The sequence below is a fragment of the Aquarana catesbeiana genome, linkage group LG03 (assembly GCF_042186555.1).
Source record: "Aquarana catesbeiana isolate 2022-GZ linkage group LG03, ASM4218655v1, whole genome shotgun sequence".
Taxonomy (NCBI): domain Eukaryota; kingdom Metazoa; phylum Chordata; class Amphibia; order Anura; family Ranidae; genus Aquarana; species Aquarana catesbeiana.
In genome coordinates, this window is record NC_133326.1 from 107,799,633 (window position 1) to 107,943,811 (window position 144,179).

Genomic DNA, 144,179 nt, shown 5'->3' on the forward strand with positions numbered 1-144,179 from the left:
ACTTCTGAATTGCAACTATTTTCAGATTCAGGCCCTCGGGTCAGGCACCTAAGGCCGCATGGCAGCTTCTACAGAGGAGGGGAAGCGGCCCCCTCCCCCAGGACCCCCCTCTCCAGCCGAGGATCCAGAGCACATGTGCTCCAGGCATATATACAGTCACCCAGTACGTACTGAGGCACTTTCCTCTGCCAATGGCCAGTGCTGCAACTATGCCTGTGCTTTCATCTGTCCCGTCTCCTCCCACTGTCCAATATGCCCCCCTATTGGACCAGTGTGAAACATTCAGACAACATGAGCAGCACCTGAACCCCATGAGCAGACCCCATCAATGGATCCCTGCTCACTGGTAGGCAGAGATCATCCAAACCCACCTGATAGCCTTCCTCATAAGCAGAAAGACCCAAAAACTATACTCTCTTCTAGCACCTACCTAGGAGAGTGCTCCAACCTGTTACACATTTATTCTTTAGCTGGATCCAAAATAGTGTGAGCGAAAGTGTGTAACATATACTGTTAGTGGAACACATCCTGATAGTAGCCAGCCAAAAGCAACTCTTTGGAATTCACATGCCTTGTTGCAAGATAAACTCAATCAATTGTCATCACTCTCTGATTTTTCACATATAACCAAAAGAATGTATTTCCAGGACCAATACGATTGTACACGCTTATGTAAGAGAACTATTGGTAACAACTTCATCTCACTTCTATGAACACCTAAACGTGGTTATAAAGCATCAAGGTTTTCACCTTAATGCATTCTATGCATTAAGGTGATAAACTTTCTGTGATGCAGCTCCCCCCAGACCCTCCCATTTTTCTACCTGAGACCGATCCGATCCAACAAGTGCACGAGCGCAGCAGCTCCAGACGCTGTCTCTCTCCTCATTGGACAGACTAACTGTCAATCAAATCCAGTAACACAAGCCCGCACGAGTGCCCCCAGGGTAAGTGGCTATCCGTGGGAGCATCTGCTGAAGAGGAGGGGCCTGGAGTGCCGGCGGGGGACCCCAGAAGAAGAGGATCGGGGCTGCTCTGCGCAAAACAATTGCACAGAGCAAGTAAGTATAGGCATGTTTGTTATTTTTATAAATTAAAAAATAAGGGTTAACAACACCTTTAAGCTTAACCTATCGGTAAATGGCTTATATCATACTATACATATTATAGTATATATATATATATATATATATATATATATATATATATATATATATATATATTTAATAATGTTTTCAAAATTTCCAATACCTTAAGAGGAATTCCCAATACATCCCTGTGTGATTTTGTTTAAAGCTTCACTTTCTAGAAAAACTGCTTCAATGGCTAACTTAATTTACTTGTTTTATGAACAATTTCTTTTACATCTCTTAATTAATTATAGATAAAAATACAAACTCTCTTGTGTTTTGACTGTTTTTCTTTATCCTTGTTTCTGATATGTGATGAAATATCACAAGACATTAGCTATCCTACTGTTGGCAGTTATCAGATCCTTCTGAGGACCGTTGTGGGATGATTCATCGATAATTGTGATGCCAGTGGAAAATGTATAACCCATATATAGATGGGGATGTACATGGCTTATATCAGAGCTCACTTACTAACACAAATCATTCAGGTAAGTACTGTCTCATAACAAATGAACTGTAATCTAAATGGCTAATAGATGTATAAATGTATTTTGTAAAGCCAGACCATCAAGAATTCCAATACCAGTATAAGGAAAATATTCTTAAAGTGTATGTCTAGCCAATGTTTTTTTTTTTTGTTTTAGATAGAGTGGTAAAGTCTGTATCCCTGCTGGGTAGAGTCACCTCCTCTATCTGCCTGACCATTGTCACTGGGAGAGAAAGTGATAGGAAATCCAACATTCTACAGCTATCATTAAATCAAGATGTGAGGGTAGATCTTCCAATGGGGACAACTATTCTGGTGAATATTGTCTAAGGCCGGGTTCACATATGTGTGGCTGGGGTTTGCAGTCTGGGGTTTGGTGTGTTTCTGTTCACCGGTTCAGGTGCACTTGAACCGTACCCAAAAATGCACAGGACCCTTTTTGAAACCGAACTGCTGCCGCCCCGGACGTGTGTGAACCAGTTCCATTGAGAGTCGGCCACATTTACATGTCATGCAAATTGGATGCGGTTAAAAATGCATCCACCTATATGTGAACTCAGCCTAAGAGGGGATTTGCTTTCACCTTGTTGAGATAACAGCTTGCATCCTGCTGTGTCTCCAGGACAGGAAGTGAAGGGAAATCTCTCCAACAGGACACAAAAAGCAAAAACAAAATTGACAGGGGTGCTAACCATTCCCTACTTTATCCAAAACGAAAAAAAACGTTTTGGCAATAGATAGATTTTAATCAATAATTATTATGAGGTACCTTAAATATTAAAACTGTATACAATGGCTTGAAGACAGATTACACAGTTAAACACAACAAATAATTAGATGCCAACTGTAATTTTTAGTTTTTTCTAGTTAAGATTATTCATTATCCACTACCAACATGTCAGTAGAAATTATCAGGAATTACAATTCTAGCAATCCATACACATTTATGCTGCCATGAATGCCCATTGTATTGGTTGCATAGATAATACATCATGCTGGACAAACCATCTAACCAATTTGGAATTGTTCCATTCTCCTAAAATGTCATGCAGCTCTCAGAATCACACAAGGAGAGCTACAGGACTGAGCTTTCAGTTTGACAGCTCGGGTACTGCTTTGCGGTAATTTAGGAATAAACTATTGTAGCTTTCATTCAAGAATTGCTTTTAAGTGTAAGTAAAAATAAAATGTAAACAAAATCATTTCTTAGCTACTTAATAGCCCTGAGTGAACCCTAATAACTTCTTTAACTTCGCTTCCTACTTAATATTTTTTTTTTTCTTTTTGCTGATTTTTTTCATTGTCTTATATGTGAATTTTTTACATTTGCATTCCTTCGTGTTTGTAGTGGCAAATTACAAAAATGCTTTATACTAGAAAAATTACTCACAGAAAAAAAATTGTAGTTAAAGCTGATTATTTTTACTCTAAAATGTATTGTTAAAAAGTTAACCCTTATTATTTTTATTAACTTTGTCATTCCCTTCCTTTTATTTATTCATTGTGCATTGCTCAGGCATCATTTGGCACCTTAATCTTGGGTGCAATAGGACACCTAACACAGCAAAAATAACCAAAGTCTACAACACTAAATTATTACATTTCAGTGCCTGCTGACTCTTAAAGCATACCTAAATGTAAAAACGTCATTCTTATATATTGCAGCTAATATTTTATGGCAGTTAGTTTTCATTTGTTAGGCTAAGAGCATTTTCAGCAAGTACTGGAAATACCTGTCAATGTTGCCAGAAATGCAAAGTATTTGTCACTTTCTTTGAGAAGTAAAGAAAGAACACTGGGGTTGATTGACTAAAACTGGGGAGTGCAAAATCTGGTGCAGCTGTGCATGGTAGCCAATCAGCTTCTAACTTCAGCTTTTGACAATAAATCCTGGAAGCTGATAGGCAGCATAATGCCTTCTGACTATCCATTATAATGCATGTGCTTCCACTGTGGAGTTAATATTAGTACTACAGAAAATACTGGGGTGCCTTGACGGGGCTCTGTAGCTGATGCATGTATTTGCAAATGTGTGCAAACAAAACCCCTGTTTTTAACGCATGCTGTCAGACAGGATCATTTGGTTGGTTGCAGGCTGGTTGGTAAAGTGAGCCGGGAATTTTTTTGGTTTTCTCCATTCACCACGCTTTTTTGGATGGAGGAATCTGTTTGTTCTTTTTGTCCATCCCGCTGTTTTTTTAGCATATAGTAGTGTTTTCGTTTCTGCAGTTAGGTGATTTAGGTCAGATTTTAAATGTTGCTTGTGTCCCCAAAAAGATTCTTCTTCTCTTCTGTCTGATACCTGTTACCTGGACAGGAAGTGAGGGAAGCTCTCGGTCATAGGGACACATATAGCAATAATTGAAGTTCCAAACCTCCCTCATTGTGCTAGACAAGGGGGTTGATTTACTACAACTGGAGAGTGCAAAATCTGGTGCACCTCTACATAGAGCTTCCAGGTTTGTTTGTCAAAGGTTAATTGAACAAACTGAAGTTAGAAGCTGATTAACTACCATGCACAGCTGCACCAGATTTTGCACTCTCCAGTCTTAGTAAATTAACCCCAAGTGTGTTTTATTTCCTGTTTTGCCTGACATCTGTCAAAAAAACAGGAAGTTTTAAATGGAGTCACAGATGGCGATACAAAGTACGTTTTAATCGTTCCATATTCTATCCACAATTGAAAAGGTATTGACTGGAGTTGGGCTGTAAATACTTCAGCTCTCAGCTTTCAATTTCTACATATCAGCTAGGTATTAATTGTTTAATAAAGTACGCTCTAATCTGGCTAATCTGACTAATGTGTTCAGAACTGATATTTGAGATTTAGTGCCAGAAAGATTCATCCACTTATTACTTGTACTTCTGGGAAACACCAAATGTGACCTCAGCCCATGAGATCTCACTCTAGTTGGATTTTTACTTTATAGAATCTACAAACCCATATCTCTACAAGGTCACCTCTCTTTTTGAGTCCTCAAAAGATACCCAAAGCAAAATGTTAGTTCACAAACATCCATTCATCACTTAAATATCAGTTTTCAATGTAAAAAATAATGCCATTTATTCAGTCAGATCAAATTTTACAATGTGTGGATGTACCTAATACAAGAGGTAACCCCTAATCAATTATAACATTAGGTCTCAGGCAAGTCTGGGGTTCATTTACTGAAGGCAAATAGGCTGTTCCCTTTGCAAAGGAAGTTGCATTGGCAAGGGAATATTCCCCACAACTTAGTGGATGTTGTGAAATTTAACTTTGCAAATAAAAACAATCATGTACAAAGAAAATAAAAAAACTACTTTTGTTATGATTCAATTTCAAACAAATTTGCTTATACGTGATTAGATGTTGGACACCGGTAAGCTTTGGGATGCAGAGGGAACACTCTAATTGCCTTTAGTAAATCAACCCCTATGTATTTCACTTCACTTCAGACTTGGTTGTAATGGTTTACTGAATCCAAATAGGTTGTTCAATTCACATTTGCAAGGAAATTTTCTCCTGAACTTAATGAATGAGCTGAGGCTCTGCTGACTTCAATCATTTTATCAAATGCAACAAAATGTATTTTTTTTTCTTTTTCCATGTTTGTAATTGGGTATTCTGTACAAAGTGAAACTGCACCACATTCACTAAGCTCAGGGACAACTTCCATTGCAAACTGTTGCCTTTGCCTAAGTTTACAATAATATTTTGTTCCATTAATGCAAAATTTAAGGTTCATATTTGGTGCAGTTGTAAATGTGCCTATATTATATTGTTTTGCTTTTGCGAAATATCATAAGACCCCTTTCACACTGGGGCGGTGCCGGCATTAGCAGTAAAGCGCCGCTACTTTTAGCGGCGCTTTAGCGCTGTTATAGCGGTGCTTTTTGGCCGCTAGCGGGGCACTTTTAACCCCCTCTCTAGCTGCTGAATAAAGGGTTAAAAGGGTTAAAATCGCTTTGCAGGCGCTTTGCAGGTGCTTTGCAGGCGGTTCAGCAGCAGGACTTTTTTTCTCGACCTGCAAGCGCACCGCCCCAGTGGGAAAGCACTCGGGCTTTCACACTGGGGAGGCATGAGAGGCTCTTTTCGGGCGCTTTACAGTCACTGTTTTTAGTAAAATGCCTAAAAAGCACCCCGGTGTGAAAGGGGTCTTACACAATTTGTTTTTTAGAAAAGTCTGTAATTGAAGGTGTAAGTCCAATATTTTTATATTTTTTACTGTCATCCAGGGCTCCGTTAGAGAGGTTTCCACTTCTAACAGAGGGGTTGATTTACTAACGGCAAATAGACTGTTCACTTTTCAAGAGAAGATGAACTTTGCAGTGGGATTTTCTCCATAGTTTACTGAATGTAATGAAGCTCTACTGACTTTTATTATTTAATCATTTGCAAGCAAAAATATTGTTTTTTCACCACATTCACTTAGCTCTTGGGAAAATTCCCTTGCAAAATGTAACTTCCCTTGCATGATGAACAGCCTATATGCCTTTAGAAAATCAACCCCAAAGCCTTAACCTGGCATCTAAAAGGGCTCATGTAGAATTGGCTTAAAAAAATGCCTCTTTTACTGTCTGTAAATCCACCTATTTGTTAGCCTAAAACTGGAGAGTGCAAAATTTGGTGTAGTTGTCCATGATAGCCAATCAGCTTTCAACGTCAGCTTGTTCAATTAAGCTTTGTCCAAAAAAAAATTGGAAGCTGATTGGTTTCTATGCACAGCTGCACCAGATTTTGCACTCTCCAATTTTAGTAAATGAACCCCAATGTGTCCATGCACAGATAGGCGTTTACAGGCGTATTAGAAGAGGAGCTCAGTGTGCATGAGGCCTTACAGTACATCAACCACATAAAACATAAAAACACTTACAAACTTGTGAAAGTGCTGCACACAGGACGTATACCAACTCCATTATTTTATATGCAGTATATTAGGTTTTGTTGCCATTTTACATACAAATAACACTTGATAGGGTCCCTCATTAACTTATGCAAATAATAGTATGATATTTACTCTGCCACAATACACAGGAACTGGAGCATGAATAGGGTTCATCAACCGTAAAGTATATTCAAATATTAGTTCAATCCAATAAGAAAATAATGACATATATGTGGAGTTTGAATATGTTAAAGTGCCCGCTCACATTGAAAACACAACTAGAATTTTGGTTGTAATTTGCCTGTAAATATTTTACATGTAGGATGCATTTGGATAAGTACCTCCTGGTTTTGTCCGCTGTCATCATTTGTGTGTCTTCTTCATGCTCCCTTGACCAAGAATGGAATGTCTGGAAAGTCAAATATGGTACAGTATACAAAATATATATAAACTTGTTTAATACAAACTCTTAAGTTGGAATGGTGCTAGTTCTAAATCTAGAATGAATGTACTGAACAGGCTTATTGTGAACAAGACTATTTACTATGTGCAGACAGCTTAACCATTTGACCTCTGGAAGATTTACCCCCTTCATGACCAGGCCATTTTTTTGAGATACGACACTGAGTGATGCGTGACAGTGTCGTGTGACGCTGTACCCAAATACAATTTATGTCCTTTTTTTCCCCACAAATAGAGCTTTGTTTTGGTGGTATTTGATCATCTCTGCGTTTTTTATTTTTTGTGCTACAAAACAATTTTGAAAAAAAAAACAATATTTCTTACTTTCCGCTATAAAACATATCCAATACAAAAATGTAAAAAGTTTAATTTCTTCATAAATTTAGGCCAGTATGTATTCTGCTACATATTTTTGGTAAAAAAAAAATCCCAATAAGCGTATATTATTGTTTGCGCAAATTTTCTTTTTTTTACTAGTAATGGCAGCGATCAACGAATTATAGCGAGACTGCGATATTGCGGCGTACAAAGCAGACACTAACTGACACTCTTGACACATTTCGGGGACCAGTGACATTATTAGTGATCAGTGCTTAAAAATATGCACTGTCACTGTACTAATGGCACTGGCTGGGAAGGGGTTAACATCAGGGGCAATCAAAGGGTTAAATGTGTGCCTAGCCAGTGTTTTGTGTACTGTGTTCGAGGTGCTTTTACTAGGAGAAGGCATGGATCCGTGTTCCTGCTTCTCAGAAACACAGGATCCATGCCTTCCCTACTGACAGAACGGCGATCTGCCTTGTTTACATAGGCAGACCGCCACTCTGCCTCTCTCATCGATCATCTGTGGGTGCCGGCGGACATTGAGTCCGCGATATCTGCTGCTGGGCTCCTGCCTCACTCACAGCGGGAGTGAGCCGTCGGCAGCGCATATGTGTGCCCCCTACCTGGAAAAGTTACATATATATACTTGATCCAGTGCATAGGTGTCACCCTGTAGTTGTAAAACTATATATATAGAGCAGACCTGAACTGGTTAAAGCTGAACACAGGCACAAAAATTATCATTGAAATATATTCAATTATATTATTAGTTCAGTTTGAATATGAGGAGGGATACTGTGAGGGAGGTGTTGGTTAATAATATTTTTTGGGGGTTTCCAATACAGCCATGTTCGGGAGAGCCCAAATATGGGGTCAGAGTAGGTTAAATATAGGACCAGAGGGAAAGAGTCAAGATGTCTAAGAAAAGGATATGTAGTAAAGAGATTGATTATAACCCTTGGATCAGGACATTATTACATTATTGTTTTGTGAATATTATTATTGATGACTGTGTTATTATGGAATATTGTTTTCTTAATAAAAGATTAAAAAAAAAAAAATATATATATATATATTAGGGCTGTTAACTGATTAAAATTTTCGTGTTCGTTTAATCGACTAATTTCGATTTATTATAACGCACATACAGATCCAACTACTTTTAGCTGATCTCCTTGCATTGCAACTCTGCATTAGTCAGTGGTAAATGTGGTATACACTATATACAATCACCCGACACTAGAAGTGTCACGGATGTCGACCTCACTGGACTCCTCCCCCCTTCCCTTCGTTAGCAGACGGAGGCACTTGGGGAAGGGGGGAGAAGTCCAGTGACATCACCGGATCTCCGACTGAACACCCTGAAGACCCGGAAGCCGGCGGGGAGGTGAGTACCGATCAAAAGAATTTTGATCGATCAAAAAAATTAACGATTAATCAAGGAATTAATCTTTAATTTCCAAAGCCCTAATATATATATATTCTTCAGTAGGCAGAAAGGATGCAAATGCCCTTGCAACAGGAACATGTCCTATTCAAAAGATATTCACTGCACAATATGGCTAAGTACAGGACAATGTAGATGGGGCTTGAACAACTTCTTTTACAAAAATCCTGAGCTGTCAGTGCCTGCGGTGCTATGGCTAATGGGACTCTGCCCTGGGTTGAACACTTGCAAAGTGTCAGGGGTCTGTTAAGACTAATGTAAAGTGTAGAATATCTATCTTTTATTTTGGATAGAATAGGGAAGGGTTAGAACCTCTGTTAGGTTTGCTTTCTTGTTTGTCCCTAATGGTGACATTCAGCCTCTCTTTTAGTCCTGGTGATCATTGCCGTTGGGACAGAAACTCATTGGAAACATAAAACGTTACAGCTGTCAACAAGACAGGCAGAATGGTCCAATGGGGACCCTTATTCTAATTTCTCTCCACTTCCTGTTATGTCATTGAGACAGAAAGCAAAGGAAAATTTTCCTATGGGAACACACACAACAATAAAAATGAACAGGGGTTTCAACTCTTTCCCTTTCTATTCATAACAAAAAACAAAAGTTTTGGATTTTGATATATGTTAAAGTTGGTTATTGTATAAATAGCCAAATAAAATAACTAATGAATCTCTTTAGACAGTCAAGCTACATAGGGATTAATTTTCTGTCATTACTGTCAAATCTTTGAAGTGGCTGTCACTTGTAAAGAAAAGGGTAAATACTATACTTAGGTGTCCTGTGCCACTGATCTTTGTTCTGTTGCAGAGCTATGAAAGCTGAAGAATCTTTAGGGTCCAACTGAGAGTATCAGACACCTACTCCCCCTCTGCACATTGTTGTTCCAATCACCCAGCCTCTATGTCACTACAGGAGAAAGGAAGGTCATAGGGGCTGGTGGAAGGAACCACAGCGTTCAGTGGGGGATCAGGCATTCAAAATAAAGAAAGTGTGTTGGATGCAGAATATTTTAGCATTTTTCAGCCAGTGTGAACAGCAGAAAACGTAAGTAGTTGCCTTTAAACAGTGAGTCATTCAACTAGCATACAATACAGTATATTCAGTGGCTTTGATTTCAAATGGTTGGACTCCTAAACTGATTAGTGCTGTTTAATTAACTTCTTTTAGGAAAGAACTATCCCACTTCATATGATGAGACATTTCGGAGGAATGCCTGGGAGGCAACATGGCATAAGGTGCAGAGCCACAATCAAAAGTATGAACAAGGCCTGGCAAAATACAGCATGGAGATGAATCATTTTGCAGATATGGTAAGTAAAAACTTCTACTATATCTTGGCAAACATATATGTAAGAAATTAGGTAACATGAACATCTTGTGTAAAAGAAAGAAGAACACAGGCCTAGACTGATAATCTGGCACCTATGGAAAATACAAGGGCCTGAAATGGCAGAAAATTTGTGGGTTGGTCATTCATCTTAAAGTGTATCTAAACCCACCATAGTTAAAGTGTATCTAAACCCAAAACTAAAAACATAATATTTTGTGGATTATTAGTGCTTGGTGTGGTGACTGCATTTTTCTTTTTTTTCTTTTACTTCTTTTGCTTTATTTTCATCTGGCAATCCTGCAATTAACATACTTTCTGTCCCTCCATGGCTACATCATATCTCCACTGTATCTATGGTGGGAGCCATGGTTGTCACATACCTCCCAACATTTTGAGATGGGAATAAGGGACACCTACTAGTAAACGTATGTAGGGCATAGGACATGCCCCCCGCCAAACCCCCTTAAAGGGGACATAACCAAAAAAAACAGGTTATTTAAATCCACAAGTGCTTTTTTTACCACCAAAATTTCTTTATATTGGCTTTTAAAATTGACAAATGCAGCAATTTAGAAATTGGATGAAAGATTTAGCACTGGGAAACACTTTTTGAAAGATAAAAAGTGCATTTTATATACAACTATATGGATCAGACCAAAATGAGGGCCAAATGAGGGGGAAAGAAGGACAGAGGGACATTGCTCCAAATCAGGGACAGTCCCTCGAAATCAGGGACAGTTGGGAGCTTTGTTGTCACCCTAGGCTGTGTCCCGATATGGACTCCAAACATGTCCATATCACTTCATCTTCATTGAATGGCAGCAGGGCAATTAGTATTCTACAGTAGATAGCTAGCAAGGAAGATATTCTTCGGCGAAGCTCACAGTAAGCGACAGAGACTTTGCATTTCTGGCAAGATCAAGAGTTATTTTCTTTATTAGCTAAAAATGTTGTTAGCTTAAGCAAAAAAAAAAAAAAAGAAAACAAATGCAGCCAGCACATATACGGACTGTAAGCTGCAATATGTTACTTTTTTATTAAGTTTTGGTAAACTTTAGCCCAGTTATTGAATCTTTACTGGAAAATCAATAAGTTACTCAGCAGTGCTTTTAGTACGTAAAAGTTACCTCTGTCACATGCAATGCCGTATTGGTTACATATAAGATAAAGGCTAGCATGCTTAATGTGCCAGATCTGCTTTACATTCTCTTTCCAATTGTGGTGGGTATAGAAAAACAAATTGTCTATTCTGTATTGCTTAAAATATACCCTGTTCTGACCTGTTACCATTTAAATAAGAAATAATGACTCTTTTAATGTCAGGTCACAGTTTACATCCTGACTGATACAATTGTTCCAGCAAATGTTGGGCAGAACTAAATCTAGCAGATATCAATCAATATAATGTTCCTTACCTGCTTTTGTTCCATTGATAAAGTATTGAGAAGGGACCATTTTTTTTTTAAGTTTTAATCGACGTGATTAACAGTTTGTTCCAACTCCTGTTGTCAGTTTTGCTGACAGCCTGGTCATCGGGTAAATGTATTAACCATATAAAGTTAGGTTACCAGATACAAATATAGTTTTCTGTAGAGTACTTTCTGACTTTAATAGTTCACAATCACAGACCTAGAACAATAGTACAGTAAGTAAAAGATAAAGAAATTTCACTTGTTCCAGGCAGTGACTTAACCACTTCGGCCCCGGAAGATTTGGCTGTTCAATGACCAGAGCATTTTTTGCGATTCGGCACTGCGTCGTTTTAACTGACAATTGTGTGGTCGTGCGACGCTGTACCCAAACAAAATTGACGTCCTTTTTCTCCCACAAATAGTGCTTTCTTTTGGTGGTATTTGATCACCTCTGCAGTTTTTATTTTTTGCGCTATAAACAAAATAAGAGCGACAATTTTGAAAAAAAGCAATATTTTTTCTTTTTACTTTTACTATTTTGTACTTTTTGCTATAATAAATATCCCCAATTTTTTTTTAAAAAAAAGCTATTTTTTTTCCAGTTTAGGCTGATTTGTATTCTTCTACATAGTTTTGGTAATAAAAATCACAATAAATGTATATTGATTGGTTTGCGCAAAAGTTATAGCATCTACAAAATAGGGGATAGATTTATGGCATTTTCTTTATTTTTTTATTATTTTTTACTAGTAATGACGGTGATCTGCAATTTTTATCGTAACTGCGACATTATGGCGGACACATCCGACATTTTTGGGACGACTTACAATTATACAGCGATCAGTGCTATAAAAATGCACTGATTACTGTATAAATGTCACTGGCAGGGAAGGGCTTAACACTAGGGGGTGATCAAGGAGTTAATTGTGTTCCCTGACTGTGTGTTCTAACTGTAGGGGGAGGGGACTGACTAGAGGGGATGACAGATTGTGGTTCCTAGCTATTAGAAACTCACGATCTGTCTCTCCTGAACAGAACAGGGATTTGTGTGTTTACACACATGTGTCCCTGTTCTGCCTCTCATGCCCACGATCACTCGTGGCCGGCGTTCATCGGGACCGTCGGCCACAAGCATTGGTCATCGGGACCGTCGGCCACAAGCATTGGCACGCCCCACAGTGCAGCAGGCGCGTGCGCGCATCCCCGTCGGTGCGCACGCGCCTGCTATCCCACTTACAGGAGCCGACTTATAGCTACGATGGCTCGTGGGAACGTGCCGACCTGCCGCAGTATAATGACAGCGGCTGGTCGGCAAGCTGTTAAAAAGCACTGAAGTCAAGCATCAGAATCATAGCCAGGTCCCAGCATTTCCAGTAAAGAGATATATCATGGCAACTCGCATATTTCTTGTGACAGATGTATTTTAGGTATCACCATATTTAAAGCATTATTAAGTGCAGTGGTTTAGTGATTAGCACTTCTGCCTGGCATCACCAGGGTTGTTGGTTTGAATCCCGTAAGCACTACCTGCCTGGAGTTTGCATGTTCTCCTTCTGCTTATATGTGTTGGGATTGTCTGATAAGACTCCAACATTCCTAGGTCGATGATAGTCAAAATTATTTCTTACAAATGTGAGACTTTTAGGGTGCCAAATAATGTACAAAGTAAACTACTATTGTTAAGATACAACCATTATTTATTATACAATTATTAAAACATGTCCAACTTGAACTTGGAAACAAATACATATTTGCATAACATAATACATAAAAATAATTTCCATAGGTTTTACATTAAACCATTACTCATTCCCTCCTACTAAACATAACTTGACTCCTCGATGGAAATTGGGCTCCAGTCGGGGGAAGCAATATGATGAATCACAACACATTCCATGGGTCTTAGTCCTTACTTCATCAGGTTCAGTAAAACTATAAATTACCATCAGAATACACTCAACCAATATTCTGAACATATACATAAAATATAATTTACATATTTGTATATACATTATGTAATAAAAGTAATTTGTCCAAGATTGGAATTAAGGCCCTGGGGATCACTATCTACATCAAACCAAACTACCATCCACACCAAACATCCATACCATCCACACCAAGGTTTGGTTTGGATACTGGTCTCCAGGCCCATAATTCAAGTCTTGGGAAAACTACTTTTAGAACATAAGGTACTGTGTATACAAAAAAATATTCGATGATTTGTTTAGAATATTGTTGAGTGTATTCTGATTGTTATTTATAGTTTCACAGATCCTTGATTCATTATAGTGCTTCCCCAGACTGGACCTCAATTTCCATCTAGGAGTCAAATTATCTTGAGTAGGAAATGAATAAGGATTTGTATGTATTATGCTATGCAAATACTGTATGTGTTTGTTCCCAAATTCAAATTGGACATGTTTTATTAACAAGAAAAGACAATTTTTTTTTCTAGTTATGGACAGTGTGGAAATGGATTAGAACCCCTGTCAGTTTTTATGGCTGTCTGTGACCCCATTAGGGAGATTCACCCTTTCTATTTGTCCTGTTTACCATTATCATTGAAAGTGAAAGTAAAAGAAAATCCCAAATTTTGGGTTGTCCCCAGAAAAGTAATGGAGGGAAAATCTTACAATGGGGAAACTAGTTCTGGTGACCTGGGGGTCCCCAAGGAATTCACTTAAAGCAACATTAAAGTTTCAGTTTTTTTTTTAAATATTTTAAATTATTAATACTTACCTTGCTCCTGAGTCACCCTGCCTGCGTCTATTGACACAGAGTTGGCTCCACCCCCACTGGCTCGACACAGTAGTTGATTGACAGCAGCAAGAGCCACCAATGGCTTCTGCTGCTATGAATCTGCCCAGGCAGGAGTGAGACAGTGGCAAGAGCCGCTGCTCTCGTGCACACCGCTGGATCAGATCGGGCTCAGGTAAGTATGGGGGGGGGGCTGGGGGGATTTAGCACCACAGAAGGTTTTTCACCTTAATGCATAGAATGCATTAAGTGATTGCAAAGGTAAGTTTTTTTTGTTTTTTTTTTTAAATAACAAACATGTCATAGTTTCCTGCTTTGTGCAAGGGTTTTAGACAGAACAGCCCTGATCCTCTTTTTCTGGGGTGTCCCGGGGGCGCTCCTGGCTCCTCCTCTTCGAGTGCCCCCCCAGAGAGCCACATTCTATAAGAGCACTCATGCGGGCACGCTCCTGAGTCCTACTGCTTCATCCATTGACAGACAGCAGGACTCGGTCATGCCCCCAGCTCCCGTGTCACTGGACTTTATTGACAGTAGTGGGAGCCAATGGCTCCCGCTGCTATCAATCTGTCCAATGAGTACTTGAGACAGCGGCTGGAGCTGCTGGGCTCGTTCTCATCGCTGGAGCGAAAAGGGGGGGCTCTGGGGGGGGCTGCTGCAGCACAAAAGGTTTTTCACCTTAATGCATAGAATGCATTAAGGCGAGTATCCCTGAGACTTTACAACTCCTTTAAGGCTTTAGAACCATTTGCAGGGATTTCCTCTCACTTCCTGTTTTGACTATGGGACACGAAGTGAAGGTAAATCTCCCCAATGGGAGATGGAAATGAATAAACTGACAGCGGATATGACCCTGCCTTGCTCAATCCAAAATGAAAAAAAAGTTTTGCCTTTAGATATACTTTAACAGTACAGCTTACTTTGTATATTACTGGGAACACTGAATGAATGAATGAATGACTTGTATAGCGCTGCAAATGCGAACTGAATCGCCTCAAGGCACTTGGTCCGCCCTGTGTAGTCCAACACTAAAAGCTCCGCAGTGATAAGCAATTAGTTCCTGTCTAAATTAGCCCTAGTGTATGAATGCGAGTCTGGGACCTTAGACTGATGTGAATGTACAATATATACCTAAAGAGCTGAGTAAATTGTTGGTGCTATATAAATACCTGTAATAAATAAATAAATAAAACCTAAAAGCAAACACATGCAGATTACCAATTCTTAGATGTGATGGCTGCATTTGTTTTCTTTTTTAGGCTTTCTGTCCTTTATTTTCATTTGGCGATCTGGCCAATACGTTTGCTGTTTTTCAGCAAAGCTCTCCTGCAAATGTAGCAATTAAAGTTTTGAGACGAACCATTTATTACTGACAGGAATTCTTACAATGATCAGCTTTTATTTATTCATGTAAAACCTTGATGGTAAAAGAAAAAAAAAAAATCTGTCGCTGTAACTGCTTGTCTAACTGCAGTGTTAGCTGGAGTTTGGCTTCAATTTGTTAGTGTGTCTAAATCTGCTAGTCCATCTAACACTTAGATTAGACTGACAATGCTGCTTTCCAAAGGTGCCCCCTGTGCTACTTCATCCAGAGTGGGGGCATTCTAATACAGGATGTGTTTTACTGGCCTGATTACTAGGTGAAAATAGAGGAGGGAAAGCCTAAAAAAAGAAAATTAATGTAGCCACCATATCTAATGATTGTAAGCTGCAATATATGACATTTTTGCTTTTGGGTTTAATACTGCGTTAAACACCAGTTGTAGGATCTAAAATTCTTCAATTGTTTCTCTTTAGACAACAGAGGAGCGCAGCACCCGAAGCTGTATTTCTAATAAAAAAAAAAGCACCTTGAGGTCAGGCATCCCTTTGAAGACTTATTCAGGAAACATCGAACTTCCACCATCAGTTGACTGGCGGGACTCGGGATGTGTTGCCCGTGTTAAAGATCAAGGTTTCTGTGGATCCTGCTGGGCATTTGCAACGGTAATTAAATACTTTCCTATTCTGCTTTACAGCAACCCATTGAACAGATACACATGTACTGTCTGTGCTCACAATCAGTCCTCATAGTATATGTTGGGCTCGTGTTATTTTATCATGGTTATTTTTTGGGGGGTTTCTTCGAGATGTGCAAAGAGAGATCACACAAACACTTATATGTATAACATTTAATTAAACTTATATTTAAGAAATGACAGATACAGATAAAAAATATAATAAAATTAGAAAATGTAAAAAGAATACTTAATTATTAATGCCTTTTCGCAAAGGAGTCCTGTCCACTTGTATTTCGTGTTGGCACTGATGATCAAAATCAGGCACGTGCATTTAAATAATGGCATTCCTATAGCATTAGGTCATCTAAGGCAACCAGGCTTATGCCCTGTACACACATTCAGAATTTCCGACAACAAATGTTCGATGGGAGCTTGTTGTTGGAAAATCCGACCGTGTGTAGGCTCCATCGGACATTTGCTGTCGGAATTTCCGACAACAAAAATTTGAGAACTGGATCTCAAATTTTCCGACAACAAAATAATATTAAAATAATGCAAAACCGTGAAAAGTGTTGAGCTCATCTGTTAAAGAAAGCTTTATGATAAGGATTATTTGTGGTGATCACATAATATTTTGTTTTTTGGTATTTTATTTTTAAGTATGAAAAAATCAAATGAGTGAAAAAAGGCCTACAAATGTATCAACCTAAAAATGACAAATAAAAAAATGTGACCAATCAAGCTGCATAAACATAAAAAATAAAAAAGTGTCCATATAGTGTTCCAACATAAAAAAATACAAGGTAATCTTATTCCAATGTCAAGTGCTTCAATACTCCTCACGTGTTTTAGTGAAATAATAACCTCTTACCAGATATTTATGATCTCTAAATTATAGGAGATCTTGTCCTAACAGCTGCACGTCTTAGACTGGATCCTGTGCTGTATGGTTAGCGTCCCAGCCTCTACACACGCTTATCCCAGTATATACACCTTGAGTCAGCTGTTTCTTTCACTCGGGCAGCAAATGGAAGCTCATGCATGAGAAAGAAAGGGGCTCATCATGCAATATTGTCACACTATTTAATGAATGTTTAAAAAATATTGCACTTACAAGATAAAGGATAAAATCAAGAGGTAAAGATAGGAATTGACCACAGAATGAACCAGCAGGTCAAAAATGTATTGACGTCACAACTCCTGTATTCACCCGACACGTTTCCCTGTAAAAGGCATCATCTGGGGTTGGAGGATGGAGCTGTGACGTCAGGCTCTAGTTTTTAAAGTGGTCGAGACACTGGAACTGCATTGTTAAGCATGTTAACCAGTCACAGCACAACAACTGTGGAATGAACCAACAGGTCAGAAAGATAGGGGCGTCACAACTCCTGTATCCTCCTGACGGGTTTCCCCATAAATGGCATCATCTGGGTTGGAGGATGGAGCTGTGACGTCAGTCTCCAGTGTCTCTTCCAGTGGTCGAGACACTGGAAGAGCAATGTTAAGCATGTTAACCAGGAGTCACAGCACAATGACTGCTAACATATAGATAACACTACAAAAATAAATAATTAGAATCAAATCAATCAGAACCAACTTTAGTGAATTAATAACTAATCCCCATAAATAAATATATTTAATTGGTTACATGCTAACACTCCACATATAATACATTGTATAACACCAATGGTACATTAAAATTCATCCATTTATAGATACACTCAACAAAAAATATTCTATATAAAAATATTTATTTAAAAAAAAAATATATAAATAGATAGATAAATAGATAGATAGATAGATAGATAGATAGATAGATAGATAGATAGATAGATAGATAGATAGATAGATAGATAGATAGACAGATAGACAGATAGACAGATAGACAGATAGATAGATAGATAGATAGATAGATAGATAGATAGATAGATAGATAGATAGATAGATCGATAGATCTATATATATATATATAGATAGCTATATGAAAAAAATCATCAGGGCGATAGTAAACAAGAAGAAGTCTTATTGGTGTCAGCAGTTATTAACAAATTAATCAATATCCCATTCTATGTTAACACCCAGGACCTAAATGATTTTGAATCAAAGATCCAGCAGGTTACCCATCTTGATATGTGTCACCTGAGATCATATTGTGAATTATACTCTCCATGATAAGGGGAGGGGGTAATACCCATAACCACCACCTCTATGATTATTGTGCCTGTGGGGGCCTCCTCTAGCTCTCCCACAATGGAATCTGCCACCCCGATGGAAACTCCCATGAATGGGCTTTTTTAACTACATTCTCTAGTCTCATGGGTCACTAAACTTTTTAGTTAGTATTGGCAAGTCTTAAAAGAAGATACAATCTTAAGACTAGCCCTTCCTGAATGACCTAAAGTGATCTTTAGGAGATCACATACCCTACAAGATGTTTTGGCCCCCAATATAATAGATAAACCTTTGAAACCTACAGTATGATGTTTGCCAATCTGAATGGCTTTTTTCCTTGTAGGAGGTGTAAAGTGTGTAAAACCTCTAAGACTCTACGAACCACATCATTTACTTCCAGCTCCACTAATAAAGCATACACAATTCAAGATTTCATCACATGCAGCATACCTTTTGAGGTGTACATGTGGTTATCAATATGTTGGCAGAACCACACGGGCATTAAAGGTTTAGGGAACACAGTCTTTCCAAGAATTTTGCTCAGCGACATGATAGAGACCCCTCTTCTTTGGACGTAATTGGGATAGAGAAATACAACCCTCATTGGTGGGGTAGTAATCTTAGGCGACACATATCGAGACAGGAAACCCGCTGGATCTTTGACTTAAAATCATTTAGGCCCTGGGGTCTCAACATAGAATGGGTTATTAATTAATTTGTTAATAACAGCTGACACAAATAAGACTTCTTCTTCTTGTTTATTATTGCTGATGATTTTTTTTCATTTTTTTTATTCTTATATATTTTTTTACGATTTTTTTATATAATATTTTTATATAGAATATTCTTTGCTGAGTGTAGCTATAAATTTATGAATTTTAATGTACCATTGGCGTTGTACAATTTATATGTATTATATGTAGAGCGTTAGCATGTAACCAATTAAAAATATTTATTTATGGGGATTAGTTAATAATTCACTAAATTTGGTTCTAATTGAATAATTTCTCTCTGCTTGAAAAGCTTTGATTAAAATTATTTTTTTGTAGTGTTATCTATATGTTAGCAGTTGTTGTGCTGTGACTGGTTAACATGCTTAACAATGCAGTTCCAGTGTCTCGACCACTTTAAAAACTAGAGCCTGACGTCACAGCTCCATCCTCCAACCCCAGATGATGCCTTTTACAGGGAAACGTGTCGGGTGAATACAGGAGTTGTGACGTCAATACATTTTTGACCTGCTGGTTCATTCTGTGGTCAATTCCTATCTTTACCGCTTGATATTATCCTTTATCTTGTAAGTGCAGTATTTTTTAAACATTCATTAAATAGTGTGACAATATTGCACGATGACCCCCTTTCTTTCTCATGCATGAGCTTCCTATTGCTGCCCGAGTGAAAGATACGGCTGTCTCGAGGTGTATACACTGGGATAAGCGTGTGTGGAGGCTGGGACGCTAACCATACAGCACAGGATCCAGTCTAAGACGTGCAGCTGTTGGAACAAGATCAGCTTTCCTAAGGAGACCTTTGTGTGCTACGCTTTTCATGATCTCCTATAATTTAGAGATCATGAATATCTGGTAAGAGGCTATTATTTCACTAAAACATGTGTGGAGTATTGAAGTACTTGACTGTGTATCATTCAACACGAAGAAGTTTACCTTGTATTTATATTTATATGTTGAGTAGGGATGAGCCGAACACCCCCCGGTTCGGTTCGCACCAGAACCTGCAAACGGACCGAAAATTTGCACAAACGTTAGAACCCCATTGACGTCTATGGGACTCGAACGTTCGAAATCAAAAGTGCTCATTTTAAAGGCTAATTTGCATTTTATTGTCCTAAAAAGGGTTTGGGGACCCGGGTCCTGCCCCAGGGGACATGTATCAATGCAAAAAAAACTTTTAAAAACGGCGGTGTTTTCGGAAGCAGTGATTTTAATGATGCTTAAAGTAAAAAAAAAAGTGAAATATTCCTTTAAATATCATACCTGGGGGGTGTCTATAGTATGCCTGTAAAGTGGCGCGTGTTTCCCGTGTTTAGAACAGTCCCTGCACAAAATGTCATTTTTAAAGGAAAAAAATCTCATTTAAAACTGCTTGCGGGTTTAATGTAATGTCGGGTCCTGGCAATATGGATGAAAATCAGTGAGACAAACGGCATGGGTACCCCCCAGTCCAATACCAGGCCCTTTGGGTCTTGTATGGATATTAAGGGGAACCCCGCACCCAAAATAAATGAGGAAAGGTGTGAGGCCACCAGGCCCTATATACTCTGAACAGCAGTATACAAACGGTGCAAACAAGACAGGGACTGTAGATTTGTTGTTAAGTAGAATCTGTTTGTAATTTTGAACGGGTACATTTTTAACGTGTTTAGCTCCAGCCAAAAAATCTTTTTAAGCTTTTTGGAAAACATAGGGAAGGGTTATCACGACTGTGACATTTGTTTTGCTGTCTGTACTCCTCTTTAGAAGATTTCACCTCACTTTTTGTCCCAATGACAAATGTTTTTTGAAAATTTGGGGTTTTTTGTGAAACAAGGATTGGAAAGCATCAGTGGAAAGGAGAAATGTTTTTCCCATATTAACTCTTACAGGAGAGCATTTCCCTTCCTAGGGGTAGATTTCATCTCACTTCCTGTTGTCTCCTTCCGTTTGCAAGTAGGAGTCGTTTGTAAGTTAGATGTTTGAAAGTAGGGGCCTGCCCTATATACTCAGCAGAAATTTGGGCCTTAGGTGTTGTTGTGGCCACAACACTGTAAGCCCTCACAGGGCCCTGCTGTGAAATATTAGATCAAGAATTGTAATTACATGCCCCTGTTGACCAGGGGCAGAAAAATTGGGACTTTGGTGCTGGTGGTGGTGCTGGTGCCACAACACTGTAAGTCCTCACTCACTCTTGGTGGGCGCAGAAATGGGCCCTGCTGTGAAATATTAGATCAAGAATTGTAATTACATGCCCCTGTTGAAAAAGGGCAGAAAAATTGGGCCTTTGGTGGTGGTGGTGGTGCTGGTGCCACAACACTGTAAGTCCTCACTCGCTCTTGGTGTGCGCAGAAATGGGCCCTGCTGTGAAATATTAGATCAAGAATTGTAATTACATGCCCCTGTTGAACAAGGGCAGAAAAATTGGGCATTTGGTGGTGGTGCTGGTGCCACAACACTGTAAGTCCTCACAGACACTCTAGTTGGAACGCAGGAACGAGCCCTGCTGCAAAGTATTGCATCAAAAATTGTAATTACACGCCCCTGATAAACAGGGGCTGAAAAATTGGGCCTTAGGCACTGGTGCTGGTGCCACAACACTGCAACCCCCCACAGATACTCTAGTTGGAATGCAGAAATGAGCCCTGCTGCAAAGTATTGCATCAAAAATTGTAATTACACGCTCCTGTTAAACAGGGGCTGAAAAATTGGGCCTTAGGCACTGGTGGTGGCGCCCAGAACCAAAAATGTTCTTAGAAAGCTATCAGCGTGATCATTGAGGAGGAAGAGGATAATTACTTAAGGATAGTCACTCAGCATCAGCATAGGCAGTCTTTGAAGGGATCTGAGATTTCAAAAAAAATTATTCGGTTACATCAGCATCAGGTGCTTGGTAGCTGGTGGTGATCCAAGACTGATTCATTTTTATGAAGGTCAGTCGATCGACCGAGTCGGTGGAAAGACGCACCCTGTGATCGGTTACAAAGCCTCCAGCAGCACTGAATGTGCGTTCCGAAAGAACGCTGGATGCAGGACAGGCCAGTAGCTCAATTGCATACTGTGCAAGCTCTGGCCAGTGATCCATCCTCAAGACCCAGTAACCCAGAGGATTTTCGGTGGGAAAGGTGTCCAAGTCAGATCTTGCCCCTAGGTATTCCTGCACCATGTAAAACAGATGCTGACGATGGTTGCTGGAACCGATCATACCTTGGGGCTGCGGACCAAAAAATTGTCTGAACGCAACGGTCAGACGGCCACCTTCTCCACCGCTCCTTCTTTGACTGACCGAAGCCTCAGCAACACGTTGTCCACAAACAGGAGTTCGTAACCTCCCAGTCTCTGGGAACACGTTGCACAGACCTTTCTGCAAGGCCTCCCGAAGATGTTTCATCCTCTGCTCCCTCTGCGATGGCAAGATAAGGTCCGCAACCTTACCCTTGTAACGTGGATCAAGGAGGGTTGCCAGCCAGTATTGGTCCTTCTCCTTGATACCACGAATATGAGGATCCTTACGCAGGCTTTGCAGGATCAGGGAGGCCATGCAGCATAGGTTTGCTGAGGCATTCTGTCCGGAGTCCTCTGGGTCACTAAGGACGACATGGTCCGCAGCCACCTCCTCCCAGCCACGTACAAGTCCATGTGTTTCTTGGGACTGATCCCTTAAAGACTGCTGCTGATGCTGAGTGCCAGGCTCCACCTCCATACTGACACAATCTTCCTCCTCCTCCTCCTCGTCCTCTTCCTGTGTGATCGGCGGGCACGCAGGAACACTGTCTGGATAAAGGGGGCCTTGAGAGCTAAGGAAGTCCTCCTCTTCCTGCCTCTGTTCTGCCTCAAGTGCCCTGTCCATTATTCCACGCAGCGTGTGCTCCAACAGGTGGACAAGGGGGACAGTGTCACTAATGCATGCACTGTCACTGCTCACCATCCTCGTGGCCTCCTCAAATGGTGACAGGACAGTGCATGCATTCCTGATCATGGCCCACTGGCGTGGGGAAAAAAAACCAAGCTCCCCTCACCCTGTCCTGGTGCCATAGTCGCACAGGTACTCATTGATGGCCCTCTGCTGCGTGTGCAGCCGCTGCAGCATGGCCAACGTTGAGTTTTCACCTGGTGGGCATGTCACAGATAAGGCGGTTCTTGGGCATGTTAAACTCCTTTTGGAGGTCCGCCAGCCGAGCACTGGCATTATATGACCGGCGGAAATGCACACAGACTTTCCTGGCCTGCCTCAGGACATCCTGTAAGCCCGGGTACCTGCCCAAGAACCGCTGCACCACCAAGTTAAGGACGTGAGCCAAACAGGGCACATGGGTCATTTGTCCCTGTCGGAGGTCAGAGAGGAGGTTGGTGCCATTGTCGCAAACCACCATTCCTGCCTTAAGTTGGCGTGGCGTCAACCACCTCTGAACCTGCCCCTGCAGAGCTGACAGAACCTCTGCCCCAGTGTGGCTCCTGTCCCCCAAGCACACCAGCTCAAGCACCGCATGGCATCTTTTGGCCTGCGTACTTGCGTAGCCCCTTGAACGGCTACGGAGCACCACTGGTTCCGAGGAAAAAGCACAGGAAGAGGCCATGGAGGAAGAAGAAGAGGAGGGGTGGAGGAGAGAGGTATGTCACAATCATTAGTAGTGGCATTTTGGAGGCGTGGTGGTGGAACAACCTCCAACACTACTGCACCTTGTCCTGCATCCTTCCCAGCTGCCAGCAGAGTCACCCAATGCGCCGTGAAACTTAGGTAACGTCCCTGTCCATGCCTGCTGGACCATGAGTCAGCGGTAATATGCACCTTACCGCTGACCGCCCTGTCCAGCGAGGCATGGACATTGCCTTCCACATGCCGGTAGAGAGCCGGAATCGCCTTCCGTGAGAAAAAGTGGCGTTTGGGTACCTGCCACTGAGGAACCGCACATTCCACAAAATCACGGAAGGGGGCAGAGTCTACCAACTGAAAAGGCAGCAGTTGAAGTGCTAGCAATTTTGCCAAGCTAGCATTCAACCGCTGGGCATGTGGATGGCTGGGAGCAAACTTCTTTCGGCGGTGCAGCAGCTGGGGCAGGGAAATTTGCCTGGTACAATCTGACGTCGGTGTACCAAAAGCAGATTGCCCCCAAGTACTTGGCTGTGACACACCTAATTCTACACCTTCATTCCTCTCAGTGCAGGTCTCAGAGAGGACTGAAGGTATAGTGGGGTTGGAGATCTCAGCTGATGAGGAGCAAGGAGAGGTCCTCTTTGTTCTTTGGTGTGGGCCTTTTAGATACGCTTGCCAACGAACTGCATGGCAGGTCAACATATGTCTGGTCAAGCATGTGGTACCCAAGCGGGAGATGTTTTGTCCACGCGAGATACGCTTGAGACATATGTTGCAAATAGCAGCGGTGCGATCTGATGCACTCGTCTCAAAAAAGGTCCACACCAAAGAACTTTTTGAATAACGCGCAGAGACTGCAGCGCCCTGCACATGTGGAGCTTTGGGGTGTGATGCAGTCAATGTGCTGCCCTTAGGCTGGCCCCTGGAGGGCATCCTGCCTTGTTGGTGATGTGCCGCCTCCTCCTCCTCCTCTCTCCTATCAGGCACCCACGTTGAGTCAGCGACCTCATCATCCCCTCCCTCCTCATCACTGGAGCAAACCTGGCAGTATGCTGCAGCAGGGGGAGCATGACTGCCAGATTGCTGTCCTTCTTGGGCACCCCCTCTGTCCGTGCTCATTGTACTGCCTTCATCGAGCTCAGTATCATCATCAGAGCCTTCCAAATGCTGGGCATCCTCCTGGAGCATGTACCCAACACTGTGGTCAAACAGTTCAAGGGACTCCTCAGGAGGACATGGTGGGGCTAGGGAAGGAGTCACTGATGACATTGAGCCGAGGGAAGAGGCCGCTGCTTTGCCAGACAAAGTACCCTGAGCATGGGTGAGAGAGGATGAGGAGGATGAGGACGGCTTGGTCATCCACTCGACCAAGTCTTCCGCATGTTGCAGCTCAACGTGGCCAGCTGCCGAAAAAAAGGCCAAGCGAGTCCCACAGCCACATACTGATGAGGATGCACCGTCTCCACAACCAGCACTAGACACAAAGCCTGCTTGCCCTCTCTTATTGACTTGTGACTGTCTGCCTCTCCTTCTTGGCCTTCCAGACATACTAATAGCCTGTAGCTGCACTAAGCTGGGATATATATATATATACTGATACTGCAGCTAGCAAAATCAACTGCCTGCCTGTAGTATGAGAACACCACCAACCTTATACAGGTAGCTTTAGCTGAACACTGTGCAGAGCTCGCAAAAAACTAACTTGTAGCTTTTTTAGCTGCCTGCGGTAGTGATAGGATCAGGAAAACACCACCAACCTTCTGCAGGTAGCTTTAGCTGAACACTGTGCAGAGCTCGCAAAAAAATAACTTGTAGGTTTAGCTGAACACTGTGAGGAAGACGCACTACACTAACTTGTAGTTTTAGCTGAACACTGTGAGCAGGACGCACCACACTAACTTGTAGTTTTAGCTGAACACCGTGAGCAGGACGGACTACACTAACTTGTCATTTTAGCTGAACACTGTGCAGAGGTCTCACTACACTAACTTGTAGTTTTAGCTGAACACTGTGAGCAGGACGCACTGCACTAACTTGTAGCTTTAGATGAACACTGTGCAGAGCTCGCAAAAAAATAACTTGTAGGTTTAGCTGAACACTGTGAGGAGGACGCACCACACTAACTTGTAGTTTTAGCTGAACACTGTGAGCAGTACGCACTGCACTAACTTGTAGCTTTAGATGAACACTGTGCAGAGGTCTCACTACACTAACATGTAGTTTTAGCTGAACACTGTGAGCAGGACGCACTGCACTAACTTGTAGCTTTAGATGAACACTGTGCAGAGGTCTCACTACACTAACTTGTAGTTTTAGCTGAACACTGTGAGCAGGACGCACTACACTAACTTGTAGCTTTAGATGAACACTGTGCAGAGCTGGCAAAAAAATAACTTGTAGGTTTAGCTGAACATTGTGAGGAGGACGCACCACACTAACATGTAGTTTTAGCTGAACACTGTGAGCAGGACACACTGCACTAACTTGTAGCTTTAGATGAACACTGTGCAGAGGTCTCACTACACTAACTTGTAGTTTTAGCTGAACACTGTGAGCAGGACACACTACACTAACTTGTAGTTTTAGCTGACCACTGTGAGCAGGACGCACTACACTAACTTGTAGTTTTAGCTGAACACTGTGAGGAGGACGCACCACACTAACTTGTAGTTTTAGCTGAACACTGTGAGCAGGACGCACTGCACTAACTTGTAGCTTTAGATGAACACTGTGCAGAGCTCGCAAAAAAATAACTTGTAGGTTTAGCTGAACACTGTGAGGAGGACGCACCACACTAACTTGTAGTTTTAGCTGAACACTGTGAGCAGGACGCACTGCACTAACTTGTAGCTTTAGATGAACACTGTGCAGAGGTCTCACTACACTAACTTGTAGTTTTAGCTGAACACTGTGAGCAGGACGCACTACACTAACTTGTAGCTTTAGATGAACACTGTGCAGAGCTGGCAAAAAAATAACTTGTAGGTTTAGTTGAACACTGTGAGGAGGACGCACCACACTAACATGTAGTTTTAGCTGAACACTGTGAGCAGAACTCACTGCACTAACTTGTAGCTTTAGATGAACACTGTGCAGAGGTCTCACTACACTAACATGTAGTTTTAGCTGAACACTGTGAGCAGGACGCACTGCACTAACTTGTAGCTTTAGATGAACACTGTGCAGAGGTCTCACTACACTAACTTGTAGTTTTAGCTGAACACTGTGAGCAGGACGCACTACACTAACTTGTAGCTTTAGATGAACACTGTGCAGAGCTGGCAAAAAAATAACTTGTAGGTTTAGCTGAACACTGTGAGGAGGACGTACCACACTAACATGTAGTTTTAGCTGAACACTGTGAGCAGGACGCACTGCACTAACTTGTAGCTTTAGATGAACACTGTGCAGAGCTCACAAAAAAATAACTTGTAGGTTTAGCTGAACATTGTGAGCAGGACGAACCACACTAAATTGTAGTTTTAGCTGAACACTGTGAGCAGGACGCACTGCACTAACTGTAAATAGTCTAGCTGCCTGACTCTGGTACTAATAGGATCAAAAGAACACCAGCAATTTTCTTCAGGTAGCTGTAAATACTGTAACAAGACAAGCCTGCCTGTCAGTAAGAAGATAACAGGAACGGATCTAGCTAAAGTGAATACAGTGTATATATATATATATATATATATATATATATATATATATATATACAACACCTGGGATGCATATATATATATACACAATACACTGTAAGTGCAGATAACTCACTGATTGTCCTGCCTAATCTATCTAACTCAAATGAAATGACACTGTCTCTCTGTCTATCTATCTCTCTTTCAAAGCCGGAACACACACTACACAGGGCCACCGTGCAGGCGGCCTTATATAGTGTGGGGCGTGTTCTAAACCCCCTGAGCCATAATTGGCCAAAGCCACCCTGGCTTTGGCCAATTACAGCTCTCTCTACCGACGGCGCTGTGATTGGCCAAGCATGCGGGTCATAGTGCATGCTTGGCCAATCATCAGCCAGCAATGCACTGTGATGCCGCAGTGAATTATGGGCCGTGACGCGCCCCCCGAATTTGGCACGAACGGCTCATAAAGTTCGGAATTCGGCGAACGACCGAACAGCCAATGTTCGAGTCGAACATGGGTTCGACTCGAACACGAAGCTCATCCCTAATGTTGAGACACTATATGGACACTTTTTTATTTTTCATTTTTTAATTTTTTTTTTTATGTTTATGTAGCCTGATTGGTCACATTTTGTTATTTGTTATTTTTAGGTTCATACATTTGTAGGCCTTTTTTCACTCATTTGTTTTTTTCATACTTTATTGTTGGTTCCTAGGTACCAAACAGCACAATCTTTTAATCTTTTTCCATTATGTCTTATCCTGTATTTAGGATTTTAAAAGTGCGTCAGTCTGTTTTTCTTTCAGAGTGCAGGGTTTACTAGTTATATATATATAAATACAGATAGATGGACTATTGTACATTCAAGGATCGGTTTTGAACATGTTCCTGAGCAAAGGAGGCTGTGGGGTTGAGTCCTGGAGGTGCACCATTGTGTGTTCTCATATGCATTATACCTTATGGTTGTGATGTTTTGAATGGCTTTGTAATAACAATTATGATTTTTTTACAGACAAAAGTTGTTTGTGCATACAGATTTTACAATTAGTTAGCTTGTCTAGTACCATTAAAGTCCCAAGTTCTATATTTCCCTCTTGTAATATGTTTACATAGGGATGTAGGTATGGAGCTGGAAATCAGTGATAGAGTCCCTGCATCATTTGTTTTTGATAAACATTTGTGTCATGATAGTAATGTAACGTCATGATAATAAATAATGCCTATAGCATATATGAAACCTATGAACTGTGTATTCTTTTATTCTGCCTTTGCACTTTACTAAATTTCAACATTGTAAAGTAACAGTTTCAAAAGTAACCATTATTATTATTTCCTATTGTGCGGTTAAAGGTGGGTATCCTTGAGACCCAAAACTGTCTTAAATCAAAAAACCTTGTTGAACTAAGTGAGCAGCAGTTGGTGGATTGTGACAAATCAAATGAAGGTTGCTGTGGAGGAATTCCAGCAAGGGCCTTGGATTATGTTGTACATCATGGTGTCATGAGGGCTAAAGACTATGAATATAATGAAAAGGTAGGAGCCTTTAATATAATTGTTTTTGGCCCAAAGTTTTGCTTTGTATGACTAAACTCTTCATAAGCATACCCTATTTTAAACATCTTTTTATTAAATATGTTAAGTATTTTGATACAAGGACAGGAAATACCAGTTGAAAATGGTGAGCAAAAACATGTCTTGGGTGAAACCCCCTAACAGAAAAGAGCGACATACCATTTGCATTAAAAAAAGAAGATTCAACAACATGTGTTGAGTAGAACAGGATGCCAACTACACTGTGTACATGAGAATAATACAATCAGTTTTAAGCCAATAGTGGCAGCAAATATCACATAGAGAGAATGGGGAACATGAAAGAATAAAAAAGGGGGGGGGTGAGAAGAGAGAGAAAGAAAAGGAATAGCTAAGCAATCAAAATCGCTAGAAGAAAAAAGGCCAATCCATAGGAGATTAAGGCTTGAAAAGCATCTGAATCGCTCTAGGCCCTCTAGCACGTCCAGGAGGTGCAGTCTTTTTCAGGACTGGAGCTGTCTTCCACAACCAGTGTCTCCATGACCATAATCTCATTAAGTATCTGGGCCCATTCCCATGAACTGGGGGGAGAGGTAGATTTCCAGTGTTGGGAGATAGTGGTGTGAGCTGCCAGTAGGCTGTGCCGCAGAATGCTTTTTTTGATCTTTGAGATGGAACCAGCAATCATCAACAGCAAAGCCACTGCCGGGGATGCCTGTATATTAGAAAAAAACATTGATTTGTAAGAAGTGAAGAATTTTTGCCAGAAGGGAGAGATTTAAGGGACAACCCCACCAGATGTGTAATGGTGAAACAACCTTCTGACAACTGTCTATAGGAGAGGAAGGGTACATCCAATAGAGATCCACTGTTGTCTGGTACCATAGGGACAATATCTTGTACCTGCTCTCTTGGAAATAGGAGGGAATAAGTAGACTAACTAAACCTCGTGCTCATTTATGGTGGGTTCTAGGCACAGCTTTTCTAAGGAAATAAAGGATGAAGGTCAGTAAACCAAGAAATGACCCTCTTCAAGAGGAGAAAAAACTTTGGCTATTGCCATATTTTGCATGACAGACCTGTAAGTGAGTTCCACTGGGTGTTTAAAACACATACACAGTCTTTGTTGAACAAACAGGCTTCATTAGCACAGGGTTGGTAGTTCTGGTTAATATTTGAAATGCCTCAATAATGACATATACAAAGGATTTCTGTGTAAAATATGGCCTTAAACATAAGTCCTTTCTTCATTTGGTGGAAGTTATTTGCTTATGCCTCTATGATAATAATATGTCTCTTTATAAGTACCACATTCTGTGAAACCAACCCAGGAAAGCAGCAGTAAGAATCTGGCAAAACTTTGGTTGTCCTTCAACCCACCTGTGTTGCAGAAACAAATCATTTTATTGAAGAAGTTGATGTGGAAATAATACAGAGAGGGCAAAGTAAAAATAAAAAAGTACCGTACTTAGGTGAAATACTTTACAAAAGTGCATAGTGAGATAGTGAAGTAGGATTGCATTCCAAGGTTAAAAAAGCCTTTTCTTTTCTTCCAAAAACATTCTTACAAAACGTTATTTATGACTTTGTTTTCCCATATTTTCCATGTCATTTAATTTAGCAATCCGTCTGCTTGTTAAAAAATGACGATGCAATACAATTTAATGTGAGCAAATTCTATACTCTGCTTGAAGAAAACAACATGGCATCATCATTGGCACGAGATGGACCTATCTCAGTTGGAATTGATGCAAGTGAAGATTTTATGCTATATAAAACCGGTAAGCTGCAATTGGCAAAAATAAAGTATACACTATAGAACATACAGTAATATTTAAACCTCTCCACACAGCAAAGTCTAAGACATAAGAGGATAATGGTCTGATCTGGTCAGTTATGATTGTATATTAAATGTATGTATATACTGTGTGTGTGTATATATATATATATATAAATATATATATTTTTTTTTTACAACCTCTGCAGACATCCCCTGACTGAATCAGTGGGCAGGATGGAGTTTTCTGGCCAATCGCTATTGTTATATCTAAGCTAAGCCCAGAGTCTTTGTTCTCTCCCTTCTTTATCTTACATTAGCACAAGTATTAATGCATTGGTTGATTTAATCATGCATGCTTATGGTAGCATTTTTTGTAAGGCAGGCATAATTACACCTTGGTAGATGCTATAAGAAATTAATTAGCTCCTACTCAAACCCAACATGGCTGCCCTCATTTTTTCGCTGATCACATGCATACAACATATCACATGTATGTAGGAACCTGGCTCACAATTGTTAATTGTTCTTTTATAGCACTGTCACTTCCCAGTGGTACTACTTGTAGGTGGGGTGCAGTGTGGTGCCGCAATAATAATACACACAGTCAGGTGCGTTGTATTTTTTTAATACATTTTAATAAATTACAACAAAAAACACAATATATAGTGTAACCCAATTTTTTGGGAAAAATATGAAAGATGATGTTACGCCGAGTAAATAGATACCCAACATGTCATGCTTTAAAATTGTGCATGCTGGTGGAATGGTGGCAAACGACAGTATTTAAAAATCTCCATAGGCAATGCTTTAAAATTTTCTACAGGTTACTAGTTTTGGGTTACAGAGGAGATCTAGTGCAAAAATGATTGCTCTTGCTCTGACATTCGTGGCAATACCTCACATGTGTAGTTTTAACACCATTTACTTATGTGGGCGTGACCTATGTGTGCGTTCAGCACTGTGCATGAGCATGGGGGGACAGGGGCACTTTAAAAAAAAAAATGTGTTATTATTAATTGTAATAATTTATTTTTTATTTGTACACTGTCCCTTTAATAATCTGTTTTGATCACTTTTGTTCCTATCATGAGCACGGGGGGGGGGGGGGGGGGTCACTTTAAAAAAAAAACTTTAAACATTTGTTTTGATCATAGAAACTAAAAAAGAGAGCAGGTGCGGGACTTTAAGTGAGGCACACGGGAGCAGAAGTCTAACTAGATTAAAGTATCAATTTTTTAATAAAATAATACATGAATTCATAAGTTTACATTTATAGGCACATAGCTCAATAATTATAATTTGTATTTAATCATAAAATACATTCCAACAAGGACTTCTATGTAAACATATGAGGATATGAATAAAAAGTACATAATAGTAATTATGTGACAAAGTCAGAAATACAATAACATTGGAACGTCCATACATAGCTAATAATAGTGTATATATAATGGTAGTTGTAAGCTCTACGCCGTTTCGGGACCTTATAGCCACTCATCAGGAGCATAACCGTATTAATCACCTACGAATAGGGAACATAGCAATATTTAGGATAATTTGAAGGACAAGTGGGCAAATGTAAAACATGAAATTCTACATTCTTCCACAAAGACCATACACTTACAATTGCGTCCGTGCAAAGGCGGTGCAGCCCTGAATGCAAAACCCGCCCACAATGCCGGGGTCCGAAGCTGAGGGAGCGTATCCAGGCAGCAAACCCGGCACGAGAAACCCCCAGATTGGGTCAAAGTGTGAATCCAAATTATAAAGTGACGGGGGTGACCTCAAAGGGAGGAGGAAAAGACCTGAAAAGCAAAAACACGTAGTGGATAGGTGAGAATAGTGGGAAAAAATGAAAGAAGAGTATAGAGCAGTGGAAATGGATGTAGAGTGAAAAGAGTGAAGGAAAAGGGGAGGGCTGCTCATCTCTCTTACCAGCAACTGCAACCGCCGGATTGGATCTCAGGTGTCCTGATCCGCCAGGTAAGCCTAAAAACCACTGGGAAGTGACGGGGACGTGGGGGAAGACCCTCCCGCTGCTTCTAAAAGTGATCCAGTGGCAAATCCGCCTCTGGGGCCGCTTTTATCAGTTAGAGAATCGGGCGCTGAAAAAAAAACCATACTTGAGTTATAGCATATTGCTACAGCCATAACCCCAGTATTCCACTCCACTGCCAACCGATGACGTCATTTGTCTATGGCCAGGTCAGTAAGTCTACGTATGTTTTAGTAAAGAATAGTCCTGCAGGGAATTGTGCTGACCACTTGGTGTACATGGCATTGCACAAAGCACTTTTGTTGAAATAAAGCTAGAACCCAACGCCTGCCTTTGTTCTGTTGTTTTAAGAATGCTTCAATTAGGAATACAGTAAAACCTTGGATTGCAAGCATAATTTGTTCCAGAAAGATGCTTGTAATCCAAAGCACTTGTATATCATACAGTGGTGGCTGGTGCTCAAATTTTTTTGTGGGGCGCAAACAAACTAAGCAGCCTCACTGTGCCCGTCAATTGCAGCCTCACTGTGCCCATCAATTGCAGCCTCACTGTGCCCATCAATTGCAGCCTCACTGTGCCCATCAAATGCAGCCACTGTGCCCATCAATTGCAGCCACTGTGCCCATCAAACGCAGCCATTTTGCCCATCATACGCAGCCATTTTGCCCATCATATGCAGCCATGTGTGCCCATCATATGCAGCCACTTGGACCCATCATGCGCAGCCATTGTGCCCATCAAACACAGCCACTGTGCCCATCAAATTCAACCACTTGTGCCCATCATACGCAGCCACTTGGGCCCATCAAATGCGGCCATTGTGCCCATCAAACACAGCCACTTGTGCCCATCATATGCAGCCACTTGTGCCTATCATATGCAGCCACTTGTGCCCATCATATGCAGCCATTGTGCCCATCAAACACAACCACTTGTGCCCATCATACGCAGCCATTATGCCCATCAAACACAGACACTGTGCCCATCAAATTCAACCATTTGTGCCCATCATATGCAGCCACCTGTGCCCATCAAATGCAGCCACCTGTGCCCATCAAATGCAGCCACTTGTGCCCATCATAAGCAGCCACTTCTGCTGATCATATGCAGCCACTTGTGCCCATCATATGCAGCCATTGTGCCCATCAAACGCAGCCACTTGTGTCCATTATATGCAGCCACTTGTGTCCATCATATGCAGCCACTTGTGCTCATCATATGCAGCCATTATGCCCATCAAACACAGCCACTGTGCCCATCAAATTCAACCAATTGTGCCCATCATATGCAGCCACCTGTGCCCATCAAATGCAGCCACTTGTGCCCATCATAAGCAGCCACTTCTGCTGATCATATGCAGCCACTTGTGCCCATCATATGCAGCCATTGTGCCCATCAAACGCAGCCACTTGTGTCCATTATATGCAGCCACTTGTGCCCATCATATGCAGCCACTTGTGCTCATCATATGCACCCACTTGTGCCCATCGTATGCAGCCATTGTGCCCATCAAACGCAGCCACTGTGCCCATCATATGCAGCCACTTGTGCCCATCATATGCAGCCACTTGTGCCCGTCATATGCAGCCACTGTGCCCTTCAAATGCAGCCACTTGTGCCTGTCATATGCAGCCATTGTGCCCATTAAACTCAGCCACTTGTGCCCATCAAACGCAGCCACTTGTGCCCGTCAAATGCAGCCACTTGTGCCCATCATATGCAGCCACTTGTGCCCATCAAATGCAGCCACTTGTGCCCATCAAATGCAGCCACTTGTGCCCAACAAATGCAGCCACTTGTGCCCATCATATGCAGCCACATGTGCCCATCATATGCAGCCACATGTGCCCATCCTATGCAGCCACTTGTGCCCATCAAATGCAACCACTTGTGCCAGTCAAATGCAGCCACTTGTGCCCAGTATATGCAGCCACTTGTGCCCATCATATGCAGCCACTTGTGCCCACCGACCCCCCCCCACTCGCGGGGCTCGTGGCTCTGGCAGCACCCCCAACCCCCACGTGTGGCTCTGACAGACCTACCCAGCACTTACTGCCAGGCAGCAGCTCCTCTCAGTGCATCGAATAGGGTGGACTGGCTTTGGCCAGTCAGGAAACAGGTCTGACACCCTGCCTCCTAGTGAAATTTAATTTGCTAACGGCACACAATTGGGTGGGATCAGGGCGCACTGTCTGCGCCCCGAGCCCACTCTATTTTGAAGCCTATTAGAGCCTCTGGCTCTAATCAGTTGCTTCAAAAAGTACCACCTCCTCCTGCCCCCTCCATAGGAATCCATGCGTCTGGCATCCTGAAAGGGGCCAGGCGCATGGATGGGGGGGCAGAGCATAAACCATCTCCACTTGAGAACATTGGAAGTCTGCACAGCTGGTTCCTAATGAGCACAGGAGTGGCTCCAAGGCTTTGTTTGACATAGTCTAATCGCTGTGTCACACACAGGAAGGTGAGCATATACACCTGTGGGGGCGGCTGGAAGACACCACAGCATGTTTTTTGGTGGCACAGTTTGGAAGATAGGATATGTGAAATTCACCAAATTTTTGGACTAATTTATTTGGGCACTTTTATATCATTGGATATACACGTTTTTGGACTTCATTTATTCACTGTTTGTTATATCCTCTTGTATTTTATTTTGATATTTTAATTGATATGTTGTTTTGTTTGATCACTCACTTGCTGTGTTTCACATAGCACTGTGCACTTTATACTTTAGCACTTAGGGGTAGTTTTACGCATGCACATATATGTGAGGGGAGCTGATTATTTTAAAATCCTTTATACCTACATATTGCGCTATGGAGTTTTTTTCTCTTGCATAAACCATCTCCACTTGAGAACATTGGAAGTCTGCACAGCTGGTTCCTAATGAGCACAGGAGTGGCTCCAAGGCTTTGTTTGACATAGTCTAATCGCTGTGTCACACACAGGAAGGTGAGCATATACACCTGTGGGGGCGGCTGGAAGACACCATAGCATGTTTTTTGGTGGCACAGTTTGGAAGATAGGATATGTGAAATTCACCAAATTTTTGGACTAATTTATTTGGGCACTTTTATATCATTGGATATACACGTTTTTGGACTTCATTTATTCACTGTTTGTTATATCCCCTTGTATTTTATTTTGATATTTTAATGGATATGTTGTTTTGTTTGATCACTCATTTGCTGTGTTTCACATAGCACTGTGCACTTTATACTTTAGCACCTAGGGGTACTGCACTTTGAGTGCAGCGATTTTTTCTAGCGCAGACACATTGTTTTTTTATTTTTTTTATTTTTTTTTATTTCACAGTGCACGGGCTGCCACTGATATCAAAGCAAATTTTCCCATAAGAAATAATGGAAACTCAAACAATTTGTTCCACAACCATTTATTCATAGGTCCTTCAGTTTATAGTCCATATAAAAAGATTAGAGTAATGTGACCAGGTTATGTAACCATAAAATGTCCATCCACAAATGGAAGCCTCCACAAGGGGATTAGAAGCAAAATCCAGCAGGAGCTACAGAGTATAAAAGAGAAGAGAGGCGCCTCTAAGTGTAGAAATATGTTGCTAAATGTTGTACCATCATTAAATGTAACCATATTGCTACACTTAGAGGCGCCTCCCTTCTCTTTTATACTCAGTTGTGAAATGACGCCACTTGTATATCAAGACATCGCTTGTATATCAAGTCAAAATGTATTTAAAAATTTTGCTTGTCTTGCAAAATGCTCTCAAACCAAGGTTTTACTGTAGACTGATATCACAGATTTTTCTCTTACTCTCTACATTAATATCAGGTATCTTTACTGGAAATTGTACTGAAAAGGTAACTCATGCAGTCATTATAGTAGGATATGGCACAGAATATGATGAAAAGACGGGTCAGGACACAGACTACTGGATAATAAAAAACAGGTATGTTTCTTAACTTAAATATTCCTGATGACCAGATTTTTAATGTAATATTGTCTAGAATACTAGGCAAGTAAATGCCACAAAGACTATTTTTTTACCAAATGCTAGTAAAAACAAAAAGCTTCTGGCATCTTTTTCTTTACAGCTAATAAAATGTGTGTTGCTGTTACAATATGCTAAAAATTATATCCTTAAACTACGTAGAGGGTTCTTTACTGTAAGCGCAGTAAGGATGTGGAATTCCCTTTCACAGGCGGTGGTTTCAGCGGGGAGCATCGATAATTTCAAAAAACTATTAGATAAGCACCTGAACAACCATAACATACAGGGATATACAATGTAATACTGACATTTAATTCACACATAGGTTGGACTTGATGGACTTGTGTCTTTTTTTCAACCTCGCCCATTATGTAACTATATTATACATATGAATATGTTATGAATATGAGTATATTCTCTCTCACATAGAGTACCTATGGTAAAAATTTTAAATCGTATACTAATTTTCACATTGTGTTTTAATTATTTCTAGCCTACTCCTATTACTCTGAATGATCCTGAAGTTTGTAAATTAACTTAAAGTAGAACTATAGGCAAAACTGTTTTTTTTTTTTCATTTCGGATAGAGTAAAGGAATTTATTTGCCAACTGTGTCCCATTGCAAAAATCTCCCTTCACTTCCTGTCCCATAGCCAAACAGGAAGTGAGAGGAAATCCCTGCAAAATAAGGGAATTCCTTGGGGACCCCCAGGTCACCAGAACTATTACTTTTCTGTTGACAACCCGAAATTTGGAATTTTCTTTTACTTTCATTTCAATGATAATGGTAAACAGGACAAATAGAGAGGGTGAATCTCCTTAACGGGGCACAGGCAGCAATAAAAAATGACAAGCATTTTAATCCCTCTCCATCTAAAACAAAAAAACTAAAAAGTTTTGCCTTTAGTTATCCTTTTGTAAAGACCCCCACACATTAACTTACATTAATTCTATGACATGTAGTCACTATGCCCTGTGAGTAGGCATTGTTGTGTTTCAGGAGGCGGAGTCATTACAGAAATCACTGTTTGCAGGCAGCAAGGTACCATGGGATATGTAGTTTTTAGAAATTGAAAGCAAATAGCAGAGAAGAAGCTACAAAGCATGCAGGAAATCCAGGAAGTTGTGAAAAGAGATGGCAGCAGACAGGCAGCACTCCAAATATAAAAAGGACATTTTTCAATTAGGTTTATATTAGATTGTCAAAAATAACTATTGGACTTTAGCCCACTGTTGGCTGAATCTGGGTCACAGGAGTGCAGAACTAAGTGCACTCCTGTGGCTCACAGGAGAAGTATGGCCAAAATAACTTTAAGGTTCGGATGGACCCGTTCTTTTTGCCAGAAATTACTGTAAACCCCTCCCAAAATCATATCTTTTCTGAAAGCAGAGACCCTGGGGAATAAAATGGTGCACTAGATGGGGTGGAGTGTGCGGGATGTCCCAGTTAGTCAACATCGGGTGATAAGGAAGCGGGATGGTTCTATCGGGGCGACCCAAGATATTGCACAAGTACTCTGTATGCAGTTGTACCCTCTTATCCTTATGTATGCTCTTAGTAAGTAGCGAAAGGGTATTACGTTAGTTCGAGCTTATAATGAGAAAAAACAATAAGTGGTACCCTACATTCTCCTCCTTACAATGTATATGGTTTTGTAATATTCTGAAGTCTTGTATGTCTGCTTTGTATAAATACAATTTTACATGTTTATATAATGATACTGATACAAAATATTAATAAAAATATTTGAAATAAAAAAATAAATAAATAAAAATGGTGCACTAGAATACATTTTATTGCAAATAAACAAAACAACTATTATACCCATTTTTTTGGTCAAATTTAAAAGATAAGATTGTGTTGAGTAAACAGATCCCAAACATGTCAAGTCTTAAAATTGCACCCTGCAGCTGCCCTGTCACTTTTGCCTGAAAGCCTTTTGCTGGCTCTTTAAGCCGGTATCAAGTTTACAACTGCAGCAGGAGCTGTGAACTTCATCTAACCACTTGTCTACCATGGCATTAAAAAACATACTCTGGTAGACACGTGGTTAAAGTATAGCTGACTTCTCTATTTGTCCTAATGATCAATCTCACTGAAAGTGGAACTAAAAGAAAATCCCAAATTTTCAGTTGTCACCAGAACAGGAACGGGAATAGAGGGGAAATCTTGCAAGACCCGTTCTGGTGAACCTGGTCACCTTTCCCTGACTTTGGAGGAATATCCTCTTAGTTCCTGTTGTAACTATGGAACTCCCCAATGGCAAAAAAAAACTTTTTACTGAAAAAAGTTTTGCCTTCATTTTGACTTTCTACTTTTTTCAATTAAACCTTTTTCAGACTACAAACAATTCAGTTTGGTTTAGTCAAAGTGCTTACTATTATGAATTAGTTTTAATGTGTTGTTTCAGAACTTTGACTTTTCAAAAATATTGTTCATGTTAAAAGGCTTAGAGATCATTTAGATAGTAAAGCGGAGCTCCGCCCAAAAGGAGAAGCTCTGCTTGTCTGTCTCCTCCCACCCCCCCTCCACTGCCGCATTTGGCACTTTTCAGAGGGGAGGGAGAGCGGGTACCTGGTTTTGACAGGTACCCGCTCCCACTTCCGGGTGAGTTCGCCATAGAGAACTCAGCCGGAAGCTTGGTTGGCCCCCCTCCTCCTTCCCGTGCCACCGGGCCATTCACAAAGAGCCGCACGCTTTTCGCATGCGCAGTAGTGAACCGGTTTTACTGCTGGTTTCCCTTAGCCGAGACAGCGGAGGCAGCACCCGAGAGCCGATTGATAAATCGGCTTGGGTGAGGACCCCGCTGGATTTGTGGACAGGTAAGTGTCTTAATATTAAAAGTCAGCAGCTACAGTATTTGTAGCTGCTGACCTGGAGCTCCGCTTTAATGACTCTACATAAAATGACTGTAATGTCTTTAGAATACCATATACACTTTTACAAAGTTGGTTTTAGACATCAAGGGTGTTAAAAATACCCAGAAGCCAAGAATTTGAAGAAAAGTGAATTTGTACCCATAGTAATCAGATTATTATTTATTTAATTAAACATAGAAAAACATAGTTGCAAGAAGCAAATGCTTTAAAACATGCTTCAGATTTCTTCCAGACGTTTGGCTCACAGTTGTGGTGTAGCCCTATTGATCTCAATGGACAAGTTTGACAGGCAGTGCCACAAAAACCAAATACCAAATACCACAGCCATAACGCAAAGCATCACAGCTGCACCATGTATACAGCCCTGTGAAATTGCAATGTTAGAATTTGGGTGGGCAACTGAGAGGTAGTAAAACTGCAGCTCAGCCACCTGTTTTTAGTGCTCCCCCCTCCCATCCCCTGGCTGTCCATGTGAAAGAACGCTACTACCATCTAGCTTGTTCTCATCTGTGTTGAATATGTAAGAATTCATTGGAGTTGATTTACTAAAGGCAAATAGACTGTGCACTTTGCAAAGTGCAGTTGCTTAGTAAATGAGCAAAAGTTCTGCTGACTTCCATCATCCAATAATGTTCAAGCAAAAATTTTGTTTTTTATTTTTTTTTTTTTTCCTTGCATGTGATTGGGTATTCTTTGCAAAGAGAAGCTTTACCTCATTTACCAACCTCTGGAGAAACTGCACTTGCAGAGTATAACTGCACTTTGAAAAGTGCAGTCTTTTTACCTTTAGTAAATCAACCCCCTGGTTTCATATGGGATATGTTCAACACTTATTACTTTGATGCCAGGAAATTGGGTGTTTAGGGTGACATTACAAGAGCAGATGTCTCATTGCAAAAATACAGGTTGTGAGATATTAGCCAATCCTTAACCAAGTGTAATGAGATTGAAAACTGTTGTAATCATCTTCCCAATAGGGAAATCTTCTTTTCTTATCTTCCGAAGAAGAACAATCAGTTACTGGTTGTAGAAGGTATTTTCCAACATGTAAGAAGATCTCTTAGCATGATTACTTTTAACAATTAAAAAAAATCATTACTGGATTATTAATGTAACTGATTGTCTTAAAGTGGGTGTAAACTCCCATGCATGAATTTTACCTATAGGTAAGCCTATAATAAGGCTTACCTATAGGTATTGTAAATATCTCCTAAACATGCACCGTTTAGGAGATGTACTGCAGATGCAGCCAGGGACATCACTGGCACATGCGCTCTGAAGGAACGGCATACCTGTGCCGTTCCTTGAAAGACCTGTGCCATAAACGGTGGCTCCCGTGCGCATGCGCGGGTGTGAGATCATTGCGACTCCGGCTGCTCACACAGGAACCCGAAAAGAAGACCGGGTAAAGATGGAAGCGCCTTCAGCTGTGACAGAGCGCTGTTAGAGGGCTTCGTTCTAAGGTAAGTTTCAGATAATGCATTATGACGTTACCTAGCAGGTTAAAAAACAAACAAAAACAAAAAAAAAACAACACTTTACTACCGCTTTAAGCAATGATTGAAATAATTGCACTCTGTGCTTTTACTGATCATGTCTATGGTAACTCTTTATTATTATTATAATTATTATTATATTTTTTATTATAAATAATTATTTATATAATAATTATTATAATAATTATTATTATTTAATAATTATTATAATTATTGAAATGCCATTATATGACTATGCCATTAAATAACTAGGAAAAGCTATAGACAGCTGTAACCTGGCAATGAGCAAAAGTGTAACACCTGTCATTCAACATAATGAATATTTCATTGTACCTATGGTAATGATTATTATCTCTGAAAGAAATAATTATTACTATAGTTCTATCAGGAACTTAGACTTATGTATCGCCCACAATAGTTCATACTGACCATTTCCTTCCATATCTAATTTTGTTCAGTCTATAAGTTAAGTTAAATGATACATTTTGCTCTTCTTTTTTTCTTTTCTAGCTGGGCAGAAGTTTGGGGAGACAAAGGTTATGCAAAGCTGCAACGTAATGTTAACTTGTGCGGCATCGACACAATGGCGACCTCGGTGGACTTCGTCTAGTGGTGGACTTCGTCTAGTGCCACTGAAGAATTGTCAGACCACTATAGCCCAGAGTCTTATATTGCAATATGAAGGTCCTTTTACAAATATTGGCTTATGTGCCTATCATATCAATATGTTCAGTATTGTTCATTAAAGTTTTTTTTTTTTTTTCAAATGCTTGCAAATTGTATATACAAATAAATAAAATAGATGCAGATTCAAGTGTTTGAAGGTTGCTCAGTCATTTGTTTTTTCTGCTAACAACACATGCCAAAATCTTTACTCAGTGCCACACTCAGTATCACAAACTTGGCATGCAAAATTTGCACATAAAGAGATTTTTTTTCAATATTTTTGTAATTTAAAGGGATTTTGTCAAGTGTGAATGTGACATTTTTATGGGACCCTACGGCCTTTGCCACATGGGCTTTAGCTTGTATAAAAGCAGTATGAACAGCAAGCTTTGAGAAAGCATTTGCAGGGCTTTCAGTAAGCTCTGTTGAAGCTTTCCAGTTTGTAAATGTTGAACACAGATCCTACTGGGAGTATTGATCACCATTTTAAGCAAGCTGCTAGCAGGCTTTAGCACGCTTTCAACAAGCTTCAAGAAGTACTGAAGCTTGCTAGCAGCTTGTTTAAAATGGCAATCAACACTCCTATTAGGATATGTGTTCAACATTTACAAACTGGAGTTGAATGGTACTTTAAAGACTTTAACAAAGCCTGCTGAAAGCTCTGCAAATACTTTGTCAAAGCTTGCTGTTATGCTCTTATACAAGCAGAAACCCAAGTGAAGCAGGCCTGTCAGTATACATCATGTACAGTTGTGTGAAAAAATATATGCCCCCTTTCTGATTTTAAAATTTTTTTTTGCATATTTGTCACGCTTAAATGACTCAGATCATCAAACTAATTTTATTATTACACAAAGATAACGGTAAATACAAAATGCAGTTTTTAAATGATGGTTTCATTTATTAAGACAAAAAAGTTGTCCAAACCTGTCTGGCTTTATGTGAAAAAGTAATTGCCCCCTAAACCTAATAATGGGTTGTGCCACCCTTGGCGGCAACAACTTCAATCAAGCATTTGCGATAACCAGCAATGGGTCTTTTACATTGCTGTGGAGCAATCTTTGCAGAATTGTTTTAATTCAGCCACATTGGAGAGTTTTCCAGCATGAACGGCATGTGTAAGGTCATGATACAGCCTCTCAATTGGATTTAAGTCCGGGCTTTGACTAGGCCACTCCAAAACCAAAATTTTGTTTTGTTTGAACCATTTGGAGGTGGACTGGCTGTTGTGTTTCAGAAGATTGTCCTGCTGCATAACCTAAGTGTGACAAAGAAAATTTAAACCCAAGCGCGTGACGTAAGAGTGACGTCTTATGCAGAAAGAAGCCTCGTGTGGATGCAGGGAAAAGCCTCGTGTGGATGGGTGGAGATAACAAAAAGAGATCCTCATTGCGCAATGCCATTAAAGACGATTTCATTTCGTAAAAACAAACTAAAATTTCCACTCACGTTTAATTGTGCCTATATCCTGGCACCCAGTGTGTGTGGCAGGTGATTCGATTATGGGGTAATCGGCCCACTCATAGGAGACACCATTCCCAGCGTTCGGCTCGATTCCCGATTCCTCGTATGACGCGGTAAAACCTTGATGTGTTTCGGCCAATCACAGGTCCTAGTTCCACCATATTGGTTTAGGGCATTTTTACCCTTCAGATATCATTAATTGTTTGTGTGACTCACCTGCTATATACCTTGGGGAAGCTTCCAATCTAATTGCTACTGCTTAGTAGCCTCTTGAACAATGAAGTACGATATTACTTTATACCATAATATCTATAAAAAATTGAAAATATAAAGAATTTAAAAAAAATATATGTATATAAGTGAGTCAATAATTAGAAATACGTAGTGAAAAGGTCCTCTAGTCGTCATAAAGCAAATACCATCAGAAGGATAGTGACTTTTATGTGGCCATCTAGTGGTGAAAATTAGGTTTACAATTAATTTGTTTTACAATTAATTATAAATAGGTGGATTAAAGGGATGTAATTCAATAGGACAAATAAAGTGATTATTAAGGTGATATAAAATGATACTATTAAATTATACTCAGTGACATTGTGATTTGAATCAATATAAATTATATATATTAACACAAAAATTAATTGAAAAAATCAAATTAATTAAAAATTAATTAGAAGGGTTAATTAATTAAAAATCAATACTGTAATGTGAATCACAACATTAACTATCAATTAGAAATTAGCCCTAATAGTACATGTCTATAAGAGCTTATTTGGTCATAAATAAATATTGTCTAAAGGCCTGGAGTGGACAGTTTAGAAATTTCTTAGATTAAGACAATATTAAAATCATTCATAAGCTGTGATGAAGCAGTTGAGGTCTAGTTCAACATTCAACCCTAATGGTGTCAAAGTTTGGAGCTCAAATATTCATTTAGTTTCATTCTGTGACTCCTGGATGAGTCGTCGTCATGCTCTTGGAGTAATTTTTGTAGGCCGGCTACTCCTGGGAAGGTTCAACACTGTTCCAATTTATTTCCATTTGTGGATAATGGCTCTCCCCTTGGTTCACTGGAGTTCCAAAGCCTTAGAAATGGCTTTAAAACCCTTGTTTCTAATCCATTCTTGAATTTTTGAATTTTTGTAGATTGTGGCATGATGTGTGGCTTTTTGTGAACTGTTAGCATGCTCCACTTTGTTAGACAGCTTCTATTTATGTGATTTCTTGATTCAGCAGGTCTGGCAGTAATCAGGCCTGGGTGTGGCAAGTGATATTTAATTCAGCTTTCCAAAAAATTGTGGTTAATCACAGTTCATTCGTAATTCAGCGTGAGAGGAGGCAATTACTTTTTCACATATGGCCAGGCAGGTTTGATCAGCTTTTTTCCCTTAATAAATGAAATAATAATTTAAAAATTGCATCTTGGATTTACTCAGGTTATCTTAGTGTAATATTAAAATTTGTTTGATGATCTGAATCATTTAAGTGTGAGAAATATAAAAAAAAAAATCAGGAAGGGGGCAAATACTTTTTCACACAACTGTAGATACAGTACCTACCTTAACGCCCTCTGATATTCTGGTCTGTCATCAAGGCCCTGAGAACTACCTGGCACTTGGGAATGTGGAAAAGGTACATAAAGGATGCTTATTGGGATTGCTACAAAACAAAGGTACAAATAATATAAAAATCATAATAATAAGGCCTCATTTGCACAGGCGTACTATAGCGTAAGTCTGTCCTAGGGCCGTGTTTGCCCACACGGTGAATTGGGGCCATGCACCTGCACCCATATGGCTGCCAATCAAATTGGGAGCAGCGACTGTGTCCAGGCAACCACTGCATCCCAATTACCATGAGTTTAACTGCCTGCACAGCGATCCATGGAACACTTGAACCTGCGGGCAACCTGGCCCTTGGACAGGTGTACACTATAGTATGCCTGTGTGAACGAGGCCTAACTGTCCATCACTAGTACATCCCTTGTTCATCTAACAAGTATTTAAATTATTATCCTCACACTTATAGCTGAACTGTAGCATCTGTCCGTGCTATCAAATGCTTCTGGAATAGCATTTGTTCTGATCCATATCATTCCCGTGTAAAATTTTAGCATTTTATCAGTTTCTGTTCAAAAATTGTCTCTATGCTAGACTGTCTAGTGGTGGATGGGAAATGGCTGTGTTTTTTGGCTACACTATTATATCTCATAGGAGTTTAGTACATATGGGCCACAGACATTCCCCTGTGACCACCACATTCCTTCCTGATCACAGACTTTCCTCCTGGTCACAGACATTCCTCCAATGGTCAGACATTCCACACTGCTCTTCATGGACTGTTAGTATGAAAAATGTATTTATTTCAGATACAAAGCTTTGGCATTTACAGGTTACATAGTTAGTCTGGTTGAAAAAAAGACACAAGTTTATCAAGTTCAAAAAATACAATAAATACATTTACAACATAACTGGACATCAGAAATATAAATCTAAACTATAGGTGTGGCTACAAATCAGATCTAAAGTGCATGTCAAGCCAAAACTTTCAAGTGTTCAAAAAAACAAATTTATTAAGGACCTTCCCCCAGAAGGCCTGGAATTCGAAGACCATAACTGGAATTGGAAGGATAGCCTGAGTCTCTATGTGGAGGAATGTGGTGAGAATGACCACAGGAATGTAGAGACAAATCCTGCTTTTGTATGAGGGACATTCAAGTCAAACCGAGACTTTTGAATTCATATAATAAAAGAACAAATTTCAGGGAGTGGAAACTTTATTTCTCGACATACTCCCCTGCTACATTTATACACTTATTCCGGCATTTAACTAATGACTGGAAAGCTTCAGCATAGAAAGATTTGTCAGTATGCTTGAACCATCCTAGGACAGTCTGCTTCACTTCGTCATCAGTGCTGAAATGCTGACCTTCGGGGAACTCTTTTAGGGGTCCAAACAGGTGGAAATCACCCTGAGCGAGTTCTGGGCTGTAAGGGGGATGTGGCAATACCTCCCAGCCAAGTTGCTGTAATGTGTACATTGTGCGGTGAGCAGTATGAGCTTGTGCATTGTCCTGGATAAATATGATGCCCTTAGTGATCAAACCAGGCCATCAAACCATCATTCAGAACACGACAGTAATATTCACTGTTGCTAGTGGCACCACGGGGTAGAAAATCCTGTGTCTGAGCGTCTCATCACTGTACTGTGCTTGAAGTCTTCTGTAGATAGAGCGGGTTTTATGCCTTCATTCACAAGAAACTTTATCACCACACGCTGTTCCATACACACACTGACACTGTTGTCTGTCACCTTCATTAATGGTCTCTGGACTGGCCCGATATATGTGCGCTGCCTATTAGTAATAGGACACACTTGCCACTTACTATGCATGTAGTGCTAGCATACCTATTTATACCTGTAAAAATGAAAAGTCACAGTTTGACTTGAATGTCCCTTGTATTTCAAGTCTGAAATATCAAAAGGTAAGTCAGTGGACTTTTCACCTTTTTTTCACCTTTTTGACTACCAACTTACCCTCCATGTGTGACTTACAGGAGTAACGCCTATCCTTCAGACAGCTTTTTTCTATTTTTGTGTATCTGCACAGAGTGTGACAATGGATCCTGGTCCCAAAGGATTTGTTTAAGCAACTGAATTTTGTCATACAATCATTTCAAACTGTCTTTCTGAGGAACACACTCCTTATCTATGTTTAAAGTGAAGCCAGCATATCTACAGCATATCTGTATACAGGCAGTCCCCGGGTTACAAACAAGGTTCTGTAGGTTTGTTCTTAAGTTGAATTTGTATGTACGTTGGAACAGGTACATTTTTTAAGTGTAACTCCAGCCACAAAAATTATTTTTAAGTTTTTGGGATAGCATAAGAAAGGGTTAACACTCCTTTAACCTTTGTTTTGCTCTGTGCCCCTGTTCAGAAGATTCCACCTCGTTTTCTGTCCCTGAGACAATTGGATTTTGAAAATTTTGCGTTGTTGTGGAAACAAGGATTGGTGATAAAGCATCAGTCGAGACATCTTTTTCCCAGGATAGCTCTTACAGGAGTGAATTTCCTATCCTAGAGGTAGATTTCCGCTCACTTCCTGTTGTCTCCCTCCGTTTGTAAGTAGGAGTCATATGTAAGTCAGATGTTTGTAACTCGGGGACTGCCTGTAATTGGTAATAATGTCCAGCTATGGAACAGTACTTGAGGGTTGCTGTTATGAATCCAGTAATCCTAGTTGATATAAAATGTGGAAAAAGTCTCTTCCACCATGTAGGCTATTTTTCTTACTACCATTAAAAAATCCATTATGACATGTATCTGGATATAAAAAAGACAGCACTCCAACTGAACTTCCAGGATGACTGTTTATTCTACATCCCTGTAACTTTGAAAAAGAGGGTTTCCGTACCCTCGACCCTTACAGTCATCTTAGAAGCTCAGTTGAAGTGCTGGCATTTTTTTCTATATTAGATTTTCATTGTCTCACAGTTTAGCCAAGCAACCACCCCTAAAAGGGGGTTATATTAGATTTTTATGGTACGGTTTATTATATCACAAGTTCATTTGCATCTGGGGCAGGAGGAGAGATGAAGAAGCAAGTCTGTTCCAAAAAAGATAGCATTTTGTCAAAATCTTTATTAAATACATTTATCAATAGGTTCATCTGCCACCAAAAATGTCATGGATATGGTCTATTCTGCAGGGCAAATGGTGGAAATGATCTATTCTGTGAGACCTCTCATGAACCTTTATTGTTTTTTTTCAGTGGGCTTGGTTTGTTATCAGTGGCACTACACATGTTGAGAGTAGGTGGTACACAGCTGCATTCAGAATTGACATGCAGGACAGTCTTCTGGACAAATATTCCCAGTCTAATATGAGCTGTTGATTAGGCCAACATACTGCATTTTATTAGCTTCCATTTTTATGCCATGATGGTTCTAAATAACTATTGTTAGATGGTAGGGTCTTCAAATGGCCATGTAACATCTTTGGGTACCTGTAGACAAATCTAACAGTTACATATCTGATATCTACTTCTCTTCTGTATTTTCCAAAACTTTACACCTACTCAACACTTCCTAATAAAGTCTCACTTGATATACTGGGAGTCTAACTTTAGGCAACCCTTTCTACAATGTATAAGGGCTTACACAAATGGGTGTCATTTTAAAGCTTTTTCTGAGCTTCAGCAAAGCTCTTTACTTTGGCTGGCCCAGGCTTTGTTCTGCCATCAGAAACGTTTAACAACACTGAAGAAAGTTTATTAAATTTTGTTAGACGAGCATTAGAAAGCTCTTTTCATATCACCTGCTGATATGAACCCCTTAAAGGCTTTCTAAAGCCTATTTAAGTTACTTATTTTTAAATACCATTTAGACATCTCTTTTTATTTATGTAAAATAGTAATGATTATCTTAACACACATTATTTTGTGTTGTGGCAGTTTATTCTCTTTCTTGATATGTGCTAAAATAACTTACAAAGGTTATCTATCCAACTGTTGCCACTTATCAGGTTCTTCCCTGGACCGTTGCAAGATTGGTTGAGTGATAATGATGATAACACTACAATGGAGAATCTGAAGTATATATATATATAGATATAGATGTGGGTTATCCATAGCACATGTCACAGCTCATCGCTTCACACAAGTCATTTAGGTAAGCTGCATATTCAAATGAAATTTTATTTAAAATGGGTAACTAATGCATATACTGTATATAATTCATACAGCCAGAGCGAAAAGATAACTTTTTGTATCGTTATCAAGAGGCTGATCTAAATTAGTATTTACTATGCTAGTAACAAAAGGGTAATACCATTATAGAAAATATTCACTACTTAGTGGTTAGTGAGATATATATATATATATATATTTTTTTATATATATATATATATATATATATATATATATATATATATATATATATATATATATATATATTTATATACATACATATACATACTTTCTATGGTTAGAAGCAATTATTACGGTATGTAATATAAAAGGCAAACAATTAGCAAAAATGAGAATCCAGGTACAATAAATGCACACTGAAGTTTTTACATAGATTTTTCTATGATGCATACAAATCCCTATAGCCAATCAAGAATCAATACTTTACCTAAACAAAAAATATCTTTTAACTGTTTAATGTGCATAGGGTAAAAAAAACACACAAGTTATTATTATTAATACTATACAGGATTTATATAGTACTAACAGTTTGTGCAGTTCTTTACAAAATAAAGGGAGATTGTAAAGTTATAATACAATTCAATGCAAAAGTATCCATTTAGGGTACTTGGTAAAATAGGAAGTCATTGCTGTATTTATAAGTTAAAGCAGGAGTTCAGCCAACTACCTCTAAACCTACTCGCAGCCACATTCTAAAACAAATCTATCTAGCCCTGTAAAGAAAAAAAAATCGCTATACTTACCTGTTCTGCAACCACTCCGGTCCAGTCCCACGCTGAGCTGTCAGCGGCGCTTCTCTCTGTGTAGACGTGTACAAGGAGAGACAGCCGACAACAAAAGCCACATAGTAACTCTATGGGTGATATCCCTTCCCAGGGATTTCCCAGCCATTTCCCAACCGTTGTCGGTTCTCTCCTGCACACAAAGACTGCCGCTGGAGACCAGACCGGATCAGCTTCAGAACAGGTAAGTATAGCGATTTCTTCTTTACAGGACTATAGAATGTGGCTGCGAGTAAGTGTAGAGTTGGTTGGTTTTGAGTGAACCTCCACTAAGTTAATTATAAGTAATGGACTTTTTAATTTCTTTTTGTCTAAATGAGTTGACTACATAAGGCATGTGATACTTAAAAGTTTACAGCTACTGTGCTCCAAACAAAAGAGAGACACAGGGACTCAAATTAAAATTTGTATCGTATAGTAAATGGCTGTGTATTTTCAAAAATGAAGGATATTATGTTGTATTGCCATTGTAGTAGCAATCATCAAGTATTGGAGCAAAAGTGTATCTTTGTCAAAACTTTTTTTGTTTCTTTCTTTTGGATAAAGTATAAAATGGTTAAGATCCATGTCATTTTCTTACTTGTTGTCTATATCCCACTTGGTTGCTTTCCATTACAGTGGTAATAAACACAAAAACTAAATGTAATATTGCAGAGAACCAACTCTTAAATGTGATGGTTGCATTAGTTTTTTTTTTTTAGGCTTTTTTTCCTTCATTTCACCTGGAAATCCTGCCAGTAGCACACATCCTGCCTTAGGGTGTCTGCATTCTGGATGAAGAAGTAAATCTTTGGACAACAGCATTGTTAGTCTGGAGAGAGTGTAGTGTTAGCCGATTTAGATGGGCTTGAATAACAAATTATAGTGGTAAATATTATTATTATTATTATACAGGATTTAAAAACCCAAAAGCAAACATTTATTATATTGTAGCTTGCCAATTCTTAGATGTGTTGGCTGTATTTGTTTTCTTTTTATAATCTTTCTTTCTTCTATTTTCATCTGGTTATCCTGCCAGTAAATCTGTTGTTTTACCATTTACCACTGATGGGGGTGCTTACATTGATTATCTTTCAATTATGTAAAACCTTTATCCCAAAAGGAACAAAAAACTATTGCTGTAACTATTTATAAAGTGTTAGCTGGCTTCAATTTGATAGTGTATGTAAATATGCCAGTATGTCCAACACTCTCCTCCCCCAAGGTTGACAATGTTGCTGTCCAAAGGTGTGCTCCTTCATCATGAGTGTAGACACTCTGGCTTTGATTTACTAAAGGCAAATTGACTGTGCAGTTGCCCTCTGCAAGTGCAGTTGCTCCAGAGCTTAGTAAATGAGGTAAGACTTCACTTTGCAAAAAATTCCCAATCACGTTCAAGGAAAATTAAAAAAAACAGCATTTTTGCTTACACATGATTGGACAATGGAAGTCAGCAGAGCTTCTGCTTATTTACTAAGCTCTCAAGCAACTGCACTTTTCAAAGTGCATAGTCTAATTTTCCTTTAGTAAATCAACCCCGCTAAGTGTCCATTCACACCACAAAAACGGCCTCCAGATCTGTTCCGGATGTGTTTCAGCATGCGCGTTTTTAATGATTTTTTGATGCATTCCAGTGAGGGTTTTTTTATACTTTTTAATGCGTTTTTTATGCATTTCAGAATACATTCCAGTTGGGTTCTTTTTTCCTTTTTTTTTTTTTTCACTTTACTGGGGTCGGGTGCGTTTTTGATGCATTTTTTTAATACTTTTTACCACATTCCAGTACATTTCTGTGCAAGAAGCATGTTGTATTTTTTCTGGAACTGAGAAGCACTGGAATGCACTGCACTGGTGTGAACTATGCCACTAGAACCCATATTACCAACTTTCCATTGCGTAAAAAAAAAAAAAAAAAACAGCACTGCATGTAATGTGAATGGGCCCTAATACAGAAAGGTGTGTTACTGGTAGGGTCACCCCAGAGGGAAATTAAAAAAAAAAAAAAAAAAAGTTTATTAATGCAATCACTACATCTAATGACTGGTAAGCTGCAATACATTACACTTTTGGTTTTGCGTTTAATACTACTTTAAAGCTGAACTCCAGCTAACACTTACTAAGCAGTTACAGCAAGAGTATTTTCCTTTTGGGATAGAGTATGTTATATTTTACATACATTAATGAAAACTGACCATTGTAAGCACACCTGTTAGTGGTAGATGGTTTGTCTCGTCTCTCTAATGGCCATTTTTGATGGACAGTTTGGTCTGTAAAAGTAAATTGAAAAATAACAGTCTTACTGGCTGGATCACCATATGAAAAGAAAAAGCCATTAGTGAGCAGCAATTTAATACATTTTTACAGCTTTAACTTCCTATATTGCAAAATGTACACAGGTACCGCCAGAACAAGTGTGCCCACTGGACATTTGTTTCCCTCACCTTCTGTTATTGTGACAATTTGGCTTTTCCATCACTCCAATACTTCCTTATTTCATCAAAAAACTAAAGAAAAAGTTTTAATTTGGATGCATTTTAGGAACTGGTAATAATGAGCGCTCTGGTAAAGCAACAAAGTACTGTATGTATGTTGTCCTGATTTCATAGATCTTCCATTAAACACCTTTATTGTGCATGTGATACAAACAAATCACAAAGGTCTGCAGAACAGGTTAATATCTAATTGCTACAGACAACACCTCTACTATACCTTTGTAGTACTGACTAGTAACTATGATATGTTGTAACCTAATGGAATATACTACAGTAATCTGCTAAAGCATTTACCGTAACTGAAGGGGCACTGTCATGGAAGATTAACAAAGGTTACCATTACTGAACTCTCCTAGTTCTAGTCCCCATGGCTGTCATTCTTATCATTTGACTTTATTGCTGTCGCAGTTGCTGACCCAAAACAGATATAGAGATAAGCAATTCTGACACTTTTTTGACGCTCATTTAGAGCATGCTTGTTCCAGGAGGTAGACAGGCACGTGGACAAATACCCAAATGAAAGGCATACATTTTTTTTATTGTTACATAGATTCTACTGGCCGCTGCTGCCCCAAGCTCATAGGACCAATGAGACTACAGAGAAGGATGGAAGGGAGGGGAAAGCGCTGTGCCAGAATAGAAACATTAATAAGCCCATTCATTGAATCATGTGAAAGAACAAAAACCTGGTACATCGAGCACGGTAAACCCTCATGGATTTGGCAGATAGATCAATATGTAAGTAAAAAATTTAGTTTTATTTGAACATCATATTAAAAGTATATAGGTAAACATATATATAGCATGTGTGCTAAATATGTTTACCTACGTACTTTTTTTATGCTATTCACATAAAACTATGTTTTTTACTTACATATTGGTCTGTCTGCTAAATCCATGAGGGTTTTTTTTCCCTTTTTTATAATCACTTTTTCCTTATTAAGACAAATTCCAACATAGAAATACACATTGCCCAATATATCTATATATAAATCTTTTCATTAACATACACCACACTAACCCCCACCATGAGAAAACACACGGGTCCTTGATCATGTCCTCTTAAAAAGAGAGAAAGAAAGAGAAAAAAAAAAAAAGGAAAAAGCCCACCCACTTACCTACCCATAACCAAAACTCAATTTGTGCAAAACATTATTCAAAGTATAATTAACCACTTCCCGCCCGCCCTATAGCGGATTGACGTCCGGGAAGTGGTTGTGTTATCCTGACTGGACGTCATATGACGTCCAGCAGGATAACATGCCGCAGCGCGCCCCCGGGGGCGCGCATCACGGCGATCGGTGGAGCGGTGTGTCAGTCTGACACACCGCTACACTGATCTTGGTAAAAAGCCTCCGGCGGAGGCTCTTTACCACGTGATCAGCCGTGTCCAATCACGGCTGATCACGCTGTCAATAGGAAGAGCCGTTGATCGGCTCTTCCTCAATCGCGTCTGACAGACGCAAGTAGAGGAGAGCCGATCGGCGGCTCTCCTGGCAGGGGGGTCTGCGCTGATTGTTTATCAGCGCAGCCCCCCCTCAGATCACCCCACTGGACTACCAGGGATGCCACTAGGACCACCAGGGAAGGGGCAACGTGGATGGCCAGGTATGTACCCCATGGCCATCCACATGTGCCCAATCTTTGCCAATCAGTGCCCACAAATGGGCACTGATTGGCACTATTATGTCCATGATATGCCCAGATCTGCCCAGCAATGCTCTATCAGTGCCACCTGTCATTGCCCATCTGTGCCACCTGTCATTGCCCATCTGTGCCACCTGTCATTGCCCATCAGTGCCACCTGTCAGTGCCCATCAGTGCCCATCTGTGCCCATCAGTGCCCACCTATCAGTGCCCATCAGTGCCACACATCAGTGCCACACATACGTACCCATCAGTACCACCCATATATACCAATCAATGCCACCTACGAGTGCCCATCAGTGCCGCCTATGTGTGCCCATCGGTGCCACCTATGAGTGCCCATCAGTGCCGCATACCAGTGCCACCTATCAGTGCCCATCAGTGCCACCTATCAGTGCCCATCAGTGCCACCTATCAGTGCCCATCAGTGCCGCCTATCAGTGCCCATCATCAGTGCCCGTTAGTGCCACCTCATCAGTGCCACCTCATTGGTGCCACCTCATCGGTGCCCATCAGTGCCGCCGTATCAGTGGCCATCTGTGCTGCCGTATCAGTGCCCATTATTGAAGGAGAAAGTGTACTTATTTACAAAAAAATTTAACAGAAACAAAGAAAAACTTGGTTTTTTTCGAAATTTTCGGTCTTTTTTTATTTGTTGCGCAAAAAATAAAAACCGCAGAGGTGATCAAATACCACCAAAAGAAAGCTCTATTTGTGGGAACAAAATGATAAAAAATTTGTTTGGGTACAGTGTAGCATGACCGCGCAATTGTCATTCAAATTGCAACAGCGCTGAAAGGTGAAAATTGGGCTGGGCGGGAAGGTGTCTAAGTGCCTGGTATTGAAGTGGTTAAGAAAGGGGTTTTACAGCTCCCTATTACGTGTGTCAAACAGCCAACGATACAATTAAAAAAGTAATAATAATAATAATGATAAAAAAAAATATATAAATAAAAAAAATAGTGTATAATTTGGAATTACTATTTTTGTGTCCTATTATGTTTAGTGTTTTAATGCAATATAATCTCACGCTACTATTTTATTTTTGTACCTCTCCACCTTTCATTTCAATCTATCCTTCTCTATGTGATTCCATTACCCGTTGCCCATCCCGTGCCTAATTTACAATTATCAAACTTATCCTCTTCCTTTAATGACATCAATCCTCTCTCCACTGTGCCTACCAGAGAAGAAAAAAAAAAAAGAAACAACACAAAAAAAACCCACCTCCTCCCAATCCCCCCCCCCCCCCCCGCCCCCCACACCAAATGCATCCCACAGACTATCCGATCCATAACGCAGCATTGCCCCCAAAAGGGTTTAATCCACCCCTATTTCTGAGGAGTAATACAGCGATCCTGCCCATTTATCTTTACATTTATTCTGTTGGTCTTTAACCATATGTATCCATCTCTCTGCTTCCATTATTTTTTCTACCTCCCTTTTCCAATCCATTATAGTGGGACATCCAGACTGTTTCCAAAATCTAGGTATCAATATTTTGGCTGCATTTAGCAAATGGGGAGTAACGCTTCTCTTATAAAACCTAGCAGATGATGGCATCCCATGAAAAAGAAAATGTAATGGAGAAAATTCTATAGGTCTAAGTGTCATTTTCTTAATCCGAGGAGCTATCACCTCCCAGAAAACTTTAATCTTTGGGCAATGCCATGAGGGGTTTACCGTGCTTGATGCACCAGGTTTTTGTTCTTTCACTTTAGTGCAGGGATATGCAATTAGTGAACCTCCAGCTGTTGCAAAACTACAAGTCCCATCATACCTTTGCCTCTGGGTGTCATGCTTGTGGCTGTCAGAGTCTTGCTATGCCTCATGGGACTTGTACTTCTGCAACAGCTGGAGGTCCGCTAATTGCATATCCCTGCAATAGTAGATTGGACAGACCAAGTCTCTATACACATACCAATTCCCCCAAATACAAATTCATTGAATCATAAGCAGTAAGACAGTTTATTCCATAATTAAAAACAGTGCCAAAAAATGGCCAAACGTTGGCAGTAGGATCAGGCTTGCTAGGGATAGATGATACTTGAGTGTGGAGCCAGATAGACAGCAGGGGAGCGCCTGTGGTGGAGGTAATACCTGGCTGGGAAAGAGGTGCCAACCACAGCCAGGAGGAACCACAAGGATGTGCCCCATGTGTCCTTGTGCATGGAAGGCGGCCAGGAGATCCAAAGACGTGCCGTGGAGTATGACAGTCCACTGTCAGCGGCCGATTTCCACATTGGCCCCACTCCACAGCATGTCCTCGGATCTCCTGGCCACCTTCCATGCGCAAGGACACACGAGACACATCCTTGGGCTCCTCCTGGCTGTGGCTGGCACCTCTTTCTCATCCAGGTATCTATTCTGGCACAGTGCTTTCCCCCTCCCTCCATGTTTGTTCCTGGACTGTGACTGAAACATACCATAGTCAGATACAGCCAGGCATCTAGCATTTTCAGAAGGAGGTCTGCAATGGCAGCACCAATGCTGCTTTCATGACAAAGTCACTTTAAATTAAGTTTGATCAATCAAGTTAGCTGTAAGTGATGGAACTTTCTGAATTATTACTGTCTTTTTCAAGTACAGCTATATTTTTTTAGGAATAACTCTACTTGTATCTTGTACGTCACTTGACCACATACTTTACAATGGGATTTTTCTTAGAGTGTAGTGAATGGGGTGACATGTCACTTTGCAAAGAATATCCAACTATGCACAAGGAAAACGGAAAATTAAAAATAAAAACCCATTTTTTTGCATGCACGTGATTGGAAGGTGGAAGTCAGCAGAACTTCCCCACATTTACTATTCCAGGGGAAATTTCCTTTGAAAAGCAAAGAGTCTATTTGTCTTTAGTAAATCAACCCATAAATTCAACTTATGTTTTTCACACTAGGTAGCATGAAGGCCTACCTGACAAAACTGAATGTTTTTTTGAAAGGCCCGCACTCTACATAGCTATGGTAAATCTAAAGGAGATTGTACAGAGATTGTACATTCAGACTGCAATGTATGCGATTAAATTCAGAGGTACATAAAAGAATGGCCAACGGTTTCCTGTTGGCTTTTGTGCTCCCTGTAAGAGATTGTGTTGGGTGACTGAAGTCTATTAAAAAGGTACCTGAAGGCTGCTGATGATTCAGCCCATCAAAATGTATCCATAACAAAATGAGTTTCTTATGAAAATAAATCACTATACTATATCTAAATGTATGTAACATGTTCTATTCATTCATTGTAACTTTTTTAAAAATTTTACATTTTGTAACTTTTTGCAAATGTTTACCTTTTGTTGTTTTTTTTATACTGTTTTGGGCTAGGTTCACACATATGCAAGTTGGGGAAGGTGAGCTAATTGCACACTTTCCCAACCAGCACGTGAAAACTGCTGCTCTTTTGCAGATGCATGATGGCGCTATTACTTGTTAATGGGACCCCCACGTATCAGATCACATGTTTTCTCTGCATTTTTGCGCAGGTAGAGCGGCTTATTCAAATGGATTCAAACACGGCATGCAGGACTTGCACAGATTTGACTTTAGCCTTTCTAAAACTGTTTCTTTTGTAAAATACAGTTAAAGTGACACTAAAGGTTTGTTTTTTTTTCTAACTAACAAACATATCATACTTAACTCCACTGTGCAGCTCGTTTTGCACAGAGTGGCCCCGAACATCTTCTTCTGGGGTCCCTCGGTGGCTCTCGCGGCTCCTCCCCACCATCAGATAACCCCCTAGGAGAAGCGCTATCCCGGGGGATTACCTTGCAGGCACACTCCCGAGTCCAGCATTCGGAGTCCATAGAGGCCGAATGCAGGACTTGGCCCTGCCCCCCCCGCGGCACCAGCGTCATTGGATTTGATTGACAGCAACGGGAGCCAATGGTTGCGCTGCTATCATTCTATCCAATCAAGAGCCAAGAACCCCTGGCAGAGAGCGTGTCCTCGTGGGTCAAGTTCGAGGGTTCAAGTAAGTAAAATGGGGGAGCTGGGAGGCCGGTCACTGACAGGTGTTTTTTCACCTTAATGCATAGGATTAGGGATGAGCTTCGTGTTCGAGTCGAACCCATGTTCGACTCGAACATCGGCTGTTCGATCGTTCGCCGAATTGCGAACGTTATGGGCCGTTCGCGCTAAATTCGTGTGGCGCGTCACGGCCCATAATTCACTGCGGCATCGCAGTGCATTGCTGGCTGATGATTGGCCAAGCATGCACTATGACCCGCATGCTTGGCCAATCACAGCGCCGTCAGTAGAGAGAGCTGTAATTGGCCAAAGCCAGGGTGGCTTTGGCCAATTATGGCTCAGGGGATTTAGTACACACCCCACACTATATAAGGCCGCCTGCACGGCGGCCCTGTGTAGTGTGTGTTCCGGTGTGCTGAGAGATAGAGAGAGAGAGAGACAGTGTCATTTGATTTGAGTTAGATAGATTAGGCAGAACAGTCAGTCAGTTAGCTGCACTTACAGTGTATTGTGTATATATATGCATCCCAGGTGTTGCATATATATATATATATACACTGTATTCAGTTTAGCTAGATCCGTTCCTGTTATCTTCTATCTAGACTATTTACATTTAATGCAGTGCGTCCTGCTCACAGTGTTCAGCTAGATCCGTTCCTGCTATTTACATTTAGTGCAGTGCGTCCTGCTCACAGTGTTCAGCTAGATCCGTTCCTGTTATCTTCTAGACTATTTACATTTAGTGCAGTGCGTCCTGCTCACAGTGTTCAGCTAGATCCGTTCCTGCAATTTACATTTAGTGCAGTGCGTCCTGCTCACAGTGTTCAGCTAGATCCGTTCCTGCTATTTACATTTAGTGCAGTGCGTCCTGCTCACAGTGTTCAGCTAGATCCGTTCCTGCTATTTACATTTAGTGCAGTGCGTCCTGCTCACAGTGTTCAGCTAGATCCGTTCCTGTTATTTACATTTAGTGCAGTGCGTCCTGCTCACAGTGTTCAGCTAGATCCGTTCCTGCTATTTACATTTAGTGCAGTGCGTCCTGCTCACAGTGTTCAGCTAGATCCGTTCCTGCTATTTACATTTAGTGCAGTGCGTCCTGCTCACAGTGTTCAGCTAGATCCGTTCCTGCTATTTACATTTAGTGCAGTGCGTCCTGCTCACAGTGTTCAGCTAGATCCGTTCCTGTTATCTTCTAGACTATTTACATTTAGTGCAGTGCGTCCTGCTCACAGTGTTCAGCTAGATCCGTTCCTGCTATTTACATTTAGTGCAGTGCGTCCTGCTCACAGTGTTCAGCTAGAGCCGTTCCTGCTATTTACATTTAGTGCAGTGCGTCCTGCTCACAGTGTTCAGCTAGATCCGTTCCTGTTATCTTCTAGACTATTTACATTTAGTGCAGTGCGTCCTGCTCACAGTGTTCAGCTAGATCCGTTCCTGCTATTTACATTTAGTGCAGTGCGTCCTGCTCACAGTGTTCAGCTAGATCCGTTCCTGTTATCTTCTAGACTATTTACATTTAGTGCAGTGCGTCCTGCTCACAGTGTTCAGCTAGATCCGTTCCTGTTATCTTCTAGACTATTTACATTTAGTGCAGTGTGTCCTGCTCACAGTGTTCAGCTAGATCCGTTCCTGTTATCTTCTAGACTATTTACATTTAGTGCAGTGCGTCCTGCTCACAGTGTTCAGCTAGATCCGTTCCTGTTATCTTCTAGACTATTTACATTTAGTGCAGTGCGTCCTGCTCACAGTGTTCAGCTAGATCCGTTCCTGTTAAATTCCTACTGACAGGCAGGCTTGTCTGGTTACAGTATATAAAGCTACCTGAAGAAAATTACAGGTGTTCTATTTGATCCTATTAGTACCACGGTCAGGCAGCTAGACTATTTACATTTAGTACAGTGCGTCCTGCTCACAGTGTTCAGCTAGATCCGTTCCTGTTATCTTCCTACTGACAGGCAGGCTTGTCTGGTTACAGTATATAAAGCTACCTGAAGAAAATTACAGGTGTTCTATTTGATCCTATTAGTACCACGGTCAGGCAGCTAGACTATTTACATTTAGTACAGTGCGTCCTGCTCACAGTGTTCAGCTAGATCCGTTCCTGTTATCTTCCTACTGACAGGCAGGCTTGTCTGGTTACAGTATATAAAGCTACTTGAAGAAAATTACAGGTGTTCTATCCCAGCTTAGTGCAGCTACAGGCCATTAGTATGTCTGGAAGGCCAAGAAGGAGAGGCAGACAGTCACAAGCCAATAAGAGAGGGCAAGCAGGCTCTGTGTCTAGTGCTGGTCGTGGAGACGGTGCATCCTCATCAGCACGTGGCCATGGGACACGCTTGGCCTTTTTTTCGGCAGCTGGCCGTGTTGAGCCGCAACATGCGGAAGACTTGGTCGAGTGGATGACCAAGCCGTCCTCATCCTCCTCATCCTCTCTCACCCATGCCCAGGGTGCTTTGTCTGGCAAAGCAGCGGCCTCTTCCCTCAGCTCAATGTCATCAGTGACTCCTTCCCTAGCTCCACCATGTCCTCATGAGGATTCCCTCGAACTGTTTGACCACAGTGTTGGGTACATGCTCCAGGAGGATGCCCAGCGTTTGGAAGGCTCTGATGACGATACTGAGCTCGATGAAGGCAGTAACATGAGCACGGACAGAGGGGGTGCCCAAGAAGGACAGCAATCTGGCAGTCATGCTCCCCCTGCTGCAGCATACTGCCAGGTTTGCTCCAGTGATGAGGAGGGAGGGGATGATGAGGTCACTGACTCAACGTGGGTGCCTGATAGGAGAGAGGAGGAGGAGGAGGAGGAGGAGGAGGCGGCGGCACATCACCAACGAGGCAGGATGCCCTCCAGGGGCCAGCCTAAGGGCAGCACATTGACTGCATCACACCCCAAAGCTCCACATGTGCAGGGCGCTGCAGTCTCTGCGCGTTATTCAAAAAGTTCTTTGGTGTGGGCCTTTTTTGAGACGAGTGCATCAGATCGCACCGCTGCTATTTGCAACATATGTCTCAAGCGTATCTCGCGTGGCCAAAACATCTCCCGCTTGGGTACCACATGCTTGACCAGACATATGTTGACCTGCCATGCAGTTCGTTGGCAAGCGTATCTAAAAGACCCACACCAAAGAACAAAGAGGATCTCTCCTTGCTCCTCATCAGCTGAGATTTCCAACCCCACTAGACCTTCAGTCCTCTCTGAGACCTGCAGTGAGAGGAATGAAGGTGTAGAATTAGGTGTGTCACAGCCAAGTACTTGTGGGCAATCTGCTTTTGGTACACCGACGTCAGATTGTACCAGGCAAATTTCCCTGCCCCAGCTGCTGCACCGCCGAAAGAAGTTTGCTCCCAGCCATCCACATGCCCAGCGGTTGAATGCTAGCTTGGCAAAATTGCTAGCACTTCAACTGCTGCCTTTTCAGTTGGTAGACTCACCCCTTCCGTGAGTTTGTGGAATGTGCGGTTCCTCAGTGGCAGGTACCCAAACGCCACTTTTTCTCACGGAAGGCGATTCCGGCTCTCTACCGGCATGTGGAAGGCAATGTCCATGCCTCGCTGGACAGGGCGGTCAGCGGTAAGGTGCATATTACCGCTGACTCATGGTCCAGCAGGCATGGACAGGGACGTTACCTAAGTTTCACGGCGCATTGGGTGACTCTGCTGGCAGCTGGGAAGGATGCAGGACAAGGTGCAGTAGTGTTGGAGGTTGTTCCGCCACCACGCCTCCAAAATGCTGATTGTGACACACCTCTCTCCTCCACCCCCTCCTCTTCTTCTTCCTCCATGGCCTCTTCCTCGGAACCAGCGGTGCTCCGTAGGCGTTTAAGGGGCTACGCAAGTACGCAGGCCAAAAGATGCCATGCGGTGCTTGAGCTGGTGTGCTTGGGGGACAGGAGCCACACTGGGGCAGAGGTTCTGTCAGCTCTGCAGGGGCAGGTTCAGAGGTGGTTGACGCCACGCCAACTTAAGGCAGGAATGGTGGTTTGCGACAATGGCACCAACCTCCTCTCTGCCCTCCGACAGGGACAAATGACCCATGTGCCCTGTTTGGCTCACGTCCTTAACTTGGTGGTGCAGCGGTTCTTGGGCAGGTACCCGGGCTTACAGGATGTCCTGAGGCAGGCCAGGAAAGTCTGTGTGCATTTCCGCCGGTCATATAATGCCAGTGCTCGGCTGACGGACCTCCAAAAGGAGTTTAACCTGCCCAAGAACCGCCTAATCTGTGACATGCCCACCAGGTGGAACTCAACGTTGGCCATGCTGCAGCGGCTGCACACGCAGCAGAGGGCCATCAATGAGTACCTGTGCGACTATGGCACCAGGACAGGGTCAGGGGAGCTTGGTTTTTTTTCCCCACGCCAGTGGGCCATGATCAGGGATGCATGCACTGTCCTGTCACCATTCGAGGAGGCCACGAGGATGGTGAGCAGTGACAGTGCATGCATCAGTGACACTGTCCCCCTTGTCCACCTGTTGGAGCACACGCTGCGTGGAATAATGGACAGGGCACTTGAGGCAGAACAGAGGCAGGAAGAGGAGGACTTCCTTAGCTCTCAAGGCCCCCTTTATCCAGACAGTGTTCCTGCGTGCCCGCCGATCACACAGGAAGAGGAGGAGGAGGAAGAGGAGGAGGAGGAAGATTGTGTCAGTATGGAGGTGGAGCCTGGCACTCAGCATCAGCAGCAGTCTTTAAGGGATCAGTCCCAAGAAACACATGGACTTGTACGTGGCTGGGAGGAGGTGGCTGCGGACCATGTCGTTCTTAGTGACCCAGAGGACTCCGGACCGAATGCCTCAGCAAACCTACGCTGCATGGCCTCCCTGATCCTGCAAAGCCTGCGTAAGGATCCTCGTATTCGTGGTATCAAGGAGAAGGACCAATACTGGCTGGCAACCCTCCTTGATCCACGTTACAAGGGTAAGGTTGCGGACCTTATCTTGCCATCGCAGAGGGAGCAGAGGATGAAACATCTTCGGGAGGCCTTGCAGAAAGGTCTGTGCAACGCGTTCCCAGAGACTGGGAGGTTACAAACTCCTGTTTCTGGACAACGTGTTGCTGAGGCTTCGGTCAGTCAAAGAAGGAGCGGTGGAGAAGGTGGCCGTCTGACCGATGCGTTCAGACAATTTTTTGGTCCGCAGCCCCAAGGTATGATCGGTTCCAGCAACCATCGCCAGCGTCTGTTTTACATGGTGCAGGAATACCTAGGGGCAAGATCAGACTTGGACACCTTTCCCACCGAAAATCCTCTGGGTTACTGGGTCTTGAGGATGGATCACTGGCCAGAGCTTGCACAGTATGCAATTGAGCTACTGGCCTGTCCTGCATCCAACGTTCTTTCGGAACGCACATTCAGTGCTGCTGGAGGCGTGGTAACCGATCACAGGGTGCGTCTGTCCACCGACTCGGTCGATCGGCTGACCTTCATAAAAATGAATGAGTCTTGGATCACCACCAGCTACCAAGCACCTGATGCTGATGTAACCGAATAATTTTTTTTGAAATCTCAGATCCCTTCAAAGACTGCCTATGCTGATGCTGAGTGACTATCCCTGAGTAATTATCCTCTTCCTCCTCAATCATCACGCTGATAGCTTGTAAGAACATTTTTGGTTCTGGGCGCCACCACCAGTGCCTAAGGCACAATTTTTCAGCCCCTGTTTAACAGGGGCGTGTAATTACAATTTTTGATGTAATACTTTGCAGCAGGGCTCGTTCCTGCGTTCCAACTAGAGTGTCTGTGAGGGGTTGCAGTGTTGTGGCACCAGCACCAGTGCCTAAGGCCCAATTTTTCTGCCCCTGTCTAACAGGGGCGTGTAATTACAATTTTTGATGCAATACTTTGCAGCAGGGCTCGTTCCTGCGTTCCAACTAGAGTGTCTGTGAGGGGTTGCAGTGTTGTGGCACCAGCACCAGTGCCTAAGGCCCAATTTTTCTGCCCCTGTCTAACAGGGGCGTGTAATTACAATTTTTGAAGCAATACTTTGCAGCAGGGCTCGTTCCTGCGTTCCAACTAGAGTGTCTGTGAGGGGTTGCAGTGTTGTGGCACCAGCACCAGTGCCTAAGGCCTAATTTTTCAGCTCCTGTTCAACAGGGGCATGTAATTACAATTCTTGATCTAATATTTCACAGCAGGGCCCTGTGAGTGCTTACAGTGTTGTGGCCACAGCAACACCTAAGGCCCAAATTTCTGCTGAGTATATAGGGCAGGACCCTACTTTCAAACATCTAACTTACAAACGACTCCTACTTGCAAACGGAAGGAGACAACAGGAAGTGAGATGAAATCTACCCCTAGGAAGGGAAATTCTCTCCTGTAAGAGTTAATATGGGAAAACAATTTCTCCTTTCCACTGATGCTTTCCAATCCTTGTTCCACAAAAAAACCCAAATTTTCAAAAAACATTTTTCATTGGGACAAAAAAGTGAGGTGAAATCTTCTGAAGAGGAGGAAAGACAGCAAAACAAATGTCACAGGGGTAATAACCCTTCCCTATGTTTTCCAAAAAGCTTAGAAAAGATTTTTTGGCCGGAGCTAAACACGTTAAAAATGTTCAAAATTACAAACAGATTCTACTTAACAACAAACCTACAGTCCCTGTCTTGTTTGCACCGCCTGTATACTGCTGTTCAGAGTATATAGGGCCTGGTGGCCCCACACCTTTCCTTATTTTAATTTGGGTGCGGGGTTCCCCTTAATATCCATACAAGACCCAAAGGGCCTGGTAATGGACTGGGGGGTACCCATGCCGTTTGTCTTACTGATTTTCATCCATATTGCCATGACCCGACATGACATTAAACCCGCAAGCAGTTTTAAATGAGATTTTTTCCTTTAAAAATGACATTTGGTGCAGGGACTGTTCTAAACATGGGAAACACGCGTCACTTTACAGGCATACTATAGACACCCCCCAGGTACGATATTTAAAGGAATATTTCACTTTTTTTTTTTTACTTTAAGCATCATTAAAATCACTGCTCCCGAAAAAACGGCCGTTTTTAAAAGTTTTTTTTGCATTGATACATGTCCCCTGGGGTAGGACCCGGGTCCCCAAACCCTTTTTAGGACAATACCATGCAAATTAGCCTTTAAAATGAGCACTTTTGATTTCGAACGTTCGAGTCCCATAGACGTCAATGGGGTTCTAACGTTCGTGCGAACTTTCGGTCCGTTCGCGGGTTCTGGTGCGAACCGAACCGGGGGGTGTTCGGCTCATCCCTACATAGGATACATTAAGGTGAAAAAACACCAACCTTTAAAACCCCTTTAACAACTCTGAGCTTCAAATATCTATAACATAAAGTCAGCATATGTGTTTGTCAAGATACATGTGGGGCTTTCAATGATGACCTTGTTCTGAAAATGGAGGTTAGAAATGGCAGCCCCGTCATTAAAAACTAAGGTTGGTAAAGATTAGCTATGTCTGTCCTGCTGATCCACTGATTTCAATCTCTGACCCAAGACATCCCCCTGTCAGAACACAATAGAACAGCAGGGGAGATTGTTGTACTAACTTCGGATTGTTAGTACAGCAGCTTCAACCGGCTGGCTTGAACAAAAAAAAAAAAAACTAGTGGTGTGTACCAGGCTTTATTAAAGCTATTAAAGCTGCTTTAATAGCAATACATATGATTAAAGTGGCTGTAAACTTTATACTACTACTTGTAACCCCGCCAGAGCACTCCTGTGAGCGCTCTCAGCCATTGGCTGAATGCCTGCTCTTTTTTTTTTTTTTGACATGTTCAAATACTGGTAAATACATTAAACTGAACAAGAAAACACCATATATGAGGAATTTTGCTTCTAATTTTTAATATTTTACATTTAGGATGAATTTGGATAAGTACCTCCTGGTTTTGTCCGCTGTCATAATTAGCGCGTCTTGTTCACAATTCCTGGACCAAGAATGGGAAGCCTGGAAAACCAAACACGGTAAAAAATCTAAAATATAAGCAGCATTATTATTTTATATATAACTGTATTACAATAAGAGCTGTAGCCTTAGTTGGAAAATCCTAAGTATTTTGAATAAACATAGTATAGAATAGTGTGAGCAGAAATCTTCAAAAAGAAAAAAACATTTGGCATACACTTTGAGCTGATAGCTCAAAGTGTATGCCAAATGTTTTTTTCTTTTTGTTTTGGATAAGTAACGAAGGGTCAACCCCCCTTTTTTTTGCTGTTTGTGTACAATTGGGGAAATTTCCATTCACTCCCTGTCCCAGAGTTGCAACTGAAAGTTAGTGGAAATCTCTCAAAGTGGAATTCCTGACAACAAGTGTCCCCATTCAGGAGATTTCTGCTCACTCTATGTTGTAGTGACAACTACAACTAAAATGTTGGATTTCTCCCAACCAGCAGCAATAAAAAAATCCACAGAAATTCTAATCCTTCCCCACTCTATCAAAAAGTTTTAAAAAAAGTTTTGCCTAGAGATACACTTAAAAAAAAAATAACATTTTTGGTTCTTAGTTTTGAGTAAATTAGGAAACAGTTAGATTAGCTAGGTAACCCTGTCAGTTTTCTTCTTTTTTTAATTTTTTAAAAATTTTTGAATTTCTTAATTTTTTTTAGTCTTGTCCTGTTGTGCATATTTCTCCATAAGCTGGCCATACCAGTAGAATTTCATTTTATCTTCGTAAGTTCATCCAATAGTACCATTATGGACTCAAATTTCAAATGAAAACACAGAAATATTTTTTTTGATTGCTATGTTTTGAATTCTACATTTGCTCTCGGGATGCACATGCGTATTACAATGCATATACGACTTTTCATGAATGAAAACCATATTCACAATTAAAATTTTGTTTGTTCGAGAAAACATTTCTATCCTTCTCCTTCCATTTTTCTGATCACTACAATCCTAGTCCTGATTTCCTGGTCAACAACATTTGTTGATTTGACCCATTTATTTTATAAAAATCGATCTAAAGTTCCAAAAAACTAAATTCTACCAATGTATGTCCATCTTTCCTTCCTGTTCTAATGACACTATTGTTACTGGGAAGTGAGGAGTAATCTCCAGTGAGAATAAAGAGTAGACATGTGTATGTTGTTTCGTTCCGAATCAAAATTTGGACGAATTTTTCATTATTCAGAAATTCGGATGCATCCGAATTACAAAAGTAATGAATTTAAATGAATACAAAAAAAGCGAACGGATTCGAATTGAATTCGAAAACAAATTTGAATCGAATGCGAAAACATATTCAAATCGAATTTCGAAAACATAATCGTATTCAAAAACAAATTCGAATCGAATTTGAAAACAATAGAAATCGATTTTCTAAAAAATACAATAAAATAGAATATAAAATCATAAAGCAATAGAATACATATATATAATATATTTTTTATTCTGTTTTATTGTTTTTCTATGCTTTTCTTTTCTTTTCTTTTTTATTATTTTCTATTCTATAATAGTCTTTTCTATTCAAATTCAAATTCATTCTATACGAAATTCGAATTTCGGAACATGGCTTCTGAAGATCGAATTTCGTATAGAATGAATTTGAATTAGAATAGAAAAGATTTGAATAGAAAAGAATAGACTAGAAATTCGAACATCATTTAGAATTAGATCGAATTTGAATAGAAAAGATTAGAATAGAAAAGAAAATAATAGAAAAGAATAAACTAGAAAAACATATATTGTATTTTATTCTATTCTGTTCTATTGTTTTTCTATTCTATTCTTTTCTATTCTTTTCTATTCTATTCTAATCTTTTCTATTCAAATTCAAAATCATTCTATACGAAATTTGAATTTCGGAAAATGGTTATCAGAAATTCTAATTTCATATAGAATGAAATCAAATTAGAATAGAAGAAAATAATAGAAAAGAATAGACTAGAAAAACAATAATATATATATAAGATTACAAGGCAAGTAGAGTCATTCCAAACAAAATCGTTACAATCATCTGTTCAGACAAAGATTACATTTCAGGCTGATTTGTTCGCACCCTTCCTTAGATCATTTAGAACACATCTGAACTTTATTTTTATATGTACAAGGTCGGTGGGAGGACCTGTTTGCTGACACTAGATTGAAAGCTGTGTGTGGTTCTCCTCTACACTTCAATCTATATATATATTTTTTTTTTTTTTCTATTCTGTTCTATTGTTTTCTATGCTATTCTTTTCTATTCTATTCTAATCTTTTCTATTCAAATTTGCATTCATTCTAGAGGAAATTCGAATTTCGGAAGATGGCTTCCGTATAGAATGAATTCGAATTTGAATAAAAAAGATTAGAATAGAAAATAATAGAAAATAGACTAGAAAAACAATAGAACAGAATAGAATAAATATAATATATATATTATGTTTTATTCTATTCTGTTCTATTGTCTTTCTAGTCTATTCTTTTCTACTCTATTCTAATCTTTTCTATTCAAATTCATTTTATACGAAATTCGATTTTCGGAAGATGGTTTTATATAGATATATATATATATATATTTTTTTTTTTTCTATGCTGGTCTATGGTTTTTCTATGCTATTCTTTTCTATTATTTTCTATTTTATTCTAATCTTTTCTATTTGAATGTAAATTCATTCTATACAAAATCCGAATTTCGGAAAATGGTTATATAGAAATAGAATGAAATCGAATTCTAATAGAAAAGACTAGAATAGAAAAAACAATAGAACAGTATAGGAAGACAAATTATATATATATATATATATATATATATATATATATATATATATATAACATCTTCCGGAATTGGAATTTGGTACAGAATGAATTTGATTTTGAATAGAAAAGATTAGAATAGAATATATTATATTTTTTTCTATTCTGTTCTATTGTTTTTCTATTCTATTCCAATCTTTTCTATTGGAATTCGATTTCATTATTCATTGAAATTCGAATTTCGCAAAATGGTTATATATAGTTTACCTTTTCAAATTCGAATGCGGTAGAATTTTTTCGAATTTGATCGTTTTTTTCGAATGCGGTAGAATTTTTTCAAATTCGAATACGAAACGAATCCCGAAAACGAATGTAACGAATGCAACTAATTTAACTAAACGAATTTAGTTAAATAACGAATCGAAACTAAACGAAACTAAACTAATTTTTTCATCCTGCACATGTCTAGAGCAATTAAAAGCTAATCAAGCTTTTAGACTTCCCTACACTACTAACAAATAGTGTTTTTATTGCCATTGCATCCATTTGAGAGAGATCTACCCTCATTCTTCTAGTGCCAACTTTGTCACCGGGACAGGAAGTGAAGGAATATCTTTCAAATGGGGCAAGACAGTGCCAAAAGAAGAAAACATGAAAAGGGATCTTATTGTTCCCAACTCTTTCTAGATAAAAAATGTTTTGGCCTGAGATACATTTTGATGCCCAATTGTAGTTTTATACAAAACTATTTAGACAAACATAGGGCGCAAAAAAAAATCTACTTTTTCACCCGTCAAACATAGGGTGCTAAAAAAAATTCAACTTTTTGTCTTTCCATTTTTTCAGCTCTAGTGTCAGGACAAAATTCAGCTTGCAGATAATGATCACTACACTCTATGTAAAAGCAGCAATCTGCAGCAGTCCAGCGCCCCCTGCTAAGACAAAACGAAAGCATTCCATAGATGATGAGATTTGCAAATCGCTCAATTAAACTAATTAATCTAAATTAATCGCTCAATTAAACATAGTTAGTGTTGATGGGGGAATCCCTCTTGCATCGCTGTTGTGCACTAGCCGCCGGCAGTAATCAAATGTAAAAAATCCAAAAGACTGGTTGTACTGAAGTCAATTGATGGATCGACATCAGTACAACCAGCCTGCCCATAGATGGATTGAATCTTGGCTGGTTTCTGATGAACCGGCTGAGATTTGGTCAGCTATGGCCAGATTAAGAAAGGGGCATATTGGACCACTGCTGTAAACAACATTTAGGCTTTAAGCTGCCATTACCCACATCACTCTGGCTTAGAGGTTTCATTAATGTATAGTGAATCCTGCTGTATGTAATAGGCCCTGCACTGGGAAAGGGCATCTTCAAACGGGTTAGACGTCTGTTAAGGCTAACAGATGCTGGCCATATATGATCCAATAAGAGCAAATAGCAAATAACAGATCATTTTAGACAATCTGGCTATGTAGAGACTGGCTTCTACCCTGTTTCCCCAAAAATAAGACCTAGCGTGATTGTCGGTGATGGCTGCAATATAAGCCCAACCCCCCAAATAAGCCCTACCCTGTTTCCACGAAAATAAGCCCTACCCTGAAAATAAGACCTACAAGGACTTTAACTAGGGCTTATTTGGGGGGTAGGGCTTATATTGCAGCCCTCACCGACAATCACGCTAGGTCTTATTTTCGAGGAAACAAGGTAATAGTCACTATGATGGTGAGGAGAACAACTACAGTTTTCTAGTGCTGTACAGAATATCCAGTTATGTTGCTCTAAAGTGGTAATATGAAATCCTGAGCTTTCCTTTTTGCAGGAAAGAGATATGTCACTGCACATGATGCAACATTTCGCAGAAAGGCCTGGGAAGCAACATGGCATAAAGTGCAGAATCACAATCAAAAGTATGAACAGGGTCTCACAAAGTACAGAATGGAGATGAACAAGTTTGCAGATATGGTAAGATTAAACATTACTGCTACAACATGATAAACATAAATGGAAAGAACTAGTTAATACCCTATGGTTGGTTTGTTAGGCTGGTCATATATAAGAAGAATATTGATCAGGGGCTAGCAATCTGGCATTTTTAACAATAAGCAAAACATGGGGTCCCAGAATATTATTCATGGGTTATTCACCAAATCTCAATCAGATGTACATTAGTGAATCTACATGTTACTTAGTCAATAGTAGATAGAGGTTGTTGCTGCCATATGTGAGACAAACGTGGTTATATATTTAAGTGGTACAAATAGAAGTCCTTAGCTCAGCCCAATGACTTTGAGGTTTGGCAGCTCTCTACAAAATGGGGGTCCTTACCAAGGTGCAGAGGTAACCTGACTTTAATGATCTATGTATAATTGAGCAAGAAGGAGCACCAAATACTTGTTTTGAGTCCAAAAGAATTTATTTGCTTCCGCAAGTAACCGAAAGGAAGAAAAAAGGCAGGCAACATGTTTTGGAGGCCCAAACAATCCCTCTTCATCAGGGATTTAGTGGTTAAACCAGTATCTAATGCACTCTAACGTCTCTTTCAGACGAATGTTCCAATCAGGTTTGCCTGTCAGTTTTTCAGGTAGACCTGATCAGAAGGTCTATGCGTTCCTATGGACAGGTTTGTATAAACTGACTTGTGTCCATTTTTACTTCCCTACCTCCAGGTCCGATCAGGTCTGCTACAAAAAAAAAAGAGGGAAGACTCTATTCTCTGCCATTTAGGCAGACTGGATTGGAGACAGCCAGGTGTAAATGGATAGCAGAGTCTGTGTCCGCTCAGAATTAATGGATGTGCCATCCGCCCGCTCTTCTCTGATCAGCAGGGGATCAGCTTGTGTGAAAAGGGCCTAAGTGTTACCTACCTGGTTGAAATCAAGATAAAGAGGAGGCTTCTATTGCACCTCTTGTCCAATACCACTGGTAGTAGTGACAGATGACGTGGCGACAAAGAGTGGCAGAGGGGCAATGTTGCATACAGCTCCAGCTCCCAGATGTGAGGAACAGATGACAGTAGTCCACTGGTTAAGAACTAGATGCAGGAACAAGGTAGCACCCAATCAGCAGACAAGAACGAAGCCAGGAAACAAGCTGAAGGTCGTAAACAGCTGAGCAGCAAGGTACTGAATCAGAAGACAGGAACAGCATCAGGATACAGGCCAAGGTCAGCAACAGCTAGGCAGGGAGGTATAGGAGCATAAGGCAGAGGCAGTGTCAGGATACAGGCTGAGGTCAGTCAACAGATGGGCAGCAAGGTACCAAATAAGAAGGCAGGAAACATAGACCAATGTCACAATGGACAGACAACAATTCAGAGACAGGACAAAGGCATACTTTGTTGCATACAGAAGTTGAAGTAGCAGGTCAGGTCACAGGTAAGTCAGAAACTAGCTGAAGACCACTTAGCAATCTGTTCATTCCACACTCTGGCTTATTTTGAGGCCAGTGCTGAGAATTCACATGAGCCTATGTACGTGCTGCCAATAAATCAATTACCAAGACCTGCTAATACACGTCTGTTAGTGACCTTAGGCACAGAAACACGACCATGTTCATGCACTGGTCTTCTCATACTGGAACAAACTAGACCAAGGAAACCTGAATCCAAGCTAAGACAACATTCAGTGTGTGAATGCCCGTGTTAGTGAACAATCAGCAACTGCGTTGGCTGTCTTGTCCGCATTGGCTGGCTTTTGTTCAACTTTTGGTCTCTTGTGGAGAAACATTTGTTTGATGCTCCTTCTGGTTCAGTTGCACACATTTTATTAAATAGGAGGCTAGCATGCTTTGTGTTTTAGGCCTGATACACACTATTAGTTTTTTTTCTCATTTAACCCAGCGGGCTGGGATGTTAGTACAGCAATCCCCCGACCCCCCCCCCCCCGGCCAGAACACCCCAACATTTTTCTGAATTAAAAATTGTATTTATTTATTTATTACAGGTACATTAGAGCAGTCCCTTACCTCCTCCTTGGTGGTCCTCCACCAGCACTATCTGCTCCTTCTTCCTCCGACTGCCCCCTTGTGCTATGGGGGTCACTCATGTGGGCACGCTCCCAAACTGGGCTGTGTGTGTCTATAGACACACACAGTGCTGGTAAGCCATGCCCCTGCTCCCTCCTCACAGGAGTTTGACTGATAGCAGCAGGAGTCTATGGCTCCCGCTGCTCTCAATGTCATCTGTGAGACCAAGAAGTGAGTGAACTGCAGCCAGGGCAGTGCTGGATTGGTGACAGGACTCAGGTAAGTGTTTGGGGACAGTAGTGCTAGAACAAGCAGTATTTTTTTTCCTTATCCCCAGAGAATGTTGTAAAGTAAAACACCTTTTGAAGTTAGATCCATTTGAAGGTAACAGGTATCATCACGTGGTCACATATTTACAGCCTTACTCCAGCCAAAGTGGGGAAGAGTTCAAGTTCCTTTTAGGAATTATATTTCTGTCTGTGCTCACATTGTGGATATATACCTATTTTATCTTTTTGCCTTATAAGAGTGAAATCTCTCCAATAAGGACTCTGAGAAAATAATAACCTGAAAGAGGCTCCAACCCTTCTCTACCATAATCGAATCTAAAATGAAATGAAGTCCTTTTCCTCCTCTTCCTTCTTCTGACTCTCTTCCCTTCTCTATACCATTCTAAAACAGAGTGGATTTGGATGTCCTCCGCTATTCTTTTTTCTATTATGCAGAGTAAGCCTAAACAGATTTGGTACTTGATGTCACTGATTGTACAGTTTTAATATTATCCAATGAGCACCCAGATTTTAACCACTTCAGCCCCAGAAGATTTTACCCCCTTCCCGACCAGAGCATTTTTTGCGAATTCGTGTGACGTTGCACCCAAACAAAATTGACGTCCCTTTTTCCCCACAAAAAGAGCTTTCTTTTGGTGGTATTTTATCACATCTGCGGTTTTTATTTTTTGAGCTATAAACAAAAAAAGACTGACAATTTTGAAAAAAAAAACAATATTTTTTACTTTTTGCTATAATAAATATCCCCCAAAAATATATATAAAAAAAAAATTTCTTCCACAGTTTAGGCCGATATGTATTCTTCTACATTTTTTTGGTAAAATCGCAATAAGTGTATATTGATTGGTTTGTGCAAAAGTTATAGCGTCTACAAAATGTATAGATTTATGGCATTTTTATTATTATTTTTTTTTACTAGTAATGGCGGCGATCTGCAATTTATATCGGGACTGCGACATTATGGTGGACAGATTGAACACTTTTGACACTATTTTGGGACCATTGAAATTTATACAGCGGTCAGAGCTACAAATCGCCACTGACTACTGTATAAATGACACTGGTAGGGAAGGGGTTAAACACTAGGGGGCGATCAAGGGGTTAAGTGTGTTCCCTGGGTGTGTTCTAACTATAGGGGGGATGGGCTCACTACAACATGACAGAGATCACTGCTCCCGATGACAGGGAGCAGTAGATCCCTGTCATTTTTCTAGGCAGAGCAGGGAAATGCCTTGTTTACATCTCCCCGTTCTGCCTCTCCTCGCCGCAATCGCGGGCTGCTGGTGAACATCGAGTTTGCAGGACCCACGGAGCACGGTGGGCGTGCGCGTGCCCACTAGGCGGCAAATTCAAAGGGACGTACGGGTACGCTCTTTTGCCTGCCCATGCCATTCTGCCGATGTAAATTGGCGTGCGGCGGTCGGCAAGTGGTTAATGTATATGTTTACTTTGTTGACATGCGGTGACTGATTTCAAATAATAAGACCAATATGCTTCTCCAGAAAAAGTCTTTTTTAAAGTTGTACTAAAATGTTAGTTTTTTTTTACCTAAAACAATAAACATGTTATACCTACCTGCTCTGTGATCCAGCCAGTAAGTCTGTTATTTTTTTACCTTTAACAGACCAAGCTGTCGAGCAAAAGTAACAGGTTGAGACATTTACCACTGGCAGGGGTACTTACGATGATCAGCTTTTATTAGAGTGATATTAAAGGCAAGTTAAAAGAAAAACAATTACAAACATGTTATACTTACCTGCTCTGTGCAGTGGTTTGGCACAGAGCAGCACCAATCCTCCTCTTCTCGGGTCCCCTGCTGGTGCTCCTGGCTGCCGAGTGCCCCCAGAGCAAACATCCCAAGCTGCTGCTCTGTGTGATCATTCAGACACAGAGCAGTGGCTCGGCCCCGCCCCCTCTCTCTTCTCATTGGCTCACTAGCTGTGATTGACGGCAGTGGGAGCCAATGGCTCCCGCTGCTGTCTTAGCCAATGAGGAGGAAGAATCCCCAGAGAGCCGGGGCTACTGTGCACATCACTGGATCGCAAAGGGGCTAAGGTAAGTATTACTGGGGGGGGGGGTGCTGCACACAGAAGGTTTTTTTACCTTGAACCTTTAGAACCACTTTAATTTTGTGTAAAACAAAGGTCAAAATAGAGGAAACAAAGCTGAAGAAATTAAATTCAGGCACCACATTTAAGGACTGGTAAGCTGCAATATAAATTAAATGTTTGTTTTGGGGTCTAATACTACTACGTTTATTGGCAACTCGTAAACATCATTGCTAGCTGCAGAATAAAATAAAACTGTAAAAATGTATTTTCAATGCTGGAAAAACTAATTACATGAATACTAACAATTACTTAAAATATGTGCTCAGTCGTGCATTATATATAGTTTTATTTGTAACATTTTAACACTATAGTAAAAGTAGATGTATTCTATATTTGCAATTAATAAACTCATTATCATACTTGGGTTATAAAATTTACTAATGTTTTTTCGTCCAGGCTCCAAAGGAACGTAGCTCCAAGAGCTGCCTTTCGTCAAAAAAGAAAAGAGGCACCATGAGGACAAACGTTCCTGTGCGGACCTATTCAAGAAACTTAAATATACCAGAATCAGTTGACTGGAGAGACTCAAAGTGTGTTACCCGTGTTAAAAATCAAGGCATTTGTGGATCCTGCTGGGCATTTGCAACGGTAATTAAAATACTTCTGAAACTTTAATGCAGCATATGGTGGAAGTCACATATACAGTCTGTGCACACAGATGGTACAGTTCTACCCCTCCCATTGTCTCTGCACTAAAGACTGCTGTATTGACATACACTTCAGCAAAAACAAAATATTTAATCGTCCTGCTCCAGATCAACAGAGTGCAACTCATGAGCTACCATAACTTAAATGTATCTGAGCACCACATGATTGAATAATGGAAGTCAGCAGAGCTTCTGCTCATTTACTAGGCTCTGGAGCAGCTGCACTTGCAGAGTCCAACTACACTTTGCAAAGTGCACAGTCTATTTACCTTTAGTAAATCAACCCCATTGTCTACTCCTACTGATGCTGGTGCAGGTTCTACTCCTACTGGCCACAGTCTGGCCCTCTAAAGTCTGAAGAACCGCAAATTGATCCTTTCTTTAGAATGTCTGGAGACCCCTGAGCTAACGGATGGATACATAGCAAGTGCAGTGAAGGCTTTGTTACATAGTTACATATATAGTAGGTGAGGTTGAAAAAAGACAAGTCCATCAAGTCCAACCTATGTGTGTGATTATATGTCAGTATTACATTGTACATCCCTGAATGTTGCGGTCCCTACAGCAAAGGGAACATAGGTTCCTTATAGCATGCTCTGTGATCGGGATTTCTCAACCAGGGTTTAATGGAACCCTAGGGTTTCTCCAGATGTTTTTAGAGGTTCCCTGAGCAATGAGCAACTTCTGCCTCTCAGATAAGTTCCCAATGACACCATTGATCTTTCTAACTATATGTAAGGTGGTAATTCATCTCAATGACCACAAGTGTAAGGAGCATTCTTCCCACTGACCATCACACTAATACACCTTGAGTTGTAGATATAGTAGATTTTAGCAGGGGTTCCCTGAGTACGCAAAGTTATTTCAAGGGTTACTCTGTGTTGAAAAGGTTGAGAAAGGCTGCTCTATACAGAGAGATTCAGTATTAAATACTATTCTCATTATTTCTTTTTATTGGGCCATGTATGGACAGCCTAAATATACAACCTTAAAACATTTTATAAATAATAACTGACATGACATGACACCATTGGCTTGTGGACTCCTTGTTCTGTTTCTGCAGTTCCTGACAATTGTTTTCTCCAATTGCTGTAAAGAAACAGTTCAAACAAAGTAACTTACCATTATATGTATTGTTGTATTATTTCAGGTGGGTGTAGTTGAGGCTCGTAACTGCATTAAGACTAATGAGCTTATTGAACTAAGTGAGCAGCAGATTGTGGACTGTGACAATGATAATGGCGGATGTTGTGGTGGAGATCCAGCACATGCTATGGACTATGTTGCACACAATGGTATCATGAAGGCTCAAGACTATGAGTACTCAGATCGGGTAGGCTCCTTTAAAGTAATTGTTTTTCTGTAGATTTATTTTGCATCATTAAAGGCTAAAGCTGTCCATACAAGTAAACATTTCACTTGTTCAGCCCAGCTGGCTGAATGAGAGAAATCCATAGGTTCCTCCATCCACGCTGTACAGCACAGATGGATAAATTTCCAGCTGCCGATTATTGTATCGTGACAGCTAACAACCACAGCTGTCAGAATACTCAAACAGTGACTGCATGCTAACTGGCTGCAGTCACTGTTTGGCTTTGTCAGAAGGGCCACCAATGGCTCAGATTTCAGACAATTCACATAAATTGGCGTAAATTTGAGCTGTGTCTGTCCAGTTTAAAGCGGAACTTTACCCAAGGTCCTCTCCTCTGCCTCTTCCCCCTTCTCTTTTACACATTAGCAAAAAAAACCTTTGAAAAGTCAAAATTTTTTTTCAATTAAAACATTTTTTTGAAGATTTTGATCGTAAATGCTTGATAACCATTGTTATACTCAGCTGTATACTATTGTATGCTGTAAAACCCAATAAACATTTTTCAAAAAAAAAACAAAACATTTTTTTTACTTGCTAATTCCTGACCTAAGTCAGGGTGATGTTATGGCTCCCTACGGCGCAGCCAAGACACAGATTTCTGCCATTTCTCTACCCCACAGAGTGTGTGAGCATGTGTAGCTAACTGCTTCTGGGATAGCTATGTCACACAACCTGGAAGCTGTTTGTGAGATGTTGTTCATGCACACACTATGTGGTCCCTGCCAGAGAACTAGAAGAGACCCGCAGTGTGCATGCGCATGTGGGGGGATCTGGTGCATTAAGTACAGACATGGGTCTTTTCCAGGTCAATGAGATTCATGACTTGTCTGCACATGCATTGGATCTCCATTAAAGATTGCAACTCTGTAGAAGAGGGGTAAAGAGAGAATGTTTGCTTCATGCTAGACAATGCTGGACTCCATGGATATTAGGTATTTTTCTTTTTCTTTTTCTTTTTTAATACAGGGACAAATGTTAAGGATTTTTTAGGCAATGTGAAGTTTCTCTTTAACTTGTATATGCCACAAAAAGTTTTTTTAGTTTTATATATTGCAGAAGATTTACAATTACTGTCAAGTTTTTATTTCTTTTAATGATCCTGTTGAGATTTTCATTCACTTCCGGATCTTCTGATGTGTGTGTGTAAGAAATGCGGATTAGTTGTCACCAGTACAGGAGAGCATTGACAAAAATGAAAACATTGCGACAGTCTAATCCTTTTGTACTTTATTAAAAATGGCAGCAGGAGGGAATTTTCATAATTACTGTCTTGATCTCTCCAGTAGGGGGAGAGATGGCAATACAAAATCAGACAGGGTCTTACCAGCTCCATCCCTGCGGGTGCCCAAGGCTAAAGATAGGTTCACATCTGTGGGTGCGGGAAGACGCATCAAACACACCTCTGCTTTTAAGAAAACGTGCAGAGGTGCCATTAACCGCCATGCACTGAAAAATGTGGTGTGGTTACCCACATGCGGGAACGCGTAGTGCCAAAAGTTTGGGAACCTTTTTTCTGCAGGAAACACAAGTACAGAAACCCAATGAAAGGACCTGCGAGAACTGCTCAGAGCAGAACTGTGAATATCTGAATCTAGCCTAAAGGTGATCTCCATTATACCAGTAACATGAAGTATTATTTTTTTTTCTATTACTGTTAATTAATATTCATCTGCCCTGTGAAGAATTCTCATGACACACAGTCATTCATGCACTGAGCTGCATGGAAATGTAAAAGGTATTTAGCATAGATACTTTACAACAGAACATAGCAGGATGGTAGAAGGCAATAAATCATAATATTCAGAAGTTATGGTTGCTTATTTTATTTTTATATATTTTCTCTTAGAAAGCAGCATGTGCCTACGAACCTGAAAAGTCATTAATATTTAATGTGACCAAATACTACAACATGTTTGAAGAAGAGAACATGGCATCGTCTGTGGCAGTAGATGGACCTATTGCTGTATCAATTGATGCAAGTGATGATTTTGGTTTGTACAAAGATGGTAAGTTACAACAGGAAAAAGTAAAGTATGCACTATAGAACCTGCATTGAGGTTGATTTATTAAAGGAGTAGTGGCTGTTCAGTTACCAATGTGAATATTAAAGTATAACTAGAGTGGAGAGGGATAAGAATACTTGTCGGGTTTTTAATGCTGTCTATGCCCCTTGTTCGGAAGATTCACCCTCTCTCTTTGTTCTGTTTACCGTTATCACCAAGGGTGAATGTAAAAGAAAATCCCAAATTTTGGGTTATCACCAGAACAGGAATAGAGGGAAAATATTAAGGTTCAGACACTAGTTCTAGTGAGTGAAGGTAACACAGCTTCACCCTATTCACTAAGTCAAGTGAACATGCTCTATACCAACTCTACTGTCTTTTTTGCATGAAGATGTCACAGGTCCACAAGGTGCTGACAGAATATTGTAGCCCAGTTGGGTTAATTACAATGAGCTTACAAAATGACTGAATATCTGTGAGTCTAGTTCTATATGATTTTTCCATAAACAACATGGCTGTCTGTTCATGAGAGAAGAATCTGATTTTTTTTGACCAATCATTATAGCTTTCTCTTGAGATAAACTCGCACTGTGGATATCCTTCTACACTACCTCTTTCCTCTTCCACTGATATAAAAATGTACAGATCAGTCATCCAAACATGCTTTCATAAAACCTACACATCTGCACTTTATCTGTTGTAGCTTTAGGTTGGATCCATCATGGCTTTATACCTGACAGAGCCTTTGTTACACCTTGGTGTACACAACATTCTTGGTCTGAGGAACACAAGTTTCACATCATGCATAGACAGTACATACCTTTTAGAGAAGCCATTCTCAACCAGGGTTCTATGAAACCTTAGGCCCCCTCCAGGGATTGATAGGGGACCTCCTATTTGACGCTGCCTGTATAGTCTCAGGGCCAAAACCACTTAGTAGAGCCAGCTGCATAACACCAATTATATTGTTAGGAGAATTTCTCCCACTTACCGCCAATGGTTTTAGCAAGGGTTCCTCGAGACCTCAAAATTATTTTAACCCTCCTGGCAGTATTCCTGAGTATTCCGTGGCTTGGGGTTAAATTTCAGTACCATTAGCGGTAACCCTGAGCCACACTTGGGATTGCATTACAGAATCCTGGTACAGCATACTTACTTTGTCACCAGGATCCTGCTATGTCATCGTGCTGTGTCCTCCACTGGATCATCCGCCCGATGCTCTGTGTTCCGGGCTCCGTTCCCTGTGAGCGCTGTGATGCATGGGGGCGGAGCCAGGCAGCAAATTCAAAAAGTACAAAATACATAACACATACAGTACACTGTAATCTTACAGATTACATTAGTGTATCAAATCATTTCACCTCCCGTTTGTCCCTAGTGCTTTGTCCAGTGCCCTGCATGCAGTATTATATTCTATATACTGTTCTTTCTGCCTGGAAACTTGAAATTGTCCATGGGTCCCTTTACGTCAAGAGTGGTTTTAGTCCAGCTAAAAAACAGCGATAGTAAAGAACTCTTGCAGAATTGAGCGATAGTGAATTGTGGGGAAATTAATTTTATTATTATTATATTATTATTTTTTATAATTATTTATAGTTATTTATTATATTATAATTTATGATTTTGTGTTTCAAACTTTATCATACCCGGGATGTCTACTAAACTCTTGTTTGGACAGATTTAAGTGTGTTATTACTAAGAATTACAGGCCTACAATACAGTATAAATTGCCAAATTTCTATGCAAAACAACGTACCACTTTGAGATTCAAAAATCTGATATAATCATACCGCCAGGGAGGCTACAGGTTTCTTTGGAGCAAAAGGGCTGAGAAAAATCTGTCTAAAGCCTCGTACACACGATCGGATTTTCCGCAGACAAAACCTCTGACTTTTGTCCGAAGGCATTTGCCTGGATTTTGTCTTGCATACAAATGGCTAGGAATTGTCGGCCAACACACACGAACGTAGTGACGTACTACATGGTTCTTCAGCTCTTTAGCGCCACCCTTTGGGCTCCTTCTGCTAATTTCGTGTTAGTAGAAGTTTGGTGAGTGTTGATTTGCGCTTTTCATTTCATGCTTTTCAGTTAGTTTCTGAACGGCCATTCGTCAAGCAGCCATGCTGCGGGATCGGAGGACATAATGTGTTATTAATTATTGGCCTTGGAGTTATTGCTTTGACCCAAGTCCAGTGCAAGAACAGGAGGAGGAGGAGTTCTTGGACCAAAAACTGGTTACTTTATTAATCTTGACCAATTATGTCATATGCCTTTGCTACAGGAGCTCCAGGAGAATTATCCAGATGTTTTTCGGAATTATCTTCGGATGAGGGACCCCTGCTTTCACCAACTCTTGGCATTGTTGACCCCCCTATATTAAGAAGCAGGACACATGCACAAGGCTTTTATTTTATTTTTTGGTTGAATAATAATGATTTGATTTGTTATATTTTCTATATTTTTGGATCCATAGAATGCACTTTTTGGTTCTATTGGCAGATAGCATGTCTAACTTTATTTGTTTTCTTTTTTAATGCACAATGAAAAAATTGTGTAGAATAATACTTGGCTATGTGTTTTACTTCAAATGACATTTTGGGAGTAGGCAGTTACATTTAAAAAAATACAATGTAAAATTGACAAGGGACACCAACATTGTTGTATCTTTGATCTTAAAAACTACGGGATAATGGTGTTGTGGTAACTTGCCCAAAAAAAAAAAAAAAAAAGCATAATAATATTATTCTTAATATCACTAGAAAAAAAAATTTGTTTGCAATAACTCCATCAGTATCACCAGCAAAGCAGCTTCATTATTATCCCACTAAAAAAGAAGAGAACTGTGCGCTGCATTTGGAGATTTCATAATTTGCCACATCACAAATGTTAATACTCCATTACGAACGCTAGTTTACAAGACCGACCGCTTCTGGCTCATCCTTACTTCCGAGCATGCGTGTTTGTACTTTGAACTTTTGTCCGACGGACTTGCGTACACACGCTTGGAAAATCCGACAACGTGGAAAATTTTAAAACCTGCCATCCAACTTTTTGTCCACGGAAAATCCGACAATTGTCCGATGGAGCATACAAATGGTCGGATTTTCCGCCAACAGCCTGTCATCACACATTTCCCGTCGGAAAATCCGATTGTGTGTACGCGGCTTTAGTGTCTGACTATGACTGGGGTTTGGGAACTGTCACATTCATCATTACAGAGCAGATCGTGGGACTATAAGCCCTATAGAGATGTCCACCACACAAATTTGGGATTTGTAGATCTATGCGCTATGGTGGTGCTAACTTGTCTCATAAAAAGTTCTAACTGTGGCATGTAAAAAACAATAGAATGATAACAGAAAATATTATTTGCTATCTCAGTAAGGTTGCCTATCCATGATCATAAAGTAGGCAGCTGAGCTGAAGTAAGTTAATTTCTCACTCTTTCAATTTTTATCAGGTATCTTCACTGGAGAATGTAGTGAAGAGCTCAATCATGCCGTAATTGTAGTAGGATATGGCTCAGAATATAATGAAGAGGAGGAAGAGGATATAGATTACTGGATAGTAAGGAACAGGTATGTATCATAATGGTCAAACATTTTCATTTCATTTTGTCTAAAACTTGGGATGGATAAATGCTACAAAGGGATGACTGATTTTAACTATTTATAGGACAGTCTGCCTATAACTAAAAGCATATGGAATCCATTTCTCTTTAAGCATTGGTTTAGAAGATTATAGGGCTCTCTCAATTAGGACAGAAACACCAAAATGCAAGCCTGTTAACCATTTGACCACTGGGCATTTAAACCCCCTTAATAACTAGACCAATTTTCAGCTTTCGGTGCTCTCACATTTTGAATGACAATTACTCAGTTATGCAACACTGTACCTATATGAAATTTTTGTCCCTTTTTTCACACAAATAGAGCTTTCTTTTGGTGGTATTTAATCACCGCTAGGTTCTTTATTTTTTGCGCTATAAAAGAAAAAATACCGAAAATTCTGTAAAAAAATGCATTTTTCTTCGTTTCTGTTATAAAATTTTGCAAATTAGTAATTTTTCTTCATATATTTTGGCCAAAATTTATACCGCTACATATCTTTGGTAAAAATAACCCAAATCAGTGTATATTATTTGGTCTTTGCGAAAGTTATAGAGTCCAAAAGCTATGGTGCCAATATCTGAATTGCCTATCTAATTTCTTGAGACCCTAACATGCCAGAAAAGTACAAATACCCCCCAAATTACCCCTTTTTGGAAAGAAGACATTCCAAGGTATTTAGAAAGATGCATGGTGAGTTTTTTGAAGTTGTCATTTTTTCCCACAATTCTTTGCAAAATCAAGATTTTTTTTTCTTTTTTTTTCACAAATATGTCATATTAGCAGGTTATTTCTCACACACGGCATATGCATACCACAAATTACACCCCAAAACACATTCTGCTATGACTCCCGAGTATGGCGATACCACATGTGTGAAACTTTTACACAGCATGGCCACATACAGAGGCCCAACATGCACGGAGCACCTTCAGGCGTTCTGGAGTGCCCAGGCCAATTCTGACATTTCTCTCCTACATGTAAAAATCATCATTTATTTGCTAGAAAATTACATAGAACCCCAAAACATTATATATGTTTTTTTTAGCAAAGACCCTAGAGAAAACAATGTCACCCTTCAAATTTGCACACGCTTGTGGAATGGCACCAAACTTCGCTACTTAAAAATCCCCATAGGCGACGCTTTAAAATTTTTTACTGGTTACATGTTTTGAGTTACAGAGGAGGTCTAGAGCCAAAATTATTGCTCTTGCTCTACCGATCGCAGCGATACCTCACCTGTGTGGTTTGAACACCATTTTCATATGTGGGCGGGACTTACATATGCGTTCGCTTCTGCATGCGAGCACACGTGGAAAAAAAAAAAGCACCTGAGGGGGGGGATGTCCCCTCTCGCCTCCCGTAAGAATGATCAAGCAGTGGAACAGCCACTATGATCATTCTTATGGTGTAGGGAATCGCCGGCTGCAAAACCTGATATCTGAATGATGCCTGTAGCTGCAAGCATCATTCAGATATCCCGCACAAAGTCAAGGACGTCGTATGACGGCCGGGGGGCAGGAAGTGGTTAAAACGCATTTTTTTTTTAACACAAAGTTGTCCATTTATACAATATTTCTAACACATAGCATGTACATACCAAAAATGACACCTCAAAATAGATTCTCCTACTCCACCTGAGTACGGCGATACCACATATGTGAGACTTCCACAGCCTGGCCACATACAGAGGCTGAGTACAGCCAAGTATGGCTGAGCATGGCAGAGTATAGCTGAGCATGGCTGGGTATGGCAAAGTATGGCTGGGTATCACCGAGTATTGCAGAGTATGGCTGGGTATGGCAGAGTATGGCTGGGTATGGCAGAGTATGGCTGGGTATTGCAGAGTATGGCTGGGTATGGCAGAATATGGCTGGGTATGGCAGAGTATGGCTGGGTATGGCAGAGTATGGCTGGGTATTGCAGAGTATGGCAGGGTATGGCAGATTATTGCGGGGTATTGCAGGGTATTGCAGGGTATTGCGGGGTATTGCGAGGTATTGCAGAGTATTGCAGGGTATTGCAGAGTATTGCAGGGTATTGCAGAGTATTGTAGAGTATTGCAGGGTATTGCAGGGTATTGCAGGGCATTGCAGAGTATTGCAGGGTATTGCGGGGTATTGCGGAGTATTGCGGGGTATTGCAGAGTATTGCAGGGTATTTCAGGGTATTGCAGAGTATTGCGGGGTATTGCAGAGTATTGTAGGGTATTGCAGAGTACTGCAGAGTATTGCGGGGTATTGCAGAGTATTGCAGAGCATTGCAGGGTATTGCAGGGTATTGCAGGGTATTGCGGGGCATTGCAGAGTATTGCAGGGTATTGCAGAGTATTGCGGGGTATTGCAGAGTATTGCAGAGTATTGCAGAGTATTGCAGGGTATTGCAGAGTTTTGCAGGGCATTGCAGAGTAGTGCAGGGTATTACTGAGTATGGAGGGATGGCTGAGCATGGATGGATAGATGGCTGGATGTGACTGCACATGTCACAGAGCAGCGCTGTGTGCACTACACATCCAGTCCACAGCGCTGCTGCCATCCAATCCTTCCCCCTCTGTACCGATTGGTACAGAGAGGGGAGAGAGGAACCGGCGTCATAACATGACGTCATGATGTCATTTGACGGAGCGATCACATGGTAAACGGCCGTGTGATCCGGGATGTTCCATGTGCACGCCCCGGGGGCGCGGGAGCAGTTTTCCGGGATCACATCATAGTACATGCTCCCAGAGTTATCCAACTGCCCTGCAGCCGTCATTTGGCTATGGGCCGGTTGGTAAATGGTAAACAAATAATTTCAAATCTTTGCAATTTTTTTTTTTTTTTTACGATCTTGAAGTAAAGTCTAGTTTTTATGTACCTAAGCTTCGCTATTTTGTACTTCTGTTGGCACAAGTACACTGAGCGAAATTGATCAAAACTGGAGCAGCCAAGATCTAGAGCAGCTGTGCATGGCAACCAATCAGCTTCTATCTTTTATGCCATGCACAGCTGCTCCAGATTTTGTCTTCTTCAGTTTTGATACATTCCCCCCCCCCCCATTGTGTACAAGTGTACACCAAAGGGACATATGTTCCTGTGACATATGACAAGTGCTAACTTCTCCATATCCCAAAGGGCAATGCCAATGAGAAATCGTTCAGAGCACAAATTCTAAAATGTTCAATTTAATATACAGTGCCTTGGAAAGATATTCATACCCCTTAAAATTTTCCACAATTTCTCATATTACAACCAAAAACGTAAATGTATTTTATTGGGGTTTTATGTGATAGACCAACACAAAGTTGCGCATAATTGTGAGGTTCAAGGAAAATGATAAATGGTTTTTCAACATTTTTTACTAATAAATATCTGAAAAGTGTGGCGTGCATTTGTATTCAGCCCCCTTTACTCTGATACCCCTAACTAAAATCAAGCATAACTCATTGCCTTCAGAAGTCTCCTAATTAGTAAATAGAGTCCGCCTTTGTGTAATTTAATCTCAGTATAAATATAGCTGTTCTGCAAAGTCCTCAGAGGTTTGTTAGAGAACCTTGGTGAACAAACAGCATCATGAATGCCAAGGAACACACCAGATAGGTCAGGAATAAAGTTGTGAAGAAATTTAAAGCAGGATTAGCTTATAAAAAATATCCCAAGCTTTGAACATCTCACGGAGCTCTGTTCAATCTATCATCCAAAAATGGAAAGAGTATGGCACACCTGCAAACCTACAAAGTCATGGCCGTTCACCTAAACTGACAGGCCAGGCAAGGAGAACATTAATCAGAGAAGCAGCCAAGAGATCCATGGTAACTCTGGAGGAGCTGCAGAGATCCACAGCTCAGGTGGGAGAATCTGTCCACAGGACAACTATTAGTCGTGCACTCCACAAATCTGGTCTTTATAGAAGAGTGGCAAGAAGAAAGCCATTGCTGAAAGAAAGACATAGGAAGTCCCGTTTTCAGTTTGTGAGAAGCCATGTGGGGGACACAACAAACATGTGGAAAAAGGTGCTCTGGTCAGATTAGACCAAAATTAAACTTTTTGGCCTAAAAGCAAAACACTATGTGTAATGGAAAACTAACACTGCAGATCACCCTGAACACACAATCCCCACCGTGAAACATGGTGGTTGCAGCAATCAGCATCATGTTGTGGGGATACTTTTTTTCAGCAGGGACACGGAAGCTGGTAAGAGTTAATGGGAAGATGGATGGAGCCAAATACAGGGCAATCTTAAAAAAAAATGTCACTCTCTAGATGTGCAAAGCTGGTAGAGACATACCCAAAAAGTCATACAGCTGTAAGTGGCACATAATTGTGAAGTGGAAGGAAAATGATAAATGGTTTTCAAAATTTTTTACAAATATCTAAAAAGTGAGTACATTTTAGGACCACGTATTGACTCGGGGTGTTGAATACAAATGCACGCCACACTTTTCAGATATTTATTTGTAAAAAAATTGGAAAACCATTTATCATTTTCCTTCCACTGCACAAATAAGTGCCACTTTGTGTTGGTCCATCACATAAAATCCCAATAAAATACGTTTACGTTTTTGGTTGTAACATGACAAAATGTGGAAAATTTTAAGTGGTATGAATATTTTTTCAAGGCACTGTAAATTGGTATGTTTATGGGTGGTTTCAAGCGAGATAAAAATCCCTAAAGCTTAAATAAATTAAGGCCAAGCCCCAGATCTCCTCACTCTTTAGGGATTGTCACTCTTCCTGCGGTATTCTCAAAATGTACAGTACATATAAAATGAAGTATACTCAAACTCATGACTACATCAAGTATGCAAAGCTGTGAACCCAGCTGCATCACATGGGGGCCATAAAGCTGCTTTCCATTGAATTGTATGGAGAAAAAAATATGTTTTGATGCTAACAAAAGCCCAGGTACACAATAGTTTTGGTGGGGTTGGTATATAAATTGAGGTATACTTTGCAGTTGAGGAGAACATATGCCCTGTACACACGGTCGGACATTGATCGGACATTCCGACAACAAAATCCATGGATTTTTTCCGACGGATGTTGGCTCAAACTTGTCTTGCAAACACACGGTCACACAAAGTTGTCGGAAATTCCGAACGTTCTGAACGCGGTGACGTAAAACATGTATGTCGGGACTATAAAAGGGGCAGTAGCCATTAGCTTTTGTCTCTTAATTTATTCTGAGCATGTGTGGCACTTTGTGCATCGGATTTGTGTACACACGATCGGAATTTCCGACAACGGATTTTGTTGACGGAAAATTTTATAGCCTGCTCTCAAACTTTGTGTGTCGGAAATTCCGATGGAAAATGTGTGATGGAGCCCACACAAGGTCGGAATTTCCGACAACAAGGTCCTATCACACATTTTCTGTCGGAAAATCCCACCGTGTGTTCAGGGCATTAGTGTTATAGTGGTAGACAATTTTCTGGAACATTTTAATTTTTACTTGGCTTTGACACCCACTATTCTTGGAGCAAAAAACACATGGTCACACTGAAGGTAGAGTCATGTAACTGTGTGAGATGATTGAGCAGATGATTACATGTTGACCTGGAAGGATATCTACTTCTATACCCATTTTCATTTAATTGCCTTTCAGTTCAGTTAATAAAATGGCAACCTTTTCACAAACATTTATTTTTTAAAATTTTTTTTCATAGCTGGGGAGATGACTGGGGAGATAATGGTTATATCAAGATGCAGCGTAATGTCAACCTGTGTGGTATCGCCAAAGAGGGAGCTGCCATAGACTTGATCTAGTAGTTGCTCAGACTCATCTACTGAAGACTTGACAGAAGTGTGTATTCCAGGGTCTAACTACAAATAATATCTTTTTAGCAATGTCCACGAAACTCAAAATGTATTTTTTTATTCTGTACTGCTTGCCATATTAAATATGCTCAAATGTTTTTTTAGTAACCTGAATGCTTTGCTGACTTGTTTTAAAATAAAAAAAATTAAAGCAACTGTCCAGTTTTTGAATGCTACTCATTCATTGGTGTTGCTAGCTGTCTGCTAGCTAGCTACACATGTAACAATTTTTGTTGATGGAGGTTTAATACATTGTTACCAGACCTGGCATGCAGAAGGTATCTGTGAAAGTGGCTGTAAAGCTTGAATTTTTTTAAAATTAAAGTAATAAACATGTCATACTTGCCTGCTCTGTGCAATGGTTTTCCACAGAGCAGCCCCCATCCTCCACTTGTGGGGTCCCCCCCGGCACTCCTGGCTCCTCCTCTTCGGTGAGTGCCCCCATAGAAAGCCACTTTCAATGGGGGCACTCATGCAGGCTCAATACTGAGCCGCCCTGTCTGCGTCTATAGAAACAGACAGTCTCGGCCCCACCTCCAGTCACAGGATTTGATTGACAGCAGCGGGAACCAATAGCTCCCGCTGCTATCAATCTGTCCAATGAGGAGAGAGAGAGCAGAGACAGCTGCTGGTCTTGTGCATAGCACTGGATCAAGAATAGGCTTAAGAGGGCTGGGGGTTACTTTGGCACAAAAGGTTTTTTATCTTAATGCATAGAATGCATTAAGATAAAATTTGCACTCGTCAACAAACCGGCGTCATGGCTGGTTCAGCTCGCACTGCTGCAGTGTTTCTTTCTCCTTTCCTCAGATGCTGTATTAGTGTGAAGAGAGGAGAGAGAAACACTGCAGCAGCATGAGTGCCCTTCAGTGCTGCTACGGTGCCATCACAGTGCCATTAGTGCTCCTATGTCGCCTGACAAGTCGCCCCAGTGTGAACCGAGCCTAAGACTCTGTACACTTTTTGTTTTGATACACCTGGATTGCATTTAGCTAATTTAAACTGAACGTTCAATTGGGCTTTAAGGCAGGTATCTGAAGTAAATAGAAAACACTGCGCTAACCAGTGAAATAAATAAAAGCTGCTGCATACAGTCTGACAAAAACAATAAATAGGTATATGGAAAAATGCAGCGCATGTACAAATGAGCATATGTGTTTATAATGGTAAAATAGTGCTAGAATGGATAATTAACCACAAGTGAGTTAAAACAAAAACGTCCATAAATGGATGTGGATGTCCAACTGCGCAGGAGGTATAGGTACTCCCAGAGGTGGTGGTGATCTGATGGTGGTCAGAAGTCACCTGGCATCTTATAACGACTTTCCAACAGGGTGGATCATTCAGACAAAATGCAAAAAAGCCTCTTACCAGATCTCGTGGATTCCCGTGTCAGCGACCGGGAATCGCATGCGCAGTTTGTCACCAATGACGTGGAATGGGAGCTGGAATCGCCAATCCCTTGGGTTGTGGTCTGTAAGGGTCTCCGACAGCGACCGGATGGGTCTTCTCACCAAACCGTCCCAGCGTGAATCCGAGAGTTTTCAAAAGGTCACCGAAAGGAAAATGGTTGGAGGTACTGGGCCTCATGCGGTGAATGTGAAAACAAAAAGAATATGCCTCCACATGGTGCAGATAAAAAGGGTGTTTTTATTGACAAAAACAGCCATAGACAAGTAAAAAACGTGATCACGATGCATAAAAACAATTTATGGACGTTTTTGTTTTAACTCACTTGTGGTTAATTATCCATTCTAGCACTATTTTACCATTATAAACACGGCTTTAAGGCAGGGCCAGCCCTACCATGGGTCATGTTGTGTCCACGGGACCCAGGCAGCAGTTTAAGAGAAGTGGCACCAGGGCCATCTTTAATGTGGGGCAAACACTGCCTGCACATTGGGGGGCGCCCCACGATGCCACTGACATTGAAGCAGCTGTAGTCCACAGGGAGTAGGTGAGGCAGTGGGGCCGGGAGCGCCACTGACTCTCAGACCCTGCCCAATGCAGCTTGTATGGTCGGGAGAAGGCAGAGGCTGCAGGTGCAGCTAAGTAAAGGTGTTCGGAGTAGGAGCTGCAGCGTTGAGATCCCCAGAGCGCAGATTTGATGGGGACCCCCAGAGCGCGCTGGCTGGCATGTAGGTCCTTCTCCCCAATGTGATGTGCACTTGAACTGGCTGCTTGTGTGGATTGTCTGACGATGCTGCACTGGTGGGCACTGAGGTGGCACTGATGGACACTGATAGGCTGCACTGGTGGGAACTGATGACCTGGCACTGATGGACCCTGATAAGATGGACTGGTTGGTACTGATGAGGTGGCACAGATGGAAACTGATGGGCACTGATGGACACTAATAGGCTGTACTGATGGGAACTGATGACCTGGCACTGATGGACCCTGATAGGCTGCACTGGTGAGCACTGATGAGGTGGCACTGATTGGCACTGATAGGCTGCACTGGTGGGCACTGATGAGGCGGCACGGATAGGCTGCACTGATGAGGTGGCACTGATGGACACTAATAGGCTGCACTGATGGGCACTGATGAGGTGGCACTGATTGACACTGATAGGATGCACTGGTGGGCATTGATGATGTGGCACTGATGAGGCTGCACTGGTGGATACTATTGGGCACTAATAGGCTGCATTGGTGGGCACTGATAAACTGCACTGATGAGGTGGCACTGATCGACACTGATAGGCTGCACTGGTGAAAAATGCTGAGGTGGCACTGATGGGCTTCACTGGTGGGCACTAATGAGGTGGCACTGATGGACACTGATGAGGCTGCACTGGTGGGCACTGATAAGCTGCACTTACGGCACTGGTGGGTGGCACTGATGGGCACTGATAGGCTGCACTGATGAGGTGGCACTAATGGACACTGATAGGCTGCACTGATGAGGTGGCACTGATGGGCACTGATAGGCTGTACTAATGAGGTGGCACTGATGGACACTGATAGGCTGCACTGATGGGCACTGATGAAGTGGCACTGATGGATGCTGATAGGCTGCACTGGTGGGCACTAATGTGGCACTGATGGGCATTGATAGGCTGCACTGGTGGGCACTGATAAACTGCACTGATGGGCACTGATGATGTGGCACTGATAGACGCTGATAGGCTGCACTGGTGGGTACTAATGAGGTGGCACTGAGGGACACTGATAAGGCTGCACTGGTGGGCACTGATAAGCTGCACCGATGGGCACTGTAAGATGACACTAATGGGCACTGATAGACTAGATGGATGGGCACTGATGAGGTGGCACTGATGGACATTGATAGGCTGCACTGGTGGGTACTGATGAGGCGGCACTGATGGGCACTGATAGGCTGCACTAATGATGTGCCACTGATGGACACTGATAGGCTGCACTGATGGGCACTGATTGGCTGCACTGATGGGCACTGATGAGGTGGCACTGATGGACACTGATAGGCTACACTGGTGGGTACTGATGAGGTGGCACTGATGGACACAGATGGGCTTCACTGGTGGGCACTGATGAGGTGGCATTGATGGACACTGATAAGCTACGCTGATGGGCACTGATGAGGTGGCATCGATGGACACTGATAGGCTGCACTGGTGGGCATGGATGAGGTGGCACTGATGGGCACAGATAGGCTGAACTGATGAAGTGGCACTGATAGGCTGCACTGATGGGCATTGATTATGCTGCACTGGTGGACACTGATAAGCTGCACTGATGGACACTGGTGGGTGGCACTGACAGACACTGATGGGCACTGATAGGCTGCACTGATGAGGTGACATGGATGGACACTGATAGGCTGCACTGGTGGGCACTGATGGACACTGATGAGGTGGCACTGGTGGGCACTGATGAGGTGACAATGATGGGCACTGATAAGCTGCACTGATGGGCACTGATGAGGTGGCACTGATGGGCACTGATAGGCTGCACTGGTGGGCACTGATGAGGTGGCACTGATTGACACTGACGGCCTGCACTGGTGGGCACTGATGAGGTGGCACTGATGGACACTGATAGGATGCACTGATGGACACTAATAGGCTGCACTGGTGGGCACTGATGAGGTGGCACTAATGGATACTGATAGACTGGACTGATGGGCACCTATGAGGCTGCAATGGTGGGCACTGATGGACACTGATAAACTGCACTGATGGGCACTTATGAGGTGGCACTGATGGACACTGATAGGCTGCACTGGTGGGTACCAATGAGGTGGCACTGATGAGGTGGCACTAGTGGGCACTGATGAGGTCACACTGACGGGCACTGATAAGCTGCACTGATGGGCACTGATGAGGTGGCACTGGGAGGCTGCACTGGTGGACACTGATAGGCTGTACTGGTGGGTACTGAGGTGGCACTGATGGACACTGATGAGGTGGCTCTGGTGGGCACTGATGAGATGAAACTGACAGGCACTGATAAGTTGCACCAATGGGCACTGATGAGTTGGCACTGATAGGCTGCACTGGTGGGCACTGATGAGGTGGCACTGATGGACACTGATGGCCTGCACTGGTGGGCACTGATGAGGTGGCACTGATGGACACTGATAGGATGCACTGATGAGGTGGCACTGATGGACACTAGTAGGCTGCACTGGTGGGCACTGATGAGGTGGCACTGATGGACACTAATAGGCTTCACTGGTGGGCACTGATGAGATGGCACTAATGGACACTGATAGACTGCACTGATGAGGCTGCACTTATAGGCTGCACTGATGAGGTGGCACTGAAGGACACTGATAGGCTGCACTGGTGGGCACTGATGATGTGGCACTGATGGACACTGATAAACTGCACTGATGGGCACTTATGAGGTGGCACTGGTGGACACTGATAGGCTTCACTGGTGGGTACTGGTGTGTGGCACTGATGAACACTGATGGGCTGCACTGGTGGGCACTGACAAGGTGGCACTGTCTCTATTGCCAAAACTGTTCTAAGATTTTTGGACTTTCTATATACACTGCAGTGTGTATCTTGCCTCATTCGCAGCATGCTGGAAATAGAGTCAGATGTTGGGGACAATGTAACTTCTGCATCTTTGACTGAAGAGAAGAAATACAGTATCTCACAAAAGTGAGTACACCCTCACATTTTTGTAAATATTTTATTTTATCTTTTCATGTGACAACACTGAAGAAATGACACTTTGCTACAATGTAAAGTAGTGAGTGTACAGCTTGTATAACGGTGTAAATTTGCTTTCCCCTCAAAATAACTCAACACACAGCCATTAATGTCTAAACTGCTGGCAACAAAAGTGAGTACACCCCTTAGTGAAAATGTCCTAACTGGGCCCAAAGTGTCAGTATTTTGTGTGGCCACCATTATTTTCCAGCACTGCCTTAACCCTCTTGGGCATGGAGTTCACCAGAGCTTCACAGATTGCCACTGGAGTCCTCTTCCACTCCTCCATGACGACATCACGGAGCTGGTGGATGTTAGAGACCTTGCGCTCCTCTACCTTCCATTTGAGGATGCCCCATAGATGCTCAATAGGGTTTAGGTCTGGAGACATGCTTGGCAAGTCCATCACCTTTACCCTCAGCTCCTTTAGCAAGGCAGTGGTAGTCTAGGAGGTGTGTTTGGGGTCCCTATCATGTTGGAATACTGTCATGCGGCCCAGTCTCCGAAGGGAGGGGGATCATGCTCTGCTTCAGTATGTCACAGTACATTTTGGCATTCATGGTTCCCTCAATGAACTGTAGCTCCCCAGTGGCAGCAGCACTCATGCAGCCCCAGACCATGACACTCCCACCACCATGCTTGACTGTAGGCAAGACACACTTGTCTTTATACTCCTCACCTGGTTGCCGCCACACACGCTTGACATCATCTGAACCAAATAAGTTTATCTTGGTCTCATCAGACCAAAGGACATGGTTCCAGTAATCCATGTCCTTAGTCTGCTTGTCTTCAGCAAACTGTTTGCAGGCTTTCTTGTACATCATCTTTAGAAGAGGCTTCCTACTGGAATGACAGCCATGCAGACCAATTTGATGCAGTGTGCGGCGTATGGTCTGAGCACTGACAGGCTGACACCACACCCCTTCAACTTCTGCAGCAATGCTGGCAGCACTCATACGTCTATTTCCCAAAGGCAACCTTTGGATATGACGCTGAGCACGTGCACCCAACTTCTTTGGTTGACCATGGCGAGGCCTGTTCTGAGTGGAACCTGGCCAGTTAAACTGCTGTATGGTCTTGGCAACCGTGCTGCAGCTCAGTTTCAGGGTCTTGGCAATCTTCTTAAAGCCTAGGCCATCTTTATGTAGAGCAACAATTCTTTTTTTCAGAGAATTCTTTGCCATGAGGTGGCATGTAGTACTTCCAGTGACCAGTATGAGTGAGTGAGAGCGATAACACCAAATTTAACACACCTGCACCCCATTCACACCTGAGACCTTGTAACACTAACGAGTCACATGACACCGGGGAGGGAAAATGGCTAATTGTGCCCAAGTTGGACATTTTCACTTAGGGGTGTACTCACTTTTGTTGCCAGCGGTTTAGACATTAATGGCTGTGTTTTGAGTTATTTTGAGGGGACTTCAAATTTACACTGTTATAAAAAACTGTACACTCACTACTTTACATTGTAGCAAAGTGTAATTTCTTCAGTGTTGTCACATAATAAGATATAATAAAATATTTACAAAAATGTGAGGGGTGTTCTCACTTTTGTGAGATACTGTACATATTTTATAATATGGGAACCACAAAAGAATGTGGAAATGTGGAATCTGGAATTTCAGGGGGTGTGAACATCTCTGCCTTAGATAACACTCTGATTAATAATTAATGAACAACTATACCTTAAGCATAGCTCCCAACTGTCCCTGATTTCGAAGGACTGTCCCTGATTTGGAACAATGTCCCTCTGTTCTTCATTCCTCCTCATTTGTACCTCATTTTGGTCTGATCTATATAGTTGTATATAAAATGCACAATTTATCTATCAAAAAGTGTTTCACAGTGCTAAACCTTTCATCCAATCTCTAAATTGCTGCATTTGTAAATACTAAAAGCCAATATAAAGGAATAGTAGTGTTAAAAAGCACTTGTGGGTTTAACCAATCATTTTTTTTTTTTTTGTAAAATTCTCCTTTAATGGGGCGTGGCAGGGGGTGTTTACCATGCCTACATACTTTTGCTAATAGGTGTCCCTCATTCCCATTTCTGAAAGTTGGGAGGTATGCCCTAAGTAAAAGTTGTGTAACAAATCTCCCCACCCCCAACTGTAATTGAGGACTTTATTGGGGAAAAAAAAAAAAAAAAAAAATATATATATATATATATATATATATATATATATATATATATATATATATATATATATATATATATGGGAGGGTATTGCGGAACCAATAAGGGAATGCAGGTGAGTGGGCTGAATATATACCCCCGAGGCTCCTTCCATAAATTCAGGCTACCATACTGGACTTCATATTTATGATCGGAGTCCCTCAACTGAGACAGACATGGAACCACATAAAAACCACATAAAGACGCTACAAGACTCACAACATAACACAGAGCTGAGGTGTGCACTGGTCAGCTGGTCAGTATGTCAAAAAAGGGGGCACAAATACCAGTATAGGGAAATAATGTTTATTGGACATGTGACATTACTGAGCCAGCTTGGTAAAGGCTTGCGACATTTCGACCTGTGGGTTTGGAATATTCCGGGAGAATTAAGCGGACTTACACCTGCCCAACCTCCTGATGACATGGTGCGTGCACCATGCCGAGGGGCAGCTGATGCCACTCCGATACAGAAGGAGTGCCCTAAATACTGGCTGGGGTCGAGGCCCAGGTTAACCAGGAGGGTGCGGATATGTCTGATGCATTGGTTAGTGCCCAGGGGGCTGGTAGGGAATAGCAACAATAGACTGGTGCTAGGCTGCCTAGGCAGGTGTGTCAACAATTGAGCTAGGACCGCTACTGGGCACAATTCATTGAGGATCTGAAAGAACTTAATGTTGACCCCCGCTGCCGGACTGTTGGGTCTTGGCCACTGCCAGATGCAGTATGAAATGGTCTTGCAGGCAGAACAGGTGACACCTGCACAGTACCTGGCAACCGGGGCCACCGTAGGTGAACCCGCCTGGCTGCAAAAAAACATAGAAGGTCAAGTAAATAGCAGCTTAGATGACCAGGCTGGGTAGTAACCCAAAGGGGGACCGCAAAAGGATAGCTGACATGTCTTGTAACGTGGCGCTTGAGATGGGTAAGCGTTTACCTCCGATTATTGGTTGGTGTTTCTGGATACCTTGTAAGATAGCTTTGACTGCGTGGGCCATGAACAAGGAAGGCTTCTCAGGGCTCCTGTAAGGACAGGAAATGTTGAATGCCAGCCAGGTATAGCCTGATGGTGTATGGGATAAAATCAGTTGCGTGTGACAATATGACACGAAGGTCAAGATATCCTTGACATTGCCTGTCCCTGAACCGGGACATGAGACTCGAAACCTGCAGTAAGTGTTCCAGGCGGTGTGATAGGCCTTCAATGTGTTGCGGGACAGAGACTGGTATATCAGTTGGGTAGCATTGCGTAGGTGGTCGTTCAGCCTATCGTCAGCTGCGACCAAGGTGGGACAGGGGAAGTGGTCAGGTGGGCTCCAGGATTCTGCAGGAAAAATAATGGGAAGTTAAGGCAGGACAGTGCGTCCGCTGCGAAGTTGCATTTGCCGGGAATATAGGTGTGATGCATGTTGAACTTGCACTGAAGGGATACCTGCACTAGCCTGCGTAGGAAGCACATGATGGCCAAGGACCTGGACCTGCCTTCATTGACGATTTAGGCCATGGCCAGGTTGTCAGTGGAGAAAACCGCAGTTTGCCCTAGCCAGGTGTGGCCCCAAACCTGCGCTGCTGTAGACTTAAAATAAGGAGGACCACTGGCTAAACCCAGGGATCATGAGAATCCCTTGTGGCCACTGCCCTGCGAACCAGTGATGGCCAAAAATTGCTGCAAAGCCTGTGGAGGCCGTTTCATCTGTCACTACATGAGATGAGGAGGCAGATGCTACCGGGAAAAACATGGACACGCTGTTCCAGTTTTCCAGGAACTCACCCCACATAGCCATATCAGCGGTTGCTGTTTGGTCCAGTCTGAGGACTTGATTAGGGTCCTAAGCCTGCGATAGAAAAACCAGGAGGTGTGAGATGAAGGAACTCCCGTGAGGAATAATCCTCATTGTGAAATTAAACATCCCTAACAAGGACTGTAGTTGTTTCATGGTTCAGACTCATGAATGGGTGAAGACATGAGTGACCGACCTGATCCGGGACAACTTGTCAGGCGGTAAGCTGGCCTGCATGGAGTGGGTGTCAAGACTAATGCCTAGGTAGGTGATGGACTGCGCCGCACCTTCCACTTTATGCTCTGCGATGGGCACGTTCAGGTTGCCAAACACTACCCTTACCTTATCCTAATCTGATGGGGACTCGCCAGGCCGTTTAATCAGCAGGAAGTCGTCAAGGTAGTGGATGACTTTCTGGCACTGCGCTTGGTGGGACAGGATCCAGGTGGGATTGTGCGAAAGTGTTGAAAAGCCAAGGACTGCTCTTCGAGCCAAAAGTCAGTTTGGTGGCGTAATAGTATGAGCCTTTCCACTTAATGTCATGCCATTGCCACAAGGACGACTCGATAGGCAATAGTTTGAAGGCGTCCGAAATGTCCACCTTGGACAGCCATGTGTCCATGTTAATCATGCACTGTATGGCTAGGTCGACAGACACATAGTTGAGGGAGAACTCTTCAGACATAATAAAGGAATTTGAACTAGGAACATGGGAAGAATGAGGCGCAGACAAGTCATAAATCAAATGTATTTTATTGGAGAACTTGCCCTTAACAAGCCCAATAGGGCTGACTTTCCAGGTGCTAAATGGCGGTACAGAAAAGAGTCCAATGATGAACCCCCAGTCCAGTTTGGTCTGCAGCAGAGTGTCTATGGCTTGCATGTCAGTAGAGGCCTATAAAAGATTATTGCACTCGTGGGTGAGGGAGGCAATGCAATGAGCTCAATGTGGAACCCGAAGGTGAATCTGCGCACCAGAAAGAAGAGTGCGAACAAGGGAGGTGGGTGAGAGGAGAGGTAGAACCCCAACCACTGTAAGTCCACTCGGCTTAATCATGAAGCTTTGGGGTGTTTGAGGGTGCATGTGGTCTTGGGATGTGCTTTGTGGCAGATGATGCAGATGTGGAGCAGCCAGCATTGGCTGTACATGCAGGTAGCATAGTTGTAATTGTTGCAAATTTGTGTTTTCCCCAGCGACTGGACAGGCCGCCCCAACTTGTCCACCTGAGAATGCTGTTTAGGGGCAGGCATGCCCTGGGAAGGTGGAGGAGCGCAAGGTCTCTAACATCCACCAGCTCTGTGATGTCATCATGGAGGAGTGGAAGAGGACTCCAGTGGCAACCTGTGAAGCTCTGGTGAACTCCATGCCCAAGAGGATTAAGGCAGTGCTGGAAAATATTGGTGGCCACACAAAATATTACTGAATAAAATTCGTATCACCACAGAGTGGTACTGTGGATACGGAGATTTAGTATATAATGCCACGTCCCGATAAATTGGATTAAAGAGAAAATTGGTGGACGATGGACTTTATAGGCATAACACAAGTATATATTAAAAAAGAATATTTATTACAGAATTAAAATTGGCACAATTGCATAGAATTTCATAAAATATTCACAAACATTTGCCTTTTTACATAGACAACACACCACCCACATACATATACACTATTATTCACAGGCTGGAGGACCAATTAGATCATTTTCCAATATTGATAAAGAGAACGAAAAGGCGGTGTATCATAGTCTAACTCAGCTCTGCACAAAATATTGACACATTGGGTCCAATTTGGACATTTTCACTTAGGGGTGTACTCACTTTTGTTGCCAGCGGTTTAGACATTAATGGATGTGTGTTGAGTTATTTTGAGGGGACAGCAAATTTACACTGTTATACAACCTGTACACTCACTACTTTACATTGTAGCAAAGTGTCATTCATTTCTTCAGTGTTGTCACATGAAAAGATATAATAAAATATTTACAAAAATGTGAGGGGTGTACTCACTTTTGTGAGATATTGTGTATATATATATATATATATATATATATATATATATACATATACTGTATTGATATAGATATACAGTGGGGACGGGAAGTATTCAGACCCCCTTAAATTTTTCACTCTTTGTTATATTGCAGCCATTTGCTAAAATCATTTAAGTTCATTTTTTTCCCTCATTATTGTACACACAGCACCCCATATTGACAGAAAAACACAGAATTGTTGACATTTTTGCAGATTTATTAAAAAAGAAAAATTGAAATATCACATGGTCCTAAGTATTCAGACCCTTTGCTGTGACACTCATATATTTAACTCAGGTGCTGTCCATTTCTTCTGATCAGCCTTGAGATGGTTCTACACCTTCATTTGAGTCCAGCTCTGTTTGATTATACTGATTGGACTTGATTAGGAAAGCCACACATCTGTCTATATAAGACCTTACAGCTCACAGTGCATGTCAGAGCAAATGAGAATCATGAGGTCAAAGGAACTGCCTGAAGAGCTCAGAGACAGAATTGTGGCAAGGCACAGATCTGGCCAAGGTTACAAAAAAATTTCTGCTGCACTTAAGGTTCCTAAGAGCACAGTGGCCTCCATAATCCTTAAATGGAAGATGTTTGGGGCGACCAGAACCCTTCCTAGAGCTGGCCGTCAGGCCAAACTGAGCTATCGGGGGAGAAGAGCCTTGATGAGAGAGGTAAAGAAGAACCCAAGGATCACTGTGGCTGAGCTCCAGAGATGCAGTCGGGAGATGGGAGAAAGTTATAGAAAGTTAACCATCACTGCAGCCCTCCACCAGCTGGGGCTTTATGGCAGAGTGGCCCAACGGAAGCCTCTTCTCAGTGCAAGACACATGAAAGCCCGCATGGAGTTTGCTAAAAAATACTCCAAGATGGTGAGAAATAAGATTCTCTGGTCTGATGAGACCAAGACAGAACTTTTTGGCCTTAATTCTAAGCGGTATGTGTGGAGAAAATCAGGCACTGCTCATCACCTGTCCAATACAGTCCCAACAGTGAAGCATGGTGGTGGCAGCATCATGCTGTGGGGGTGTTTTTCAGCTGCAGGGACAGGACGACTGGTTGCAATCGAGGGAAAGATGAATTAGGCCAAGTACAGGGATATCCTGGACGAAAACCTTCTCCAGAGTGCTCAGGACCTCAGACTGGGCTGAAGGTTTACCTTCCAACAAGACACAGCTAATATAACGAAGGAGTGGCTTCACAACAACTGCGTGACTGTTCTTGAATGGCCCAGCCAGAGCCCTGACTTAAACCCAATTAAGCATCTCTGGAGAGACCTAAAAATGGCTGTCCACCAACGTTTACCATCCAACCTGACAGAACTGGAGAGGATCTGCAAGGAGGAATGGCAGAGGATCCCCAAATCCAGGTGTGAAAAACGTGTTGCATCTTTCCCAAAAAGACTCATGGCTGTATTAGATCAAAAGGGTGCTTCTACTAAATACTGAGTAAAGGGTCTGAATACTTAGGACCATGTGATATTTCAGTTTTTCTTTTTTAATAGATCTGCAAAAATGTCAACAATTCTGTTTTTCTGTCAATATGGGGTGCTGTGTGTACATTAATGAGGAAAAAAATGAACTTATATGATTTTAGCAAATGGCTGCAATATAACAGAGTGAAAAATTTAAGGGGGTCTGAAAACCACCCCTCCCCACTGTATATCTATATATCCTAAATGTGAGTATTTTGTAGGAGCAAAGATTGCAGAATACATGTGTACTGTATTCTGTTGCTAATCTCAAACTTTCAGATCTTGATTGTTCCTAATATTTAGCACATTACTTTTCTCTCTTCAGTCTAGCCCCAGTGTCTAAAACATATCAAAGCTTAACCACCTCAATACAGTGCACTTACACCCCCTTCCTGCCCCAAACCAATTTTCAGCTTTCAGCGCTCTCACACTTTGAATGACAATTACTCATGCAACACTGTATCCATATGAAATTTGCATCCTTTTTTTCACACAAATAGAGCTTTCTTTTGGTGGTATTTAATCATTAGTGGGTTTTTTATTTGTTGTGCTATAAATAAAAAAAGAAGTAAATTTTGTGAAATAAATGTCTCTTTCTTTGTTTCTGTCATAAAATTTTGCTAATTAGTAATTTTTCTTCATAAATTTTGGCCAAAATTTATACTGCTACATATCTTTGGTAAAAATAACCCCAAATTAGTGTATATTATTTGGTCTTTGTGAAAGTTATAGAGTCTACAAACTATGGTGCCAATCACAGTAAATTAATCACATCTGATCAGGCCTTCAGTACATCAGGTGAATCTCATTTCTTGAGACTCTAACAAGTCAGGAAATACCCCCCAAACGACCCCTTTTTAGAAAGTAGACATTCCAAGGTATTACGTAAGTAGCATGGTGAGTTTTTTTAAGTTGTATTTTTTTCCCACAATTCTTTGCAAAATGAAGATTTTTTTTTACAGAATTGTCATATTATCAGGTTATTTCTCACACACAGCATATGCATACAACAAATTACACCCCAAAATACATTCTGCTACTCTTCCCGAGTATGGCGATACCACATGTGTGAGACTTTTACACAGCCTGTCCACATACAGAGGCCCAACATTGAAGTAGTACCTTCAGGCGTTCTAGGAGCATAAATTACACATCTCATTTCATTCCTACCTATTACACTTTTGAAGGTCCTTGAGCACCAGGACATTGGAATTACCCACAAAATGACCCCATTTTGGAAAGCAAACACCCCAACGTATATTCTATGAGGCATGGGCTGCAAATAGGTACTCGGGTACTCTGATGGGCTGCAGATAGGTATTCAGGTACTCTGATGGGCTGGAGACAGGTACTCGGGTAACTTGATGAGCTACAGACAGGTACTCGGGTACTCTGATGGACTGGTGACTGGTACTCGGTTACTCTGATGGGCTGGTGACAGGTACTCGGGTACTCTGATGACAGGTACTCGGGTACTCTGATGGCCTGGTGACAGGTACTCGGGTACTCTGATGGCCTGGTGACAGGTACTCTGGTACTCTGATGGCCTTGTGACAGGTAATCGGGTACTCTGATGGGCTACAGATAGGTATTAGGGTACTCTGATGGGCTGGTGACTGGTATTCGAGTACTCTGAAGGTAGCTGACAGGTACTCAGGTACTCGGTACACATATGAACTGTGACAGGTACTCATTTGGACTGTGACAGGTACTCGGGTATTCATATGGACTGTGACAGGTGTCACGAATTCCACCCCAACGGCGACTAACTAACCGCGACGTGCGTTCCGTGACTGGGGTATATGAGGAACTAAGGGAATAAGGGGTAACTTATACTGCGCATGTAAGACTGGCTGTAGTATTTTCACAGCCTGCACTACCTTTGGCCACCACTAGAGGGAGACTCCACTCCAATCCAGCTAGCTGACCACACACAGGCAGATACGAATCTTACATACAATCTGGTGCACTCTAAGGGTTGGGGAACAGTCTAGCAATTACTATACACTTCTAGGGTTCCTCCAGCTATCCTGCAAGCTTGAACCCCGGTGTTAATCACTCTTCCCACTGTCCCCACACCCACACACCAGACACACAATAAACGATAGCCTGCCACCACCCAACAGTTTGTCCGCAGACTGGTCTGCTGAGCCACCACACACACAGATCTCTGTCTGGCAGATCTGTTAGCTTACAATCTGCATGCAATCTGCCAACACACAGTGCAATTGCATACCGATTGGCATGTAACTTAAACCGAGTACTTAGGCACTAAAATACAACAACCTCTCCAGAGATATGAGTCCTAGCTTAGTACACAAAAGTCACTTATTAATTTTATCATTTAATATCCCGAAAGTGGGCAGTGCATATAAGATATACAAAGAAAAAGGATTTACCAAAAAAGATACAAAAAATGCAGAAAGACACACGAATTGGCAATTTGCTATGAAAATAAAAAGGGATAAAAACAGAAATAAACTTTACCAAGAAAATCTATCCGTTAGTAGAAGCATACTGGAACATGTGGGAACTCCCCAGTTTCGAACTGGCTTCGTGGAAGAACCATGTCCATATCTCAGGCTACCCAATTTATTGAAATATGGATGCGGGCTGGACTTTAGCCCTTGGCCAATCAACCCTGGGGGGGTGTTCCTGTCTCAGCCCACAAATGTTTTGTGTTCTGAAATGACCAGAGTCAAATTGGCCCAGAATGGCGCTGATTGCTGGGTCATGGATAGGATTTCCGATACCAGCGCATCATGCCGATCGCAACAGTACCAATCACTGCCTGCCTGCCGCAATCAGGCGCCATATACCAGTTTTGTGTGATTCTTTAGGATTCCACCTCTGCTAAACATGCAGAGTTACATGTACACGTAACCCATCAGGTGTACGATCAAAAGGAATTATTTTCATCTCTCTGCCGTTAATATTTTAGCTTTTATGAGAGATAAAAATGGTTCCTTAGATCTCTCGATATTAATCAAAGCTTACAGACTGTCCGGAGCCCTGTGAATGCCCCCTGCAGATCCGTGTGGCCAAGATGACTAGCAGATTTCTTTGAGCCTCAGGAAGCTGGCAATCTATGTTTACTGTAATGGGAGCTTTTATTGGCATCTAGGTGTCACATTGATCCTAGAAAAAATCTCTGTCTTTTTCAAATGCTAATGACAGAACATATGTGCATGACTGACATAGAATACTATATTTCTAATAACCCAGAATTAAACTACATCTACAATTACACTACTACAGATCACACCACATCTAGTTAAGGCAAAACTATCCTACGCTTATATTTTCGTCACATCTCCCCCTTCCAGATGACGCACAGCTGAGCCTAAACGGGTCAGCTAACGCGTCTGCATGGAAGATTACCTAAGATGGGGGGTGAAGGTTCCCCCAACTGAAGCTTGGCACCACCGACATTTCGGCCTGTCCCTTTGCAGATAGGAGAGGGCGACCACACCCCTCTCTGACTGATCCTAAGGGGTCTGGATCAGTATTGGCCAGTAGATTGCCCTGCGGATCCACTTCATCCACTGGCCACTGACTACCTACTGAAAGGGTACAGGCAAATTTGTCATTGTGTGTTGTCAGCATTCTCAGCCATTGGCCCTGGCCATCTGGTGGTACTCTATGAGCTACCACACCCAGATGTTTGAGCCTGGCATAAGGCCGTCCCTGGGTGATCTGGGCCTGGTTCCATGACCTGGGTACCAGGGCCTCCACTCTTTGGCCTGTCTCCCACACTTTTTCTCGTTCTGCCTCAACAGAAGGCCTGCCAGCACAACCCCTGAATTCCTCTACGCTGACACCAAACATATCAGCCTGTAGGAACTCAGTGCCATCAGCTGCAGCCTCTGAGAGAGCAGATTCAGATGGGGTCAGTTTTCCCCCATAATCCTGTGATTCTTCCCCTGTTATGCATAGCAACGAATCCTCAATCATGATACTCATAGCTATGGGTACAGAGGATAAAGCCACAAAACACTTTATTCTGCCAGGGGTCATGCTCTGACCCGTGTCATACTCTCCTACTCTGTCCTCCTCAGCAGAAGGCCTGCCAGCACAACACCTCAGTTCCTCTGGGCTAACATCAGACTTATCAGCCAGAAAGTACTCGGTGTTGTCAGCTGCAGCCGCTGAGATGGTAGGCCCTGATGGGGCCAAATTTGCCCTGTCACCCTGTAATATTCCCTCAGTGACACACAGCAATGAATCCGCAATAGCAGTACTCGCAACTGTGGTGACAGAGGAGAAGATCACAGAAGACTGAATTCCACCGGGGGTTGTCCTTTGACCCACATCCCATACTCCTACTCCATCCTCAGCAGAGCATCTGTTGGCACAACACCTGAGTTCTTCTGGGCTGGCAACAAATGTATCATCCCCTAAGAACTCAGTGCTGTCAGCCACAACTGCCAAGGGAGTAGAGCCAGATTGGATCAGATTTGCCCCCTCACCCTGTGGTCCTTCCTCTGTGATGCACAGCCCAGAATCCACAATGGAAGTACTGGTAGCTGTGATGGCAGAGGAGCAGACTACAGAAGACTTTGCCTCACATAAGGTTACAAGCACACCTTGCTTGTCCGTACCAGGATCTACTGAAACACAATTGGCCTTTTCAGCAGGTACTTCAAAACATTCCTTTTCTTTACATGTGGTTACAGAGTCACAGTCCTGTTCCCCATACACCCTCATCCCGCCATCCCCAACTGGCAGTCCATCAGCCAGACCTCTGTACTCCTCCAGGCTGATGTAAATTTTAACAGCCTCAGGGGACTCAGAGCGATCTGCCACAGACGCCAGGGAGACAACAGTGTGAGGGGACCTCAGGCCTGCTTGACCAAGTTCACAAGGGTCTGACCCAGTTGGATTGGGCCCTTTCACAGACAGTCCCTCTGTAGCAGTGGGCAATGACCAGTTTGGGGCAGCCCGGTGGGCCCCGGGAGTCACCACTGCAGCAGAGGGAATGTCTGCACAGCACAGATCATGACTTTTTACATCACACAAAACATTATCAATTTCAGAGTTCATTGTGACTTTAGTTTCCTCTCTGGGCCTTGGCTCCAGAAACCCATTAGGGCCTGGACCTGGCACACAGTCACTAGTCCCCTGACCCTCCCCAGAGTTCCCAACGTGCACTGAGTCACCCAACAGTACTTTACGTGAATCCGGGGCTTCAGGTGGAGATGCAGGTTCCAGGGGGCCTGAATTTGGCTCATAGCGGGCTACCAACTGCACCCGGTCAGTACCCGATAGTACATTACTGGCATCTGCTATGCCTACTTCTCTCACTTTGCTGTTTGATTCTCTGAGCAAAGCAACACAAGCTGTTGGTAACACAGGGATGACTCCTCCAACCCCTGTGATAACTGTGGCTTTCTTTGGGACCACATCCTCATGGCTCCTCGATCCTGAAAGAGCTAGGACATCCGTGGATCCCGTATCTCGGAGTCCGACTGAAACATTATTACCTGCGGTAACCAGCTGCAGGGTATCCACATGGCCTCCTACATTTGTGGGATCTGCTCTGCCCACTTCTTTCACCTGGCTTTCAGATTCCTGGTTCAACGAAACACAAGCCATAGGCATGGCAGGGATGGCTCCTCCGCCTCCTGTGACAACCATGGCTTCCCCTGGGATCACATCCTCACAGCATCTCAATCCTGGAAGAGCTAGGACATCCATGGATCCCATAGCTTGGAGTCCAACGGTAACACTGTTACCTGCGGTAACCAGCTGCAGGCTATCCGCATGGCCTCCTACATTTGTGGGATCTGCTCTGCCCACTTCTTTCAATTGGCTTTCAGATTCCTGGTTCAACGAAACACAAGCCATAGGCACGGCAGGGATGGCTCCTCCACCTCCTGTGACAACCATGGCTTCCCCTGGGATCACATCCTCACAGCTCCTCAATCCTGGAAGAGCTAGGACATCCTCTGATCCCATAGCTTGGAGTCCAACTGTAACACTGTTACCTGCGGTAACCAGCTGCAGGCTATCCGCATGGCCTCCTACATACGTGGGATCTGCTCTGCCCACTTCTTTCATTTGGCTTTCAGAGTCCAGGTTCAACGAAACACAAGCCATAGGCACGGCAGAGATGGCTCCTCCACCTCCGGTGACAAACATGGCTTCCCCTGGGATCACATCCTCACAGCACCTCAATCCTGGAAGAGCTAGGACATCCTCTGATCCCATGCCTCGGAGTCCGACTGTAACGCTGTTACTTGCGGTAACTGGCTGCAGGTTATCCGCTCGGTCTCCTACATTTTCCCCAACAAGCAACACAGTAGGGGGTGCACTTTTCACACTTGCTGGTGGGCTAGGCCTCCTCCTCTTTGGACAAAGGCTCGAGTAATGTCCACCTTGGTTACAGACAAAACACTTCAAGGTTTCCACAGATGTAGGTCTGCCTCTTGTAGTTCTTGATGCAGATGGAGGTGATGTTGCATTTCCATGCTGGATTTGGGTACTGTTCAGTTTGTGCTCTCTCCCTCTTTGCTTCATCTGCTGTAGTGATTTCTTCCGCTGAGAGGGTTTGAGAACAACACAGTCATCTGGAATGGCACAGTCTCTGGGTTTAGATGCCATGGTGAACTGTTCATGGTCATCCTCTATCAACGCACATAAAAGTTGGGTCCTCGTCTTGCCGACTGTACTGATGCCTCTTAGCTCACAGAGGTCAATCGCGGTCTCTTCGGATTGCCTCTTGTACCAGCATATCATCTCGTGGGTTACCATCTCCAAGTTTTTTGCCCAAATAAAAGATAGAAAAGAAAAAACAAGAGGGGGTGGGGAGCAAATAGCCAAGTATGTCTTCTACAAAACAAAAATTATGCACTGAGTGAGCTTCTGTAGGTCAGTTGCTTCTAACAAGCTTCCAACCTTTAGTACATAGGTTAAATGAATAAACCATGTACGAATGTTCTAAGCAAATTCCGCTCGCTGCCGCCAATCTGTCACGAATTCCACCCCAATGGCGACTAACTAACCGCGACGTGCGTTCCGTGACTGGGGTATATGAGGAACTAAGGGAATAAGGGGTAACTTATACTGCGCATGTAAGACTGGCTGTAGTATTTTCACAGCCTGCACTACCTTTGGCCACCACTAGAGGGAGACTCCACTCCAATCCGGCTAGCTGACCACACACAGGCAGATACGAATCTTACATACAATCTGGTGCACTCTAAGGGTTGGGGAACAGTCTAGCAATTACTATACACTTCTAGGGTTCCTCCAGCTATCCTGCAAGCTTGAACCCCGGTGTTAATCACTCTTCCCACTGTCCCCACACCCACACACCAGACACACAATAAACGATAGCCTGCCACCACCCAACAGTTTGTCCGCAGACTGGTCTGCTGAGCCACCACACACACAGATCTCTGTCTGGCAGATCTGTTAGCTTACAATCTGCATGCAATCTGCCAACACACAGTGCAATTGCATACCGATTGGCATGTAACTTAAACCGAGTACTTAGGCACTAAAATACAACAACCTCTCCAGAGATATGAGTCCTAGCTTAGTACACAAAAGTCACTTATTAATTTTATCATTTAATATCCCGAAAGTGGGCAGTGCATATAAGATATACAAAGAAAAAGGATTTACCAAAAAAGATACAAAAAATGCAGAAAGACACACGAATTGGCAATTTGCTATGAAAATAAAAAGGGATAAAAACAGAAATAAACTTTACCAAGAAAATCTATCCGTTAGTAGAAGCATACTGGAACATGTGGGAACTCCCCAGTTTCGAACTGGCTTCGTGGAAGAACCATGTCCATATCTCAGGCTACCCAATTTATTGAAATATGGATGCGGGCTGGACTTTAGCCCTTGGCCAATCAACCCTGGGGGGGTGTTCCTGTCTCAGCCCACAAATGTTTTGTGTTCTGAAATGACCAGAGTCAAATTGGCCCAGAATGGCGCTGATTGCTGGGTCATGGATAGGATTTCCGATACCAGCGCATCATGCTGATCGCAACAGTACCAATCACTGCCTGCCTGCCGCAATCAGGCGCCATATACCGGTTTTGTGTGATTCTTTAGGATTCCACCTCTGCTAAACATGCAGAGTTACATGTACACGTAACCCATCAGGTGTACGATCAAAAGGAATTATTTTCATCTCTCTGCCGTTAATATTTTAGCTTTTATGAGAGATAAAAATGGTTCCTTAGATCTCTCGATATTAATCAAAGCTTACAGACTGTCCGGAGCCTTGTGAATGCCCCCTGCAGATCCGTGTGGCCAAGATGACTAGCAGATTTCTTTGAGCCTCAGGAAGCTGGCAATCTATGTTTACTGTAATGGGAGCTTTTATTGGCATCTAGGTGTCACATTGATCCTAGAAAAAATCTCTGTCCTTTTCAAATGCTAATGACAGAACATATGTGCATGACTGACATAGAATACTATATTTCTAATAACCCAGAATTAAACTACATCTACAATTACACTACTACAGATCACACCACATCTAGTTAAGGCAAAACTATCCTACGCTTATATTTTCGTCACAACAGGTACTCAGGTACTCATATGGACTGTGACAGGTACTAAGGTACTCTGGTATATGGACTGTGACAGGTACTCAGGTACTCATATGGACTGTGACAGGTACTTGGGTACTCAGATGAACTGTGACAGGTACTCGGGTACTCAGATGGACTGTGACAGGTACTCGGGTACTCAGGTGAACTGTGACAGGTACTCGGGTACTCAGGTGAACTGTGACGGGTATTCAGATGAACTGTGACAAGTACTCATATGGACTGTGACAGGTACTCAGATGAACTGTGACAGGTACTTTGATGGGTGGTGACAGGTCCTCTTTATTGGGGGAGGGCAATCAGTGTGATTGGTGTACACTGTAAGTGGTAACGAGATGTTACCGCAATCTCCTTCTCACACACGATCGGTGTGTGAGGAGGAGAACCTGGTAACATCTCATTACCGCTCTATGTTTACATTTAGTAATTGGCTGTGAAAGGATCACAGCCGATCACGTGGTAAACAGCCGTTGGCCAATGGCTGTTTACCAGCGTTGGTGACGAGCAGTGTTCCTGGGAACGCGCTGCCACCGACGTGCACACACAGCGTGCTCGCGATCTCGTGCATGCGCCATGCAAAGTGGGGTGGTACCCTCTGTGATCGGCCGTGACTTCAACACGGCTGATCACGTGATAAACAGCCATGCCAAATAAAATTATAAACACACCTCCAAGATGACCACTGCCTTGCTAAAGAAGCTGAGGGTAAAGGTGATGGACTGGCCAAGCATGTCTCCAGACCAGTGGCGGAACTACCACCATAGCGACACACGCGGCTGCTATGGGGCCCGCAGCTGTTAGGGGCCCGGACCCGGTGAGGACAGGCACAGGCGGCTCCGCAGGTGACAGCGGGTGAGAGCGGGCGGCTTTGCGGGCGGCTTTGCGGGCGAGAGTGGGCGGCTTTGCGGGTGAGAGCGGGCGGCTCCGCGGGTCCGATCCGAGGGCTGTCAGGCGGTTAGTCAGCTGGGCAGCTCGGCTCGTGTGTGAGCGGGCTGGCCAATCAGGGAGCTGGCAGCCGGGGGTGCATAGAGATGACATCATCTCTCACCGCCCGGTGCCCTCCCTGCATCCCTGCAGTGCAGTTCCCCCCTTACTGTGCAGGCAGCCTCGGGAAGCAGAGAGATGACCTTATCTCTCTGCTGCCTGACTCTGGGACACAGCATGAAAGTGACACAGCAATTACAATCCGTAATGTGTGACAGGTGAAGTGGCAAGTGACAATTCGGGACGTGGCAGCAAGTGACGATCCGTAATGTGTGGCAAGTGACAATCCGGGACGTGGCAAGTGACAATCCGTAATGTGTGGCAGGTTACGTGGCAAGTGACTATCCGTAATGTGTGTGACGTGGCAAGTGACAATCTGTAATGTATGGCAGGTGACGTGGCAAGTGACAATCTGTAACATGTGGCAGGCGACGTGGCAAGTGACAATCCGTAATGTGTGACAGGTGAAGTGGCAAGTGACAATCTGGGACGTGACAGCAAGTGACGATCCGTAATGTGTGGCAAGTGACAATCTGGGATGTGACAAGTGACAATCCGTAATGTGTGGCAGGTGACGTGGCAAGTGACTATCTGTAATGTGTGGCAGGTGACGTGGCAAGTGACTATCCGTAATGTGTGGCAGGTGACGTGGCAAGTGACAATCTGTAATGTATGGCAGGTGACGTGGCAAGTGACAATCTGTAACATGTGGCAGGCGACGTGGCAAGTGACAATCCGTAATGTGTGGCAAGTGACAATCCGGGATGTGGCAAGTGACAATCCGTAATGTGTGGCAGGTGACGTGGCAATTGACAATCCATAACATGTGGCAGGCGACGTGGCAAGTGACAATCCATAATGTGTGGCAAGTGACAATCCGGAAAGTGGCAAGTGACAATCCGTAATGTGTGGCAGGTGACGTGGCAAGTGACAATCTAATGTGTGGCAAGTGACAATCTGGGACGTGGCAAGTGACAATCAGTAATGTGTGGCAGGTGACGTGGCAAGTGACAATCCGGGACGTGGCAAGTGGACAATCGGCAACATGTGGCAGGTGACATTCTGCAACGTGGGACAAGTGATAATCTGCATCTGGTGGCAGGAGACGGTGGCAAGTGACACACTCAGGGCTCCCACTGATTCTGCATTATGGTGAGTTGAACTATTTCATTTTATATAACAGAACAGAAATTGGTTAGAAGGCTGGAGGTCAGCAATGTGTGTCCTTTAGGGGCTGCATACAGTATACTGCATACTTTGTTGTTCAAAATTAATATAAGCTGTTGCCTGGGTACTGTGCCACATGCCAATCTGTTGTTTAATGGCATTAGTTGTTTTTTTTTGTGGAGGGGGCGGTTTGCAGGGGGGGGGGGGCGGTTTGCAGGGGGGGCCCATACAACATTTTGCTATGGGGCCCTGTGATTTCTAGTTATGCCCCTGCTCCAGACCTAAACCCTATTGAGCATCTGTGGGGCATCCTCAAACAGAAGGTGGAGGAACGCAAGGTCTCTAACATCCACCAGCTCTGTGATGTCATCATGGAGGAGTGGCAGAGGACTCCAGTGGCAACCTGTGAAGCTCTGGTGAACTCCATGCCCAAGAGGGTTAAGGCAGTGCTGGAAAATATTGGTGGCCACACAAAATATTGACACTTTGGGCCCAATTTGGACATCTTCACTTAGGGGCTTTCTTGTGCAGCAGAAAGCAAAAAAGAGTTCTAAATCGCTAAAACTGGCAGTCATTATAAGCTTTTGTCATGTCATAACAATTATGCAAGGAATAGCTGGACATCAGTGCAGCTGCAAACATCTGGAAGAAAAGTAGACAACAAAAATAAACAAAAATGCAGCGCTCAATGGGACCAGTAGTAAAGAACTATTGCTGATGGTATAATCAGTAAAGTTCATTTATTGGATGCATGCTGAGATTTGAAATTAAAAACAACTGTCAATGAAAAAAATTAGATGATAAAATTATTAGACTTCATAAGCACAATTCATTATCATGGTTGAAGTAATCGGAAAAAATGGATTTTTAAAATAGCTTACCTGTAAAATCCTTTTCTTGGAGTACATCATGGGACACAGAGCACCATAGTAATGACTATGTGGGTTTATATGCTACCTTTAGGTGATTGGACACTGGCAACCAATAGTAAGAAGGTTCCTCCCATATAACCCTCCTATACAGGAAGTACCTTTAGTTTTTTTAGTAAGCAATGAAGATCCCAGAAAAAGAGGGGAGGGACCTCTGTGTCCCGTGTTGTACATCAAGAAAAGGTAAGCTGTTTTAAAAATCCCTTTTTCTTTATCGTACATCACGGGACACAGAGCACCATAGTAATGACTATGTGGGATGTCCTAAAGCAGTGCCTTTGAGGGGAGGGAACACACCTAAATCCCCTTTATTTTAGGCTCCAAATTATAAAGCTGCTTGCAGCACACTCTGGCCAAAAACAGTCTCCTTTTGGGATCTAACATCCAGTCGGTAAAACCTGGTGAATGTATGAACTGAAGACCAAGCGGCCGCTTTGCAAACCTGAGCCATCGACACCTGTTGGCGCACTGCCCAAGATGTACTAACTCCTCTGGTAGAGTGAGCTTTAAGATATCGAGGTGGAACCTTGTGTTTCAACTCATAGGCCTGGATAATGACCTGACGAATCCACCTAGAGATTGTAGAACTAGTTGCTGCCTGTCCTTTCCTAGGACCCTCAGGCAGAACAAAAAAGGAGTCAGACTTCCAAAAAGGGGCTGACATATCCAAGTAAACCTTAATAGCTCTCACCACATCCAGTGAATGGAGCAATCTTTCCTCCTTAGATTTAGGGTTAGGAAAGAAGGAAGGTAAAATGATATCCTGATTTAAGTGAAAACTGGAAACCACTTTGGGTAAAAACTGCGGACGGGGCCGCATCACTACCTTGTCCTGATGAACAAACAAAAAGGGTTTCTCACAAGAAAGGGTGGCCAACTCCGAGACCCTTCTTGCTGAGGTTATAACCACCAAAAAAAACAATTTCCTAGTCAATAGGATCAAAGAAATCTGCTTAATAGGCTCAAAGGGTTGATTCTGTAGAGCTGACAGCATTAAGTTCAAGTCCAATGGGCACAAGGGCGGTCTAATTGGTGGCCTTACATGTAGTACTCCTTTGATAAAGGTTCGTACCAATGAATGAGACGCAATTGGTCTCTGGAAGAAAACCGATAAGGCCGAAATCTGTCCTTTAATGGTTCCTAAGGACAAGTTTAAGTCAATTCCTGCTTGCAGGAAGGCAAGAACCCTCCCAATTGCATACTTGCGAGAGTGCCATCTTCTCTTCTCACACCATGAAATGTATGATTTCCAGACTCTATGGTAAATTTTTCTAGACACTGGCTTTCTAGCATTTATCAAAGTAGCTAGAACAGAACCCCTGATACCACGGTCTTTTAGTACTCTGGTCTCAATAGCCATGCCATCAAATTCAGCGACCGTAAAGAAGGATGGTATATTGCACCTTGGGACAGTAGGTCTTGGCATAATGGAAGACCCAATGGGTCCCCTACTGCCATCTTCACAATCTGTGAATACCAAGACCTTCTTGGCCATTGTGGGGGCACCAGAATTATCGTCTTCTGCTCCATCTGTATCCTGCGTAACAGGTGCGGCAGCATCTGGATCGGAGGAAAGGCGTAAATTAGAGAATACCGATCCCAGGGAACCACCAATGCATCCGTCCCCACGGCAAGTGGATCCCTGGTTCTGGACACAAAGCTGTCCACCTTGGCATTGAGATGCCAGAAGATCCACCTCTGGCATCCCCCAACGCCGGCATATTTGAAGGAAAACTTCGGGGTGGAGGGACCATTCCCCTGGCAACAACTAAAGACGACTTAGGTAGTCTGCCTGCCAATTGTCCACCCCCGGAATATATACTGCCGACAGATATGGCACGTGTCTCTCTGCCCAAGTCAGTATATGATTTATTTCCTTTTGGGCTGCCCAGCTCCGGGTACCCCCTTGGTGGTTGATGTACGCCACCACTGTGGAATTGTTGGACTGGACTCTGACCGGAGACCCCCGCAGCCTGGCCGTCCAGAATATGAGGGCCAAGCGAGCTGCTCGAATTTCCAACAGATTGATCGGCAAGGTCTTTTCTACCTGGGACCATTCTCCCTGTACGGAGGCCTCTTCCAATACTGCTCCCCAGCCGAGATGACTGGCGTCTGAAGTTACCACCTTCCAAGTTACTGGCGGAAAGGACTTCCCATTTTTTAAGTTGCTGGTCTTTGACCACCAAGAGAGGTCCTGTTTTACCTTTGGGGATAGAGATATTGGATGATCCAAGGCTAGGAGAGACTTGTCCCAAGCCTCCAGGATCATTCTCTGAAACAACCTGGAGTGAAACTGCGCATAAGGAACTGCGTTGAAAGATGACACCATCTTCCCCAGCAGTCTCATGCATAATCGAATTGAGGGTCTTTCTACCCCTTTGACTTTCCTGACCAGCTCCACTATTGAGCTGACCTTCAAGGGGGGTAAAAACACCCTTTCCTGGGTTGTATCCAGGATCAAGCCTAGATATGTCAAGATTTGAACTGGATGAAGAACTGACTTGTTCATATTCAGAATCCAACCTAGGCATCTCAGAACATGAACTGTAGTTGCAACGTTCTTTATTAGGGTGGCATAGGACTGGTCCTTCAACAGAAGATTGTCCAGATATCCTATCACCGATATCTTCTGAGACCTTAGGCCAATACCGGAGCCAACACCTTTGTGAAGACTCGAGGGGCCGTAGCCAGACCGAACGGTAGTGCTACAAACTGGAAATGACGCTCTTCTACTGAAAAGCGTAGAAACCTCTGATGTTGTCCGAAAATCGGTACATGCAGGTATGCATCCTTGATGTCTATGGATGCTAAATAGTCCCCTTTTCTTAGAGACGCTATCACTGAGTGAACCGATTCCATCCGGAAGGTTTGGACTTTTAAAAAGGAATTGAGGGATTTGAGGTCCAGAATGGGCCTTACTTCCCCATTTGGTTTCGGCACTGTGAATAGGTTTGAATAAAACCCTCTGAACTTTTCTTTGTGCGGCACCTTGGTAATCACCCCTTGCCTTTTTAACTGTTCTAAGGCTAGGAATAGGCTTTTCTTCTTTTCTAGATCCGAAGGAACTCTTGATCTCAGAAATCGATTTGGGGGAAAATTGCTAACTCTATTTTGTAGCCCTGCGTTATAGTGGAGATAACCCACTTGTCCTGCACCCACCCTGCCCAAGCATCTGCGAAGCGCCGCAGTCTGCCCTCCACTTGTAAGAGTGGGGGCGTCCCTTCACAAGAAGGACTTGGCATTGGCCTTATTTGGCTTTTGAGTCCAAGTTCTTTTCTGACCCTGAGGTCTTTTAAAGGCAGGTGGTTGAGGCCGTCGATACTTCTTGGGAGAAGATGCGCCTGGCCCGGGAGCGTTCGGAATTTTAAAGGAAGGCTGCTTATTCCTTCTTTTCACAGGAAGCTAGAAGCTCTTTCCTCCTGAGATTTTTTGGATATACTTATCCAGTTCTTCTCCAAACAAACGTTCCCCATGAAAGGGAAAAGCCGCCAGTAGCCTCTTGCAAGGCATCTCGGCTGACCAGTTCTTTAACCACAAAACTCTGCACATATGCACTGAGAGTAGCGCAAAGCGAGACATTTGCTGAATTGAGTCTTTTAATGTGTCTATCGCAAAACACAAAGCCCAAAGGAAGTTCTTTCAAGTCATCCGAATATTCCTCTTGGACAGGTTCCTGACCAGACTTTTAAAACGGTCCTTCAGGGATTGACAGATCCCAATTGCCGCAACAGCTGGTTGTACTGCTGACCCGGCCACCGCAAAGGAGGCCTTAAGCAAAGATTCCAGCTTCTTATCTGCTGGGTCTTTAAACCCTTGTGCATTATCCACTGGACAGGTTAGGCTTTTATTTACTGAGGAAATAGCCGCATCTACTAAAGGTGTATCCCACTTTTTTTTGAACTTTTCCTCCATTGGGTACAAAAAAGAAAACCTTTTAGGAGGTAAGTATATTCTGTCCGGATGTTCCCAATCAGCTCCAATAATGGATGCACAGGAAACGCCTGAGAACCTTGCAAAGGCCGCAAGGATCCCAATGTAGAACAGGAAATTTCTGGCCCTTGTACAGGGGGCAACTTAAAACCTTTTCTTACCATTTCGGTTAAAGCCTGGATAAACAGCTTTTGGGATTGCGAAGCCATCAACGGTTCCTCTGAACCTGAGTCCCCTGAGTCTTCCCTCCCTGCGTTACTGAGGCAATCATACCTGCTATTTTGCCTTTAAGACCAGCGAGAGCTGATGTTAAGTCATCCTTAGTAACATAAGCCGAGACAGGGACATTGGTGGTGGCCACAACGCCTGACAAATGCAATGACTCAGCTAGGTCAAATGCCACAGGTCTTTCAGGGGAGACAGGTGCTGCAACAGCCTGAGGTTGATCTCCTGTTTTTGAAGGAGTCACTTTACCGTCTGTATTAATCCTGCTCCCTGCACCTCGTTTTCTGGAAGACATGCTTACAGGATTAGAGGAAACTTACTGTGCTATATGGCTGTATATAAGCCTACTATAGCCTCCTTACAAAGTTTGATAATGCCTGACTCATGTGCCCTGCACTGTGTCCCACTGCGACCGGCTCCCGTCTCCTCTGAGCCTTAGCGAACAGTACTGACACACGCAGGCGCCTGACTTCCCTATGCGTGCGTTGTCACGTGACGTACGCACGCCCCAGGCCTTACTGCGCACACGTGGCCGCGATGCCGCCACGCCGCCCGCCAGCGCGCGAGCAGGAGGGAGCAGGTTGCGCATGCACGCGCTGTCTTCATGTGCGCGCTACCCGTACACGTGCCCGTGACCCTAAGCGTGGTCCCTGACAGGGAACCAAATGTGTGCAACTGCTGCGGAACCCCCCAGTGGACACAAAGGGTACATACTCAGGCATAGACATAACATTACCTTGCAATTTATAGGTAAAAAAAGGGGCCTCCAAAGGAAGCACTCACCAGTCCTCGTAGCAGAGCCTGAGACAGGCTCAATCTTCCCCCATTACCGCGGGTAACGACACTGAGGACCTTCAGAGACTGGGTCCCCTTTTATTTTAGGGTCCATACCCCTGGACCTGTAAAGCACCCTTTAGGTTTCCTTGGGCAAATAAAAAGACCAGGAATACCATATCACAAGGGTCCAGCTCCATAAGGAAACATTACAGGCAAGACCCTGTTCTTGAACCAGGGCTCGGGTACCATCCCCTTTAGCATGATATGCCATCCGAATGGATCTGATTATAACATCCTCACTGGGACATTATCTGAAGCAAGAGCTTTCACAGCCATGACCATCACCTTCAAGACACTGACAAAAAACTAAAGGTACTTCCTGTATAGGAGGGGTTATATGGGAGGAACCTTCTTACTATTGGTTGCCAGTGTCCAATCACCTAAAGGTAGCATATAAACCCACATAGTCATTACTATGGTGCTCTGTGTCCCGTGATGTACGAAAAAGAAATTAGTATATACGATACCACCATGACTTCCAGATGACAAGGGAGAAAAATAAAGGTGGAGAGACACCACTCTCTAAGGTGCACTTAATGGCTGTATTCCGGATATCAGACTCGCTGTGATCCAGGAGGTGTATTGTAGATCGTGTCTCTGAACGAACTCGGTCAAGCTGGCTGATCAGGCTGGCTGGAACCTGGCATGCAGGAGGGCGCTCTGGATAGCGCGCACTGAATCCGAAGACGGGAGGCAGGGTCAGGGCCGGAAACAAGGAGTACCAGGAAGCTAGGCGGATTGCAAGCTCAAAGTAGCCATGGCGACCATGACTTACATGTTTCACACTCCTGCGCTTTATCAAAGTCTTGGGCTCATCAGACCACAGGACATGGTTCCAGTAATCCATGCCCTTAGTCTGCTTGTCTTCAGCAAACTGTTTGCGGGCTTTCTTGTGCATCTTGTTTAGAAGAGGCTTCCTTTTGGGACAACAGCCATGCAGACCAATTTGATGCAGTGTGCGGCGTATGGTCTGAGCACTGACAGGCTGACCCCCCACCCCTTCAACCTCTGCAGCAATGCTGGCAGCACTCATACATCTATTTCCCAAAGACAACCTCTGGATATGACGCTGAGCATGTACACTCAACTTCTTTCATCAGCCATGGGGAGGCCTGTTCTGAGTGGAACCTGTCCCGTCAAATCGCTATATGGTCTTGGCCACCGTGCTGCAGCTCTGTTTCAGGGTCTTGGAAATTTTCTCATAGCCTAGGCCATCTTTATGTAGAGCAACAATTCTTCTTTTCAGATCCTCAGAGAGTTTTTTGCCATGAGGTGCCATGTTGAACTTCCAGTGATCAGTATGAGAGAGTGAGAGCGATAACACCAAATTTAACACACCTGCTCCCCATTCACACCTGAGACCCTGTAACACTAATGAGTCACATGACATTGGGGAGGGAAATGGCTAATTGGGCCCAATTTGGACATTTTCACTTAGGGTGTACTCACTTTTGTTGCCAGCGGTTTAGACATTAATGGCTGTGTGTCGGGTTATTTTGAGGGGACAGCAAATTTACACTGTTATACAAGCTGTACACTCACTACTTTACATTGTAGCAAAGTATCATTTCTTCAGTGTTGTCACGTGATAAGATATAATAAAATATTTACAAAAATGTGAGGGGTGTACTCACTTTTGTGAGATACTGTGTGTATATATATCACACACACACACACACACACACACACACACACACACAGTTGTGCTCATAAGTTTACATACCCTGGCAAGATTTATGATTTCTTGGATATTTTTCAGATATGAATGATAACACAAAAACTTTTCTTTCACTCATGGTTAGTGTTTGGCTGAAGCCATTTATTATCAAACAATTGTGTTTACTCTTTTTAAATCATAATGACAACAGAAAATACCCAAATGACCCTGATCAAAAGTTTACATACCTTGGTGATTTTGGCCTGATAACATGCACACAAGGTGACACAAAGAGGTTTGAAAAGTAACCATCCTCACCTGTGGTCTGTTTGCTTGTGATTAGTGTATATGTGTCTGTGTATAAAAGATCAATGAGTTTCTGACAGACCCTTGCATCTTTCATTCAGTGCTGCACTGAAGTTTCTGGATTCTGAGTCATGGGGAAAGCAAAAGGATTGTCAAAGGATCTGCGGGAAAAAGTAGTTGAACTGTATAAAACAGGAAAGGGATATAAAAAGATATCCAAGGAATTGAGAATGCCAATCAGCAGTGTTCAAACTCTAATCAAGAAGTGGAAAATGAGGGGTTCTGTTAAAACCAAACCACGGTCAGGTAGACCAACTAAGATTTCAGCCACAACTGCCAGGAAAATTGTTCGGAATGCAAAGAAAAACCCACAAATAACTTCAGGTGAAATACAGGACTTTCTGAAAACATGTGGTGTAGCTGTTTCAAGATGCACAATAAGGAAGCACTTGAAGAAAGATGGGCTGCATGGTCGAGTCGCCAGAAAAAAGCCATTACTACGCAAATGGCTCAAAGTATCTCGCTTACAATACGCCAAACAGCACAGAGACAAGCCTCAAACCTTCTGGCACAAAGTCATTTGGAGTAATGAGACCAAAAGTGAGCTTTTTGGCCACAACCATACACAATACATTTGGAGAGGAGTCAACAAGGCCTATGATGAAAGGTACACCATTCCTACTGTGAAACACGGAGGTGGATCGCTGATGTTTTGGGGATGTGTGAGCTACAAAGGCACAGGAAATTTTGTCAAAATTGATGGCATGATGAATGCAGTATGTTATCAAAAAATACTGGAGGATCATCATTTAGGAAGCTGCGCATGGGACGTACTTGGACATTCCAACATGACAATGATCCAAAACACAAGGCCAAGTTGACCTGTCATTGGCTACAACAGAATCTAGTGAAGGTTCTGGAGTGGCCATCTCAGTCTCCTGACCTCAACATCATTGAACCACTCTGGGGAGATCTCAAACATGCAGTACATGCAAGACAGCCCAAGAATTTACAGGAACTGGAGGCTTTTTGCCGAGAGGAATGGGCAGCTTTACCATCTGAGAAGATAAAGAGCCTCATCCACAAATATCACAAAAGACTTCAAGCTGTCATTGATGTTAAAGGGGGCAATACACGGTATTAATAACTGGGTTATGTAAACTTTTGATCAGGGTCATTTGGGTAGTTTCTGTTGCCATTATGATTTAGAAAGAGTAAACACAGTTGATTGATAATAAATGGCTTCAGCCAAACACTAACCATAAGTGAAAGAAAAGTTTTTGTGTTATCATTGATATTATCTGAAAAATGACCAAGAAATCATAAATTCTGCCAGGGTATATAAACTTATGAACACAACTGTATATATACAGTGGGTAAAATAAGTATTGGAAGCGTCACCAATTTTCTAGGTAAATATATTTCTAAAGGTGCTATTGGCATGAAATTTTCACCACATGTCGGTAACAACCCATGCAATCCATGCATACAAAGAAATCAAAACAACAAGAAATTAAGAGGTTATATGAAATAAAATGTAATCACACAGGAAAAAGTACTGAACACATGAAAAAAGGGAGGTGCCAAAATACATGGAAAGCCAAAACACCAGCTGAAATCTATCAGTAATTACAAAGCAATCCTGCTCCTTGTCAGTGCAAAATAATATCATCTGGTTTAATCTCAACTGAAGGCCTATAAAAAGATGTCACACAACCAAGATGTCACACAAGAAACTTCTCATGATAGGTAAAAGCAAAGAGCTCTTTCAGATCTTCGCAACCTTATTGTTGCAAAACATGCTGATGGCATTGGTTACAGAAGGATTTTTAAACTCAGAATGTTCTAGTGAGCCCTGTTAATCCGGAAGTGGAAAGAACATTATTTCAACATAAACCGGCCATGGCCAGGTGCTCCTCTCAAGATTTCTGACAGAGGAGTGAAAAGAATTATCAAAAGAGTTGTCCAAGAGCCAAGGGCCACTTGTAGATAATTTCAGAAAGACCTGGAGGTACAATTGTTTCAAAGAAAACAATAAGTAATGCGTTCAACGGCCATGGCCTGTATGTACACTCACCACGCAAGACTCCATTGCTGAAGAAAAAGCATATTGAAGTTCGTTTACACCCCCTTCTTGACCATTTTTTGCGATACGGCACTGCATTACTTTAACTGACAATTGGGCCATGCTGTACCCAAATAAAATTTATGTTGTTTTTTTCCCACAAATAGAGCTTTCTTTTGGTTGTATTTAATCACCTCTGTGGTTTTATTTTTTGTGCTATAAACATAGAAAAACATACATTTTTAAAAGAAAAAAACGATTTTTTACTTTCTGCTTTAAAACATATCCAATAAAAAAATGTAAAAAATCTTATTTCTTCATAAATTTAGGCCTATATTTATTCTGCTATTATTTTTGGTAAACAAATCCCAAAAAGTGTATATTGTTAGGTTTGCGCAAAAATTATAGCATCTACAAACTATGGGATATATTTTGGAATTTTTTTTTTCTACTACTAGTAATGGCGGCGATTAGCGACTTATAGCGGGACTGCAAGATTGTGGCTGACAAATCGGACACTAACTGGCACTTTTGACACTTTTTTGGGAACCAGTGACACTAATACAGTGATTAGTGCTAAAATTATGCACTTTTGCTGTACTAATGACACTGACTGGGAAGGGGTTAATATCAGGGGCGATCAAAGGGTTAAAGATGTTGTAAAGTCAGAAGGTTTCCACTGCTTTTAAAAGTAATCCAGTGGCTCACTAGCCACTAGGATTACTTTTACTTTGTAGGGAATTGCCGGCCCTAAATGATGATATCCCAATCTTGATCTTGATTCTGTTTACAGTTTATGAATATATATACAGGTATGTATACTGGATAAGTTAATTAGCATTACTAAATGTATACAGAGGAGTGCCTGCATTTCACTTGCATTAGTTTTTAAAACATTCAATGGTTAAGAGCATCAAATACCTTTCAAGACAAAAAGCCCCTCTCTTGTTCAGGGCTAATGTACAAAAAATAAAAATAAAACAGTAACATGTAGGGTAAACTTTGCCATGGGCACAAAGCATCGGGCCTGCAGCATGAAAACACCTCTATCTGCTACCTATTGCAGCTTGGGGGGGGGGGGGGGGGGTTGGCAGATGGCAAAAACAAGGCTCAACCGTGCATTTTTGCTGCCCCCCAACCACATGTCGAAAGGAAACCCAACTCTGGCCTTAGCCCCTTTTCCCCTCGTAGAGGAGCTGCCTCGCATATTTTTGCACGACGCATTCTGTCAAGTGACGCAGTGGTGCAGAGACATGCTAAATTTTGCATCATTGCACTGCAAGGGACCACACCTTACACTAGCACTGTGGTATGATTGGGGCTCAAATAAAACAATTGTTTTTGATATGTCCTAGCAATGACCTGCATTTATCCAATGCAGAAAAATGCAGGACACCACACATTGTGTGATTGAACCCTAATGCCGCGTACGCACGGTCGGACTTTCTGACAACAAGCTCACATCCAACATTTTCCGATCGTGTGTACGCGGCATAAGACATATGAATCAAAGATGAACTATGCAAGCACCCTTGGCAGTGTTCTATGTTTTGTCCCAATTATAACTGGCATTTTTTCTGGACAACTTGGTCTGGTACAGGTAGTGAAAAAAAAAAAACATGCTTCATGACAACAAATTATGTGGCTGTCATAAACCATGAATCAGACAGAGATAGAAGTACAGTTAAATCACACTTGCTTAATAATAATGATAATAAAAAAGGTAAACAGAGTAAACGTAGTCAAAACATAGCCAGAGTTCAGGAACCAGAACTTATAGTCAGACAAGCTAAAAGGTCAGGGAGCCAGAGATGAGCATAGTAGAACAGCAAGCAGGATCTGGAGCCAGAGGGAATGTCAGCCAAGCAAATCTTTAACAGGAACACAGGAGAGCATCTCTAGAGATGTGACCAAGGCAAAGGCAGAGATCATCTGGGCTGGACGGCTTAAGTAGGCAGGACTGACGAGCAGGATATCATCAACAGGTGAGTCACTGTGGAAAGAAAGGAGCTGACAATTAGCCGACAGCTGAGCGGCCAGCTCTGAGAAGGAAGGGCTGAGCCCAGCCCTGACAGTGGCTAATGTAGAAGTCAGTCTGGGACATAGCAATGTATGACTGGCATCATGTTTTTCTAGTAATTATTTTCCAACGGGAATTGTGTGATGACAGGCTGCTGGCGGAAAATCCGGCCGTTTGCATGCTGCATCGGACAATTGTTGTTGGATTTTCCGCAGACAAATGTTGGATAGCAGACTTTACAATTTTCCGTGGACAAATGTCTGTTGTCGGATTTTCCGAGCGTGTGTACATAAGTCCGTCGGACAAAAGTCCAAAGTACAAACATGCATGCTCAGTAAGGACAAGCTGGAAGCTGGAAGTGGTCGGTCTTGTAAACTAACGTTCGTAACGGAGAATTAACATTCGTGACGTGGCAAATTCTGAAATGTCCAAATGCAGAGCACAATTCTCTTCTTCTTTAATGGGATAATAATGAAGCTGCTTTGCTGGTGATACTGATGGAGTTATTGCAAACAAATTTTCAAAGGCTTTTTTTTTCTAGTGATATCAATAATAATATTATTATGCTTTTTTTTTTTCTTTTTTTTTGGGCAAGTTACCACAACACCATTATCCTGTGGTTTTTAAGATCAAAGATACAACTATGTTGGTGTCCTTTGTCAATTTTTACATTGTATTTTTTTTAAATGTAACTGCCTACTCCCAAACTGTCATTTGAAGTAAAACACATAACCAAGTATTATTCGCCACAATTTTTTTATTGTGCAATAAAAAAAGAAAACAAATAACATTAGACATGTTATCTGCCAATAGAACTTAACCAAAAAGTGCATTCTATGCATTCAAAAATATAGAAAATATAACAAATCAAATCATTATTATTCAACCAAAAAATAAAATAAAAGCTTCATGCATGTGTCCTGCTTCTTAATATAGGGGGTCAACAATGCCAAGAGTTGAAGAAAGCAGGGGTCCGTCATCCGGAGATAATTCCAAAAAACATCTGGATTATTCTCCGAGAGCTCCCGCAGCAAAGGCATATGACATAATTGGTCTCTATTAATAAAGCAACCAATTTTTGGTCCAAAAACGAATCCTCCTCCTGTTCCTGGACTGGACTTGGGTCAAAGCAATAACTCCAAGGCCAAATAAATAACACGTTATCTCCTCCAATTCCGCAACATGTCTGATTGATGAACTGAAAAGCATGAAATGAAAAGTGCGAACTGAAAAGCGCTAAATGAAAAGCGCAAAATGAAAAGCGCGAATCAACACTCACCAAACTTCTACTAACTAGAAATTAGCAGAAGGAGCCCAAAGGGTGGCGCTAAAGAGCTGAAAAACCACGTAGTACGTCACTACGTTCATGTTTGTTGGCCGACAATTCCTTGCCGTTTGTATGCAAGACAAAATCCAGGCACATGCCTTGGACAAAAGTCTGAGGTTTCGTCTGCGGAAAATCCGATCGTGTGTACAAGGTTTTAGACTGGGAAAACACAGCACAATTTTTAGAAACAATGCCTTGGACAATCTGACACTGTAGGGGTTAATGCCTGAGCAGTATGAAGACTTATAAGAGTCAGACTTACTCCTCATCACTGACAGATCTGGCGTGAGGTGCAGACATGGGTGGACAATGTTTTTCATCATCCATCATTCTCAGGGGAGATCCATCTGTCCTTGGCCACACTACAATACATGACTAATATCATACATCTGTACACTTCTTCCAGTAGACAGACAGACAGACCTTTCCTACCTGATTTATGAGGAAACTGACTAGATGCCATATGCCTGTCACATCTTTAATCTACTTAGTAAGTCAACTGTATTCCCCAACTTTTAATAGTATGCCATAATAAAGAAGTCATTGCATTTCAATCTGCTTGAGCCTGTTTGTTTTTAATAGAAGCCTCTGCAAACCGGACCACTGATAAAGGGGGAGAGCCGACCCTTCTGTACAGGGCCTGGGCCCCATCTATTCAGCAGTTCCCTGCAGGGTGAGAGGGGACTCTTTAACCACTTCAGCCCCAGAAGAATTTATCCCCTTCCTGACCAGAGCACTTTTTGCGATTCGGCACTGCGTCGATTTAACTGACAATTGCGTGGTCGTGCGACGTTGTACCCAAACAAAATTGACGTCCTTTTTTTCCCACAAATAGATCTTTCTTTTGATGGTATTTGATCGCCTCTGTGGTTTTTATTTTTTGCGCTATAAACAAAAAAAGAGCGTCAATTTTGAAAAAAACGCAATATTTTTTACTTTTTGCTATAATAAATATCCCCCAAAAATATATTAAAAAAACTATATTTTTTCCTCAGTTTAGGTCGATATGTATTCTTCTACATATTTTTGGTTAAAAAAAAATTGCAATAAGCATATATTGATTGGTTTGCGCAAAAGTTATAGTGTCTACAAAATAGGGGATAGATTTATAGCATTTTTATTTATTTATTTTTTTTACTAGTAATGACGGCGATCTGCGATTTTTATCGTGACTGCGACATTATGGCGGACACGTCGGACAATTTTGACACATTTTTGGGACCAATGGCATTAGTACAGCGATCAATGCTATAAAATTGCATTGATTACTGTAAAAATGTCACTAACAGTGAAGGGGTTAACACTAGGGGCGATCGAGGGGTTAACTGTGTTCCCTGGGAGGTGATTCTAACTGAAGGGGGAGGGGACTGACTGGAGGAAGTGACGGATCGTGGTTCCTAGCTAATAGGAACACACGACCTGTCACTCCTGTCAGAACAGAACAGGGAAGTGTGTGTTTACACACAATCATCCCTGTTCTGTCTCTTCTGCTCACGATCGCTCGTGGCCGGTGGTCATCGCGACCGTTGGCCACGAGCACTGGCACCCCCACTGTGCAGCAAGCACGCGCGCCTGCTATCCCGACCCCGCAAGCCGACATATAGCTACGACGGCTCGCGCAGGGGAGCCAACCTGCCACAGTATAACTGCGGCGGTTTCTGCGAAAAAGTTTTATTCCTATTGTGGGGTCACCAGTACAGTATTTGTATATTGAAATCATATCCCCTCTCAAGCGTCTCTTCTCCAGAGAGAATAAGTTCAGTGCTCGCAACCTTTCCTCATAACTAATATCCTCCAGACCCTTTATTAGCTTTGTTGCCCTTCTTTGTACTCGCTCCGATTCCAGTACATCCTTCCTGAGGACTGGTGCCCAGAACTGGACAGCATACTCTAGGTGCGGCCGGGCCAGAGTCTTGTAGAGCGGGAGAATTATCGTTTTATCTCTGGAATTAATCCTGTTTTTAATGCATGCCAATATTTTGTTTGCTTTGTTAGCAGCAGCTTGGCATTGCATGCCATTGCTGAGCCTATCATCTACTAGGACCCCCAGGTCCTTTTCCATCCTAGATTCCCCCAGAGGTTCTCCCCCCAGTGTATAGATTGCATTCATATTTTTGCCACCCAAATGCATTATTTTACATTTTTCTACATTGAACCTCATTTGCCATGTAGTTGCCCACCCAATTAATTTGTTCAGATCTTTTTGCAAGATTTCCACATCCTGCGGAGAAGTTATTGCCCTGCATAGCTTAGTATCATCCACAAATACAGAGATTGAACTGTTTACCCTATCCTCCAGGTCGTTTATGAACAAATTAAACAGGAATGGTCCAGCACAGTACCCTGGGGGACCCCACCACCCACCCCTGACCATTCCGAATACTCCCCATTTATCACCACCCTCTGAACTCGCCCTCGTAACCAGTTTTTAATCCATGTACTCACCCTATGGTCCATGCCAACGGACCTTATTTTGTACAGTAAACGTTTATGGGGAACTGTGTTAAATGCTTTTGCAAAATCCAGATACACCACGTCTAGAGGCCTTCCTTTATCTAGATGGCAACTCACCTCCTCATAGAAGGTTAATAGATTGGTTTGGCAAGAACGATTCTTCATGAATCCATGCTGATTGCTGCTAATGATACCGTTCTCATTACTAAAATCTTGTATATAGTCCCTTATCATCCCCTCCAATAGTTTACATACTATTAATGTTAGGCTAACTGGTCTGTAATTCCCAAGGATGTATTTTTGGCCCTTTTTAAATATTGGTGCTACATTGGTTTTCTCCAAGCAGCTGGTACCATTCCAGTCAGTAGACTGTCAGTAAAAATTAGGAACAATGGTCTGGCAAATACTTGACTGAGTTCCCTAAGTACCCTTGGGTGCAAGCCATCTGGTCCTGGTGATTTATTAATGTTAAGTTTCCCAAGTCTAATTTTAACTCTGTCCTCTGTTAACCATGGAGGTGCTTCCTGTGATGTGTCATGAGGATAAACACTGCAGTTTTGGTTACTGAAGCCCCCTGATTCACTCGTGAAGACTGAGGAGAAGAATAAATTCAATACCTTCACGATCTCCCCATCCTTTGTAACCATATGTCCTTCCTCATTCTTTATAGGGCCAATATGGTCTGTCCTCCTTTTTTACTGTTTACACACTTACAGAATTTCTTGGGATTTTTTTTGCACTCCTCCGCTATGTGTCTTTCATGTTCTATCTTAGCCGTCCTTATTGCACCCTTACATTTCTTGTTGCATTCTTTATAAAGTCTGAATGCTGATGATGATCCCTCAACCCTGTATTTTTTGAAGGCCTTCTCCTTTGCTTTTATGTGCATTTTTACATTGGAGTTAAGCCATCCCAGACTTTTGTTCGCTCTTTTAAATTTATTACCCAATGGGATGCATTGGCTAATGCCCTTATTTAATATGCTCTTAAAGCAAACCCATCTCTCCTCCGTGTTCTTTATTCCTAAGATTTTATCCCAATTTATGCCTTCTAGCAAGGCTCATAGTTTAGGGAAGTTGGCTCTTTGGAAATTCAGTGTCTTTGTATTCCCCTTATGTTTCCTATTTGTGTGTTTTTTACTGAAGCCAATTGACCTGTGATCGCTGTTACCTAAATATTTCCACATCCGTGATCAGGTCTGTATTGTTGGTAATCAGTAGATCCAGTAACGCTTTAAGTCTAGTTGGTGCGTCTACCATCTGACCCATAAAATTGTCCTGCAAGACATTTAGGAACTGGCGAGCCTTAGATGAATGCATGGTTCCCTCCGCCCAGTCTATGTCTGGATAGTTAAAATCCGCCATTATGATAACACTTCCCATCCTTGTTGCTAATCCAAATTGTGATAGGATATCTGCCTCCCCTTCCTCCCTCGGGTTAGGGGGCCTATAGCATACTCCCAGTATTATTTTCCCCTTAGCTTCATCCCTTTGGAGCTCTACCCATAAGGATTCCACCTCTTCCCTGGTTAAAGCTTGCAGGAGGAGTTTTCATTCTCCCCTGATTGTCCTATGAGGCTGCATGACCCCTGACCCTCTGTCTGTGTGGACAGTGCTAATTGGCCCTGTGCTGATCACATGCACCCTCCCAAGAATATAAAAAACTCTCTAGCAATACACACCAAACTGAAAAAAAGGAAAGAAGAGTAGATATGGTGCTGTTCCAGACCTGATTGGGTTCAGGTGTGTTCTGCTCCCCAAAGAGGGAGGAAGGTATTAGAGGTGGGGGAGAAAAAAGGTATAGGTAGTGTCCGTTGAATGGGTGTCTTCAAGATAAACCAGATGCACAGTATCTATGTGCTCATTAATGTGAAAAAAAACGCAACTCCTATGTGAATGAGTGTCAGGCTGTGTGCCTGGCTCAATTTTAAAGTGCAATGTGTAATATATTTCAACTACTTTATATATTAAATAAATAAATAAGTGCAATAAAAACATGTATAATGACCATATGCAATATGTACAAAGTTAATATACAAATATAAAGTGCTGGTGTGAATAAACAGGTGAAAATGTGACTGATATATGCAATTGAATTATAAGGTGCTGTTGTGCCAGTGAAGGAATCCGTTTAGACTCTGGTGGGCTTTTTCAGTAAACACTCAGTGCGTGCCTTATTTTTGCTCCTATAGTGACTGCACTCACCAGATGCTTCACCCCCTCTTGGGGTCTCACACATCCACAGTATATGCCACTGTGTAGCAACGCAGGGTAACCTTGTCTTTAATGTTGAATTCAGTAGGATAAAAAAAGCATATATTGCTGACACAATCTCCTGTGACAGGAAGTGATGCAAGTACATATGTTGACTCCGCCCTACGTGTTTCGTCACTCTGACGTCATCTAGAGTGTCAGGCACACAGCCTGACACTCATTCACATAGGAGTTGCATTTGGTTTCACATTAATGAGCACATAGTTACTGTGCATCTGGTTTATCTTGAAGACACCCATTCAACGGACACTACCTATACCTTTTTTCTTCCCCACCTCTAATACCTTCCTCCCTCTTTGGGGAGCAGAATACACCTGAACCCAATCAGGTCTGGAACAGCGCCATATCTACTCTTCTTTCCTTTTTTTCAACATTATACTCCACCTAGTGGAACTAATTGGTAGAGGCAGCAGTTCCATTCAAAATCTCTACAGTATACATTCCATTGCGCGTGGACCCTCTTTTTTCTTTCACACACCAAACTGAGCATGTGCAGAGTGACTCCAAGGCCCTGCTCTATCAGCAGATGGGTTGGTGACAGTGGAAGGATCAGAGAATGCATGATTAAACAGCCTTTTTACACAATGCCCAGGATTAACCCCTTAAAGTGGTTGTAAACCCTTACAGACCACTTTGGCCTACAGGTAAGCCTAGATTAAGGCTTACCTGTAGGTCCAAGAAATATCTCCTAAACCTACACTGTTTAGGAGATATTTCCAAAAAGACAGGCACCGTTGTCTACGGCGCATGCGCCGTGGACAGCGGCGCGCAGGCGCACTGAGCGCGCCGCTGCTAACGGGGATATGCCGTTAGTGGTGGCTCCCGTGCGCATGCACGGGAGTGACATCATTGCGGCTTCGGCCAATTACAGTGCCGAAGCTACGATCGAAGAAAGAAGATGGACGCTCCGTACCAGAGGGGACAGAGGTGACATCGCAGGCTATTGTGTCAGGTAAGTGACACATAATGGACTACTATGCGATGCATAGTAGCCCATTATGCTTTACCTTTGCAGGGAAACAAAGAGGAAGTAAACCCACCATAACCCAGCTCACAACAATTCAATAAAGTTCCGGCTTCTTATTCTATATCAATCCACTGAGGCAGGCCAGAACAATCGTTTAATTGTTGGGAGCCACATCGCGGAGAATTATACCGCCTGATCTCGAAAATTTGTAATATAGTCCCATCTCTATCCCTGGCCCCTGGTGCTTATAAGACCCAGGGAACTTTTATTTAATTGCCAGGAGCCACAGCTGGTGGGATTACTGTGGAGGAGGACCTGACAGGCAGGTTGTATGGGGTCCCATGACTTCTAATGGAGGCTCTGTTTGCTAGTAGCTAAACACAACTTCATGACAAGCTGGCTGGGCCAAGTTCCTTAAATGTGGTGACACCCGATCGCCATGCCTTGGGACTATGCACAGCCATGTCACTCGCTGCATAGAGCTTTCCACTGGATTGACAATATCGTGTCTGGAAATTTTTTTTTTAATCTGTGGTATGGTGGGGGGTCAGGCCAAACAACTACTTTCTGAATTCCTCTTTTTAGCTTTATGTATTAATACTGTTATGCGCTTTTAAAATCCTGTAACAAAAGGACATATCTAATCACTAAAAAATGTCCAACAGTTGCTAGTTATCAGAGTCTTCAGTGAGCCATGGTTAAGTCCTAATGATAAGAACATTACCATGGAAAGTTTAAATCACATGTGTGTGATGGTGAGTACAGCAGCCTGGTGTGCCTTTTGGGTTCTTCAGGGGTGCCCTTTGAAAAATGCTTAAAAATTGCCCCAAATGGCCCAAAAATTGTCAACAAGCCAGCGGGAGGATCAAGCTATTGCCATTTTTGTCACAAAAGGCCACAGATTTTTATTGTGCAGCGTTACAACCTTGGGCACCATCCTAACCTGACCTGTGGGCCAACATCCTAACAAGTGATTATGTCATCGGTTGATAAGGAGAACTTCTGCACAACATCTTCCCATGCCCCTCTCCGTTAGTACTGGAGTCACTTTAACTGAGTGAGGGAACCTGGGGGAGAAGAGAAATACTGTAATACTAGTCAGTACCAGGGTACAAAGGAGTATTTGCTTTGTGAGAACAAATCGCCTCTAATATTGGGTGTCTTACATGCGTGGATGATGCTGCGATGTGTAAAATTGTTAGTTCAGTTTTTTACATTTTTGAATGGGGTGCCATGACTGAACAAAGGTTGAGGAACACTGGCGTACATGTCCATGAAGTATCAAATCACTTTAGAGCCTTCACTATTCTGCAACTGTGCATCACAACTTTACATAGACAATTGGGTTGATTCAATAATGTTATAGAGCATATTCACTATGTATAGTATATGTTCACTTAGCTTAATGAATGAGGACAAGCTATGTTATCCAGTCAAGTTCAAGCAAAATGCCTGTTTTCTTTTAGTTTGCCTTGCACGTTATTGGGTAATCATAGTGAACAAAGCTTCACCTTATGTAGCACCCAAAAAGTATAGTTCTGGCCAGGAATAACCTGAGTCATGGAATTGGGTCAGGGTTATTAGAGGCCAGGGCTGGATGACTCGTCTTGGCAGCTCTCTCTGATACCTCCCCCTAGTCTGGAAGGTTGGAGAATCTTCTAGAACTAGGGGTGGGTGGGGGTTAGGAGAGGCTGCCATGAATATTTGTGGGGCCTCAGCCAATCCCCAGAGGTGGGCTGGGACAACCCCATTAATAGTCATGGGCCATGCCAACAGTGGGTAGTCAGGTGGAAGATGGAGATGCAGTGTTGAGGAGGCTGTCGGTGGCCCTGAGGGGTACCCCCCTAGTCTGGGAGGGGTGACCAGCCTTGGGCTGAGCTCGGGTGCTGGAAGGATCCAGCCAAAGACACAAAGGGAGGAGGCTTTCCTGGAGGCACAGGAGCATAGTGAGGACAAAGTGAGTAATTCAACACTGGTGGGGACCAACAAAGGGGGGAGATTGCTGCATGTAGTAAGTCTCCCTGGAAAAAGTAGTGGGCTTAAGTCTTCTTCCTTTCCCCTGAGAGATCTCCAGAGAGTCAGCCGGGTGGGCTGGTGAATAGTCAGTCGAGCAGACTGGTGTAGAAGAGGCAGCCAGGAGGGCTGGTGAATGGGGCAGATGCAGCCAGGTGGGCTGACAATGCCTGAAGAAGAAATGGCGCTGGGATTAGTGGCCACAAGGGAAGCTGTTTCACTCCAATTGTGCTACTTTTAAGGGACTTCGAGTTCCTGCCTGTAATGGGCAGTTACTGAACTGACAAGAGAACTGAGAGAACTGTCAGTTCCCTCAAGAGTGAACCAGCAGGAACTGTACAGAGGAAGAAAGGAACAAAGTGTGTGCAGGAGGAAGGCTAAAGGCATTGGAACTGTATATAGGAAGCTGTATTTAAGAGACTGTAAATAGGAAGATTAGAACATTTTATGAAAAAAAAGAAAATACCAAGGTCAAAAACAGTAACATGGAACATGCCACACAAAGAAGCATGTGGCACTTCAGGAAGAAAAACTCTGGAACATGAAGGATACAAGTGGTACTTCTTAAAGTGTAAGTCCAGTCAAAAATGAAAAATTTTCTATTAATTACATAGTTAAATAGTTACATAGTAGGTGAGGTTGAAAAAAGACACAAGTCCATCAAGTCCAACCTATGTGTGTGATTATGTGTCAGTATTTCATTACATATCCCTGTATGTTGCGGTCATTCAGGTGATTATCTAATAGTTTCTTGAAGCTATCAATGCTCCCCGCTGAGACCACCGCCTGTGGAAGGGAATTCCACATCCTTGCCGCTCTTACAGTAAATTGTAATGAATGGCCACGAGTCTTATTAAACTCTCTTCTGCGAAAAAGTTTTATCCCTATTGTGGGGTCACCAGTACAGTATTTGTATATTGAAATCATATCCCCTCTCAAGCGTCTCTTCTCCAGAGAGAATAAGTTCAGTGCTCGCAACCTTTCCTCATAACTAAGATCCTCCAGACCCTTTATTAGCTTTGTTGCCCTTCTTTGTACTCGCTCCATTTCCAGTACATCCCTCCTGAGGACTGGTGCCCAGAACTGGACAGCATACTCCAGGTGCGGCCGGACCAGAGTCTTGTAGAGTGGGAGAATTATCGTTTTATCTCTGGAGTTGATCCCCTTTTTAATGCATGCCAATATTCTGTTTGCTTTGTTAGAAGCAGCTTGGCATTGCATGCCATTGCTGAGCCTATCATCTACTAGGACCCCCAGGTCCTTTTCCATCCTAGATTCCTCCAGAGGTTCTCCCCCCAGTGTATAGATTGCATTCATATTTTTGCCACCCAAATGCATTATTTTACATTTTTCTACATTGAACCTCATTTGCCATGTAGTCGCCCACCCAATTAATTTGTTCAGGTCTTTTTGCAAGGTTTCCACATCCTGCGGAGAAGTTATTGCCCTGCTTAGCTTAGTATCGTCTGCAAATACAGAGATTGAACTGTTTATCCCATCCTCCAGGTAGTTTATGAACAAATTAAATAGGATTGGTCCCAGCACAGAACCCTGGGGAACCCCACTACCCACCCCTGACCATTCTGAGTACTCCCCATTTATCACCATCCTCTGAACTCGCCCTTGTAGCCAGTTTTCAATCCATGTACTCACCCTATGGTCCATGCCAACGGACCTTATTTTGTACAGTAAACGTTTATTTTATATGTAAAATATCTTTATCTTTGCTATTATTCATTTTCTGTATAGCTGATTGCCAAGCTTAGAAAGGAGAGAGAGAAAGAGAGAAAGAGAGAGAGAGAGAGACTCTACCCCATCATTGGATTTGATTGACAGCAGCGGGAGCCAATGGCTGCGCTGCTATCAATCTATCCAATCAACAGCCGAGAACCCCAGACAGACAGACGGCGTGTCCCCGTGGGACAAGTTCAAAGGTTCAGGTAAGTAAAATGGGGGGGGGGGGGGTGCGGTCACTGCCAGGTGTTTTTTCACCTTAATGCATACGATGCATTAAGGTGAAAAAACACTTACCTTTACACCCCTTTAAGGCTCAATTTCCACTAGTGCGCCTTGTCATGCGACTTTGAACACAAAGTCGCATGACAAGTCACAGCCCATTGATTTCAATGGCAAACGTTCCCATCTATGCGACTTTGAAAAGGTGCCTGCACTACTTTGATGCAACTTTGATCCAGAGTGTAAAGTTGGATCAAAGCTGCAATCAAAGTTGCACTTTAAATCGCCCAGCTTTGGAGTCGCACTAGTGGAAGCATAGCCTAAGTCTAGAGTGCGACTTTGTAGTGTGACTTTGATGCAACTTTACACTCTCAAATCAGATCAAAGTCGCATCAAAAGTCGTATCAAAGCATTGCAGGTACCTTTTCAAAGTCGCTGATTTTCAAACTCCCATAGATGGGAACAGATGTCATTGAAATCAATGGGCTGTGACTTGTCATGCGACTTTGTGTCAAAAGTCGCATGACAATTCATACTAGTGGAGCCTTAGTCTACGTTTCCATTATTGCAACCCCAAAGTTGCACGATTTAGAGTGTGACTTTGAGTGCAGCTTTGATCCAAATTTACGCTCTCTGGATCAAAGTCGCATCAAAGCATGGGAACGGGTGCCATTGAAATCAATGGGCTGTAATTTGTCATGCGACTTTATGTGTTTAAAGTTGTATGACAATTCACACTAGTGGAAACAGAGCCTTAGTGTGGTTGCCTGTACTATAATCATTATAGACTGTGCGCTGAGACCCCAGAGCACTTCCAGCTACACTGATAGTCCCCCCCCACGTGTCCAGCTCCATTCTCCTGTGCACCGCTATACTGCACATGTGCACTGCACCTGCCACCCCCCCCCCCGGATCATGTGTGGATGGGGCTTTTTATTTCTTCATGTTCTCATGAATTAGGATGTACAATGAGAGAACACTGGGCGGGAACCTATGATCAGCCCCTCCCATCCTGTATACATCTACTGGCTACACAGGAACAGTGTCCCTCCCGGGAAGTGATGTCACTAGCTATCAGTAACCACACCCACTGGCTGTCTTTACTCTCAGAAGGAAGTAGATTCAGAGTCATGTGACGGTACTGGTAAATAAAGGTAGAAAAACTGGGATTTTTTCATTTTGAGGCATAAGGCTGAACTTGGCTCACATTAATGATTGCAGGGTGAGAATTTAAGTGTTAGGATGGACTTTCACTTTGACTTACATGTAAAGGCCTCATCAACACTCAAGAGGCTATATATAATATTACGTGAGTTGAACTGAAATGACAATCTGTTACTCCTTCCAAGCCACCTTCCATAAACGACAAATTTCCCCATCTCCCATGTAACGGAGATTAACTATTTACTGACGTAACTTAGACATATGGCGGCAAAGTGGTACGACTGTGCCAGATCACGTACCTAGTCTGTGATCTGACACTTCTGGGTTTGGGGAAGGCATGCGCGCCCCTGGCAGCTCGCTCCCGCTGTGGTTATACACAGCAGGAGCTGATCGGCGGTTACCACAGACTCAATGTCTGTAGGCACCCACCGATCCTTCAGTACGAAAGGAGAACAGCGGTCTGCCTATGTAAACGAGGCAGATAGCCGTTCTGTTAGTACAGAAGGCATAGATCCTGTGTTCCTGCAAAGGGACACGGATCTATGCCTTCCCCTAGTACCATCACCTCCCCCCAAAGTAAGAAAACACCAGCTAGGCACACAGGTAACCCTTTGATCGTCCCTGATGTTAACCCCTTCCCAGCCAGTGTCATTAGTACAGTGACAGTGCATATTTTTTAGCACTGATCACTGTATTAGTGTCACTGGTCCCCAAAAAGTGTCAGTTAGTGTCTCCTTTGTCTGCCACAAAATCGTAGTCCTGCTAAAAGTCGCAGATCACCGCCATTACTAGTAAAAAATATGTTTAAAAAATTAATAAAAATATCCCATAGTTTGTAGATGCTATAACTTGTACGCAAACCAATCAATATACGCTTATTGGGATTTTTTTTTTTTTTGCCAAAAATATGAATAGAATACATATTGGCCAAAACTGATGAAGAGATTTGATTTGATTTTCAATTTTTTTTTTATTGGATGTGTGTCATATAGCAGAAAGTAAAAAATAATGTTTTTTTTTTTTTCAAAATAGTCAATCTTTTTTTTGTTTCTACTACAAAAAATAAAAACTACACCATCAAAAGAAAGTTCTATTTGTGAGAAAAAAAGGACATACATTTTATTTGGGTACAGCGTTGCACAACCGCACAATTGTCAGTTAAAGTAACACAGTGCCGTATCGCAAAAAATGGCCTGGTCATTAAGGGGGTAAATCCTATGGAGGTCAAGTGGTTAAGAAAGGAAGACAAGTTTGTGTTCCAAATCAGGATTTCTGCCTAGTGACAAATACAATGGAGTGAGTGAATGTAGCCAATTTGGACAGTAAATGTGTAATATGCAGGACTGACAGGTGAAAATAAAGAATAAAAGCCTGAAGAAAAAAAAACGAATGCAGCCACCACTTCTAAAGAATGGTAAACTGCAATATTAATTTAAATGCTTGTTTTGGAGTTTAAATATGCTTTAACTACTTGTCGCCCGCACTATAGCCAAAAGACGGCCACAGCGCCGGCCTTAAGTGCCGGGAGGGCGTCCATGGACGTCCTTCCGAGCAAGCGCTGTCTGCACGTCCCTGCAGGTCGCACGCAGCGTGCTCTGTGATCACCGAATCTATGAGAATCGGCTGATCGCAGATCCGAGTAAGGGGTCAATCCCAGCCCCTTACCACGTCAGCGTGAGGGGAAAAAAAAAGCAGATCACTGGCTTCTGTCAGAGGGACATCGGTCCCTCACACAGAAAGCCGCGGCTGCATTTTCTGTGCCCACCAGTGTCAGCTGCCAGTGCCCACTGTGCCACCTACCAGTGCCACCTATCAGTATCCATCAGTGCCACCTACCAGTGCCCACAGTGCCACCTACCAGTGCCCACGGTGCCACCCATCAATGCCCACCAGTGCTGCCAATCAATGCCCATCAGTGTGTCTCATAATCAGTGCCACAGATCAGTGCTGCCTATCAGTGTCACCTACCAGTGCCTACCAGTGCCCATCAGTGCCACCCATCAGCGCCACCTATCAGTGCTGCTTATCAGTGCCACCTATCTGTGCCCTTCAGTGCCACCCATCAGTGCCAACCATCAGTGCCCATCAGTGCCACCCATCAGTGCCACCCATCAGTGGCACCTCTCAGTGCCGCCTCATCAGTGCCACCTATCAGTGCCCATTAGTGCCGCCTTATCAGTGCCACCTATCAGTGCCCATCAGCACAGCCTTTCAGTGCCCATCAGTGCAGCCTCTTCAGTGTACATCAGTGAAGGAGAAAAATTACCTGTTTTCAAAATTGTATAACAAACTATGAAACTGTTTTTTTTTTCAACATTTTCGGTCCTTTTTTGTTTTATTTAGCAAAAAATAAAAAAAAACCCAGAAGCAATTAAATACCACCAAAAGAAAGCTCTATCTGTGTGAAAAAAATGATAAAAATTTAATTTGGGTAAACTGTAGGACAACCGTGCAATTGTCATTCAAAGAGTGACAGTGGTGAAAGCTGAAAATTGGTCTGGGCAGGAAGGAGGTTTAAGTGCCCAATAAGCAGGTAGTTAATATAAAATAATGGCAGAGTGTATGCATTGTACGATCATGCCAGCTTTTGTAGGAGAAAGCTGGATGCACTTCACGGTATAGATTCTATTTTACTTAGACAGGGATAGAATGTCTTATGGGCTGTTCTGTAACAATGTTAGATATTATTGTTCATTTCCGTCTATTATGAGATAGTTAGCGATTCATATATTAGGACAAATAGGATTTGTGTGTCCCTTGTGTTTATCTGCAGGAACTTTTAAAGACCAAGAGGAAGGAGAAGAAGAAGATCTGCAGGATTATCATACTGCTAAATATTGCTGGGGCTAATCACAGTAAAATTATGGAACAATAATACGATGTGAGCAAAGAAATGTTGGTTTCACTGCTGTGAAGAATGGAGGGAAATGACACATATGCCCTATTCTTCTGCTATCGTATTTTCCTTGTGATGACACAATGGTGACATCAGCCACCTTATAATCAGAGGTGGTGCAGTTAGGTTCACAGGAACTGAAAATTCATAACTGAATGCTGAATTTATAACAAAGGTAGGAGTCCCCTAGGAGTCAAAACCAGTAGTCAACTTGAGGTCACAGCGAGTCTAATTTATTATGCAGGCATACGATACAAATCATTGTTCTTTGTGGAATACCAGCTTAATCTTGGGGTTAGGCTTATTCAGATGTGGTAGTGACCAGACAGTATTATGAATTATTTTACAGAGCTACTGATTTTACATTGAATTGTAAATCTGAGCTTCTTATATTAAGGCTATCTGTAGAAAGAAGTATTAAAATGCTGACATCCCCACTGAGAAAAACATTGGTAGAGGTAGCCACGGGAGATCTGCAGTAGCCACAAGTGAGGCTGATCCCCATATGAGATGTAATATTAGTCTGGAGTGACCTCATTGTATACATGCTTCTTAGAATAAATATAAATATATATTTTTAACCAATGTAAGAGCAAAGTTTACCATGTTCTTTCCTTATGCAAGCACACTTTAAACCAAGGGTCCTCAAACTACGGCCCATGGGCCGGACACGGCCCGCCAAGGTCTTTTACCCAGCCGCACGTTAGGGCCGGTGTTCTATCAGAATACCACTACCCATCAGAATATGCAACCGAAGTGACGTTCCATCGAGGCCATCTTGGTACACCCTCACTCATCCGCAGTAAGCCGGCAGTCAGAAGGTGACACTTACACCCACCGAAGTCCTGCATTTCACACTTATTTTTACCAGTAAACTCAGCTTATATAGTGAAATAGAGTATTTTGAAATCCGTAACACTGTTTTGAAGTTGAATTTTAAAAGCAGCGGTGTTCTGTCAGATTAGGAAACCTGTGAGATCAGCAGGCTTGCCGATGCTTTTAAACCAGAACCGCGCCGCCCGTCCTCCATCCGGAACTGTGCAGCTCTCGGCTGGTGGGACACTGCTATGGGAGGTGAAAGGAAGGGGGCAGAGAATACTGTTATAGGGGAAAGGGGGGCAGAGGACACCACTATGTGTGGGAGGAAGTAATGTGAAGGGGGCAGAGGACAATGTCATATGCAGGGCCACCCACACAGCAGTGTCCTCTGCCACCCCTCACATCACCACCCCCCTGATTCCTGCATTCTGAGTCTAATTCACACCTAATCCCTGCATTCTTAGTCTAACGCACTCCTGACCCCTGCATTCTGAGCACAACTTGATCCGTGCGTTCTGAACACGATGCACGCCTGATCCCTGCTTTCTGAGCGCAATGCTCGCCTGATCCCTGCATTATGAGAACAATGCACGCCTGATCCCCTGCATTCTGATCAGAACGCACACCTGATCCCCTGCGTTCTGAGCACAACACACACCTAATCCCTGCAATCTGAGGGCAATGCACTCCTGATCCCTGCATACTGATCCTAATGCACTCCTGATCCCTGCGTTCTGAGCGCAACACACACCTGATCCCTGCGTTCTGAGCCTAACTCACTCCTGATCCCTGTGTTCTGAGCCTAACTCACTCCTGATCCCTGCATTTTGAGCGCAATGCACTCCTGAACCCTGCATTCTGAGTGCAACGCAATCCTGAACCTTGTATTCTGAGTGCACTGCACTGCTGAACCCTGCATTCTGAGTGCATTGCACTGCTGAACCCTGCATTATGAGCGCAACAAACTCCTGATCCCTGAATTCTGAGTGAATTGCACTCCTGAACCCTGCATTCTGAGCGCAACGCAATCCTGAACCTTGTATTCTGAGTGCATTGCACTGCTGAACCCTGCATTATTAGCGCAACAAACTCCTGATCCCTGAATTCTGAGTGCATTGCACTGCTGAACCCTGTATTCTGAGTGCATTGCACTGTTGAACACGGCATTCTGCATAATAAGATATGTGCAGTGTGCATAGGAATTCGTTCATATTTTTTTTCAAACTATAGTCCAGTCCCCCAACAGTCTGAGGGACGGTGAACTGGCCCCCTGTTTAAAAAGTTTGAGGACCCCTGCTTTAAACTGTAAGAAAGTGGCTTTATCCACAAAATAAATAATATTTTCCCCACCAATACATTCCTATAAACTCACTACTGGCCACATTTGCTGCAGATTTGACTGGTACCTTCAACATTTACTGCCATTAGACCCTTTGCAGCAATTGCCAGCCAGTTACAGACATAACAGAGAATAATGCAGGTGAATGAATGATGAATGTGGGATACCAATATTATATACTATATTTTATACAGACCCTACATTCATTTAAAAAAAAATACACACACACACACACCAGCAGTAAGTAGGTTTTAGAGTGTGGTATGGCTCCCTCTTGTGATCATTGCTTGGAAAGGAAATTAAGCAATCGATAATACAAGTTGTAAGCACATATTAAAACCCTTGCTACAGTTCTAAACATGATACTGAGTATATTCTTTCTCTCAAACAGGCATCTTTTTCATTTTAGTTAATAATATGTGGGTCACTGGCATGGGATTACAATATTCTATGCAGCCAAATTGTATTCATTCCACATTCCCATCTCTTAACGATCCCACTATCATAGCAAAAATAGGTTAGCATATGACCTCCATTGTTCTCTGCTCTACAGTGTTTATTTTTTACATCAAATTTCGATTCAGTTTTAGTTATAGTCTTTTTATTTTAGTCGCATTTTAGTCTCCAGTACATTTTAGTCATCTAAAATCGAATGGGTTTAGTTAAAGTGGAGGTCCGCTGAAAAAAAAAATATTAAAAGCCAGTAGCTACAAATACTGCAGCTGCTGATTTTTAATATATGGACACTTACCTGTCCAGGGAGCCCGCGATGTCGGCAGCCGAAGCCGATCCGTCCTTCGGCTCTCGGCTGCTGCCGCCGCCATCCTCGGTAAAGGATTAAAGGAAGTGAAGCTGTGCGGCTTCACTTCCTGGTTCCCTACTGCGCATGCGCGAGTCATGCTGCGTGTCCTCTCAGGTCCCTGCTGTGTTCTGTGTCTCACAGAATACAGCGGGGGAGGACGGGATAGGTGCCGGAAGTGGCATAGGTCACCGCAAGCGCCGCGGTGAGCTATGCCAGGAAGTGGGAGCAAATACCTGTATTAGACAGGTATCTGCTCCCTCCTCCCCCCTGAAAGGTGCCAAATGTGACACCGGAGGGGGGGGGGGATTGCAAAAAGTGGAAGTTCCATTTTTGGGTGGAACTCCACTTTAAATTTGAATGCATTATGTAAGCATTTCTTTAGAATTGCCAAACTCATTATATACTCCTGGGGTGAAAAATCATATTATTTATGGTTTGAACATGCATTACAGACACAGATTTAGCCGTTGCGATATATAACGTCTAAAACCAAGTTTCATAAACAAACAAATATATTGCTTTTTGACAAGCAGAAGTACAACTTGAAAATATAAAAAAAAAAAACCGCTGTAAACTCTATTGGCTGTAATGCCATTGCACATATTACCTGAATGTATTACCAACATTAAATATTAAGAAAAAAATAAATAAAAAAGCCCTTTTCTTCATTTTTTTTTCTTTTAGCAGCTTAGTAGATGCCCCCTACATATTCTTCTGTGGTAGTGCAGTGTTAATTTTGATGTAAAATTAGTCATAGTCTTTTGACTAAAATGCCATTTTAGTGTAATGCCCCGTACACACGGTCGGATTTTCCGATGGACAATGTCCGATCGGAGCGTGTTGTCGGAAATTCTGACCGTGTGTGGGCTCCATTGGACATTTTCCATCGGATTTTCCGACACACAAAGTTGGACAGCAGGAGATAAAATTTTCCGACAACAAAATCCGATCGCGTCAATTCCGACCGTGTGTGGCCTGTTCCGACTCACAAAGTGCCACGCATGCTCAGAAGAAATTCCGACACGGGACAGCTCGTTCTGGTAAACGTAGCGTTCGGAATGGATACAGCACTTTCGTCACGCTGCAATGTTCAAAATGGTTTAATACAGCGCACTCTCTTCTTCTTTATAATGTGACAAGAATTAAGTCGTTTTGATGCTCATATTCACACACACTTCTCACAAACTTCTTTCGTTATATTTATCGGGATTCCCTCAATATATTTAGATTTCTCGTATCTGACAACAACATTTTTTGTTATTTTTGGACTTTAATGTCGATTTCTTTTTTTTTTCTTTTTTTTTTTGTGATTTTGAATTGTACTCCCGAAAATGTTTGTGTGTGTTTTTGGTGACAAGTTCCCACAACTCCACTAATATGTTGTTCTATTTAATCTGTAGGAGATTGTTTGGTGTTGTTGTCCCTTGTTAATTTCACATTGTACTTTAGAAATGTACCTGAATCTTCACCAACAAACTGTCCTTTTTGGATGAAAACACACACAGGAGAGTAGAATTTCCCTAAAAAAATTTTATTAAGGGCTCACAACTAAACAAAGAGGGAGGCAATGCTGGAGAAACTGCAGAAGTGGGTGAAGCCTTGGACCCCCAGGGCACACATCAATTATTTCAAAGCAAAATTGGTGGCCTGAGGAGTCCTTATCTAAGGGAGGGCAGTCTGGTCCAGAAGTCCCAGAGATCCGGAAAGCAGCAGATGACATCTGTGTCCCCAGGCTGTGGTCATACAAGAGACTGCAGATTCTGTCAGACCAGACTGAACCCAGGGCCATCACTCTTTGGTCTTCCCTCCACGCTTCCTTCCAGGCTTTGGCTGTGGTGGTCTAGTTGTGGCAGCAGGAGGAGGAGGAGGAGGATCGTCCCTCTCCATGACATCCGTCTTGTGTGTCAGTTCCCCACTCAACCCCTTACGTAGGACTTTATAAATCAGGTCCTCAGAGATCTTGCGTTGGCCCTCCTGCATGCCCTGCAATTTTGTGGCAGCCATGCAGACAAAGGCCTCTTCAGGACTGGGGAAGGCTCTGAGGGACGCCGAAGCCTCCTGGATCAGCCTGTATGCTGAATCCTGCACGGGACTCGGAGTGGCCTTCCTGGCCCTTTTGTATGGAAGGCGGAGGGGAGGAACCTGAGACTCAGTCAGGCTGCGACTGGTCCCAGGCTTCTCCTGGCTGCAACTTAGCCCCACCTCCTCCTGGCTGCCACTAATCCCCGCCTCCTCCTGGCTGCCACATTCCACAACCTCCTCCTGGCTGAGGTCTTCCTGTGTATGAAAAAGGGACATAGTTTTAGTTTTTTATTCATCAATCACACACAATTTTCACCTCCTGACTGCTGCAAATTGAATGTTAACAAATATAACAGACTATCCTTCTGAGCCCAGCAGTTTTCATTCTTTTCCCAATTTTGGGTGCCCACTACTGTCTATTGATATGTAAAGCACTTTCAATCAGCAATTAGTGATCAATAATAACATCTAGTAAACATAATTTCTTTATTGCCCAGAAATCTGTAGAAGAATGCTATACCTGACTCCAGCTGGGCTCCTCCACTTCTTCCTGGCTGGAAGGCCCAGGTTGGACATCGGAAGCCTCAGCTGGCATGGAAGGAAGCGTGGAAGGAAGAGTAGAGAGGGATTCCCTGACTTCAGTGTGGTCTGACAGAAATCGCAGTCTCTCTTAGTACCACAGCCTGGGGACATAAACGTCATCTGCTGCAGCTCC

At 42.4% G+C, this 144,179-nt stretch overlaps 2 protein-coding genes across 2 annotated transcripts; both read left to right on the forward strand.

Moving 5' to 3' along the window:
* Positions 1 to 1,487: 1,487 nt before the first annotated feature.
* On the forward strand, positions 1,488 to 41,800 carry LOC141131539 (cathepsin S-like). The gene is made up of 8 exons (XM_073618922.1): positions 1,488 to 1,621; positions 6,811 to 6,914; positions 9,889 to 10,031; positions 16,015 to 16,203; positions 28,683 to 28,865; positions 30,484 to 30,643; positions 36,446 to 36,563; positions 41,492 to 41,800. Exons 2-8 carry the CDS (start codon positions 6,812 to 6,814, stop codon positions 41,589 to 41,591), a joined length of 996 nt encoding a protein of 331 aa, XP_073475023.1. The 5' UTR covers positions 1,488 to 1,621; position 6,811; the 3' UTR covers positions 41,592 to 41,800.
* Positions 41,801 to 48,641: 6,841 nt separating this feature from the next.
* LOC141131540 (procathepsin L-like) lies at positions 48,642 to 88,279 on the forward strand. The gene is made up of 8 exons (XM_073618923.1): positions 48,642 to 48,783; positions 65,514 to 65,617; positions 70,154 to 70,296; positions 75,095 to 75,286; positions 76,496 to 76,678; positions 78,564 to 78,723; positions 82,181 to 82,298; positions 87,973 to 88,279. Exons 1-8 carry the CDS (start codon positions 48,749 to 48,751, stop codon positions 88,070 to 88,072), a joined length of 1,035 nt encoding a protein of 344 aa, XP_073475024.1. The 5' UTR covers positions 48,642 to 48,748; the 3' UTR covers positions 88,073 to 88,279.
* The last annotated feature ends 55,900 nt before the right edge of the window (positions 88,280 to 144,179 follow it).

Bases quoted from the DNA above. Each gene is read 5' to 3' on its own strand.
- LOC141131539 (XM_073618922.1), top strand. From the start codon at position 6,812: ATGCATTTGGATAAGTACCTCCTGGTTTTGTCCGCTGTCATCATTTGT. The intron at 6,915-9,888 runs GTACAGTATACA...AACTTCTTTTAG, and splicing joins TGTCTGGAAAGTCAAATATG to GAAAGAACTATCCCACTTCA. The intron at 30,644-36,445 runs GTAAGCTGCAAT...CATTAATATCAG, and splicing joins TTTTATGCTATATAAAACCG to GTATCTTTACTGGAAATTGT.
- LOC141131540 (XM_073618923.1), top strand. From the start codon at position 48,749: ATGTCACAGCTCATCGCTTCACACAAGTCATTTAG. The intron at 65,618-70,153 runs GTAAAAAATCTA...TCCTTTTTGCAG, and splicing joins AGCCTGGAAAACCAAACACG to GAAAGAGATATGTCACTGCA. The intron at 82,299-87,972 runs GTATGTATCATA...TTTTTTTCATAG, and splicing joins TACTGGATAGTAAGGAACAG to CTGGGGAGATGACTGGGGAG.